A 120597-nucleotide genomic window follows, 5' to 3' on the forward strand; every position below is an offset into this window, starting at 1 on the left:
CACCCGCGGGGCCTCGCTACCGCCTCTCCTGGTCACGGCTTTGGTAAACCTCTGGTTTGGAGGTTTTGTGGGGATTTTGAAACTTTACGTAGGAAATAAGGAAGGAAAAACGGCCCTCTAGGAAAGATGGGGTGAATCTTCAGGGTTTTGGGCTTTTTTTCTGTGGTTTTCTCTCTTTTTTTCTTTTTAAAGGAAGGAAGAAGTGAGGACCGTAATAAAGGGATGAACAACAACATGGGAGCTATAGCAGAAGACTATGTAAATATCTTTAAAATGTATCCTTAGCTTTATCTTACAAATAGCTATGTATATATTTAAAGGTGTGTTCTTAAATGGATGTGGGATGAGCTAGAGTTTTTAGTATCTTAATGTAATGTGGTAGGTGCAACAGACACCTTAATCTTGTCCTCAGTAAGCGGGAAGAAATGATTGTAAGGGTTGCGGGGCGTGGTAAGAATTACAGACTGAGAAAACTAAAGGAGTTGCTTGTTTCCTTATTGAGCATCCTTTAAGATGACTCAGTTTCAAAGGTCCTGTCTCTTTTGGAGATTAAGACTGCTATTTCACCTTCAGATGCAACAGTGAAAGTAGAGAAACGAAGTAAAAACAAATAAACAAAAGGCTTACAACTTTTAAAATAGCATTACAAGTGTTTTCTTATAATTAGTGCTGCAACAATTCAAATGTCCTACTTAGTTGTTTGCTTCCCCTTGCTCCGCAGCTTGAATCACTTCTCACTGATGCTTTTAAGGGGAAGGGATTTCAGAAAATAAGCGAACTGCTTCAGGAGAGAGAAATAGAGCCTCCCCAGAAATACAGCGAATCTCTCTTCAATCAGCTAGACAGAGCACTGAGAAAGGCGAGTACCATAAGTAATCTTAACCATTTTAATGCCTGGCTCTATGCGTATCAGACTAATGAAGCACAGCGCTCTGTGTTTCTGTAGGAGCTGGACAAGAATGAGTTCCAGAATGTTTCGCTGCTGCTGAAATGTATTCAGCTCTACTTTAAAACTGATCTTCAAGAAGGGACGAGTTTGTTTATTGAGCAAGGACTGGTAGAAAAGATGAGTATAATATTGTATACAAGTAACTGATGTGATTTAAGGTGGCTTACATCAGGAAAAGGACTCCAAGGAAGGGAGAACTAGAGGATGGCTTGTTGACCATGCAGAAATGAAATATTTTTTTTGATATATTGCATGAACTGAGTGGAGGAAAAATGCTTACTTTCATTTCATTACTTTTAGTACAGTAGCTAACATTGTGGCTTCACTTATTACCTGACTTCATGGGTTTATGGCTTTTTTTTTCTTTTAAACTGACAACGGAAGGAGAGGATGAGTTTTGATGAGTCCCATTTCTGAAATGATACAGACTTTATAAATGCATTTTAGGGGATCCAGCAAAATACAGTTTTAGTGATAGAGTTGATGAGCAGTTTGTGCTTTTAAAATTTTAAAAGCTGACACGCTCTTTATTAAGAAACCAGATGCATTTAATCTGCAAATGCATTGTATCTTCTGGCACAATACTGATTTCAGCTTGTAATACTTGTAGTAGCAGAAATGTACTTGTGCCGAAGGTGAGCAATAGCTGGATCTAGCATACCTAGGAGGGAACAGTTAACACTTGCTCTCTGTTTAGCAGCGTTGTACTAAGGAGTCCTCAGTCCAAAATGTTGTAATCCTGCCTTGTGTTTATGCTTCTCAGGGATACAGTTGCTCAAAATTCACGTATGGAGAGCTTATTAATAAAGTTTTACCAATCTGAGCTCTGTATCTCTAGTGAAGCATAGATTTCTAGCTAGCCATAGGTGTGTGATGCTGTGCAATGTGTTTAATAACATAAGTATTAAAATAATGACTTTGAAAAAGCTTCATGAATTTTTAAAAAATTATTTCACTGTGAATTGATGTCCTCTAGAAATTTCCACAGGAGTTTGAACGCCACTAGCACTGTGCTTTGTGTCAAGGAGGTCCTGAGCACCAAGAGTGGGTGCCTTGAGATAAGAAAGACAGACAAAAGGAGGGAAGTGGGGGGGATAAGTCCTGCTGAGTGGGTGTGAGGGTGGGACCTTTCATGTCCTCCTGGCAAAATTCGAGCTCCTTAATGCTGTGTAGCTTTTGATGCAGTTACATGACTCTGAAGTTCAAGGACTAAAATAAAACCTGTCTATGTGTGTGAGGCTTCCTGCAGATATATCTAGTATAAGGATTATTAACCCTTCTTCCCGGGTTTTAACTGATTTTTTTTTTCTTTTAACTTTTACCTGGTATCTTGGTTTGAAAGAACAAGAGCATTTCTGATCCTCATCGACCCAGACGAGAATAAATTTCTGATGTTACTACTTGAAGACTTCTTTGACTCTGCATTGGTATGTATGTGCGTTAAGGGGGCAGGGGGGTTACCTTTCTTAGATAAAAAAGCCATCATTTGCAGACAGCTTTCTGTTAAAAAATGAACAGTCACACAGACCTTGTGCCCCAGGACTGAGCCTGGGACATGGCTCAGGTGGTGGTGGTGGCGGGCAGTGTCCAGGGGTGTGCTCTGGGCTGGTGTCAGGCTGAGGTTTGACACACCTGGGAGAAGCTGCTGCAGGGGGGCTGCCCAGAGCTGCAGCGGTTTCTCATTTTCTAATGTGAAGCCAAGTGCTTGTTTTTGCAGGAAAACGTGCAAGAAGTTCTGATGCATTCTGCAAATAAAAGCTTTTGTGCTGAAGCTGTCTTTTAAAAGCACAAGTTACCGACACTGAGCTGCACCTTACATGCAAACGTGTTTGCCAGGGTGGTCCTGGTGACTTGTTCCTATGGTATTTAAAACAGCTGACTTACTTGTAAAGAATAAGCTGAGCTGCTCCCAATTCTCATTTAGGTTTCTATTTTTAAATATTTGTAACTTTAAAGGTATCGGAGGCCTAGTGGTGTAAATTTTCAGTAGGAAGAATGCCTTTATCTTCCTTCCCCAAGCTGTTCCCCCAGTCTTGTCTGTAGCTTGCCAGAACTGTGTCACTTTGTGCGTCAGAATTTATTTGGATACTCATGACTCTTTTTTAGGAGACCTGATAAAAGATATTTGAGCAAAATCAAATTTTCTTCTTTCCCTACTAACCAGATTGAATTTATATGAAATACTCTATAAATTATTTATTTGTCAAAATATGATTTCTTTGTCTTCCATGTCCATTTTTTCCATATGTTTTCACTGTGGAGGATTAAGTGGTTTTTTTATTTGTGTTGTGGGTTTTTGTTCATTATTACTTTTAATTTTCCTCAGTGGACTTTAACGCTCTTCAGATATCATATGTTACGATATCTAGTACTGGAGTGTGTAAACATAAAGTGTATTTTTACATAGGCCCACATGTGCAATAAAAGTAATGCAGTGATGCCAAGATGTGGGTTTTCCAGGGAAGCTGAGAGCATTGCACTCTCAAGTGCTGCTGAAATCCCTGGGGGAAGTGGATGCTTCGTTCCCTTGACCCTCCCTGCATAATGCCAGCCTGTATGATCGGGGTGAGCATAAGTGACATCCCTGTATCAGGTGGCACTGTGCTTTTCCTGATGTGGGTACACTGATGTTTTATGTTATTTAGCCCCTGAAAGGTGTGACAGTGGGGACATAAACACCTCAGCACTTTGAGTATTGCTGTTCTTGGGTTGTCATGTGTTAATGAAGGCTTCCTTTACTTTTTCCATCAGGTGATTTGCAAGTGCAGTAATGAAGGTCAGTATTTTTTTTTCTTACCTCCATTCCTCGATATCCTGAGTCTCAGTCTCAGGAACACCTTTCTTTATTCTGCTTGAACTCTATCCCCTTTCTCTTCTCCCCTTCATTTCCTACCTCTTCCTCCTCTCCTCTCTGCAATGTTTTCTTTAAATTCTTCTGCTGATTTCTCTCCAGTTAATTTTCATTAACACATCAGAACACAAAGCCTTTTACTGTTTCTTTTTTGTTTGCGTGTTTTAAATATGCTGAAAAAAAAAAATCTAGCTTGGTGTAGTTGTAATCTAGTGGTATCTTGTTTGAATGGTCAGCATCAAATATTTCAATTGGTCAGAGTAAGTGGTGCTTCTGAAAGGAGTTCAGGCTAGGTGGTCTGCTCTTGCATGTCTGTTGCTAGTGGCTTCAGGTGTTACTCCATTGCTGAAGGCTACCACCTCTGCAGAATAACATGGTAACTCCTTCAGCCGTCCCAACCGGGCAAGGGGATGTCTGTCTGTCTCTTATTCATTGCAGTGGCAAGATTTTGTCTGTGGCTGCAAATGGCTTTCCAGTAGGGTGGGGGGGCAGGTGCTCTCAGAAAGAGCAAGTATCTGTGTGCCCAGACATCCAGGCTCACAAGTCATGTGAAAATGAAGTGTTACATTGTGGGCCAGGTAACTTGAGCTTGTTCATCCTTGTAGCTTATTCCAGTGGGAGCAGAATGAGCAAGAGTGTCTTGAGGTTAATACTCTAGTGGTTTGTTCTGTTGACTTTGACAAAGGCTGTATATTATGGATTTATCTCTTGTGGTTAGTAAGTAGCTTTTCCTTTCTGTACCTATTTAAATAGTTACCCGGGTCAGCAGTTAAAGTATCTGGAGCTTTTGTTACAGAGAAGTTATGAGTTCCCTTTTCTGTCTAGGATTAGATTGTTGGAAGCTTTGTTTTAAAATGCGTTCCGAGTTGGGATATTTTAACTCCTTCAGCACAACAAACTGTAGTTGCTTCACCTGTCTTTTATATGGAGACCAGCTCAGTGCTAGCTGTAACCTTTCAAACGATTTTTCTAGGGAAGAAAGAGTTGGTGAATTTATTTTTACCCGAACTAGGGCATCTAGTGACAGAAGAAAATATTTGCTGTGCTCTGCGTCAGGAGGTAAGACTCCTACTAGGAGAAGAAAATTACAGATACATGTGCACACAGGAGTGTGTAATCAGATACAAAATGCGAAAAATATGTTACTGAATTATTTCCCTTACTTTTCTGCCCCTTTTTCTGTGGGGGGGGAAAGGCTTTGAGGACCCTCAACTCTATACTCGATAGTGTCCCACGGGAAGAGAGAAAGAAATTCCCTCTGTCCGAGGAGATGTGCTCGCTCACGTAAGTGGCTTTCCCTCCAGATCCTATAGCTAAACACCGTCTTCCCTGCAACAACGTTTAAAGTTATTTCCACTTTAACTTGTTGCATTATGTTGTTCCAGGAAAGACCTTGCAAAAACTATACTGGAGGCTGGTGGTAAGAAGTGTTTAGTGGTTATTCGTATGAAAGTGGGGTTCTCTGGCTTTACTTCATCGGCTTCTTTATTGTAGATGGAATTATAATTTAAATTATTTCCTTATCAAGATTTTTGGGGAGGAAAATCAGGTGGTACTTTAAGAAAACATTAATCAAAAATTGTTAGGTGCAACAATGCATTAGTTCTTTCTGATTAGTATTAGTAATTTGTATTAACTAATAAGAAAAGCTAAACTGATGTATGTAGAAAGGCAATTAGACCAGGTTTATGTACGTGTTTACAAACCATGCTTCCTGTTAGTCTTTAAAAAAATAAATTTTAACTACTTCACCACAATGTGGACAAATTGCAGTTAATAAGGTTTATAGCCTCTTGAGTGAAATCTTTTTTGTTTTCTCCTAGCGATAACACTTTCTAGGTCATTACCGTGGTATGTCAAATGTAACTGAATCCTGTTGAGTTAGTGATGAGGCTTCACTCTCATCCCCTCCCTGATCCCCAAGAACATCACGCACTCGTGCGTGTCGTGGTTAGCGGTGCTCTGCATCTCGACCTTGCTGAGCCAGGGGGAGCTGAGGGTGCCTGGAGCTAACACTTGGCTCTTACCCTCAAGACACGCTGTCTTCCTAGGTGAAACTGAAGCTGGCTGGTGAATAGGACTGTGTAGTATACAAGTGCAAGAGTAGCAATGCTATAACCCTCTGTTATGCTGGGGGGTGATATTTATCCTGTGCTTATGTTTACCACATAGATTATGACCTTCAGGTTGCCCTTTCAGAAGCACTTTGTAGGTTAATGACAAAAAAATGGAGGGATGACCTTGTTCACCACTGGTTTGAAGATAACTATCTTGCTGAAGCTTTCAAAGAGATCAAGGATAGAGAATTTGAGACGGTGAGGGTCCTTATTTTGAAAACAACATACTTGACAAATCTGTATAGGGGCTAGTTTTGGTTGAGCTCAGTCAGGATGTCCTTGTAAGAAGTTCCTACAAAATCGATTTTATAAATACACAAAGTTATTTAGTTATTTGTGGATGGAGGTTCGTTTTTTAAATTTTTTAATCTGGCAAATATAAAATGGCATATTGTTAAAATAGCTCTTATTTCTAAGTTATTTTACTTCTAAACCATAAACAAGTTAATTTTTGTGGTTTATGTTTGGAGGCTTGCTGGTCATAAGTGGGGTCCAACCATTTGTAGCAACTTGAGTGTTTCTTCCCCAGTGGCCTTTGTCATGACACTGACTAGCCAAAAGTTTATAACCGCAGTAGAGGTTACACAGCCCAATAGAATAACTCTTTGCAAAGGAAATGTAGCCTGACTTTATTTAATAAGATGTCATTTATCTTGAAGGACTGCAGAAAATTTCTTAACCGGCTAAATGAAAGGCTTGGGGATGAAAGAAGGTAAGCTGTGAACCAACAGACTAAGCTGGTGCTGTCGTTACTGCGGGGGGGGGGAAAATGAGGATTGTAAACTGACCTCAGTTATATTCCAAAGAAAAGGATTTGCATCACATATATGAATAATTAAGTCCTTAAGAAAGTGATTTTATTCGTTTTATGGTGGTTCTTTTGAAAGTGAAATTAATGAAGGCAATGCATTACTAAAATACTATATTCTCTAAGCTTCTCCAAGCTTATTTTACTCTTAGGAATTTATTAAATATTTTTGACAATAAGATTAGTAACCAATCTTAATGATTTTGTCTTTCATAAAGTCGGACTCTGATGTTGAATGTGTCATGTGAAGTCTGCTTTTCTTCCAGAGTCTATTCATTTCCTTGCATATCTGCTTTTGCTGACATGAACGAGGTAAACAGTCCTTAACACTGTGACACCTTCCCTGCAGTGTTACTGCTGTTAAAATGTTACTTTCTGTCGCATATGGTTTTGTTTTTTTCTTCCCTGTTTTTCATAAGAGAGCCTAATTTTCTGGAGTGTAGAGCATAACCTTCTATTCTAGTTGTACAGCTTGCTTGTTTGTCACTTAGTTCCCAACTTACTGCTGCTGACTTTGCTTTTGTGTCAGCCAAATGATAGAGGCAGCGCTTCTCTTCATGGTGATGACAGACGAGAGATCTCTAAAGGGAAACAGGAGGACAGGACAACTCTGATTCCTCTGGCAGAGCTGCTCCCAGACTGCCAGAAAACAAGATTAGCCTGACACCTGTGTAGGAGAGGTCACAGTTATAGATCCTGCAGATTGCTTTACTAGCCTTTAAGTAAATGTATTTGTGGCACCGTTCCTGACATCAAATCAAAACCAAGTCGATGGAAGCCGTTTCCACTCATTCTGCTTATTTCAAGTGCTCAGAAACACAGAAAACTGTCAGAGATTCTTTCCTGCCACAAACATGTGGGCATTTGCGTGAAGTATTGCCTGTCCCTTGGCTGATGTAGAGCAACATCTGACTCTGCAGGTCCAGTTGGGTGAGCAGTAGGCTGGGAACTTACAGGTTGATCCCAACTCTAATTTCTGTAAGGTATGCGTATGTGTACACATGCACATAGGGCAACTTCTTCCCATTTTGTCGTCTTGAAGAAAACTGAGAATAAGACAGCAGTTGTGTGGTTTTCTGGGAATGGCAGCACTGCTGTTGTGCTTCTGCAGGTGAAGAAGCCATCAGACGAGAAGCTGGAGGAGTTCTGGATTGACTTCAATACTGGTACCCAGAGTGTGACTTTCTATGTGGACAGTAACGAGGTAATAGCAAAGCCCAAGTGGCCTTGGGCTAGCTACCAAATGCAGTGGGTCGCTCGCTTAGTCCTTCTGATGTGGTGGTTTTGGTTTTCGAAGGGTGCTCTTTGGGAGTCTGTGAGGCTGTCGAAAGAAGCAGTCAGCAGTTACAGCCTGAAGGGTAAGGTTTTCCAACCAGTGTTATTCTCTGTTTGGCTGTGGGCTCACAAGACAGAGGGAGCCAACCTAAAATCTCACCATCACTGAAGAGAGTTCCTGTATCTCGCCCTCTCCCTGTTGCGCGCTTCAGTGGTCACCTTGCACCAGCTCTGCGTGTTGGACTGTCTGTGGGTCCATAACCTACTTGCTTGAGTTGAGGGGTCAGTTTATAGATGTGTTAGGGAACAGCATAATCATCTAGAGCCGGTGAGAAAGAAATGAGTGAACAGAGTAACTGGAAATGTGTGGGCAAGATATAAAAGAAACTGTTTAAAAAAAAAAAACAAACAAAAAACAAACACCAACCCAACAACAAAACAAACGCCCCCCACTTTTTGGTTTTTGGGGTGATAGAATGAATGTCTTGCTCTAAAACGATTTAACTGCTTTTTTTTTTTTTTACACAGAGGAGGATGGGCAAAATATTGTTAAAATTTACATGAAGATTCCTGCTATTCTTAACAAAACAGAAGCAACAAAAATCAAAATATCTTTCAGTGCAAAGTTTGAAATCTTCAGTGTAGTTAGAAAAGTCCTGGGAGACGAAAAAGTGATGGTAAGCTCTTAGTATGAGTTCTTCTTTTCTAAACTATATTACTTGATATACATTGGGCAAAACCACTCAGGTTTGTTTTTTTTGTTTGGGTGGCTTTTTTTTTCATGTCTGTTTATCATATATCTGTCATCCCCTTGAGGATTTGTGACTCTCTATAGATGTTGTTAGTTTTGGCCTGGAAGAGAGATTAAAGGTGTTCAGGGGACTCAGACTTAGGGTTTAGAAGCTGGAAGGTTAAACTGGTTTGTTAATCAATTCAGTGTGATACGATTATTTTTGCTGCGTTTCTGAAGCAGGAAAATAAAGCCTATAGCATTTAATTTCATAACTTGAAGTGTATACATTCTCTTATATTAGCTCAAAGCGTTACATTGCACCGGATGAGCAAATTGTGACACAAGAACCTAGAGAAGAGAAACAGAATGCTGCAAGACACAAATCTTTGATTTTATATATGGTACTTCTAGATTAAAAGTAGAGTACTTTTAAAACCTCAAGTTTTTAATAAGCTAATGTAAAAACAAAAACCACGGGGGGTGATTTTTTTTTAAATGTTAATATGGCTAATTTTTTATACTTGCGATTCATCCACACAACGTGATTGGCATTTGCAGAAAATCTTCCATGACAGTAAATAGCCATAGTAGAGCGGCTGTCATTTATCCTTGCAGGAGCCGAGACATTTCCAAATGGTCAACTCCACTATCATCCAGTGATTTGACGATGAATTGTTGCTGGTGATAAACAACTGTTAGTTATGTTATTCAGTAGCTGACTTTGCTAGATAAAGATTTTACTGTTTTTAAGGTCACTTTCACATGAGATTAATTCACACCAACAGATAAATTTGACTGAAGAGGAGTCTGTCCATGCTGGGAAGCAAACCAGGCAGAATGAAGCAGGTGATTTTTTTAAATTATTATTTTATGAAGTTTAAATTGTTCAGTTTTGAAATGAGTATCTTCACTTGCAGTCCACAGCTTGCAGTTAACCACATAAAAAAAAAAAGGCGCAACCCCCAAGCTCAATCTTCTACTGTTCATATCTGCTGAGCTTGGTAACTGGTGTTTTTGGTGGACACTGGGTCTCTCTAGCTCAGGGAGTGAGGATGGGGCACCATGGCCATGTGCTGTGGGGCTTGCATAGGCAGAGGAATGGCTCGTGGAGGCCAGATCCGTGCACCAGCAGGTAGCCTGGCATGGCACATCTCAGCTGGTGGCAGACATCTGACATGCAAAGAGAGTGCAGTAGGGTTTCTCCACCTGCAGCTGCAGTGCAGTGGGATGCACATATCCATCCTCTCTTGCTTGCCCCATGCGTGGTTCCTGGTTTGGCTGTGCTGTGCGGGTGCCTGTGCGAGATTCCCCTCAGGAGGGGATCGTGGCGTCTGTGTGCCCGTGGGTGCACAGGTTCCCTGATGGACCAGTGCTTGCACTTTGGCACTTGATGTGTTCTCTGTGCAGCGGGTGTGTGTGGTGGGGCAGCCTGCAGGGCTTCCTGCAGGGAGGCCACTTCTGTTTCTTTCCAGCAACAAGACATGATAGAGAATGGTGCGCTCTGGTCCCATTAGCCCATGCAGAGCAGATGATGCCCTGGAGGTGCTGGGGGCTGTTGTGGAAGTGCAGCCAGGGGAGCAGAAACACTCACCTGCAATCCCTGTTTGTAGAGGGATGAGCAGTAGCTCAGGTCCTCTCTGCAGGAGGTGACCTGCTGCTGTATGCAGGGGCATTGTGAGTGCTGCTGTAAATACCCTGTGTTGCAGGGCTGTCTCTGTGTGCCCCAACTACAAATGTACATGTGTGCCTTACAGTAGGAAGGGCTCTTAGCTGGACCTGGAATAGCAGTTACTTCCTTCTCCTCACCAGCCCACAGCCAATGTTTTGTATTTCTTTGAGTTGGGAATGTTGAATTTTCTGTGATCCAATAGTGTCACTTTCCATGCTGCCAGTGAACATGTGCAGGATGTTTCCTCCCAGGAACACTGGTCTGAGTTTAATTTTGTTCCAAATACGATAGATGTTGAGGGAATGCAGAGCCTGAAGTAAAGGCATGATGCTTGGGTGCCTGCCCAAAAGGAAGGTCCAAGGCCAGCACTTGTCCAAGGGGAAGAGAAAGTAGCTCCTTCCTTTCCCTCTACCCTGCTCTGAAGTTCTTCTGCAAATCTCCACCAAGGCTGTGATCCATAGTTTGAGGAAAAAGCTGCTTTCAGCACAAAAGCAAGAGGCATGCATGATCAAAATTGGTATTAATCAGGAAATGTTTCTCAGCTCAATTTCAGTATCAATTTGGGAGATGGCTTTTTTCTGTATAGTTGTCTGAAGACTGGGATATGTCCTTGCTACCAAATTGGCTGTTCTTCAGTTTTTAAAGTGATTATTTTTTGTGTGGATTATTCCTTGGTGTAACTCACTTAATGGATCCTTCCAAGTCTTTTAAGACAATGAACTCACAGCTTGCTTTCTACTGCTACAACCCGTCATCTCAGAAAGTGAATCAGAAGCTTGAAGAGCTCTTAGGTTAGGTAGCGTTCTTTATGTGCTTATGTTAAAAGCAAATTTTTATTTTCCTCTTAGTTACTGTGCATTTCAGATTCCTCCAGGTGAATAGGCAAAAGAGATACTTGCAGCTCTAGATGTCTGAGACAGTAACTTCTTCGGTAGTCCTTCCTATTTTCCTTGGGTTACAACCCGAAATGAGCTAGAATGGAAATCCTCCAGATTCTGGAGGTGCAGGTGAGGGAGAAGCTCCTTCATCAGTGTCCACCATGAAGCACTCGGAGGTACAAGGTGGGCACTACTACTTGAAGCAATCAAGGAGTAGAAAGGGCAGAAGGTAGTTCACCTGTAGTGAAACAACTTTTGCAGTTGCCTGGTGGAGATTCAATGGAGGGAAACGGAGATGGTGGAAGATCCTGCTGGTCTGTTCCTTTAGCCAGACACAAAGGGTTGTTCTATGTCTTCAAGAGCTAAGAGTGAAGGTAGCAATAAGATGATAAACTTATTCATATAGTATGAGGGGCTTAAAAGGAGTAGACTCAAGATGATGTTTATTTAGTATTGCAATTCTGCACTAGGTAATTTGGAGATGTTTGATGTTTTTGTTCTATTAAACAAGATCTTGAGGTGTTTGTGCCTTATAAGTTGTATTGTTATGCTTTTATACACATGTGTAAGAATGGAAAGGAAATGCGTGTGTGTGTTCAGTAACTGCAACAAAGTTCTCGCCCTGTTGCTGTCCTGCAGTGGTACCCGAGTCCACTAATCCAGAGGGCAGGAAAGATCCTTCGAACTCTGAAAACATGGACTCTATATCAGACAGCTTAACCTCTCAGCAGAGCCAACAGTTAACAGGCACCGTACCAGTAAGTGTTTGGTGTATGGTGAAACAGTCCATGTGCCCCTTTTCCCCCTCCTCTAGTCTGCTTTTTTTTATTAGGTGTCGTTAAAACCTTCTTTCAAAGAAAACTAGTCTGTACCCAGGTATGGCAATGTTTTCAAACTCCATCCTTATATTGGTGAGAAGTCACACAAACACCTGCCTCCAGAGCTGCAATTTTGTCAAAACTGCTTTAAAAAGAAATAAATTTTGCTCCCTCTTATTAGGGGATGGTGAGATGCTCTTAGTGAGAAGCTCGTAGTATTGCTTTTATATGCAACCTAAAATGTTTTTTTATGTGTGGTTAATGATGAACCTGTCATCCAGCTGTTGCCACAGGCTAGCACTGAAAATCTCTGCTCTGCCCCCCCCCCCCCAAACCCCCGCTTCTTTATTGGTCTTATGCATGCTCTGTTCATGGTTTCATGTCTCCGAGCAGAAAATGGTTAATTCTGGTGTCGCCATGATTACAGTGAGCCAGCAGACTGATGTGGAAGATGCTAACCAAGGCTCAGGTCAGGCATGGCTCCCTTCAGTTCCTTAAGTCTGACCCAGTTGTGTGTCACCCAGGTGACATGGTGAAGGTTCTGCTTTTGTGGGCCTTACAGCAAAAGCAGATAAAGCATTTAATAGTAGCTCCAGAGAGTGAAGCTGTAGTTTCCTTGCCTCCTTCAGCAAAAAAGACCAAAACTCCGTCTCCAAGGATGAAAACTAAGCCTAGGTGAGTGTCTCACAGACAAAAAGTTGCAAGGTGTGTTTTTTCTGGTTTTGTTTTTTGTTTTCCCTCCCCTGGGTTTTAATGCATGTGATCTTGAGGTTTATTCCATCAATTATTAAATTGAAAACAAAGATCCTATTTTGCCACCGGCTGGTTGTCCAGAGTTAGAGCACTTTGGTGTTGCAGGATGGTGATGTTGGGTTACTGGCTTGGTGGCTACTTTGGTGTGACCTGTTAAACCAAATACAAGATGAGCATACAGCTGTATTGCGGAATTTAACTTCAGCTGTGTAACCGGAGCTCACCAGATATGTAGCTGTTCATAATGAGGATGATGACTTTTGTGAAAGATCATGTGAATTTGAGTTCACCTTGGCATTAGTAATAGCTTTTTTCAGAGCTTTGCAGGACCGCATTTCTTAGAGTTTACAAGCTGGCCGTCTGTAGAGCTACTGATTAGCTGTCTTCCCTATACACCTTTTAAATCACTGCTTTGATACTAATTGGTGCAAGTGTTTTTTCCTAGTGTTTTTTTCCTCTTAGTACTTCGCAAACTGTCTCTCTGGGCTTTAAATGAACAGCCCCTCAGCACTGCATTCCCCTCATGTGTCCTCTTGTCCCCAGTGAGAAGCCCCTGGAAGAAGAACCCATGGAGGAATTGACCTCCGTGACACCAAAGGTATGTTTGCCTTGGGGCCCACCTGAATGAAGAGACATAGGGCACGGAAGAGGTGCTCTGGTGGAGTTGCAGAAGAAAGCTGGGATGCGTTGACGCCCTCCTGCCCTTGAGTAGTGTCCTAAGCCCATGTAGTGTCATTTGTACCTGATGTAACACGCCATTCAGCACCAGGAGCAAGCTGCAGAGGGTAATGGCTGCTGGCCTCAGCCTAGTGTGGCCCAGCCATGTAATTCAAGCTCAGCTGAGTTCATTCAGTATATACCTCCTGGCGGTGGTGTGCTATGCTTGTGTCCAGGAACATATGTGGGCAACCAGCCTGGCCCTTTGTGGGACAAACTCGCATGTCACAGTCTTGGGCATGGTCTGCAAGGGCAAAGGTTTGTTTTCTGAAGGGAAGTGAGTCTTGGAAGTCTACAGACATATTTATGCAGTTTTGTATCTGAACTCTAATGATCCTCCCGCACTAGATTTGTCTCTGTACTCCTGGCATAGGAGCTTGCAACCTGGATAAATTAACAATGAGTAACTGAGAGCCACCTGCAGTTGTGTTTCTTCAGACAACTTGCGCACTTGGAAATTTCTTTTGATATGTCTAGGTATAAAAAAATAATCTGTGCTCTACATGAGAGAAACTAAATTTCCAAAGCAATAATTTTCATTTGGAGGAAGAAATCACATTTTAGACTTGTTCTTGGGTTTACACTTCCATGGACTATGTTTAGATTCAAAGCTTATGAACTCTTCCTTTCTGTATCCTCACCTTCCTAGTTTTTAGTTTCAGGACTCCAGTACTTTCTGGTAGGAAAAAACTGCAGGAAACTGAGATGGATGGCTGTTGCAATAGGGGTGAATGATGTTTCCTGGCACTCCTTATGTCTGCTTTTAGCAGGCTCTGGGATAAGAATATGACTTTGCATATTGTAGTTTTAGATCCTGCAACTCTCTTTCTTTTCAGAAGGATGTTACCTGGGAAAAGAGAAACAGAAAAACAAGTTTGGCGAAGCAGAGGACTGAAGGCAGGTATGACACACAAGCCCCGTATCTATGCAGGGTCTCATGTACCTGGTGATTTTAGAGCATTTCTAGCACTAATGGAGGGAAGGAGCGCCCACAGGCTGGATCATCTGAACAGAACAGACAGCAAAACAAGCAGGAGGCTATGAAGGGTCGTAATGTCTCAATAGGAATCTTTGGGTCCCCAAGACAATAAAGACTTCAGAAACTAATGCTAGGCTGCCAAAAAAATGCCCTCACCTCTGTGATACTTTGTCAGGTTGGCTTTTCCGTTTTTTCCTCACCCAACTGTAATCCTGCCTGTCCTCCAGTGAGTTGGGTTCTGAGTGGCAGCTTCTTTCACAAATACCTAAGCTTTTTCAGATATTGTCCCAGTTCTTTGGCATCGTGCGTCCTAGAGTTGCAGGACTGTCTCTTTCTCAGTTTGTCCCCTTCCCTCACACCCATACCTGAACGGTCTGCTCATGTTCAAAGCTAGTGGCACTGCCTGCAGAAGCACTCGAGTTTGAAGACCATATGCTGTCTGTGGCACTAGAAGTTTTGTCTTGTTGCACCCTCCTCCTGTGCTTTCTGCCAGCAAAGTGTTGTCCGGGAGTTAATGCCTGCTGCTGGGCAAGAGAGTAAATGAATTGTACGTGAGGACCCCTGCTGCCATTCTGGCTGCTCCAGGGCTTCCTTGGGTGTCCTGCTTAAGTCTACTGGCTCTTAGCTTAAAAAAAACAAGTGTTCAGAAGTTTTGGGGTTTTTTTTATCGCTTGGAGATAAGAATTGGAAAACGTGATGCAGGACTTCATCATTACTACGAGTTCTGTGTTTTAAGACCAAATAGCTTGATGCAGCAAATAACTGTAAACAGGACTGGCACTGTAGAAGTTCGAGATGGAGAAGGTTTTAGTTCAGTCGTTCTGCTCCCTCTAGTGTTTTACGTGAGAATGACCATGTCTTTCCTTCCGGAAGCTTTAACGAGAAGAGCTTAGTTCTTTACTCTTCTATCCTTTTGCTTATAAGAAGGGAAGGGTGTACTGTATGTGGAGAGCTAATTGTAGGATTTTTTTAAATAGCTGCGATTTGGAGAAAGAAATAAAAGTACACTTCATCTTAATTGTTGAAAGGCATGGAAAAAATCTACATGCATACAGAGAAGGGATTAGGGAACAAACATTAAGTACTAGAATTTTCAAAAGGGAATTAAATGGATTTTTTTCCCCCTTTTAAGTACTTCTGAAATTTTATCTTTAAATTCATTCATGACTTCTTCCTACCACATACTATTAGTGACATGTGGAAAAAAAAAATCCCTCCACTATATAAACATGGATAGGCTAACCTGTTTGTATCTTCTTCATATTTCTCTTAAAATTAAAAATCTGTAATTGAAAGAAATAAAGTGTGAGAATTAAATAAGACGATAATGGAGGCTAAGAAGGAAAGGAACAAGTATTTCTTAGAAGCTGAGTAAATTGCATTTTTAAGCATATAAAGTATTTGACTGTTTACTGTATAACAGACTTCATAAGAGAGTGGGGGAAAAAGTTATTCCCCCCATATTCTCAATGAAGTTCTATAGGGTAACTGTTCATGATAGTATGTCACTGCCATGTATACGTTGTCTTGCAGGAAGGACTTCTATGACTTTGAAAACTCAGATTCTGCAAGTCATGAAAAGGTAAAGTCACGGCAGAAGCTGTTAGGAGATACACTAAGGTCCCAGCTCAGCAGCTGACAGAGCGGTAACTTGAAGCGGGGGATATCTCAGGAGTGAGGATGGACATGCTGTTCTAGCAAAACAGGCAACTGGGAATCTGAGGTTCTCTTTTTCAGTATTGCGCTATGCATGGAAATATCTTTTTTTTTTTTTTGGGGGTGGGGTGGGGAGAATGCTCATCACTACTTGAATTTTGTGGTGAGTAATGTATGATAAAACCAACTGCAACAAATTTGAGCTGTTGGTTGAGTGAGGCCAAGGGATATCTTTGCAACTGAAGGCCAACCTCTGTTTGCATCTTACTGAATTTTGAAAGCAGATTGCTGAGCATCCTTTGCTTTGCGCTCCTAGGCTAAACCAGAAGAGACTGAAATCTGTGTTGAGCCACACTTTGCATGTTGGGAATCCCTGGTTAAAGCTAGTCCTCACAAAACTTACGTTGGAAATTCTGCTTGACTTATATTTGCAGACTGTTAGGAAAATTGAATAAAAATGAGTGGCTCTGCCTGCTTTGAAACTTTGACCAGTTTGGGTTTCCCCAGGAAGCTGAAAACTTGCTCCTGGTGGCTTCCATCAAGATGGCTTCACCGTACAAACACTGCCGCCTGTTAATTCAGAGGCGATAGGTGCTCAGTGGGACACCCCAAATTTCGGTTATAAACTGGACACCGACCAATCCTCGCTACTGCCACTGGGTGTCAGCATAAAACCCTGCTTCATGGTACCCTGCCCTATGTCCTAGCAGCCCTGTCCAAAGGTTGTCCAGGTACTGTATGCTGCTACTAGTGGTATTATTGCTTAAAATGACGCTTCTTATGACGTTATTGCTTAAAATGAGCGTTACTCATAAAGCAAGGAAAAGAGGAAGTAATTCTATTTAAGAAGACAGATGTTGGCCTGTTATAATTTATGGCACTTCCAATGAACAAATCCCACTCCATTAAAAAGTTGGATTTTCATGCTGGACTTGTAATCCATTCATCCTCTAGCCCTTCTGAGTTCTGATACATTTTAATTTTGTAGATTATTTCATGGGGTAATTGGACTTTAAGACAAATGCCTGCTTCTCTTTTAGGTTGCTGAAGCCAAAGGAAAGATTCTTGGCCAAAAAGTTTCTTCTCAAAATCGGAGGTACAGGATTATACACGTACCATTTATGAACCTTTTGTTCCATGATAGAAGAGTTCTTTGCTTTAGTTAGGCTGTTTTAAGTTGGGATCAAAAAGGTTGTGAGATGTTTCTAGTAAAATAGTTCCTTGCTTAGCTGCCACGGTATCTGTGTATGTTGTCGATACTAATATTTAAAATAGTACCTGAGAATATAAAAGTTACTGGAGAGAATAATAACTCCTGTCCACTTTGACAGTAATAAGACTTTAACTCTTAAACATCCTCCTCCCCTGATCATATGCCTAAATTACTGATTAAATTTTTGAAAAATGCTTAAACCCTCTGCCTTGCCTTGGCCACTTCCAGTTATAGCAAGCTCCCAGGGACTTGCCCCTCTAAGGATGTAGCCTGTTTTTTTTCTTTTAAAAGGAATCTTCTAGGTATCCCTGGATTGCTACTTTCAGAAACGAACCAAAGAAGAAAAACTTGGCTAAAGACTGTGCATTAACAGTTTGGTTCTCCTGCTGATCTCTGTAGGAACCCTCCTGCCATTGCTATTTGGCTGTGCTCCTTCTGCACTGCACTATCGCAGCGTCTGCTAGTCTAACTCGGGTCTTTGTGGGTTACTTGGCAGGAGTTATGAAACAGGAAACAAGAATGAGGAATCAAACACGCTCAAGAGAAGGCTGGTATGTTGTGGGTGGCTGCCTGTATCCGCCTGTACGAATTGGCTGAAGTTTAAGGCGTACCCAGCCCAGAGGTGGAGGAACGTGAGGCTGGTAGCCTCAAAACGGCCTGCTTGTTGCTGCTGAAAGCAGTGCTCAGGGTGCGCCAGGACTGACAGACCCATGAGTGAATGTCTGTGTTCATTGTTTTTTTTTTTTCCCCTCACTGTGCTGTTGGCTGCAGTTCAGGCATGCCAAGGCTTTCCTCCTTGTGAGAGCTCTCTTATCTCGATGCAGGAGGCAGGGGGAAGGTGAGGTTGGAGGATGCTGTAGACCCCATGTTGGCAAAGGGCAAGCATGTGTCTCTTGGTATTTTTATACTGCTGTTTTTGACAGATTTCACAGCTTAAAATATTTTAGGTCTTGCACTGTGGGGAGTAAGAAATGGAATAATTTGGGAGTAAATGAGGGGGAATGGCTGGGGGCCTTCTGGGTAGACAGAGGGAGCTGACTGCACAGGACTCACTCTTAATCGTGTCTTTAGTCCAGTTACAGGAAGCATCTTTTCTCTGAAAGCAACAATGAAAACACAAGTACTGGTCAGAGTGAAAAAAGCTGGATCCTTGACCCTCAGAAACGGTCATTGCCAAAATCTCTTGACTATACCCGAAAAAGACCCAGGGTGAGAAGTAAATTGAAAGGTGAGCTTGGCCCCCCGTTGAGCACGATGTACTGCACTGCAGATAAGGAAGTGGCTGATGATGATTTGAGAAGGAGGATTCAGCTGAGTCCTGATCCAAGTAGGAGAGAGCAGGCTTGAGGCTGGCAGTACGGGGTGCCCTGTGGAGGAGGTGCCTTGTGCACCCTTGTGCTCAAAGAACCGGGCTCCTGTCCCTTTCCCTTCAGTGAACGTACTGGAGTTCAAACATCTAGGTGGAAATTTGGCACCTAAATGTCTGTGTGGGTGCAGCCCTTTGTAATGGGGCTGAAGAGCTCGTGGGTGCTGACCTGATGGCTGCATTAGTGCTTTTGAATGCAAGGAGAGAAGGATCTCTCTGGAGCTGTCATACCTCCTCCCTACAACTTTCCACTCTTCATTTCACATGTCAGTTGTATTTCTGGTGAATAAAACTTGAGAAACCACACAGTTTGCAGACCATGGCACCCTGCTCCCCTGTTTATACATTGACAGGCCAATTGTCCTTGGAGTGATTTGCAAAATCAGATGTGATAATCTCTAATAATAGCATCCTCTGCTCAGGCTTGACCAACAGCAGACCTCCCCTGTGGCCATGCTCCATGGCTGTGTCAGCTTCTGGGATCTCCAAATTCAAACTAAATTGCCCAGAAAGAGCTGGAATCTCTCTGTCTCTCTCATGGAGGATGAGCCTTGCTCAGGTAGCTGGTGGCTTCTGTAGGGATGAAAAAGCAAAAGCAAGCTGAGGGAGAAATTATGCTTTGTACTGTGTTTCCGTGGAAGTTGTTGTTCTCACTGCAGTGCCAACCCGTGCACCCCAGCTGGGGTTTGGGGACCACTGGACAAACTGCTCAGCTTGCTTCCTTTTTTTGACAACTGCTCTGGATGTAGTGAGTCGTGTACATTTGCACCATCATTTAGAAGCTTTGTTAGAAAGGGGCTTTGAAGCTTAATGCAAGTGTTGTGAAGTTTTCCTCTTGTAAATGCTTAGAAAATCAAACTCGAAGCTGAGCTAGCTGCGATACAAACCTTATTACAAACCCTTATCTGGGTAAGCCACACAGTTATATTGTCAGTAACCAGGTAAACTTTTCTCCTTGCAGTGCTTCCAATGTCTTCCGCAAGTAGTGGCAGTGACTACGAGACAAAGAAGGTAAGGAGCTGTCAAGCTTAGGTGCCTCGGATTTAAAACACGACGTACGCAAAACATGTACAAATGAGTAGGAATTAAACAAACTGGTGTTATCTTTCTTATCAAATGTTCTGATGGACAAATTTGCCTAGTAAGTGTTGCTGAGACTGTGTTGGTGTACTAGAGGCTGGGGAAACAAGGAGGTCTTAGGAAAACACAGGAAACTTAACAGAAACAGCTGTGCGTGAGCCCTAAGCAAGTTGTTCTAAAACTATAATATTTACCTGTGATAGATGGAAAATTGGGCAGGAATTGGCATGCTTGGTGTGACATCTGCCTTGGATGACGTGGGTGTCACTCCAACAGGAATGAATTTGCCTCTAGGGCTATGCCGATAGCTACAGCTGCCTATCCAAATACCTGCAGAAATCCCAACTGAGTTGTACCAGACTGTGTCTCCCTATTCTATTCTGCCAGCCGGTGCCTTGGAAAAGTTCATTTTCTCCTCTGTGTTTTTCGGGCAATTTCCAGGGCTTTTATTCCAAGTCCTGTGCTCATGCTGAGTCCTGTTTCATGCACTGTCCTGCTCCACTTTCAACTACAGCTCTGGGAAAACTAACCATGGGTTATTCTAATAGGAGAATTGGTGGACAAGACATACATCAGGCAAAATAAAATACAGTTTAGCAATGCCAGACTTTTCCTATGCCCAGCTGTTAAGTGCTGTATATCAAATGTTTTGGAAAGGTCCCCACATAAATACAGAAAATTTAGGAAAAAAACTCTCCAGAACTGATAGTTGCATTGAAAGCTTTTATTTTCCCCCAAACCTTTTCTCTTATTTTTTTGACTAAAATGCTTTGATTCTGCTATGAGAACTTCATCCACTATGCAACTATAATGGCTAAAGGGAGAACTTCTGTGTGCATTGAACATCAGGGCACAGATCTCCCTCAGTGTTGGAGAGAGCTATCAGTATGTTATGCATATTTCAAGTGTATCTCTGCTCTTAGTGTGTTTAACCAACCAAACAAAGTGTCCCTCCCCAAAATCAACTCAACCCCCTACTTCTGTATTAATGTTTAAATAAATTACATGCTTAGACTTGATTTTGTTTTAGCAGGAAACATCAAGGCAAAGAGCTCAAAAGGAGATGCTTAGGAAAAAAAGTAAATCCAGCTCCAAGGGAGACAACTTACCTACAGTGGATCTTGCTGGTATTTCTTTTTTAATCTTCTTCAATGTATTAGAAAAGTTGTCTTGATATGTGTGCGGGTGTGTTTGCTGTTTTTAAAATTTTGCCTTTTTCCTTCACATTTTCTTCGTAAGCATTCTGCTTTGTGATATTTCTTGTAATGGCTATGACGGCTGGATATTGTTTGTAGATAGTCTCTTGAGCAGGGAGAACATTAGCTGGGGCTAATGAGAGGTGAAGAAATGAACTTAATTGACAGCCAGAAATAAAACAATCTTTGGACTGAGTTTGAGCCTCTGTCTGTTTCCTGTGTGAAGAGATAAAGGAGCAGGTGGTGGATTCTTCTGGTTTTTTTCTTATATATGTCATAAAATTGAGCTTTCTAGTCAATACAGGATTCAACCTCTGTTGCTTGTGTCATTTGGCTGATCTCTCATGCAGATGAAACGCTCTCAGAGGAGCTCAAAGGGGGACCGCTATCACTTGATGCATCTGCCAAGGGCTATTCTAGTGATGAGGAGAAGGCCACGCAGGTGCAGTACACGGCGCTTAAACTCCTTCTAATCTGCTGTTAGTCATCTAAAAACTGTCATCTAAAAACGGTGCATTGTGTTGCTTTGCTTCCTGTAACTAGGGAAACCCCTGACAGCTTGTCTGCAGTGCAGGGTGGTACCTTCTTACTGTGTTTTCTTTCTCTCCTTAGAAGTTTCTTGATGCATCTGGCAAATTGTCAGGAGAAGAAGAAAGTTTTAAGCGGAAGGACTCAGGTTTGTTAGTCTTGATAACATGGAAGAGCTGTTTGAAAAGTAGAAGGGGGTGTCGACAGAGTTCTAATTTTTCTTTCAAAGACAAGTAGGCACTGAGATTTTTGATATTTGAAGGATACTTTTTTTGCACAAGAAATATCTTCCATTCCTCTGTTTTGTATACCATGACAGGCTATGGCAAGATGCTTTTTGTATACGTTCCTGAGTTTATCACTAACTCTTAAATCCTATCCTTGGATCACAGGGGAACTACTAGGATAGCTATTAAGAGCTGGGGATTTACAAACCCAGTGACCCAAAATAAAATATATGAAATAAGTAAAACAAGAAGCTTGAAAACTAATTTTTAATGATGTGAAAGTGCAGTGCAACTTCTTTTTTAAAAAAATAAGCATCTCTGAAAGTTGTTGACTTTCTTTATACCTAAGAATATAGACGCTCAGACCATGATTATAAGCATTTGGTAAATGATGACTTGTATTACTGCTGCGGCTTTTTTAATGTAAGTGGTATTTTGGACCTTTCTTTAATGAAGCAGAACTTGCACAAGCTAACTCAAAGCTGTTGCATAGTCTCTTTGGTGATTGGAAACAGCTGAAATTCAAGAAAGTTGAGCAGCAATGGGCCTTCTTCATCCTACTATTCCCCACGCTGATGTAGTTAAGGCTGTCTTACAGGTATTGTGACTATGAACCAAGTCACTGAAGCTTTGGTCTTGGACAAAAACATCCCCTTTCTCATGAACTGACAGTTCTGTATTCCCAATATGTCTCTTATCTGTCCAGCGCTTGTAGGATAAGGTTTCACTGCACCAACACATCTGCTTAATTTTGGGGGAAGGTAAGTGCTGAGGACTTAATTTTCATCACTGTTTACTGTACAGTCTTACAGTTGGAGAGAAATTGATACCATGCAAAGGTGTAAGTAGGGTTATATTCAGAAATTTCAGATGTGGTCCATGACTGCATTTGAACTCTTGCTCTGTGAACTCTAAATCTACTTCAGTGTGCTCCTCATGGTCTGACTGTCCCCCTTGTCCTGGGCTCCACCACCTTCCTGCTTTCTGCCCTATGGAGACTCCAGAGAGGTGGTTGGTCAAACAAACACCTCACTGAGCTCAGGAATGTGGATAGTGAGACAAAGGGAGGATGCTTTTTTGCAAGTTTTCCTTAAAATACAGGCTGCAGCCTCCCTTACTAAGGGTTTTCTTGGGTTAAAAGCAATTGTATAGCAACTCTAGTGAAGCTGCAGAAAAGAAGGCTGTTATGGGTGTGAATAGTTTTTCTCCCTCTTCTGTTTTTATGTGTGTTTTCTTTTTTTTTTTTTTGAGGAGCAGCTGAAATTAACTTAGGAACAAATGGGCATAGATTGTGAGCTTGGGCTGGGAAAGAGAATGGGAAGCAGCTGGACAAGAGGGTGGTTTTTTTATGCTTAGAGAAGTGGGCCAAGAAAAGAAATTGTCTTTAAGATGGAGATACGGTAGCTTTCCAGTTATCTGCATAGCATTATGCAGTCTAGTTGTCGGCTTTTGTGAGTGAAGAGACTTGCTGGTGAAGTCTTATCCTGTTCTGTAAGTGTGATGTCAGACCCTAAAATGAAGTTGCTTGCTTTTCTGCAGTATTGGTAATCCCAGTGGTGGTTTCTGCTTGAGTAGTTGGTAGGTACTGCCATGTACCTCACGCAAAAGAACAGGTCTTTTCTGAAACATCATCTACTCTCTTTCTAGGTATATTAAGGGGCACTGACATTAAAAAGCCTAAATTTTCCAGTTGGGAAACAAGTCATTTGACATCTGACACTTTCTATGTATGAAAGAAACTTTTTGATTCAGTAGAGAATGAAGCAGATATCCAAACAGGTAAAGTCAGGCTAGCAATTAAGGTTAAGTGTTTAAATGCTTTCAGCTTTTCTTTTTTTGATGGTAGAAATCATAGTCACATGGAAGCTTGAAGAGAGGTATCTGTAGGGAGGATATCTTCTCCAAAAGTCAAAATGTAGCAGAGGGCATGTATTGCGACACTGCCATTGGATACTACGTATGTAGAGTAAGGAACTTTGGGTTCCCTAACCACAATCCACTTGGAAAGCTGCTCAATGATGTCTGCACTTTCTAGTCTTTCTGTATAGTGTTTTTCCAGAGCTATTAAAAAAAACCCACAAAACTGAAAAAACCAAACAAACTAACTGCAAAACACTGCTAATTCTGAACAGAAGAGAGGGTTAGGCTTTCCGTGCAATGAACAAGTAGAAGACAGTGAAACAGTGGCCTGACTTTTTTGGGGGGTTGTTGGTTTTGTGTTTGTTTTTTTTTTTTTTCCCCTCCCCTTATGCTGTGCTTTTGCCTCATTATCTGTAAATATGTTGCTCTTTGTGTTTGATTAGTATTGTGCCTCTTCTTCCATGCTGCTTTCTAACATGACTTTCTTGATGCATTTTGGGGCAGTTTCTGTCCTGGAAGAGCAAGACTCAAATTCCAGCTCTATAACAAATGTTGTTGTTCACATGAATGATGAACCCTTCAATAGCAGGAGGGTTTATATTCCAACAAGCCCTCCAGCATGGTACTAACTGGGCATACACTTTCTTCTAGGTCAGAAAATGGATGATAGTGTGACTGATGCGTTTTTTTCCAAGATGCTGCATGAAGACTTCAGTGATTCAGGGGTGATTACTGCATTTGAAAGCTTTATCAGCCAACTAAAGAAGTTGTTCTGGGTAATGCACACTCTCTTAATGTGTGTGCCATGTGTGGTGTTTTCTCATGAAAACACATGAAATTACCTTCTTATGACCAGGGGAACTGGTGTTAAATATCCCTTCAATATTTTGTGGCCCAGAGCAGGGTTTTGGCTGCAGTATCTGTTAGCCTGGAGCTCTTAGAAATATTCTGCAGTACCTGTATACTCTGAGAAGTGTTACAGGAAAGGTGGAAAGGAAATTTTCATTAGCTTTTTCCTTTTTTGTCTTATAGATATGCTGGAACATCAGATTTGGTTAGGCATTTCAAATACTTTCCTCAGAGGGAAGGGATCAAAGCTTTTTGAAAGGTAACCCTTTCAAAAGTGACAGTGTACCTACACTGGAGCTGTGGGTCATTGCCCTCATGGGCACATATCAAAAATGCAGAAACTCCCTTTTGGACCACAGAGCAGTTTCACTGCGATGTAAGACAATGCAACTTACGCGTAATGAAAATCAGAAAGCAATACAGGCTACAGCTATTGACTAGAACATGTGTAGATCCATAAGGACATGCTTGTATCTTTGAGATTAATGGTATGTGGAGGTGTTGGTTGCACAATTGGTGGTATATGAGCTGTGTATTCTTGGTTCACTCAACTATATAGACATACTTGAGATGCAGTGCAAAAAACCAACTGCTGCTGTTGATTTAGCTATAAAAAGGTGAGCATTAAACCAAGTTTAATATGAGAAGACAGTATCTGACCCATCACGAAATCCCATGTTTAAAAGCTCTGAACAAACGAGATGTGTCAGAGCCAACTTATACTGGATCAGCACTTTGTATCATGCAACCATGACCCTTTTTTCTTTGAGCTGGTGCTAGGTGCTCACACTAAACTTTTTGTCACTAAGTCCTTGAATCAAGGCTGGAGGTGGTTGCATTTGCAAATCAGTTATGATTAAAATGCACACAGTTTGCATTAAGGCTGATCTAAATTAGTGCTAACAAAGACCTGTTTTTGTGCAGTTGTTAAGTGTGTTGCAGTATGGATGATGCACACTTCTTTGCTAGCTGGATAATGTGACCCTGACCTGAAGTCGCATGGGTTACATAGAGGTTTGTTGGTGTAATTAGCGTGGGTGAACGAAGTCAGTTCATATTTGCAGTATCCTGCCTACATGTCATAGAATCATAGAATCATTTAGGTTGGAAAAGACCCTTGGGATCCTCGAGTCCAACCATCAACTCCACTCTACAAAGTTCTCCCCTACACCATATCCCTTAACACCACATCTAAATGACTCTTAAAGATATTCAGGGACGGTGACTCCACCACCTCCCTGTGCAGCCTATTCCAGTGTCTGACCACTCTTTCTGTGAAGAATTTTTTCCTAATGTCCAGTCTAAACCTACCCTGCTGCAGCTTCAACCCATTCCCTCTTGTTCTATCGCTAATTACCTGTGAGAAGAGACCAGCACCAACCTCTCTACAATGTCCTTTCAAGTAGTTGTAGAGAGTGATGAGGTCTCCCCTCAGCCTCCTCTTCCTCAAACTAAACAGTCCCAGCTCCTTCAATCGCTCCTCATAAGATTTATTCTCCAGGCACTTCACCAGCTTTGTTGCCCTCCTCTGCACTCGCTCCAGCACCTCGATATCTCTCTCAAATTGGGGTGCCCAGAACTGGACACAATACTCAAGGTGTGGCCTCACCAGTACTGAGTACAGGGGGACAATCAACTCCCTACTTCTACTGGTCATCTTGCTTCAGCTTAAATTTAGTTAAGATGGTTTCCACTAAGCTAAATGGCAGCCAGTGGAGGGATTTGTATTCCAGGGAAGGGTTTTGCAAACTAGAATTCTAGGTTTTGGCTTGGGCCATTGCTTATCCCTAATGGTGCATCCTGTGTCTAGTCTCGGTACAAAAGGATGGAGACCAGCGCACAGAACACCCTGAGGACTTCGGAGAAGAATGTGTCCACCTTGCTGAACCAGATACACGAGTGCAGGTAAGTTGTCTGCTGCTGGCTGAAAACAGCATCAGCTTTATGTAAATTTTGGTTGATATGAAAAAGAATGCCTCTTTGTAAGCAAACCTGACAGTAAGATACTGCGCTTACTATGGTTTGTAAGGCAAAATAGCGTGTGTCTCTCCTGCTTTTCTGTAAGAGTTTTAGAAGCATGGCTCCTGTGACTTATCCTGCTTTTCCTGTTAAGGAGAGAGGGGATGTATTAATTAATGCAAAACAAGCTTGAGTTAAGAGCAGTTGATGAAGCAATCCTCAGACTGTCTTCTGATTGCTATTGGTGTTCACAAATCTGTTTAAAAACCCTCTTATTACACTTAGGAACTTCTGTTTCTACATGTTTTAAGGAAGAAGCCAGACTCTGATTTACTTAATGAAGCGGGGGAGAAGAAAAGTAAGGGGTCTGTTATAGACACTTTTCTGTAGTTTGTTTTGATGTACACAAAATAAGTGCCAGTTAGTGGACTTTACAGCTACTCGCCAGATGGGGCTTTAAGAAGGTCCTTTTGCCTTACAAGTTGTCCAATTTCTCAGATAGGAGATAGATAAAAAAGTCAATTATAATAGTTATGGATTTGTTATAAGCGAAATACAAGCGCAGCCTACAGCCTAAGATATGAGTAAGTCTATCAGGCCTTTCTATCTACTACACTTTTAGTTTGCAGGATTTAGATCAAACATAGTATGAAATAATAGCCTTTAAAATGCAAAATACCTGGTATCGATAGGATATCTATGAGCAGAATTTGCTTGTCGTTAAGGTACATGCTGAAGTTTGTGTTCCAAAAACAAAAAAACAAAACCAGGGAATGTTTTGGGGTGGAAGATAAGAGTTTTGATGGTAGTGAGCTGCTGCTATGCTTTGATGTTATTAACTAAGTAACCCGGGGCCAACCAGAGCCGCAGGACAGCGGGGATAGAGCTGTGCCAAGTCTGTCCTACCCCAGAAGGATAGTTTCTAAAGTCACTATCAGATGATGGCTTGGCATCCCACTGCCAGGGGAAAGGTGGCAAACAAGCGAATAGAAATCACTGGCGTCCTGTGGCAATGCTGTATATGTATGTCAAACCTATGGTAGGAAAACCCAATCGGAGGTTATTTGTGCCAAGATGCTCTCTCAGCTTGGGAAATCTCTGCTGAAATCCCTGGAGGCTGGGCGAGTATGCAGGGCAAGTATTGCACTGGGAATCCCGTTTTATGCTCTGTCCTGGGCATCCGTTACTGGCTAGTTTTTAAGACAAGCTATCTAGTTAAACTCGTGCTCAGTTTGACCTGGTACAGCTAGTCACGTGCTCTGTAACATACCTGAGAACAAAACTGCCTCATGTAGTTCAGCAAGGACGTTTGCTTCTGCCTAAAGGCAGGTTTGGTGCTGAAGGGATTGTCATCTGCCTTGTGCTACTCCACATTAAACTGTCAAACTTGTTCCTGTTCTCCCCATCACTAGGCTGAGTAAGCTGGAGACCTTTCAGAAGATTGTTGTTGAAGAGCTTGCCAGCCTTGAGAAGGAAATTCAAATCTTAGCAAACATGGAGAAGGATGCAGTGGTATGTATGACTACTTCTGTGCCAGCCCATGAGGTACCCCTTCCCAAGTAATGGGGGTTTTCTTCGGGGCTCTTTTTAGGACTTCTGGAATGAGCAGTTACTCAAACTGAGTTCTTTCTGCAACCAGCAAAAGGAAAGGTATGTCTTTACCAGCTGTCCTGCATGCTCACAATTCCTCTGGTGGTCAGAGGGCACTAGTTAGGCTCGTGGTACCCTTGCTGGTATACAGGGAAGTATTCGGAAGTCAGCATGTTATCTCCACTTGGTATCCATTGATGGAGCCTTTGCAGCCATGTGAGGGTTTTGAATTGGGACTAGGGTGCAATGAAGGCCTCTCTGCATGGGAAGCTGTGTAAGACAGGCACATACCTCGAGAAACCTGTACCAGGATTTGGAACAAGAAGTACCCTCTGGTCATCTCTGTATCTACAGGTCAGAGGTGGTAGGAGGCGGCAATCATTTCCTATATAAAAAATACTGTTTGTACAAATGCTGGGCAAAAAGCTGCAAAAGGGGCAATCTTGATGTTCACTTTTATTGGTAAATGTCTGTTCAAGTTTCATCAGTAAGTACTAATATTTCACAGACAAACTAGCCAAGCTCACTTTCCTTCCAGAATTCAGTCTGTTGACTCAGCCCTGGGTGAAACAGCAAAGAGTTTTGCCACCACTATCCGGAACACAACGGTATGTGCAGTACATGAGCAGCTCTGCACGGGTGGTGGACTCTGGACTGTGGCCTGACTGATAAGTGGTGGAAGTGAAAAGATGAAACTGAGGTCCTGGGGAGGGGAAAGCTTTGGTTAGCTGATCTATGGGGCTGGTTCCTTACGGGACCCACAATCCTAATGCGTGAAAAGCATTGAGAAAGCAGTGTTTGCCCTGCTAGGGACTAGGGAAAGTGGTGAAGAAGCACTTGCCTAAGGGAGAAGTTAAGAACAAGGATTATCAGGTGGTGATGCATCTCCTGGGTTAATAGCTCAGGGATTCCTTCATCCAGAGGCTGGCTTCTGTGTTGCTAGTGATCTTTAATGCAGTTCTCTTCTGTCATTTTGTCCCGCTTGCCCTTCGAGTTGTGCATCCGTGACATCCTGTGGCTAGGATCTCTGCAGCCTAACAGCACCCTGTATGCTTTCTCTCATCTGCTTTTTGGGTCTGACATCTAGCCTTGATGCCTCCAAGTTTGCTTTCTAAATACCAAATGTATTCATTTGCCTTTGATCCCAGTTAAATATTCTGTTGAAGTTCTTAAACTCTTCAGAGTCTAATCACTAACTTATGCCCTTGTTTTAATTAGTAGGTTAAGCTGAATACTCTGTTAACTTTGATACAATGCTTAGTTTCCATCTTGTCCACCCCATCACATGGGCATGTATATTTGCTACTGCTGCTGTTCCAGCTTTTATGCTCAGACCCGAACGCTTTGGGGGCTTGGTATTCCTGTAACAAGACTGTGGGATTACTGTGATGTGTGCGATGCTCTGTGCCTGCACTGCACAGAGCTGAAGAAAGCTCCCTGTGTCGAAGCCGTGTCTGTGGTCACCACAGTAGACTGGGCCTGGGATTTTAGAAAAGACGCTGAAAACCGAGGGCTTGTTTCCCTTAGTTGTTAAATTTCATATTCTGAGCCTTTCCGGAGGGAAAAGTTTCCATGATGAGCACTGAGCTGCTCAGGGACACAGGCCTTTCACTTACCAGAGGTGCTCCTGGTGAAGGACGGACACCTTTAAAGAGGGACAGGGCTGAGGAAAGAGCAATTGTATCATGGGAGCTCCTCATCCTGCAGCGTCTAGTTCTAGGCTGGGTTCCAGGCTTGAGAATTAAAAGCTGAATCTAAATGTGCTTCTAGGATCTCTACAGTTTCTTTTCTTATGCAATATAAATGTTTTTATAAGCTTTTGAAATGTTATTCATTATCTTTTTTCTTTCCCTGCAGTATGAACAGTCAATGAAGAAGACAGTAGAGAACAACGTGTTCATTGTTCCTTCTGACTAGCAAACCCCTGAATTCATTACTGCTCTTAATATTTGAGCACCTTATACAGTGTAGAGAAGATGATCCTGTGAAGGATGTTAAGCTATTTTAAATGGGAAGAAAAAAAGGGAAGCAAAATAACATTGATTTTGAGGCTTTTTTTGCTTAGGAAAGAATATACACTGAGTAGTCCAGTTTTGACCCCTGTGTGTTGATAACATCAAGTTTTTCTGATGAAATAGAAAACGAACTAAATATGATTTAGCCACCAAACTGATGCATATACTGGCTTTCTTTTGAGTATTCTGCTAATACCTTTGTCAAATGTAAAAGCGTTTAATGACTGATTCTAAGTAAACTATTGTTTGCATAGGATAAAAGTCTCCTCATTTCTTTTGACTTGATGCACTGTGCATGCCTATGTTAAGGTACTCTAGAGTTCTGTGTACCCTGCATGGGGCATGTTAAGGGTAGCCTTTCTCGTGTGCATCCAGCACTGTGGGAACCTCTGGCTTGAAACCAGAGCCACTCAATACTGGGTATTGGCCGGATGCCTGATGGCATACTGGAGACTGTGGAGGGCATGAAACTTTGGAGCATTGCAGAGAAAATGGCAAGTGAAGCTGGAGAAATGATTTTTAAAACCAGTGACTACTGATTTCTGCGAGAGTTTAAAGTACAGTGAACAATGTTGAGATTAGGTAAACTAGCATCAAAGGTCTCTTGAAAGCAAGTAGCAGAATAAACCATGCTATTTAGTGCTGTCTTCTGCTTCGACAGAGTTCCCTAATCTCAGTTGCCCTTCACAAGCTGCCTTTAACGCTGTGGCAGACTTTGCATGTGCTAGTGCATCTTAATGAATTTGTGGGAACATGGCATGTTTCCAAGCTCTGTGTTTCTATCTACTTATCTCATAAAACCAACCTCAGACTGTTGCGTGCGTTGGAGTGGAGGGAATCATTCCCTGCACACAATGTACCTTCATGACAAAAACCCACTTCTGGCAGGGTTTGTTTCACCACTGAATGTCTTTCGGGGAGGGGGCTGAAACCATTCCTTCTCAAGAAGATCATGCAGGGTAGTGCCAGTGCAGACAACAGTGAGAAGCTGCTGTTGCCATCACTTCATCGTTGTCTGGAGATTATGCTTATTCCTTTAGTTTAAGTAGTCCTGACTGGAGTTGGCATGAGTCAGGGCTCCACCTTTATCCCTGTCAAGGGCAGTGGTTGAATCTTTCCTTCTGGGCTGGTTTAAAAGAAAAAAAATTCTCCATTTCTGCCCTTCCCGAAGCTCCAGATGCACAAGTCTGCTGTCTCCTATTCACAATGTGAAGGGCTAAAGCTGTGCTTTTGCATCCAGTATGTTGCACTTATTCCTTTGAGGGCTGGCCCTGGTGACCTGACTAAGGTGCCATCTTCCTGCTGCTCTTCAGTGTCTTCCCAGCTGCTGTTTGAACGCGTTCTCTCAAAGCACTCAGCCAAAGTGGCTGTGTCTTTTGGGAGATGAAGCTGTAACCCCTGTGAACAGCTCTGCTTGTGCCTGGTAAAGCTGTTTAGTTTTGCAGCCCGGTAACAGAGTTTTCAGCATGCTTTGTGTCCCGCTGGTATGCTGTGGTTGCACCAGCAGTGTCACTAACCAAAACAGGCTTTAAGATACCAGCCTTAAGGGATCTGAGCATCTCTTCCTATTGCCTGGCTGTAGCAGGTGCAAAACAGAAAACCATTTGGGGCTTTTACTACCTGAGTAGTAATGCAAGGTCCTGGGCCTAGGAGTGTGGTAAGGGCTTGAACTGCTCTGTTGCTTGTTATCGTAACCCAGAGTTCACGCTAGTGAATGTAAAGGGATGCTTTGTGCAGTGTTGTTCCCTGATCTAACTACCGAGGTTGAGCCTTCTAGTAGTTCCTGGGTAAATGCCTACATCCTACGGTTTTATTCCCCACAACCTGGCCAAATGTGATGGATGCAACCAGGCCTAACGTGGTGCTTGAGGTGAAGCAGACCTCAAGAAGAACTGAGTGGAGCTTTCCACACTGTGCCTGTTGTTCTATACTGAATTCTGTAAAGCCACAGAAACAGTGTTGATAACCTGCATCTTGGGTCATGTGTCATCTTCTTCGGGGTGGATGTTGCCTTGGCTGGTTTGGGCTTGCTCATCTGCATCTCCAAGGAGCTTACTGCCCAAAGGGAAGGTTTGAAATAGGAAGAGGGTGAGATGTGATGTCCCTCTATGGTTTAAGGATTTTTAAAAAATCTTTTTTTTTTTTGAAGTATGACAATAATGGTTGATCTTTCATTTCCAAGATATTGTTTGGCTTCATTGCTCTCTAAGTTAGAGCTGCTAAGCATTTAAACTTTGTCAGCACAGGGGAGTAGATGTGTAGCAAGTCTTGTTTTGCTACATTTCCCCACACTTGATGTGTGCTGACAGAATGCGCTCTTGATGTCTCCTGCGACTGTAAAAAAATTTTTCATCCAAGTATCTTTGCTAGATAACTTACAGAAACAAGACCGATGCTCACTATCTCTTGCTGTTGGTTCCCTGTGTAACCTGTCACTACAAAGCTTGGAAGGTGAGTGTTGAGCACTTCACAGGGCGTGGGTGAAGGAGAAATCAGGATCTCTTACTTACCAAAAGTTATCATAAAGTTGTATCCGCTTACACTTGCCTTTAACTGTTTTATTGGAAAAGTCTGAACCCTAAAAGGCTGCTTTTAGTGATAACTATGGGAGAGCAGAAAGGGATGCCATACAGCTTAGTTGTCTCTTACCCCTGCACTTCTTTTTCTACCCCTTCATATAAAATGCTTTACCTATTGAGAAGCTCAGTGAATTCTAGCTTGGTAACCTGTGAACTGCCCAAGCTGGGAGGACATGCTGGAAATTTTGGTCTTTCCTAATGATCTTACCATCCATAGTCAGCAGCAGTTGTGTTTGGAGACAGCATCTGGGGCAGGAATGGCTTTTTCTGATTTTTGGACAGCCCATCTCATACCACTTCCTACACTGTTGGGTCAATTCAGTGTGTTTGAGCTGAAACCTCCTGAGGGTCTTAAGTCCATTTGGCTTCTGCAGATGATATCTTTGCAACACAGACCTGTAACTGGGTTACCCTAATGTTTCCTTTTGGAAAGTAGGTAGCTGACCTGGCAGGTTTCCTTTGCCTGCTTGCTTACACTCTTTTAAGTGTTATTTATCCAGCTATTTCTTTTATATTTTATTCCTTTCAGTGTAAATAGATAAAGCTTAATTTTCAACCTGTTCTTCTGAACCAGAAAAACAAAGATGATGCAGGTGCTGAAATGCAAAAGCCATATATCAGTACCCAGAAAAAGAAATGGGAAATACAAAGTGCAGGTTAAGGACAACTGCTTTGTGCGTTTTAAGTTCTTAGCCAGCTTATTATTAAACCTCGTTATAACCTCTGCTGTCTTTATGGCATATCTCTTTCAGGGCACGATGCTGTGCCAAGTGCTTGTTTACCTGCACGTTTCTTATCAATGCAATGGTCCATCCAAGGTCTAGAGGGCTCCTGTTACCCAGTGGCGAGGCTGCATGAAGGCTATGCAATGCCAGCGAAGGGGGTGTCCTCTGTGGCTGGAAACAGGCAGAGTGACCAGAGGAACTGCCTGTTTGTGCTTGCCCTGGCCTGGGGTCGGCTTGCCCCGTTCTCAGTAAGGTGTGCTGATAGGGGCTGGCAGTGCCGCTGGGACAGGTCCCGCTTCTGCAAGTGGTAGGGCTGTGTCTAAAAGAACGGTGCATTGGAAAATACACAAATTTCCAGGAACAGCGGAGAGCTATTCTACATTGGAAACAAACACAGCAACAGAGCCTTTCCTGGTCATATATTACAGGGCGCGTTTTGTTTATCATGAGCAAGAGTTAAAAAAGCATTACTTATAGCCAAAACATGAAAGAAGCGCTGTAAAGCTGAGCCTTGTCACACATCAGCAGCCTGATTTCTCTTCTTTAGTCCTAGTGTTCCTGGAAGGGCCTTAGTAAAGCTCATTCCTTCCTCTCCATTCCTTGGGAGGCTGCTAACATCCAAAACCAGTGAATCAAACTGAATAGCTCTTTCTCTTCCTCTTTACTTCCCTGTACTCCCACATATACGCTCAGGGGAGACCCAAGCAGGGTCAAGTGTTTGCACATCTCCCACCGTGTTTGTATTTTCAATCTGCAAGAAATTATATTTTTGAGATTGATTTTTCTCTGTTCTCTCTCCTCTTGGTTTTCTATTATCAGGGCCCAGCTGAAAACAATCTAAGAATCAAAGGATGACTTTTGATGGGTAAGTACAAGCTTTGAACAAGCGAGTTATTGCAACCTTAGCTTTGTTCAAAAGACAAGTTTTTACAGGTAGTGGGGCTGCCTGTAGAGAGCTAGGAGTTCCCAGCTACAGTATTGTGCCATAGGAAAAAAGTTCTAATTGGGTTGGTAGTTCGGTCCAGTTTAAAATTAAGTCAGAAGAGACGTGATGTGTATGGCACTTCTATGGGCACCATATCTAAGTCTAGAAAATGTAAATTGGCCAGAGGTGGGAGTGTTAGTTAAATACCCAAACTCTCATATCTTGTTGGAGAACAGCCTTTGTTCTTAACAATCATGAATCCTTGTCGTGCTAACTAGCGTTAGGTGCGAGACTGCGGAGCTATCCTTCTTGTGCCTCAGCTTCTGATATTGCAGTCTTTACCAAGCCGCTAGATATCAGCGTGCCCCACCTGAAGGAGCAATTGTATGTTGGCAGAGAAGTGCTTCAGCCTTCCAACTGCAAGGGTAGGAAGTGCTGCCGGAGTTGTGTTTCATGCTGGATATTTGTGGGTGAAGGAAGCTTAAAGCTACAGTATCTGATCCTTTCATCAATCCATGATCTCTACTTGGCTGATGATGACACATAACGAAGGGACTCGTTTATCAGAGTCTTGAGGCTTGATGTGGGTATGAGCATCTAGGTGCAGACATTCCACAGGACAGAGGAGCTGCTGGCAGCTTAAAACTCTTGTTGCGTCAATTCAGAGTAAAGGCAATGCCCTGAAAACACACTAGAGCTTGGTAAAATGGGATGTTGGGTTTTTTTCCATACAACAAATTTTCCTTGGTGAACGCAGGCAGTCACGTGGTTGTGGTTTTACCTGTTGGGCTGGATGAGGTGCTTTCCCCTCTCCCGTTCCTTTGGAGTGCTCCAAGCATGCTACCGAGTGAAAACATGCCCGACAAACTTCATTTTTGGATGATAGGATGTGGAAATTGCTTCTAAACATAGCACAAGGAGGGATTGTATATGGGAGGAGAAAAAAGGAACTATTTAAGGACTGTCAGTCCTTGCAAAGAAATGAAATACAGAGACTGCTGCTTTCCATGAATGTGGCTTGAAGTGTCCCATGAACACACAGTTGCCAGAATTCCTACTCAGCCTGTATGTTGGTAGGAGCAGCTTTCAGACTGGATCCTCTTTGCCACTATCAGCTGTTACAGCTCTTACCTCTTTTCATGAATAACACCAACTTTTCCCATCCATGGTGCTAGACCTCACGTCCGCATGTTAATGTCTAGTATGGGGCTTTACAGCAGCGCTCAGAATTGTTCTAGTTATGTTTTGAGATTGTTTTTATGATCATAGAATTGCCTAGGTTGGAAGGGACTTTTCAGGTCATCTAGTCCAACCATCACCCTAACTCTGACAAAAAACATTGCTAAACCATATCTCTAAGCACTATGTCTACCCATCTTTTAAATGCCTCCAGGGATGGTGACTCAACTGCTTCCCCCGGGCAGACTGTTCCCATGCTTGATAACCCTTTCAGTGTAAAAGTTTTTTCTGAATATTCAGTCTCAACGGCCTTGAATTTAAAGTCACCATTCAGTCTAAACTCACCATGAGTGAGCATGGTAACTGTGGAGCATCTCTGCCTTAGCGTTTTCCATTTCTAGGTTACCCTTCATGGCTGGAGCTGGAGGTCAAGGATTCCTTTCCACGTGGTTTCTGCAAACTAATGACAAGTTGAGGTTGAACAGCTCAATCCAGCAAGACTTTTTCAGTGGGATTCTCTTCATGAAGGAGAAAGATGCTGTACTGATGCTTTTATTTTTCTTGCAGTACAAGTGATTAGATCACTCATGGGGAGAAACCTGATTTCCATTCTCTTCTCTGGTAAAACAAACTAAACCAAATATCTTCCATCTTTGGGGAGATGTGTGTCAATTAAAAGCCTCTCATAGCTGCCAAGTCTGCCCAGGAATTGATGTAAGTTCGCATACTTCTTTCTAGGTGTTGACTGCTGATTTATTTTTGTCAGATAGAACTCCCAAATGAGGTGTTTTCAAACCTTTATATGGCAGGAACAACAGGCACAAGAAGCTGTGTTGCTGGTGAGGAAGTCTGGACTGACTGACAGGATTCTACATCTTGGCAAATAACAGGTAAGCCAGGCTCTTTCTCCCCGGGTATGTATGTTTGGGTGGAGAGCTGATGTTCTGTAAATTGTATCTCCACCACGTCTCAACTATGATGCTCCAGTTGTGCTTTGCTAATGCCCTCACGCTATCCTACGCAGCAAAATCTAGATATTTTTTTTCTTTTGGTGTTGTGTGGCACATGAGAGTGCATTAAACTAAAGGTGAATAAAAGTAACTGGGAGTCAAACTCACTTGTCCTAATGAACGGGATGCATGCATTTTTCTCTCATGTGGTACTTGGAAATTTTCTTCTGTGAAAGTCAAGGCTGCTCTTTTGACCCATTTACAATTGATGAATCAAAAGGAACTCACCTGCCGAAGTGCGCAAGGCAGGAGAGCCTGGGAACAGGGAGGCAGCAGGGCCAGGATAACTTTAACAAGTCTGTCTGGATTGAAGTTTGGGCTGAAGGTGCATTTTCTCTCCAATGGAAAATGCAAACTCAGTATGAGGTATTCACGCCATCTACTTTGGGTATCTGAACTAAATCCCAGAGGAGGAGAGCTGGGAGCCTGTGTTGCGTCCAGAGCCACTGTTAAGCAGCAGGACTGTCCGGGAGGGACAGGGATGTTCAGTCTACCAAAAAAAAGCCATCTCAAGTAGGAAGTGTAAATAAACATCTTGTGTCTGCATAGTGTAGAAAACCGTTTCCTATCAACATAATTAGTATGTGTGTGAGCATGATGTGCAGAAATGCCACCTGCCCAGTCAATGAGGAGAGCAGAGCACAGCCAGCCGTTGCACAAAAGCACGGGGGAGCTTTACATTGGTGTGTGTGGAGGTGGCGTGTGACGTCATGGAGGTTGTTCCTCAGTCTAAACGTCTGAAGAGCTTTCTGAAAAAGTTTCGTAACAAAAGTAGTCTCAAATAACTAGTTCCCAGCAGTTTGATGCCTTAAATAAAGGGGAGCGTAGACACCCTGATAGTAAAATGTCTTTATTTACAGTGTTATGTATTACAGGAAAATCAGTTTAAAAAGTCAACACTTCTTTTTCTTCAAAGTTGCAGCATTTTGAAGATGTTAAGACAGATCTGAAGAATTGAAAACATACCTGATTCCAGCCTTCCTGGCCGGCCTGGATCTGCAAGGTGAGACCATCTTGGGTTTTTTTTTTTTCCTTCCCTGCCCCACTCCCCCCCCCCCCAAGCCCTTTGAGTTTCAAGTAAGGCATTTATTTATTTCTATTTCTTTTGAATGCAGTTTCAACACAACAAAAGACAGTATCTGTGGGTTTGGTTGTGGTAGTAAACTTTAGCAGTTATCATGCTGACGTTGTCCACCTTGATGGTCAAATGCATGCTTTGCTGTCAAAAAGTTAGGGACTCCACACAGACTAAAATCCACGCTGGGATACATAACCATGTTTTTGCCTGCCTTAGATGAATGGATCAAATGGATCAAATGGATCAGCTGTTGCCTTGTGTGCCATCTTGACAGTTCTTCCAATTCCCTCTGCCTTTACCTGGTTTCCAGCGTCAAGCTGACATCAGCAGAGCTCTGAAGCTCTCCCTTTACTTATGGTCACGTACGTCACCTTCAGTCAAACCCACTAATTTCTTATAACTTCGGAGTTTTACAGTATCAACCAGAAAGATCTGCAAAGCAAAGTTTCTGGAAGGACCAATGAGAACTAGTATGCACTTTGAGTCCAGGCTTTGTGACTGTGGGGTTTGGGATTTTTTTTTTGGGGGGGGGGGGGGGGAGGGGCGGATCTCCTTGCTTCCCCTGCAGAGGATTGTGCCCCAGTCCCATCTGTTTCTCCAGTCAGAGACCAGTCTGAATAAGGCCCACCTAGCACAGAAATTCCTATTATAATGTGCTTTGCTTATTGCTGAATTCACTTTTAAGATTTTCTATGTCTTCCAATCTATTAATATGTGGGATGTCAGTTTGCTTCAGATTAGCAGTGCTTGGATAGGATTAACTTTGTGCACGTTTGCACTGAAAGGATTTAACTTTATTAAGTTGCTGGGCTCCTGTTTCTTTCAAAATCCATTTAGTCAGAACTCCTGTTAATTTATCACATCCAAAGTGACTTGTTTTGCTCTGGCTAGAGCTCAAAACCCCTTATCGTCGGGCAATGTCGTATATTCTAAATATCATATGGAGCAGCCCCACGTGCTACTAGTCCAGGCTGCTGCCAGCCTTTGTGGTGTTTGAGTCAGGTTTGAGTCTGTCTGCCAACTCTGGGATGGTGCATGTGGGCTCTGCTCTCTGGTATATCCTTTCCCAGGGCTCCCATGGGACCAAAGGGATGGCTGTACCTCGCTGGTGTCCACAGAAGGGAACGTGCTTTGGGGAACGGCTGGGAAGCAGCAGAGAGGGTTATGGTGATAGAAACAGTAAGATTATCTTATCTTCCCCCCCTCCCCATCTTTTTTTCTGACCTTGACCACAGTTTAGCTGAATGCGTCGGGTGCGAAGCCTTGCCTGGAGACCTCTCACGGGTACAGAAAGCGCTCAGGGTGTTAGTCTGAACAGAGTCCTAACATTTTGAAGGCATTGATGGATTTCTCCATCAAGTGTTTTATAAGGCGTTTTTGTGTCAGCATTAGAGATGAGGAAAGAGTTTCTTTTTTCATGTGAGAAAGATCTTGGCCTTCTCGTTCTGATGGTGATTTTTGACAGGACAAGTACTTCTACTTGTTTTGTTAAAACCTAAATAGCCGTACATTAATAAGCGTCTGATACAAAGAACCGATAAACGTATTCAAATAGGTTTTAAGCTAAAGCTTGTAATTCAGTCTTTTTCTTTTTTTTTTTTTTTTTTAGAAAAAAAAATCATAGGAAATGCTATACTTATTGTGCTTTCTTATCGTTCAGGAATCCATTGGCAGCAGCGAAGTAGTCCTTATGGAAACCGTTCTTGATTTCTGTTGTGACAGGGGTTTCCTTTGTAGCTGTTCTCGAAGGTGCTTTCCGGTATGTCTATAAAAGCAAAATCGAAAGTAAATGCTTGGATTTATTTAGTGCCCTCCAAACACTAATGGTTAACTGTAAAATGCAGCTGCCTGGTGTTTGTTGATGCAGATGTATAGATTTGCTTCAGACTGCGTTAAGGGAACTCTATTATTTTCACTGCTGTGCGTGATATTACCTTACTAGTATTACTGTAACACTTCTTGATGTCAAAAAAGATTTTAAGCCCTTTTCGCTAGAAGCTCTATGTATGCAGGCAGGCTGGAGCAGTCCCTGCTAAAAAGACAGGGCTGCTTGCTTGTTTTTTTCCAAGGAGGGAGGAAGGCTCGAAAAGTTGCCCAACAGAGCAAATTCAGACCTCCTAAATCCTGAATGCAGTGGTTGCTATGCGAGTACGGGATTGAGCCCTGGCACAAGACTGCACCTCATTGCAGTATGGAAGAGCTGAGCTGCAACGGGGAGGTCATCGTTACTAAGCGTCTGTTTCTTGCAGAGGTTGCTGCATCTCTCATTCTTAACCGACGTACGTATAATACAAACATATTTTAGGTACTGATGTTAATTCTACATGTGAGTTCATCAAGACTGCTGGGCAGAAAGTTCTTTCTTTTCCCCACCCCTGTCAGAAAGCTCTTGGAAGGCTGATTACCTTAATGTAGAAGTTTATGAAGAGAATGACCAGTGTGGCCATATAGGAGGACTGGAACATGAGGCAGCCAAACGGGAATCCACATGGCTTCACAGCTGCGCTGAGCGTGTGCACAATAGTGAGCACAAACTGGAGCTGTGGAGGAAAGATCGTGCACGAGTATTTGCTGAGAAAGGGTTGGTGCTAGCTAAATCAAATATCACAAAGTCACCTAGTCCTGCTCTTTTGAAAGTTCGAGTACTCCTGAAAACTATCCCTTTCTGAACCTGTGACTGTACTGCGAGGGTGAAAATGGCACTCCTATGAAATTGAAAAAACCCTAAGGGGTCAGATTTCTAAAAATACGAGTTTATGGGCCTAGTTGGCAAAATGAAAACCCTTTTTATTGTTATAAATCCTTTTATTTATTATTACATAGGGATTTTTCTGTCTTTCGGACCACGTCAAGGCAGGTACAGAGTTGTCTCTGTTACTGGGCAGAAATTCGAGAAAACTCTTTAGACTCCAGGCAATTGCTTTAGCAGTCTGAACTGAAACTGGAAATCCCAAGGTCGGAGGAGAAGTTTAGGTAGGCTGGTGTTGGCGTTATGGAGTTAAGATGGGGATAAATGAAGCAAAAATGAGCTGGGGAAGGAATTGCTGAACTGAACGGAAATCCCAGGTCTGAGGAGAAGTTCAGGTAGGCTGGTTGGTTGTGTTAATGGAGTTAGGATGGGGACAAGTGAAGCAAAAATGAGCTGGGGAAGGAATTGTGGAAGGCTGTTGGTGTTTAGGACTGTGAACCACAGCCCACGCCGGTGCATCAGTTTCTCCCCAGCCAGCCGAGCGTGCCCTCGGTCCTGCCTGCTGGGGTGCACTTCAAACAGGGCAGCGTGTTTCAACTGCAGGGATGGTCTCAGCTCAGAGGAGCAGCATTTGCTAAACGCATTTCTACACAGGCATTTTTAAGCTCACTGCAGACGTCTGAACTCCCAAAATGATATCAACAGGCCCTGAGATTAAAAAAAGTGAAAGGAACTTTATTTCACATCAGGCCTTCTTGATGGGATATGCCTTCTTGATGTTCCCTTGATAGAAGACAACTTCTGCCTTCAGGGCTGCTTCTCTCGTGTTTTCTCACTTCTCTCTCTCAACTGCTGTGCAGCATTTTTTACATTTTATTAAATATGATATTACAGAGGTGCCCCCAGCTTTGCTGACGGGCTCAGCTTTGGCCAGTGGTGGGTCTGTCTTGGAGCCAGCTGGAGCTGTCTCTGTCAGGTGGTTTTTCTAACTTCTTAATCTGTCTATTTGCCATGATTAAGCAATGCCCATTTTCTACGCAAGAGTGAAAAAGTAATGGAATTTTATGGACTGTAGAGTTTCTACTGTATTGTAGAAAATATTTCTGAGTGTCATCTCCTTTATTAAGTTATGCAGTCTGTACTAGTGACTTAACTCTGCATGATGGGGTGGAGCATCTCTCCTACGAAGAGAGGCTGAGAGAGCTGGGGTTGTTCAGCCTGGAGAAGAGAAGGCTCTGGAGAAAATTTATAGCAGCCTTCCAGTACTTAAAGGGGGCCTACAGAAAAGCTGGGGAGGGACTCTTTATCAGGGACTGTAGTGATAGGATGAGGGGTAACAGTTTTAAACTGAAGGAAGTTAGATTTAGATTAGATATTAGGAAGAAATTCTTTCCTGTGAGGGTGGTGAGGCACTGGAACAGGTTGCCCAGGGAAGCTGTGGCTGCCCCATCCCTGGAGGTGTTCAAGGCCAGGCTGGATGGGGCTTTGAGCAGCCTGGTCTAGTGGGAGGTGTCCCTGCCCATGGCAGGGGGGTTGGAACTAGGTGATCTCTAAGGTCCCTTCCAACCCAAACCATTCTATGATAGCATTTTGATTTGAATTCTGTCTTAATTCTGCAATTGACAATATTTATCATTCAACTCTGGAATTTCGAAGGACTTCTAGCCATTAAAAAAGAGATTAAAATAGTTACATACCAATTGTGCCTGAGTGAGGTATTTCTTCCACCACAGATACTTGCGCATAGAAGGGATGACTGACAGTCCATAATAAGAATACATGAGTACGTGGATAAAGCTATTCAGAGTGGGTCCAAAGAAACCTATAAAAATCCAACAAGGGAAACATCTAATATATCAACTGCTAAAAGTGAGAGAAGATATTGTTAGCAATGCCTCCTGCATACAGCAAGTCTTCTTTCTGCGCTTGTCCTTTGCTAAATAAATTCCTGATGTGGAGAGATGCTGTCCTGGGGACAACTGACAAACTGAATGATACTTCCTACAGGCTTTTTCTCATGATGAATATTGTATTTTCATCCCATATCTTTCATTTTCTCCACTTTCCTTTTCTATTCTGTAGTTTACAGGTTGTTGCTGCTGTTCCCCTCCCAAAGCGGAGGGGGGAATGAGTCTCTCCGCTATCCCCGTAAGCTTTAGACGCCGCTGTGGGTGAGCGCTGCTGGTACTGCAGCTTAGTGCCCTGGGAGGCACCCGCTCCCCTGCTCCCTGATGCAGCAGCGAGGGCTTTACTCTGAATTAAACTCGCCTCGCCTGGCTGTGTTTGAGCACCCCTCTGATTTTCTTCAGTGGCTCTTCTGCTAGATGCAGATTGCCAGAATTTTACCCCAGATAATACCTTGCCACTCTAATCAGCTGTAGTTAGTAACTACTAATTCTACAGCAAGTTAATTACCCTCTGTACCTTACAGACTATTGGCAAGCAGCAGCACTACTGCATCTGCTGTATGTTCATGTGTTTGATGGCAGTGCTTGACAACTACAAGACGATTTCACCAATTGTTTTGATTTTTTTTCCACTGATTAATTACTTAATAATTACTAATTAATTACTTAGCTACTGAATTTTCCACTCTTAATTAAAATAGTGCAAAGTTAGTGCCACGTGTGTGAAATACGTTCAGACACAACAGAAAGCACAAACCTCTGCTAAGTTGTTTAAGCCTCTGTAGGAAAAAAGCAAACCCCTTGATCTCCGCTTCTAACTATAAGAGTGGTTTGCTTTGATTTTTGTGCTGTTCAAAATAAGTACCAACAAATGGGAATTCTGCTTTTTGTTCTGAAAAACACCTGCAACAAGTTGCTTTACAAAGCATTGCAGTGGACTGGGGTGACTCCCTTGAATAGCTCAGAGTGAGAAAACTGATTTTCTTCTCAGGCGTGGTAGTGCCACGCAGAACCTCTGGCTCTATGAAGCCCTGGCAAAGCGTGCATGTTGTGAGACACCTGAAGTAGTTCTCTCCTGTTTGGACTTAGTCTACAAATACCAAGTGAAGCAGCTTGTGGAACATCTTCCCCACCTTAACAGGGGAGATAACAACAACTGCAACATCTTCTTAAGATCCAAGTCATTTAGAAGTTACTGTTGTGAAATATATTGGACCCGAGGTATAATGAGCCAAACGCTGCTGCTATATCAATATGAAATGTAAGACCTTATCAATTACTTCTGGCAGTTCTTTTCACCGTTCAAGTAGTAGTTTTGGGTTTTGCTACATGCTTGCTTGGAGGCAATGCTGACTTAGTTTGGCCTGCTGCCACAAAATTCCCTGAAAGTTTTATAAATTAACGTTTGAAAAGTCTCTACTGCATAATGATATGAACTGGTAGCTGCTAAAACAATCCCTGATGGTAGAGAAAACTGTATTTTTTTGGGCTTTTTTTTTTTTTTTGCTATTCTACTAGACAGATGTTGTATTTTCGTTTTAAAAAACCAACAAACCCGAGCTGGTATTTTAATTAGTGATTATTTAAGTGAAGTATCTTGCTATAGCAGAATGTCAGATTGATGCATCCAGGAGTCAAATTTGTAAAAGTACTATCGATTCATTTGTCGTGATTGATGCTGAGTCATGATTTCACCCTGCATCTGCTTTTGGAGCGCAGGTCCTGTACATGATCACTCTTGTGTACTACTCATAAGTATTACCCTGTCTAAAAGTAGTTTGAAGAGAAGTAAATAATGAGAAGTTGTGGCAGCTAAGTGAAAAATCTAGGGCCTAACACTCAGATATTTTTTTTTTTTTCCCCCCCCCCTGAACTTTTAACTGTGCTTCTAATTTTACTGTGATCTGCAGGTGTTTGGCAGTTCTGAAAGACGGGCTATGAACCTTTAAAGGTGCTGCCACATGGCACAGTGATACCCTTGCTTTGCCTGGCGGTGCGGTTCCCCTCCTGCAACAGGTGACTTGTACCCCAGGTGATGAAGCCAGCAGAGACTTACTTTGCCCACAAGGTATCCAGTTCAGGACACACCACCAAATGTTAAACATAGTGGCGTGGTGATACACGTGAAGGAAGGTGATCTGGCTGCTTTTCTTTCTCAGTACAAAGAAGATGGTGTCCATGAATTCAATTACTTTGGAAAAATAATACCACCACAGCACCTTGGCTACCTGTATGAGCAAGAACAAAGGAGCAGGAGATCACTATCTGTCAATAAAAGGGCTTAAATATTGCTGTACTTCCTCAGTCCCTAGGCATGCAACTTCCAAAAAGGCATTGATATCCTATTGAAGGAGGAGCACAAGCTCTTGCTTCGATTTTATTTCCCTTTTCAATGAGGCATTTTAGAAAAAAAATACATCTTTTCTTATGTGACTGTATAAATATGTAATTATTTAAATATAATTTAAGAAATATAGGCTTTGAGGAAGGATTTTCTAATTGTTCTATTTTTTTTTATTGAAGATACAGTTGTGGGTGGGTTTTTGTGTGTGGTTTTTTTTTTTGAAGGTTGTTACCATTTATACTTTCTTGGCACTGAAAAGATTTTGCTGGCAGTTTCTTCATTTTAAATAATGCATCTCTGACACTCAGTACAATGGAATATACCCTCCTCTAGAGTTGAGATACTTTATCAGAGCTCAGGGTATGACCCAGGTCAGTTAAAGGCAGTTAGTTAAAACAGAAAGGGGGAAAACACCTTGTTGATGGGAAAAGGTATTTAACTGACCTTTTTCTTGACATAGCACACATAAATTCAAAGGTTAGGGAAAATTTTATATAGGTTAACTAATCTTTCTGCCCTTGAGCTCTAATGTTGTCTGGAAAGTGAGCCTGATGTGGGGAATGACAGAGGGTTAATACATGGAATTGCTGGGATGCAGAAATAAGGGTTGAAACTAGAGATGAGTCAGGCCAGCAAAACATCTCTGCAGTTTCCCAGAGTTTAGAGCTGGGCTTAAATCCATTTCCAGCTACAGCCCAACAAGTGTTACATTTTAGATGGCTGATTTTTGTTCCAAGTTTTAAAATATCCATATTCTCTATTTTAATAGTCAGGCAACGGTGTTTTGATCACAGATCTTGATATACGGCTTTTCAAAAGACTCCCTGTCATGCTTTCCACAGCGTTCAATGCAGATGCATCTGTATTGAATCAGAAAGATAACACTTCTTGTTTGCTGCCAGCTGTTAGGCAACTTGATTAAAACCCTCATGTTGAAGATGTCACTGATAATGTCGTTATTGCTGTGAAGGCAGCTATAAGGATGCGTAGGGAAGGGCTGCCGTGGATGCTGGGGGCTGAGCTGCTGCTGTCTCTCACCCGGATATCGGCCTCCCCGGCGCTGTGGAGGTTCTGGCACTGCAAGTTGTACCCTCCTTCCCACGTGGCAAGGATGAGCTGGAACAGAAAACACAGCAACAATGTTCGTGAAGAGACGTAGCCATTCGCTTTTACCCCCCTGCGGCTGTTCTGTGTTTATTGAAAAAAATCAGTGCGGAAGTACAGTAGGTTCCCACTCCTTCTGTGAGCTGATGCTCTTAAACCCAGACCACTCGCTAGTATCTTCTGCTTTGAAATGGGAAAGGCATCAGGTTGTGTTGGAGTCATAAAGTGAAATGGTACACCTCTTGCATTTCTCTGGCTTTAGAGCCTTCAAGGCATCCATTAAACTCTCTCATTACTTAGCGCAGTGATCCTCGCTCCAAAGCTTGTGCTTGAATGTTGTGTCTCTGTCCTGACGCACTATGAACAGAGCTTAACACAGCTCCTTGTGCAAAACCGTCCCTGAGAAAAATCCCCCATGCCAAGCAAGCAAACAAAAGGCCAGTCCGAAGCAGTGCAATGGGAGAAATATTTCCTTATGCCCTACATCCCTTTATTCTGCACTGCTAAATGCAGGAGGAAGTAGAGGAGAGCGGGCATAGTGCTGAATGGAGACGTGAATAGACACACGAGCAATTTTTTAGATTCAGCACATGTCATGCTGGGAAGCAGACAGAGCAATGAAATGTCGGGCTACCACACTCTGATGGAGCAGAAGGTTTCTAGAAAGCCATAGGGTGGCTTTTGATAGGGAATATTTTTACAGTAATGACCACCTAAAGCATTCAGCAGCTGTTTTGGAATAGGGAGCATAATTTATTGCCCATAAATGCTCTGTAGAGCCCTTTGATGATTTTTTTTTTTTTTTTTTTTAAAAAAAAAAAGGTCTTGCTTATTCTTGAATGTGTGAAAAGCGGGTTTTGAGGCCAAACTGAGCAAATCATATTCTGGGGTCTGTCTTCCTCTCTACGGAGAATGCAGTGAGCGATGGTGGGAGAAGTACATCAAATTGTTAAGCTGTAAGTGGAACTGCAAGATGGTGTGAGAAGTGAGTTGCTTTCAACTCTAGCACTGCATTCATGGGGAAGGTGTGTATCAGCGTCTGTACGGACTTTTCCCTCCACTTCAGACTGAAAATTAGTCTCCTGTGTTGAACGTGTGACAGTCTATACAAAAGCAAAGCAGAGAGATTCTTAGTAATCAAAGTGAACTAATTCCCAAAGTAAATACATTTAAAAATTATTATTGGTAATATTATCTGGAGAATTAGCAAATAGCCCAGAATGCTGCTTATAAATTCACGTTAAAAAGCAATAAAATCTGGAGAGACAACGTCTCCTATTATTTTTCCTCTAAATTGCAATTCAGTGATTATTTCTCTAATTCTAATATAGTTCGTGTATGTGGCTAAAATAACGCATAGATATTGCAGAGAGAGATGAAAAGACAATTATGGAGTGTTTTGCAGATAACTGCTACGTAACAGCTGAAACAAGCCCACTCCGTTTTGGAACAGCCTGTGTTTCGGTGGATTTGCCTACAGCATGTGCGGGTCACCAAACCGAACAGGATGGGACTGGAGTCTGAAAACAGGGGCAGCGGCAAAAAGCCAGCTAGAGGTCCTCATGCAAGTGCTCTGCGCAGCTGAGATCACAGCTTGTCCTGCCAAGCTGGCCTCTGCTTGGGTGCTGTGCCTGCAGGCCTGGGATGTCTGGGCTCCTCTCCTTCCCCCCCCCCCCCCCCACTGCCATGGCAGGAGGGTGGGAAGGGGAGGCACGGGTCACACCTGCCCAGCTCTCATAACCTGCAGAGGTGCTGGAAGAGAAGGGAGTTAAAACTCCTTGAGGGGAAAAGCAAATTATGCCACTTCGTTTCCCCGTTTTCCGTATTATCTTCCAAATAGCAGTGGAAAAGGGGTTATTTCTGTTCTCTGAGTAGGAGGCAGAGGGCTTGCAGCTCACCAGCTGTCCCCTCCTGTGGCATGTCCTTGGTCCCCAGCTCTGTGCCTACACTGTAGCTGGCAATAGGTAGCAGCTTCGTGAGGGATGGGGAGATGTTACTGCATGGTGGCTTTTCTGGGTAGCTCCTCTCAGTGCCGCCTTTGTGCACTCTCTTGCCTTGGATTTTCTCTGCAAATAAGAGGTGACTGAGTGATCCCCAAACTGAGATTTTTTTTTTTTTTTTAGAAAAAGCAAGTATAGCATTATTGACAGGCTGTTGTTGAAGGTTTGCTCTCAACTCTGTCTTGTTACTTGACAAATACTGAAGAAAATGGAATTGTCATCTTCTTGGCTGGGAGCAGTATGGTCAAACAGTGTCAGCAGCTCAGCTGGAGGCAGCATCCTGGATCCTAGCCTGGATATGATGTGCCTATAAAGTTTTTTAATCTAAAGCTCTTAAACAATTTTACCTTACGAAAGGTATGCAATTCTTAACATTTTCTTTCAAGATCAGTTAAAGCAATTTAACTTAGTTGATTCTGTTGCATTCTATATCTGCAAATTCATACTTTTCCTCTGCTTAAATTCTTCAAATTTGTTCATTCCTCTCTTAATGTATCTTTGGGAATCTGCTTTTTTCAGGTTCCAATTGCACAAACACTTTACTCTTTCAACCTCTTTTTCTCTTCCTTTAACAACTAACACATTTTTTTTTGCTTTGCTGAAGATACCTAACCTCATAAAATCTTCTGTTACATTTCTGTGAAATGTTGGTTCACAGAAATCTGGTAGAAAAATTTACTATTTTAAAACATGCTGATCAAAAGATTTGCAAATGTTCAGATTTGTATATGATTACAATAGGCTGATTTTCAAAAATCTATTTTTGTGTGTTGTTTTCTTGTGTGTCAAAGGAGGAAACTTTCCTGCTGGTGCTGAATTGGCCTGCTTAGTTGTATCTCAAGTTTGTTTTGTTTTGTTTTTTCCCCTCAAGTATTCCATTCATAGCGCTCATGTTGGAAAATGAGATGAAAACCCCCTTAAATTAGGCTCAGAAATAAAATAAATAAATAGCGTTTGAGAAATCTGCAGCTCGTCACAATTGGTCAGCATGCAAATGGAGAGCAAGCTTTGGGGTAAGAATACCACTCTGACTGCAGGGTTTTCTTTAATTTCTTTTGTTTGCTCTTCCATGATTCTGTGTAATGCCAAATTTTGCCGGTCACACTGTGTGCCTATTCCCCAGCCATTTCACTTGGCAGAAGAGTTCCCTCTGATTTGCCTCTGTGTTTGAAGAGCCAGCAGCTTAGAGCGAAGATCTGTTTTGGCTATCTTAACCTTACTCTTTCATGTCAGCTTTTCTGGAGCTCAACATTTCTGTTCTCTGTTGTAGGTGCCTTACCTACTGCTGGGTCTCCTTTAGGGAAAAGTGGAGAATCCACTTTGAGTTTTGACTGATCTTCTTTGCAAGTTAATTTTCAAGATTTCTATCTAACTTCCTAATAAAAAAAGTAAAAAAAAAAAAAAGTGGGGAAACTTGGAAGGAAGAGAGTAATTTTTTGCAATTCCCGTGATTCTCAGCCATGACTTTCACGTTGGCTATCAATGATGTGAAAGGTAAGCAGCTTAACCGGTGGTACCAAACGAGTCAGATGACTATCTGGAACAGAAGCTGGTACCCTGACACAAGATACTCAGTTATTAGGTCTCTTTTTCTCCGATACCAAACTCATACATTACTTGCTACTGTTTCAGTTATGTTCCCTTTCACATGCTGAGCACTTTAGGACTGTGGAGATGGTGGTACTGTTAATCATGCAGAGATGGTGCAAGTACAGGATGTATTAAAGAGACGAGATATCCCCTCTGTCTTTCAAAATACAAATTCTCTCTCTCTAGAAAACAGTTCTTTGAATGCTTTGCGTTCTTGGCAACCTATCCTGAAAATAATATTAACACACGCATTGTTTGAAGCTATTTAGAAACACAGATCACGTAAAGAGGAAAATGCTGCCTTGTGAAAAACTTATACTAAGTAGCAACATCCTGTTATTACTCAAGTTTTCATATTTTGCTGTTGCTCTAATGTTCTTAACAGATTCCAGTTGTTACACCAACAAATGACCTTTACTCATCTGCTCAAGTACAAACAGCACAAGGATTCACACCACTTGCTTTGCTGCAGCCATCTAACTCTTGCCTTTTTTTTTTTTTTTTTTTTTTTTAAATGGGGAATCACGTTCTTCAGGAGTGAGAGCTGGTTCTTCTGTAAGAAATCTCAGCAGAAGGGGGCCAGAAAATGGTGAGCAGCAAACTAAGCACAAAGAGCCCTGACCTAGGGGCCTGAGCCCTGCTCCTTTCAAGGTTTCAGCCTTGAAAATCTCACAGCTGTAGCTTGGTTCTGCATCTGTCCTCTATAGGTAAACTAGAAAGGAAAACAATGATATTTTCTGAATGGATATTCCTGTTTCTACTGACTGCGGTTTCTGTGCTCTTGAAGTTGTAGAAAAAGCTCTGTGCACATTGGGCTTTCTCGGAGAGAAAATGTCTGGAAGCAGCAAGGTATTCTGCCTTGTCCCAGGGCAGGAGAAAGACAGAGGATGAGGCACCAGCACCTGGAAGATGAGCAAGCCTTGTAAGGCATTTGGAATATTTTCAGTTTGCCCGGAGAGAGGGTTGCTGTTTGCAGCCTCAGGGAAATGCACAGATCTTTCCCACCACACCCACCCTTCTAATTTTTCAGTTCATTTATTTGTACTAATGTGTATACATCCGTTCACTATTTATTTTCACCAAGTTTTTACCTCCTAGTTACAATTCCAAAATCAAGACTACAGCAAAGCTTTTCATATATCGCTTTACCATCCGAACGGATCCCCTTTGATTTCTGGTTCATGACTGTAATCTCCAGCTTGATCTGCCTTGATTTTTTTCCCTAAACAGGCTTCTGCAACAACTTGGTACCTGTGAAATAGTTCAGAAGAGGAAGCCAAAACCAAATATTGGAATCAGCATTCAAATAATTGGAATTCCTCTCAACAGTTCAGAACAGGAGTGTGAACACTAGTGTCCTTGTGAGGAAAAAAAGGAACAAGAAGCCTCTTGTCATTATTATGTATATGTTGTTTTACTGGGTTTTCTGTGGGACTCCAGCCCTCAGGCCAATTAAAACATCTTGATCTGACCCCTGTCCTCAAGAAATGGAGGCCTTGCTAAACTAAGGAGACTGATCTATGGTAGTGGATCAAAGGGTCGAAATTGCAGTGCTGTGAAATCACCTATTTCCTTGGCTGTAGGAGGAGGTTTTTTTGTTGGTCCTTGTGAACAGCAGCTCCTCACTAGGTCTCTGGACTTCGACAAAATATTCCTAAAGCAGTTATGTGCAGGTCAGATCCCAAAGAAACGGAGTGTAAGCAAAGGCTCAGGTCAGTGACTCGGGAAGGAGAGAGAAGTTACTTTGTTTCCTTTGCGTTCTTTGTTTTAAGTGAATTTTGGAATGAAACACCTCATAAGATTATCAATGTCTAAAAACGGAGGCCAGATATTCATCATCTCACCTAACTTTCCTTTTTCAGTTCTCAAAGGGAGAAATCAGCTCCTTGACTGTAACACGGCTCAGTTCCAAATGCGTGCAACATCCGAATTATCTTCCCATCCCCAAGAGGCTGGGGTGAAGGCATGCTCTGCTTTTATGTGGTGAGTAGATGAATAGGGGAAGGTACCATTAATCATCCTTGACTTCTTAAATCATTCTTAAACAATACCTAAAAAGCTTTCAGATGGGTTTTTTGGCGAGGACGTTCAATAGTAAAATAATCTGTGAATGGTATTTGTTGAATATCTTTCTATATATAGGCTGCCAGCTTTTAGACGAGTCCCCAAGAATTGTGGTATAATCCCAATTTCAGATGAATAGCTGAGATGCAGAACAGCCTGTGTTTCCAAATTGCTGCTCCTGTATCCTGAAGATCTGCAATAAACTGTAGTTTAAGGCAAGATCATAAGGCCCACAGGGAAGCAGCGTGGGTGAGATTGTTCAGCCTAGGACTGGAGGATTCCAGGAGCCTAATCCCAACCCTGCTGCTTGGCCAGTGCCTCAGTTTCCCCAAACGTAGCGTTACTTAGTAATGGTGTTGTGCCAAACAAGAAACAGGTGCTGAATGGGAAATATTTTGTTATCCGTCTCTATGATGCAGCAGAAAGATTTTTATTTTTTTTTCATGGGGACGGAAATGTAAAGATCATGCTTTGGGCTACTCCTTAGTAAGGCTCTCCATCTCTCCATGGGGTCTAGTTAGAGGTCCAGTAATTACATGCGTGGTGGCCCAAAAAATGATTGACTAATTTCATAATACGCCAACTGGGGTTTGCTATTCTGACCTGCAACATACACAGCTGGGCTCCATCCTGCCCAGGTATCCGAAATAGAAGGATGCTGGTTATTCCAGAACAGAGGAAGTAAATGGTCCCATGCTTTCTTCTTATTTTGAGGTCAGAAAGCTTATAGTTTTGATAAGGATCTGAATTTTTTTTCTGTCAACAAAAACTCTTTCAAATGTAAAGCCCTGTTGTTGAGAAACTCCTAGCTGGTTCTATTTAATACCTCTTAAGTAAATAGGAGGCTGCTAGAAGGATTAGCAAACTAATGACTTCAAAATTACTTGAACTTATGAACGCAGATTCTTTTGTGTATTGCTGTTGTCTGGGATAGTGAAATAGGCTAAACCAAATCCCTTCCAGGCTTATTTTCCATGAATCTTTGATTACATGTCCCATTCTGAATAGCTTCTGTATATTGCTTTATATAGTACCAGTGGTTGTATCGGAAGATTTGCACATGTGAAAAAACCAAACCTCCTTGTATAAAATTTTACTCTTGATTTCCAATAAAGTTCTGCTGAAATCTATTTGTGTGGGGCAGGTGAGATCCAGAGCACTGCCTCTTTCATGAGCAGGCTAAATGTTTTACCTAAATGCAGAGCTCAGAAAGGTCAGTAGAAAAGACACGGAGAACTCAGAGGATGAAAACTGAGAAGTGAGGACAATGTGTCCCGTTACAATAACTGCAGGTGAGAACAGCGAAGTCAGCTCCTCAGTTCTCCAAACAAATTATCTGATTAAGATCAAAGAACATCTAGGAATTTAACTCTATCCAGACAAAGTTCTTACTCACTCAAAAAATCTGTTTGCTTTGGTCCTTACGTTTCACCGCGTTACGCTGCACTCTCAGCAACCTTTTTGCTGTCCAGTTTGTCTTTCTCACTTCTCCCCTCTAAATGATAGAAAAGCACACCTGATTTATTCTGGTTTCTCACTTTGTTCTTTTCCTCTTGCTCCCCTAAGGTTAAGACAGACTTTCTGTCCCAATTAAAGAATTAGTTCAAAAGAAACCTTCACCTCAAGCACCAATTCTAGAATCTAGCACCATACATCTAGAATCATTCCTTTCTCCTCTGCTAGATTTACGTTCGTTAACACTTAGACAATTAATGAAGGACTAAATAATTTATTACAATCTTAAAAAAAATTTAAAATATTATATTGAAGTTGTATTTCTATAATAAAACTCCAGGATAGTCAAATCAACTAGGATCTATGTTCTTTTTTAACCTTTCTTCATCACCTGCACTATTTAAATTAAACTTAGACCTTCTGTACTCAACCTCTATCTTTTTAACATTTGCAAAGTTAGGAAGCAAATTTTTCTCGCGTCAGCCACTAGGATGATGGAATAAAGCAGAGCTGAAGTGCTCCTCTTATTTCTGGTTTGTACCTTTCATTTTGCCCACAGTTATCCCAAATCCAGGCACTCTACTGGGATTTCTGGCAATTTTGTAAGATGTTATCCCAGTTGCAATGTGTAGGGCTAAAAACGGTGGCTAGTGGCCCTGATCGTGCCAGCATTGTGCTTGTGACCTTTCCCTGCTGTCAGAGGATACAGATAAGGCAATTCTGATACTGTTGGGAATCCTCATTTTTTCTTGGTGCTTATGGTTCTGCATGTCATTACTGTAATTCAGAAATTTGACTTACTGTGGGGTGAATTTTCAGCTCCTAGAAACAGGAAACTCCTAGAAAGCTCCTAGAAACTCCTTTTTTTTAATCCTGTAAGGTAAAAAACTTTTCTTCTGGCTTCACTAAAAAGGTTAATGCACTGGGCTTGCAGTACTTGTGCAGTTCCGCTCTCTCCCCTTTGCTCTGAATTGAGGGCTCCTTACATGGAAGTCCTGCTTCCCCACATGGATGTGGTTGCTTGCTTACAAATCCTATGGATTTGTAAGAAGTCTGTGAAGCTACCTGGGGATACAGGCAGTTTGAGACATCACGCTACCCCTATGCTAATGACACATATCTCTAGATCTTCTTTTTAATCTGCCCAGATGGTGCCAGTGTCCTGGTTTTCTCAGTGCCTGATCAACCAAAGGACTTGGATGAGAGCTGGATGACTAGCTGAGATTTAATTTAAATAAGGCAGAGGTGATACTTACTGCTGGGGAAAGCTGCTGTTGAATCGGTAGACTTGATCTGAGTCTGTGAACACTTAATGGTACAGAAGAATATCCATCTAATAGCAAACCTATGATGCAGCTTTCCCTTGAAGAGGCAGGGGTGGAGGGATTTGTCTTCTGACCCCTTTGGCAGTGCTCCTGCAGTCTGCCTTTAAGTACAGGACTTGCGTCTAAGTTTCAGGTACTTGAAAAAGTCATGCTCCAAACCCAAGTACACCACTTCTCCATTGCATTCAGTGGGGAGAGGTAAGTGCCTTTGACAACTTCAAGAAAATATCTTTGCCTAACTCAGATGTCCAAATTAAGGTCTAATAAACTGCTCTTCTGGGAAGCCTTCAAAGGCACGTAACTCTTTCATGACACAAAAGTTTTGAGACATCTCAGTAGGATAAGGGTGGCTGGGCAGAGCTGGGTTTGTTTTTTGGGTCCTTCAGGTACAGTAAGGATACCTGACCTGATGCTGATGGCACATCTTGGAGGAACAGCTCCAGGACAACTCTAAGTACTTTACGGATTGGTTGACCTCTAAGCTCATGGAGCTAAATTTGGCTCCGAGATGCTTCATGCCCACGATGCAGCGCATGGAGCTCTGGCTGAAAAGAGGAATCTGCCTTTGGAAATTTAAAAACAGCCCTTTTATTATGACTCCTTGCTATATTCTTTGTCTTCTTGCCTTCAGGTTGTACAAATGAACTGTAGTCAAGGGGCAGCTAAACTAGGTCAGGAGATGAAGACTGCAATACGGGTACCCCCCTCAGCTGGTTTATTGTGTATCTCATTAAAGCCGTCATGTGGGGCAGTCTGCATTTGGAGATAGACCCTTTCTTTTGAATGAGATACTTTTTCTTTTGCATGTCTAAGAAGCACCCACTCTATTCTGGAGCTATCACGAGAAAACGTGTGTGGCACCTTATAAACAAAATCAAGAAGAGATAAGAACAATGCCAATAACTGGTTTGCTTTTCCTTTTTTTTTTTTTTTTTTTTCTTGGCTGATTTATTTCTACTATAGAGCTTATTATTTTGTGATTTACCTCTGCTAGAGAGACCAGAGGGGTTTGGGTGCAGTGGGAGGATGGAGTAATATGATAACTGTTATAGATGTCTCTAGGAATTAATCCTGAATCATACTTTCTGGAGGGATCAGCTCTGTTTACATAAGAAACCACTGCGCAGAATGCTTTAAATATAGGTAGATCTTGCCTTAAAGAGCTTACTGTCCATAAAGGACTGAGAGAATAAGCGCCGGAAAGAAGCTTTGGAAATGTGACATTTTGAAATGTTGAGTCACCATAACTTTATTGAGTACTGAAGATGATTTCTGCTCTCCCATTTGCCTGTTTTCCTTCAGCAGGGATGTGCAAGCTACCTCAGGCAGGTCTGCAAGTCTTGACTGCTGTTCTGTTCCTCCACAGGAGAAGAGAAGCTGTGATAGGAACCAGGCAAGTGGACCACGAAAAATTACAGAAGAGTGTTTTGTACAGTGTAAAACCAGCCTGGCTAACAGTCTAGAGCTGAGAGTGAAATGTGCCGTAAACCAGCTGGCAGTGCAGATCAATCGTGATGTCCCCCCGGGTTCCCAAAAAATGTGGACTGTGAAGCTACGAGCCACTGCCAGCTGTGCCCAGCTGCAGCCTGGGGGAGGCATAAACCAGCAGCTTCCAGCTACGGAATCAAGGTCTAAAGGGACTGATCCAAGGACTCACACAACTCAGCCATCATCTGCAGCACAGTTAGCCTCAGGAAGGACTGGGCAGCGAGGTGGCTGAATGGGAGCTGGCTCAACAAAGTTCCTACAAAGGTGTAAAGGTGCCAAAACCCAAGTTTGCTTCACGTAAGTGAGACCTGCTAAAATTCTCTTTGTTCGTTTATTTACTTGTAGCAGGCCAAATCAGCCTGCAAGGGGAAGGGAGCAGTGCTTTTGTATTCAGTTAATCCTTTTTGCTGAGTCCTGCTACTGAGGACAGATAACTCTATACCTTCAAGCAAAATGGGGATTTAAACATCAAAGTGCTAATTTAGATTCTGGAGGACAATCAGTATGGTGTCGTCAAAACTTCCAGCACTTGTGCTGGTTTCTCCTTTGCTCTGGGCCTGATCCTGCACTCTCGGCAACTCACCCACAGCAACCGCAGAAGCCAGCAGGAGCTTTGGCCGGGAGGAAGCTCTGTAGCTCCGTGTAGCACAACGGGTCCTTTGCACAAAGGCGCAAACCGAAACTGCTGCTCAGCCTTTTGACCAGGGCAGTCACCCGGTGTTTAGCTCAAATTAATTTAAAACTTGAAATCTTGGGGGTCTTGTTTGGCTTCTGCAAAGTCTCTTCTCCAGCTTGGCAGAACAGTGGCTCCTTGTTTTTCTCGTGGAAACTGCTGTTGTGGCCGGGAGCCCAGGGGCCAAGAAGTGCTGTGAGGCTGCGCAGGCGAGGCGGCAATGTCAGCTCACGCCTCCGCAGGTCACACCATGAAATGAAGCACCTCCTTCAGCCAGGGCTTCACATGCCCGGGGTCACTCTTTAAACCAAGTCAGAAAACGTTTTGTTGTTTTTGTCTTTTAGTGTTTGTTTTTTAGGGCCGCAAGTGATGGATGTTAACGCTTTAATATTAAAAGTACCTCGCTTATCACAAGGCTGAGAATGAGGAGCTCCCAAATAATATCAAAATAGCGACTTTTGGCTTTTGCTCCCCACTGGGAAGGTGAAAACACATGTGTGTCTGCTGAGGAGCACTGTTCAAGTCTTCTGCTGTTGCAAAATCATCAGACGCATTCAAACCTCTCTTTTGGTTCTGAACGGATTCCAGTTTCTGTGAGCATGTTCCCCTCTGATAAGTAATTGGGAAATAATCTGTGTGACCATATTCAGCCTCCAAGTCCCACAGCACTTGCTTTTGGCTGAAGTAGCAGGTTTTTAACATGCGTCTCTTACCGTCTGACTATATGACGAAGGCTTCTTAGTCAGGAGAGCAGAAAAATAACACTGAATTGCCAATACCATAAAAAAATCAGTACTTACTCTCATTTAGAAATCTGTTCACATTTCAGCATGGGCATTTGTACATAGGAAAATCATTCCATAGACAGTCATATGAATAAAACCCAATCCATGGGCATATTCATGGGTGCTGAAAAACGAGGTGTCACCACATTTGAGCTGAGCGACTGCTGCAGGTTCAAATTCGTGCTTGTAGGCACTGTCCTGGTAGCAGCCAGCAGTGCCCAGGTGTGGACTGTAGCACAGGGGGGACAGTTAAAACACGCCGAGATCTAAGCTGAAAAGCTACTGTACAACTCACTGTCCAATTGCGAAGGGACTGTTCTTGATCTTACATTTACTTTGCTGTTGATGTTAAATTTTCTAGCAAAATTGTCCGTTGCTAAGATATTTCTGCTAAAAACTGTATATCGCTCACCTTTCTCAGCCGTGCTGCATGGAAGAACACTTACCTCTATGAGCATGTACAAGGAGAGCAGTGTAATCCCAAGGTTATATACAATGAGGTGAGCCCTGAGAGAGAAGGGAGGCCTGTCCTTCATGAACTTCTTGCCCAGCCATATGCAGAGTAGGTATGCTCCAGTAAGGAAAAACGTGGGAAGGTAAGAGTCCAAAAGGAACCATCCTCTAACCCTGGTATCTGGAAAGAAACACATGCAGCAGGCAATTAAGGCGGCTATGGTAAAGTATTGCTAAAATAAGGCAGATCGCATTGTGAAAAAAGTTTGCTAAAAGCATGAGAGAGAATCTGCCAGGCTTTGTTTGTAAGAGCTACCCATTGCTTTTACCCTCCCCAAAACTGCGTACTTATTCCGGGAATGTGTGCTGGAAACTGCATGACATTCCCTAATAATTTCAGGTGACTTAAATCTCCTCATTTTAACAGAAAAGAGAAAATTAGAAGAAGAAAATATTCCTATATGCTTTTAAAAACGTAATTTAATGTTTTAACTTAATATTTAATTAAATCGTATCTCAATCTGCTCCATGGGCAGTTTGCAGATAGTATTAAATACACGGTATGCATGTAAAGTTGCCAGTTCATATATTATTTCAATTCTGCCTTTGTCATACAAGTATGAAGGTATATAACGTTTGCTAGAAAGCATTTATACAAGGGGAGGATTTTTCAAAACACCACTAAATATGGAAAACAAATGGCAAATGTTTGATGGTTATCAAAGCTATTTGGCAAGGCAAGGGCTTGCTTTTTCACAGTTTCTGCCCCATTTGCCTAGCCCTGAAATGAAATATTAAGGTCAAATCCTGCTTGCCTTATTCACACGAGTAATCCCATTGGCAGTAATCAGATAGTTCAGTGTATGTGAGCAAAGCCTAATCCTGTATGCCAATCTGGAGGCACCGCTTCGTTGTCTTGTGAGCAACTGGATGTCATGAGCGAAAGGAGTGTTTTCTTTTTTCTTTTTTTTTTTTTTTTTTTTGTTAAGATGGAGCAAAATTTAGAGTTAATTTTCCACAGCAACGATCTTCAGATATTTATCTATGAAAAGAATGAGGGACGTCATGGCTAGTTTTTCAAAAAAGTTACTCTAAATCTGTTATGATTTATGGAGTAAGTGAAGAAATAAGTCAGTGAGAAGCTATTGTGCAGGTCACGGTACTTCTTTCAGCTCTTAGAAACGGTTTTAAATTACTTATTTTTTACAAAGACCAAGATTATGTTAAAAATTGTAAAAGAAGAAAAGGCATTCAGAGTGCATGAAAAAACATTTTACTATTTTTCCACCTGTGTTGAATTTGGGGAAGGACTGGGCAATGGATGATGCACAAACCAAATGTGCCCAAGCATTTAACAAACTGTTGCCAATTGCAATTTTGCTGTACTGTATTCTGACTATTCTTTCCTCGGAAACATATGCATACAGGTATACACAGTGAGATTTGTGAGTTCATCTGCTTACAAACAGGGCTATGAACATCAGCTTTCTTTCTCATTACAGTCTCCCTCCACTTGCCACCTTGCTTCCATCCCAGTGGCTGTAACTCTCATCTGTTGGATTTGGGCTCCGCGTAGGATGTTAGCACTTTTGCAGGAAAGACTTTCAACCAGGCCTAAGTTACTGTGGCAGTCCAGTGCACTCCTCGTTTTGACTCTCCCTTCTGGATTCCCAAAAGTCTCTAGGAGAGGAGAGGTGCAGGATGAAAGTGGTCACGACAGCACAACCATCTTTGACAAAGCACCATCCTTCCTTTAGGATGGCCTTGCTTTGTTGTGCATTACCAAGCTAAAACACCTGTTTTCTGTCTTCAGATCTCAATGTCTGTTTAATATTACCTCAGTGTGAGAGTAAAACACTCCCAACAGTCATCTTAAAGTTCATGAGCCACTTGTGAATCTCTGGAATGGATGTTTTTGAGGAGCTTCTACTCCCATGTGGGCTCCAAACAGGTTTTCCTCACATATGGGCTCTAAACAGGATGCAGGAGTCATAGGACAGGTGAAGGTTATGCATGTGTTGATCTAGTGTATGTTTTTGGAGCATAAGGATTTAATTGATTTAACTGATATCCTAAATGAAGATGTAGAAAGCAGTCATGTCAGCAAGGCTGCTATCTGGAGAGGGTCTCCCCATCCAAGGATTGCAACACTGGGTGTATAAAGATTACTTGCACAAAAGCCAACTGGCATCGGTACATAATGAGCCAGCATGTTTGCTCAAAGAGGAAAAGTAATTGGAAGAGATAAGAATACAAATTAAACTAAACAGCATTAAATGCTGCCCTAATGTGCCCTCAGAAAGTATTCACTCTGCTGTGAGTGGCCACGAGCATATGGGCTGATCCACACAAAAGCAGAACTCGTGTGCTTGTTCAGGTCAGCATGTCGAGTATTTTTAAGAACTATACTATTTCCATTTCAAGAGAAATTATTAACATGTGTACCCTCACTGATTATTTTCCACCCCGACCTTGGTACCTTGAAGGGTAAGACAGAAAGTGGTTTATTGGCAGAAAGTGGTTTATAAACAGCAGCCAGGGAACATGACTATTCTGCTTCCACTTACGCTTATCCCTGAATGACAAGAAGAGGGAGGTTTTTATGTGGCAGGAAGGGAACGGAAAGGAAGTGTATTTCAGAAGAAGGAGAGATCAAAAGTATCTCTGTTGACTGATGGTTCGCTCTCCATGTTCAAGTACTGTAAAGATACGCTGTCAACAGGAGAAAGAATTACTTTTACAATGTTGAACCCACACAGAATCTGAATTTGAGACCAAGGCAGTGAATAAAGCCACAGTGTGAAAGCGCTGGACTACGGCAGGGAAAGGAGCAGGCGCCCACAAGCTCTGGTCACTCCATGAATAAGCTCATTGACGGTCACCGGCCACAATATGCCAGATCCTTGGGGCGAAATCTTGGCTCCTGTGAAATGAGTGGCAGGCCTCCCAGGCTCTTTAAAGGTATCATGCTTTTATCAGTGAGGTTTAGAACCGTTTTAGTTCAGGTTTCTGTATAGCTTTGGCCAGTTGGTATCTGAGTAGACTGAGACCTTTACAGGTGCAGAGAGTAGACGGTTTTGCACCAACACCTTGCTACTGTTCATGCTCAGTTGAAGAGAGGAGGAGTGCTTATTACTTTTTCATAACTTTATTAAAATACATTTATTCTTGACCACCTCTTGTTTCTTTCACAGATGAAACAAGCAACCAATTAACTAGATTTGGCTCCTGCAATTCAATATTCCTTAATTTTGCATAACAGCAAACAATACTCTGCAGATGAATGTGACCCTGGAAAAATGCTCTCTTAACAAACAATATAGCTATTTCACTGTTTCTCATTCTGCCTTGAGCCTAGATAATCTCCTATGCAGAATAATATGGACCAACACCAAATTGTAAGACCACTTCTTATTAAGAGATGCAACTGATGGGCATGTATGTGCCCTCTATTCCCTGATCGAAAAGGACTTGGTCTGCTAGTTCAAAAGCAAACATTGAGATAAATTTGTGTACGAAGTCCAGCTGACACCAGTGAACAAAGGCACAAAATATGCCTATAGATAAATCAAATTTAGATCTTTGACGGTACGCCCCTTATCCTAGTAGTGCAGTACTGCAGCTTGTGTTAACCTGGTGCTACCAATGTGAGCAGAGATCGCCTCCAGGAACTAGCGTGTGGCTTTCTGTCTCTTCTCATGCCCTCAGCTGCATCTGGTAATGACGACTAAAACCAGTATAGTGATACCAGTATTTCAGGAGTTACTACCTAAAATATAAATCTTAAATATGGGATTGATTTTTTAAAAGAATAGAGCATTGTTATAGTTCCTTTTAAGCCATCTTGCTGCTGAATGAAGTGTGCGCTGTAGATGACAATTGGTGGAGAGAAAGAAGGGGAATGGTTTGTTGACTTTAGACATTTGGGGAAGCTCTTAAGAATTCATTGGATTTTCATTTGTGGCGTCATTCTATCCAATTGAAAACTGTTTGCAGTTTATTGTGAATTATTTACATGTATAAACACATTGGAGGGAGCTATGTTATTCACGAAATGGCTGATACCGTGTCATTATACCACCAGTTAAATTAAAGATCACAGTGAAGAGGCACAGACAAACAAATGCTATCTTCAGCATTGATGTCTGGAGAGGGATTGCGATGTACTTGGCAAGTAATACAAATAATACTTGTCTAACTGAAGTGCTTTCTAAAAGCCCAAAGGCATCTGTGTGGTATTCTGCATTGGATTAACTACAGTTCATTCCTTCAAACAATTTGTTCTGGACCAATGAGGAAAGAGACAGGAAGGAGAACATCATGTCCATTTGGAAAAAAAAAAAAAAAAGTACTACTTTTATGCTTGTGATCGCATTTCTTTGTTAATATTAAAATGCACTATTGTAGAAGCCATAATAAAACTTATTCTGTTTTAATCACTTCTGATGCAGTTCCCAAGCTGTTCAGTGTTTCTTCACCAGAAATCTTTCTTTCAAGCTTCACATCTACTCTACTGCAGAGATGAGGGAAAAGGTTTTGTAGCCGGCCAGCCAGCTAAGAAAAAAAACAATTTTCTTGGTTTTAAGAATGCTATAATTTTCTTTCCCTTGTCCTCCTAATTAAGCAAGAACAGTTTCTGGGACCTGGAGGACGTTATTGCAACAAAGTGATAGTACATAAGCATTTGTCCATCCACACAAGCAACTGTTCTGTATTCAACCATGGGGAAAAGTTTGCAAGGCTGTTCCCGAAGTTGAATGTTTAAGTCCAGCCCTACCAGCGGCAAGGTGGCCTTACAGGGACCTTCTCTGAAGACTGTCTGCTCTCTAAACTCCTGTCATACCTCTTTCCTCTAGTTGCTTGGCTCTCTTAACCGTGCTCCATCCTCACCTTCTCATAGCCGTTCTCTTTCTTTCTGCACTCCTACTTCAGGTTGGGTTGGGATTTTTTTGACCGTTACTTGTTTCAGCCGTAACAAAGCATGAGGCACCTCCCAGCCACAGTTATTCAAGTTATTCTTGTCCAAACTGTTTTAGAAATCAAGAATGGGAAGTAGAAAGGCACATCTGTTCTCCTGCTCCGTCTATTGGTGATCCCGCAGGCTGCTAAAAGCCCTTTCTTGATTTTGCTCCAATCATCCTTCTGAATTAGACTATTTGATAGGTAGCTGGACCAAAAAATAACTGGATTATGAATAAGAATCAGTCCCCAAACAGATCTTCCACTTTTAGAAAAATTCAGGCTTTCAATTTTTTTAATCTACATTAGCATTTAAAACTGAAATCCTTTGATATTCTCAGAAACAAAGGACTCTCAACTCTATTGATTGTTTTTTTAAGTTTCAAAAAAAAATTCAGTTGCATTTCTTCTTTCACCTTCAGTATAATATGTGATTAGTTTTAATTTGTATTACAGATAATATTATGTCAGACAGTCAAAACAAAAATCCGTTGGCTTTCTACAAATGCAGTGCATTGATAGATTTCCTACAATAATGGTGTGTTCCTGTAAATACTGTGATTCTGCCTCGTCTACATTTTTCAATGAGAAATTATTCATATAGAAGATTTTGACTGCTTCTATTTATTAGAATATTTTTGAGTAGTATTCTGGGTAGGTAATATTTCCTAAAAGGGCTATAGGTGGAGAACCTTACCTCGAGGTCCGAACATGTAGTCCACAAATGCATTTACTTCCTGGTCAAAAGCTTTCAGGTGCTCCTAAAAAATACAAAAAGGATGTGTGACAAAGACATCTCATGGCTCACATAGACAATACAATTAAAAAAACCCTAACAAACCGGCAAAGAGCATGTCATGCTCAAGTATTTCCAAAGTACGCAACAGCATATCTACTGAAAAAAACCAAACCTCTTTAAAAATTGATTTAGGGCAGATTGCGGTTCAGATAACAATAGAGGCCTTGTTACTGGAAACTGGCCAAACCAGAAGTCTTTAGGAATGGAAATTAACGTTCTACACATTAAAAAGAACAAGTATCACAGCAAACCTGTCTGCGATGGATGTCATTTTCACTCTACTAAAGATGTTTTTTGTTTGTTTTTGTTATGTTTCCTCCAATTTATTTTATTTTATTTTTATTTTTTTTGTAGAGAGGAGCTGGTGATTCCTTTGGTAAGCTTCACAAAGATGAGTATCTCGATGCTTTACTCTTAAAGAAGGAAGGCTTTGGGGTAAACCACCTGAGATTTCTCTAAATCAGGCCCTGGATTCTTACAAAAAGTCCACAGGAGAACCCAGACCTCCAGTAATGAAGTTCAGGCCATGTAGGGAGGGAGGAAGAGGAGGCAGGAAGAGGAGGGCTACATTACAGAGACATTGTTTTTTGAGGTCTAAATCAATAAAGCTGCTAATCTGGCAAGCTTGTGTCTGTCTGTGACTGAGTTGGGAGCTAAGCCATGATCAACACAGTCCTTCCCTCAGTCGGATGCGGTGGCCTCTCCAAAATACTTCTTCCCAGACGCCAGCTCTGGGCAGTGGCTTCCTGCATGCCCGTGCCTGAATAACTCTTTGCCACAAGCCTGAGGTCAGCCAGGTTCTTCCTCTGTTCCTTCCAACAATACCCTGCTCAATGAATTAATTTTAACACTGAGCTAACGCAGACAAGCTGAGGGGAAAGACGCAGAGTGATGCTGAGCATCTCCACAGGGCAAGAGCTGCCGAGGGCTGTGTGCGCCTTTGAATGCCGGATATCTCCATGCCAGCCTGGGCTGCAGTCACCATTAGCAGATCTGAGTTGTGAAGAACCACATTTGCACCACGGCAGATGCAGAGCCGTGGCTTCTGCATTCCCCTGCTGGGGCTGGGTTGTGGTCTGGGCAGGGAGAAGCTCCAAGCCCCTTGTGTTTCTTCTGCTCTTATGTTTTGGTCCTCAGGATGCTCAAAGTGGGCAGATTTTGTGTGAATACGTGGCAGCAAGAGGTTTTGCAGCACCCCAGACTGTAAAGGTCTGTCTCTGCAAGATGCTGTCGTGGTAGCCACGTGGCAGTGGCTACCTGTCGTGGCAGGATTTCAGACAGATTTGTGGAAGATCTATTTACCTACACCTACAAAAAAGACATTAGGTTATCTGAGGAAATCAAATCACCCAAATGGAAAGATCAGGAGGGAGTGTAAAGCCAATGATGATAAAGCAACATAGAGATCTCTAATGAGTTTTGATATTTTTGCAACAGAAATGGAAATAAGTGAATAAGTAGCGTGGTGCGCATGTGTGAATTACTGTTTTCATGCTGATTGCACTTAAAACACTATTTCAAAGTCAGCAGGTATGGAAAAAAAAATCACTTCTCATTCTGTGCTTATATATCTTTGTTAGGGTTGGTCTTCACTGAGAGACCAATGTCTACTTGTTTCCCGATAGTTTAGTAAAAGTAGTATAAGCTATGCAAAAAATTAAGTACTTGCTATCTAAATAGTGCAGGTATCAAAATACCTTTGATTTGTCAAAATACCAGTGATCTTTAGGCATTATCTACCACCCACTGAAAACACTGCCTCAAGTGATTTAAGTTTCTCTCTACACAGCTATAAAAAAAAGGCTACCGGGATCCAATAGAAGCATGAAAAACCTCCTTTCTTTTACAGAAGCAAGTGGATGGACGTGTCTCTGTCAGCTATTGCTCCCAGTGACAATCTTCAAAAATCTCCCAACCTTAGCAAACTAATACCACAGTCTAGAAGCAAGGAGCTTATGGCCAAAGTAACTTGTTTGATCCTTTGGGAACAGGAATGACCACCAACGGGCTAAAGAGCCCACTGAAAGTCCTAGGTCTTAGCGGCTGCAGTCACAAACCCTTCAGAATGAGAATTTGTCCACACGCATGGGGTCTCCATAACCCATTAGTCTGAGGATGGATATTCTAAAATTAAAGGCTCCTTGAAGTTCAGAGTTGGCAATACCAGGCTTTTCTGAGCTAGGGTGGGAATTCATATTCAAAGTGTTCTTCATGTGCATAAGATACTGTTACAGACAATAACTGTGATTAAAAGACAATTATTAAATATAGGCATACATGATGAGGTATGTTTGTGAGCCTTTTTATTTGAATATGTGGATTTTAAATGGCTTTCTGAAATAAACTTCCTACAGAGGAATAAACTGCATTCAATCTCACTTATGCTCCCTAGTAACCTCTGGTATTATCTTCTATGATTTGTGTTTTATATCTATAGGGGAAATATATGTATAACAATCCCTAAAGAAAGCGGCAGAGAAAGATGAAGCTGAAGGCAGAAAGGTGAGCCAGAGGTTGCTATGTATTGTGTCATTAGGACAAGGGGGATATTCAATCAAACTGGGAGACAGGACATCCAGAAGTTGAAAATAAACCGTTGCTTGAGGGAATTTATAATTAATATATGGAACTCACTGCTAGATAATCTCACTGAGAGTAGGAACAAGCTGGAGTGAGCTCACGAGAGAAACAGACCAACTAGCTGGGGGATGAGATTGCTCCAAAGCCCCACAGATGCACAGGGAGGGAGCAAGGGAAGGAGAAAGATTAGCTAGAAGGGACATGATCTCAGATCTTTTCTAGCATTTCAGATTAATTGTTTCAAGAAACAGAAACTGGATGCCTTATTTGACACGGTAATTTCTGTGTCCCGTGGTCTGGGACATTCTTTCAACTCTGATGGCTGACCAAGATTAGGAACTAGCTATGTTACAAAGCCTTAATCAGCACAGCTATATTGCCAGAGCTCCCAGTAAAAACACAGCCCTCTGACTGTGGTAAACTGGGCTGGCTAAAGGGCTCTTTTGCCAACGTCAGATGCATCCACTTGGGATGTTTCTGCTAGCGTAGCAATCTCATGGCATCAGTCCTTCCTAACAAGCGGCACTGTAGAGCTGCCAGACTTTTGTAACTGGATCTGTGCTCAGAAGGCATGTAATTTGGCGTGACAGAAGTGATGGACACTAAGCAAGGGAAGTTCTGCTGATGGTTCGGGTCCAGTGAGGTGCCCATATAATCTGTGAGCAATGTTTGTTAATGCTCCTGTTTTGCAGAAGATAACCAAGAATAGCTAACAGAAAGAACACTGATGACTCCATCTAAAGATATAGTTATTATGAGTTCCAAGAGAAGAGAGATCTATATCTTTGGTTTGGAAATGCAAGTTGTGTAATACATTTTAATTTAATGCAAAAATCTCTGTTTGAAAAATACAGTATGGGTGGAGAAGAAGCAAAAGGCGCCTGTTCCAGCTTTACCACAGAAAATAAAAAATTGAACGGTCTTTCTATATTTCTCTTCCTTTTTCCTTTCTTCTAAAAGCTTTCACAATAAACTGTAAGCACTTCAGGAGAGAAAGATGCTGTTATTCTGGTCAGTAAATTATTTAAAATACTTCAAGAACAGCTTTGAAGGTAATGAAGAACAGCACTGCTTATACTTGAGAAACACATAGTATTTCTAAAAGATTCCAGTTAAACCCATGTCCGCTCTGAAAACAATTTATTTGATCGTCAGCATTTTTCAAACAGATTATATTTTATTCCTATTATTTTCTCATCTTATGCAATATATGCTCCATTCCACTGCTAAAGCTTGCATGCATAGTTGGTAATACCTGGACATTTTCCCGTTGATATTACCAAATTAAGCACTTTCTGTGACAAAAACGGCAGCATCATTGCAGCTGAGGGTTATTTTTGCATGTATTTGGAAATTACCGACTGCAGGTTGGCAGCCTGGTAGCTCACAGGCCTGCCTGTTATCTGACAGAGTAAGCCAGTGGGGAAGCTGACTCATCAAATAGGCCAGTTTTCTCTAGAGGGGATTGAGAACAGCTGCTTGACCGGTGATTACAGCCAAAAGTGCTGAACACCTTCTCCTGTGCTGATTTTGTCACTGCAGAGAAAGCTGAGATGATGATGACATTGTTCCTGAGGGTGAAAAGAGAAGGGGGAGGCAGCTGCAGGGGAAAGGAAGGTGCACAAGTTTTGCCTCAGTAGCTGCTCGGGTTTCCACTGCCTGCAAGAAAATGCTGTGGTTTTGGTGGCTTCCTCAATAAGAAGACCAGACAGCAATTTCTGGTATGAAAAATGAATGGAAGGATGTAAAGTTTGGTAAGCGTGCAAAGACATAGCTAAATGTAGCCAGAGGTTTTATTCTCAACAGTTACTGAAATTGGGCTGTCTAGGTGCCTACAGTTTGAACAGTAGATATTTTTTTCTGAAGTACTAGGTTCTTCTGTGTTCTTGTAATTCTGAAGCGAGGGCACTTGTGTCTAAAGGTTCTTTTATCTTATTACTATTTGGAGACATTCACCACTTGGTTTAGCAATGCCTGCAGGAAAGGGGTAGGCTGCCAGAAGAACCTGCACCAAGCCTGAAGCAGAACGTCTGGCTGGCCTAAATTACCAGGAGCGTGCTAAAAGAAGCTACATTCATAGGCAAACTGAATTTTTTTCAATGTCATCTTGATTTTTAGTTCTGCGTTCTCTCTGCTTGAGCATATCTTGCAAGGAAGAGTTAAATCTTCGAAGGACTCTGGGGTGTAGTGTTGTGGTGCGTGATGCGGAGGTGTCCCAATGAGCTCTGTGGTCCCGGGTGAGATGTCCAAGCTCCCCATGCAAGGCACAAGACCTGGGTACCTGTCTCCCTGTGCTGTGCAGACACAAGGAGAGGGTCCAGGAGCTCCCTTTCTGGAGGGTGATACCTAAGCCTTTTACTTGCAACTTACAGCCAGCGACTGTTTCTGGAGCTGGGCACCTACACAAGTCTTTCCCCTTGTGAACGCCGCCAAGATGAGAAAGTGGTACCTGTGTCCAAGCAGCAGGCAGCGTGCCAGGTGCTCCTGTGAGACAGGTGTTTGTGCCCGCCCTCTGCTAATCTGTCAGTGAGCTTTCAGCTTGTGTCCTCCCTCTGCTCTGAGCCTTAGACTAGCAGTTAACTCTGGAATTTATTTTTCTTCATTTCTTCTACTGCAGCTCTTGTGTCCATAAGAAACGCTTCATAGAATCATGGGATTGCCTAGGTTGGAAGTGACCTTTCAGATCATCTAGTCCAACCATCAACCTAACTCTGACCAAAAACATCCCTAAAACATCTCTCTAAGCACTATGTCTACCCGTCTTTTAAATACCTCCAGGGGTGGTGCCTCAATCACTTCCCTGGGCAGTCTGTTCCAATGCTTAATAACCCTTTCAGTGTAACATTTTTTCCTATTATCCAGTCTAAACCTCCCCTGGTGCAACTTGAGGCCATTTCTTCTTGTCCCATGGCCTGTTACTTGGGAGAAGAGACTGACCCCCACCTCTCTACAACCCCCTTTCAGGTAGCTGTAGAGAGTGTTAAGATCACCCCTCAGCCTCCTTTTCTCCAGGTTAAACAACCTTAGCTGCCTCATCTGCTCCTCATAAGACTTGTTCTCCAGATTCTTGCCCTTCTCTGGACCTGCTCCAGCACCAAAATGTCTCAGTATATGTCTGAGCAGGGACTAAAATCCAGAACTTGAGGTAAATATCTTAAATTCTGAATCTTCCCCTTTCTTTGGTGCTAGCGGTGGCTGACTATGCTCAGAGATCTAGGGGGACATGCCAGACCAAATGTTTAGGGAAGTCACAAAAAGATGTGAGATATGAGTCAAACTGGGCAGAAGAGCAATTTGAAGTGTGGTCTCCAATGCAACAGATGAGGGCTGTACAAATGGAATTCATCGGAATAAGGTAGTGGGTTTGGCAGCATCACAAATACTTAGTTTTAGGGCTGCATGTGGCAATCTGAAATCCAAGCTCAGGAGACTACATCCCCCGGGGGAGGGATGGCAAGGAAGGCATGGCTCAAGGATGATCCCCAGGGTTTAGGCGCTCAGACTGATATAGTTATAGTCAGAAATACAGCTGCTGTTACTGCTGGAAACAGGAATGCCTCCAGAGAATTTAGGAGCCTCCAACATTGTGTGGCAGCTGGGTTCTGAATTTTGGGCATAGGTACCCTAAAAAGGGAGTTCAATGATTGAAGGAATAAAGACACCAAATAGCCCGGTGCAGCATCTAGTTCTTCCTTCACATCCACCCCTGCTTTGCCGGCATTTTTGAAGGGCTCTGTAGTTTCCCAGCATACGTGCTTCAACCAAGCAAAAAATCTAGTGTCATGGTGCTGAGATGTGTCAGATTTAAACTGCAGTTTTGAAAAGGAATCCAGAAAAATGGCACTCAAAGCATAAAGGCTAGCCTGTTTTGTTGGGTTTTTTTCTTCTTAGTTTGCTTCAACTTAATGTTAGCCATTTGCTGTATTTTTATTTTCAAAGCCATTCTGCTTTACCTCTAGAAAACAAAAGCACCACTTAAACTGCTGCTATTATCCTGCAGTTGCAGTCTGTTTAAAAAAAAAAAAAAAAGGAAAAAATCTAACTGGTTAGTATTTTGTTCCTTAATTACCCTTACTACAAGCTGTCTTCAGTAGGTCTGGGCTTGTGGAAAAATCTTAAAATGAACAGGAATCATCCTGTAAGACCCATGAAGAGAATTCAGAAAAAACAATTCCTCACTGCAGTCTGGATTGAGGACCACAGCATTTGTGCCTGTTAGTGTTTGACAATAAGGACAATCGTATGTCATCCCGTATTGTAAAATCACATCCTCAGCATCCCCGCGCTCCGTAGCAGATTGCAAGGACTGGTGTTAGGGATCTGCCGTACAGGGAACCCCTCCTACACCCTGTTTTCTCCCATTAGTGTTTTTTGGGGTATTGCTGGGTTCCAAAGGCACCCTGTATAGTGCCTTCAGTGACACTATGTAGAGTAGACTAACGAGTCTCAGGTTAATTTTTTAGGGAAAGGCAATTCTGTGCCAGATCTCTTCTTAGCCTTATGCTGCCTCATAGCAGGGGGAGTGGAGTTGTGTGTGCTGCCTCCCATAGCTTGTCCATGAGTCCCAGTGTGCTGAGGTCTGTGGGAAGCGGGTACACATCTCTCTGAGGGGAAAGGGTTTCTTTGGGGCCTGAAAGTTTAGAGGTGTGGCCATACATTAAGTAGTGGCAGTCTTGAAATATTCTACTTTTTCCTTGGAGTGCAGGCAGGCAGGAGGTCCTCAACATGCTCTGCCATAAGGAAGCGTGAGGCTCTTCAGTTAGTTTCTCCCATCAGCTGCTCCCTGAATGGTCAGGAATAGTACTTCAGAATGCCTCTTTATCCTGTATCAGTTTTCTTCGTTATTTCACATAATCTCAAGATCATACTCAATATTAAAATAGTCTCTGCCTGCCAGAGTTGATTGCCACCATTCAGCAGAAATCTCTCCTCTTGATAACATCTCCCTGTTCTTTAGGGTGTTAGAAACTGGTCTTTTGGCTAATGTGCACCTAAAGCAAGTTTTCCTGGGGTCTCCATGTGTCTCTGGGGAATGATGCCACCTTTACGCAGTTCCACTTGTGCTGATGGTACTTTTTGTGGGTGTCTTTCCCCCCAAACCAGACTGGAATATTAAAGTAATAGGAACCGTGGGCCCAGAAAACAGCCCTTCTCGTTGCCTAGGGTGGAGAAACAGCAGAGAGTCTCAAACCAACAGCTTCCATAGGCAGATCTAGAGGCTTCCACAGAAAAGAGTAAGGTCAGAAGGGATTTACCACAGACCTGCCCTGAGTTAATTGCCATTTCTGCTAAAGCAGCTAGTATCAGAAAACCAACCCCATCCTTTGGTATCTGTTCCTGTGCTATCTTTATTATTATTCTCAGTGTTTTAAATAAAAAGTGCTTTCCTTCAGGTAAGCCTTTATACTGCTGAGACATCAAAGGGAAGCAGATGACTTTGTGGGTTGAAGGTTGAGAAACTTCCCCGTCCTCCTCTCTGGAGTGTGAGTTTGGGTGGCCTACATAAGATTCAGAGGACACAGCTCTCTCAACAACCCCCTGCTTAGGCATCTTATGGCTCTCAGGGTATTATTCACAGAGAGCATTAAGAGAAACGGTGGCCTATTAAAGGCAGAGTCTTTGCCGTGCTGCCCACGTGGCACTCATAGCCCCTCAAACAGAGGAAGCAGAGCCCCTTGAGCTTGCTCGTTGCCCCCCAAAACAGCATGCACTGTGCCACGGTCTCCCTTTCTCTGGGTGGACTGCAATGGGTTCCTGATGCAGTTTGCTGTTGGTAGCAAGGCAGCTTCATCCACTGAGTGTAATACAAAGGGCACCGTCTGTCAGGAGTGGACGAAGGTGCTAGGAGTAGAAGAGGGCTTGGTGATGGGAGAAGCAGCGTGTTTCCCCATCTCCCTTCTGCATCTCAGCCCAGTTTCCAGCCACGTTTAAGTCAGTCATAGTGTAAAAATACACAGGCAGAGCTGTGCAGCTCCAGTGTTCCCTCTGACGGGGGAGTTTCAAATCCAGCAACAACCACAAACTCCAGGTTAACGTGCTGAATGCTGAAAGCTAGCAGGACACATCAAAAACAAGTTAAGCTCCAGTATCTCTCATGGGTTCAACACCTTTCATTTTTGCACTAAGACCTGTTGTTAGTGGTGGTTCCTGGTGAACCTGCCCTTTCTGGGAATTGCCTCTGATGAAGCAGGAAGGAAAACACCTCTTGGGCTCGGCTTCCCATCCTGGGGCGGAACAGGGCACACACCTGCTTCAGGTTTCTGAGCTCCGAGCAAGGCTTCAGCTGGTCACCTCAGCATGGGAGACTGATGCCAGGAAACCAACTGTGCTTGGTCTTTCACACAACACACCTGCACTCCATCATCAGTTCTAACCACAGTGCAGATGCACACCCCATGTCAGCTGTAATCCATCTCATCCTTATCTATGCCTCCTGTGGCATAGATTTTTTTTTTTCTTGTTTTTAACAGGTGTGAATCTAGAGGCAACCCTTGCTGCTGCTGCAATGCTTCTCTAAAATGAAAGCTTATGGAATTATAGTTTTTTTGCACGTAAAGTGCTTTTGGGAAATGCAATAGATGATAACTCAATGCAATGAAAGAAAAAAGATTAAGTTTACTTTTGGGCTTTCCTAACATTCACCATTCTTTAAGAACCGTCATATAAAATGAAGATCAAACTATAACAGCTTTGTGTGTGTGTTTTCATTCTGCCTTCCTAACTAACAAAAAATACCCTGCTTTTTTTTTCTTTCCCCTACAAAAGACTGTGTTTTAACTCTTGATTCTATAGGGCACCACGAACTATCCCAGTTATTATGTCTCTCCGAAAATGCTAGGTTCTAGCTGTAGTGAAGTAGGCTAGCAAGTTCTGTCTTGTACTGCTAAATTTATGATAATATATGAAGAACCCCCCCAAACCCAGCATGTATTGCTCTAGTGCGGTTATATTTGCAGAGTGAGTTGTGCAGCATTTTACTTGGTGTGAAACTCCTGAAACCGGATTGCCTGGCTTTGGGAGTCGCCGTCAGAAGCGGGCACTTTGTGAGCACCTCAGTTCTGTATGACAGGCCTTTAGAGCCAGGATATTCTGGAGAAACGCTCGTCTCTTAAGCTTTATCAGTTGGTGGTTGGTGTGCTCCTGTAGGAAATGGGAATTTGAGCTGTTTTCAGCGGAGGAGCCAACATACTCCAGGCTTTTCACTTCTGGAGTTATGGCACTAATAGTTAGGCTGTTTCTGCTCTGGGATATTTAGTTTTGTTTAACAAGAAGTCTCTTTTCATTTGGTTTTGTAGTTCTGCTCAGTGCTACACATGCTCATCCCACACATGGGAATAAGGACCTAGGCGAAGGAATGTCTGCTTTATGGCTTCTGTCAGGACTTAAATCAAGTTGAAGCACCATGAACCCCAAAGATGAGTAAGTCCTAAGAGGCGGAAAAATTTTCATGGAAACACTGTAACTACGTGAGCTATTTCAGACATCAGTCTCTGTTTCTGGACTATGCAACCTGCTAGGAGTCATAGAAAATATTAATTTCTCACATAAAATAAAGTAAGTCTTATTTTACCAGCCACTCCACTGTGAGATCCTATATCATTTTGAGATAAATTACTTCTGCAAAATTAATCAGCTGTTTTGGTTTGGGTTTTTTTTTTTTTTTAATATGAGGAAAAGGAATTTGGAAGGTTTCTGCGCTACAGTGGCATGAGTTAGAATGAAAGTGATTTAAGAATCCATTAATATTTACTTGGTTTCCCAAAATCTATTCATAATTTAAGTACTTGAAAACATTCAGCCTATTACACATTTTTCGTTGGTTAATCTTGTAAAAGGCTGAGTCTCCAGGACGAAAAATTCCCTTTCTGGAATCACTGCTTGCAGGATTTCCTTTCTACAGTTTCCAAACTTTTTTTTGGTCTGTTCTTTACAACCATGTCGAGTAATCGCTAAAATAATACATGGCAACTGCTGCGTTCCAAATAGAACTCATCTGGTCTTAAAAGAAGAGTGGAAAGGAAGGGTGGCTGTTGTGGCCCAATTTGCAATATGTGTCAGTTGTGTACCCTCCTGAAAACAGTATCTTTATAATCCATCCTCTTGCTTGTTACCAGAATTTCAAAATGAAACTGTCACCAAAGCAGATCGGTGCAATCCTTTTAAAAGTAATCCTGCTCAATTCTACCTACTACACTAGGGAACATCAGCTTAACTTGTAATTAAAGAAGATTTCTCTAGGGAGACCTTAGATGCAGCCTGCCAGTTCCCAAAAAAATGGTAGCAATTATTGACCTCGTTTTTCCTTTGCACTAACAATCAGATTTAAAATGACAGTATGACCTGAGATGGAGCATAATTCCTGTCGGTGACGATGTGACAAGACCGTATGACTGGGAGGGAATAAACAAAAAGGAAATGAGTCAAAAATGAAGGGGTAGATAAAAATTCTGCCTCCTCCTATTAGCCTGAGTGAATAAATCACTTCCTCGGGCAAAGCAAAGGTCCTTGGGTCGTGGCTTGAGCAGGAAGGTTCTTAAGTTGCAAGCAAAGAAAGAACGCCAATGATTTTTTTAAGAGAGGTTAATTCTGTTACAGTTGCTTCCTTAATGGTCTGTTCAGCTCCTGTTGACTTTACAAAGGGTTGGGAAGACAGATCAGTATCAGAATTGATTTTACATCAGCAATACGAAAGCCTGCACAGCTTAACGTACCTGCTTCCAAACAAGTAGACTTGGTAAAGGATGCCTAACCAAACTATGTAATGAAGCATCAGAGTATCGCTCTTCGTTATATAAAGGCAAGACATCCAGCTGCACTCCGAGAAGCATGGGAAAAGAGTTGTACCAGAGTCAGGGAGGGTAACTACTGTTTTAAGGCTTTGGATTTACCAGATGATTTGGTTTTGGAACAGAATATTCCCCAAAGATGTGTCTGTGTATACAGTGTCTGCCTGACATATGCCATGTATGCAACTAGACAGATTTTGCAGCAAAAAGCTTGTATCCTAAATTTAGACCCGTGACATGAATAAAAAAAGATGGGGACAGGGAGTAAATAAAATGGAAGGGACGAATTACAGCAACAAGTTTACAAGGCCGCTCAGTTTTCTCAGCGCGCCGTATCATGATAATTTTGTTTTCCCCGCTATTTGCAGACAGATTTTGTTGCTGCTGAAAAGCCGATTTGATAAGTTAGTACAATGCACGTAGGGCTTTATTTTGTACTTGGCGTACACATTTCTCCTTTTTTTTTTTTTTTTTTTGGAGAAAGCAATAGAGACAAACAGGCAACATAACCTTTCTAGCACTGTGAAAAATCTCTTAATTTTCTACTGTAACAAACTTCAAGGTCTATGATGAATAGAAGGTCCTAAGCCTCTGCACAGGATCTCATGGCTTGTTGGACAATGAACCTTAAACCAAAACAAAACAACAAAAAAAGCAACCCCAAAAGCAAGAGCTCTGTTTTTCCCACAGTCCTGGCAACGCAGCGAGACAAAGGGCACTCTATGCCCAAGAAGTAGGTTTCTTGGTTGCCGTCCCAGATGTCTGCAGTGTAACGCTCTGTCCCCACACCAGGGATTAATGTGCAAGGGACTGCTTGCCCCTCCTGTTACAGGCAAGGGGGATCAAAAAGGATTTTCCAAAATGTGTTGCCTGACCGGGGCTCCCCTGGACTGAACGGTTTTGCCCGAGTTTCTTAAAAAGCTGGTACTGGTGCTGCGGGGCACTCGCCTGCCGGGAGAGGGACAGGACAGGAGTTTTTGAAAACCCGCGTGGGCAGCATTTCTAGTTCCTCTAGGCAGGCATAAAAGTAGGGCTGTGGGGTTCTTGCTTTACACTACAACAAATTAAAATAAAATATAAAAATACAGACATAGAAAATAAAGCCTTAGGGGTTTTTCTTTATATCTTTTGCTCTTTGGCAGCCAATAGTCAGCAGCCCTTCAGAAAACTGTAAGTCTGAAACTCAACTTGTAAAATATTAACTGATGAATTGCTTAATTAAGACGTTTTTCCTGAAATGCTGATGCCCTTTATAGGCACGCTTCTGCTACGGACAACAGTGGTAAAAGTTTGAATACAGCCTGTGAAGCATGTAACGAAAGACTCTGAGAGCTGTTGGAAAAAAACCTGACAGCTATATACATATGTGTAATTAATACCTGTTTCAAAACAGTAACAAATTCACCTAGTGAGGATGTATGAAGTAAAATGGGCTTCTAATATATATATTTCTAAAGGTACTGTGCATATGAAAATGAATGAAACGCAGCACGTTTTGTTTGCATCACTTAACCGTGTACTGTATTTGTAGTCAATGTATTATGAATTTCTGAAGTTTGCTACTATTAACTCCATGCTCCTAAAGTATTTTGAAATGGCCATAGCTGCTGCATGTGTACAGAAGAATGTTTTAAGTATAAAAATGTCTAGGAGCAAATAGACAATTACAACATAGGATACCTTAGCTTTTCAGAAAAAAAAAAATAATGTTCCTGAAAGTACTTGCATCCTCATGAGCAAAACCAGCTCCACTTGACGCAGTTATTAAACTGCACTGAACTCCTTATTAATCATAAATAAAACCCAAATCAGAGCTAGACAGCTGTTGTGTTTTAGGCACCGTGAGAGTCGCTGTGCTGGCTGGAGAGTTGGGTCCCCGCGCCCCAGCTGCTCCGCTGTGCTTCCTTTGGGCAGGGGACACCCCCACAGACCTCCCGGCAGCGCTGGTTGTACGACTGCGACATATTTCTGTTAACGTGACCCTGGTTAATTGAAACTACCCAAATAGGAGCTCTGAAAATAACTTATGCAAAGCTCACGTGAGGAGCCGTGCAGGACAGGGACCTGCGGCAAAGGGATGGTGCTGTGTGTCCGGCAGCGGTAATCTCCCCTGCTGGCACAGCTGGCACAGGAGCAGGCAGATGCTCACATCCTTGGCTGGCTTTTGTAGTAACTTCTTTAGTATAGACCCCCCAGACCAAAGTCCCTCCGTCCTGCATTTTCACTGACCTAAAGCACCAAGTTATTGTTTTCATAAATTTACGTGCTTTAGACGTTAAAGTCACACTTTTGCTGCCATAGTAAATCTAGAAGTATTTTTAAAAAGAATACCTGTGAGTTAAGATTATTACTGACTCTGTAAAGTCAGAAAACCCAGAAAGGAACAAAATGGGATTATAACCCGCAAAAACGTATCTATAATAATGCCTATGTGTTTGCTTTGTTTCCCAGACCCCCTGCTGAATGTTTTCTTTAATCCTCATGTAAAGCTACTGAGATGAATTCTGCCTGGCTCTGTTTCCTCTGTGGAAAATTGTACCTATAAACCTATAGTCGAACTGGGCTAGCTACCTTCCCAAAGGCACCGTGCATCCAAATCTACCCAGATATATACCCTGTGTAATCTTCTCAAGTTATTGAATTATAGGAGGTATAAACCAGGACGTATTCTCATTCCTGTGCCACGTGGGAAGGGACCTGGAAGAAGCAGGAGATTTACGAGGGGGCGTGTTCATTGCATAATTATAACCCAAGACGTAGAGGTAAATGCTGTGGTGGCTGCTGAAGAGACCAGCAGAGCCCCACAAGGGAGCTGCGGTCCACTTGGCCAGACTCACGAGACCCGCTGCCAGGAGTGGAGCCTTTGTATTTTAATTTCTCTTCAAAACTTGGAACAAAGGAATCTGGCGGAGCAGCTTAGCGCTGCAGGTTAACGTCTGTGCGTGTTTTCTTTCTGTTGCTTTCCCTTCAGAGGCTGGTAAGATAGGTCACGTTGTGGCCTGCTTTAGCCACATCCTCAAGAGTTACAACACTCAGTTTACAGATTTTTTTACTTGTTCTTATAGTCTGGGTGAAGGAAGTAGGCTTGTGTTTATTTGCCTGTTAGAGAATTGTGTTGTTCTTGTTTTGTGGTCATTTGCTACACCATTTCTTGCCTAGCTGCTGCCCAAATGCATAGACCCTTTCCTGAACTATTTATAGGGCTGTAAGTGGAAAAAGAGGAAGGAAGGGAATGGAAGAGGAGGAGGTGTTTGTAGCACGCTGCTGTGGATTAGAGAGTCCAGATCCCAGCTTCTAAGGTTTCAGCCTTAATCTTCCAACACATGCAAAGCCTTTCAATTTCACTTTGAGGTCATTAGTCACGCACAAACACAGTCTAACCGCTGTGTGAGGGATGCAGGTACAGAACTCGGTACAGGGAGCTTTTCAATTAGGTAGTTACAATTCACTGTAAGAACCAACCTAGGTTTTAGGTCAAAATATCTGCTTATAAAATCTAAAATCTGAACATTTAACTTAAAATCAAACAGATTTCAAGCTTATGAGTTTTAATAGACATTTATCTTCTAATTTATGGTTTGATGGTACGTATCGTTCACAAGTAACTGCTCATTAAAAGAAGAAAAATAAAACCAGAAAAAAATCTAAAGGATAAGCATGTCACAGTATCTAATGTTATGGAAAGAAAACAGGACTGGTGGCTATTCAGTGCTTCAGTGGGTATGGTATGCTGGTCTTGCAACACGTTTTGTACCTTCATGATTACGTCCAGTATTAGAAGATCGGCTTTCTCGGTAGAGGCTTTTCACACAGCTTTCTTCATCATTCGGGGAGATCATCTGACAGGATCAGCCTAAGCTGACCTGTGAAGTCAAGTGTCATCGAAGTTGGGAATTTCCATGTGACACAACATCTACACGAGAAGGCTGCACTGCAGTGACTGCCACACCCTTCTGGACTGATTAAAATATGAATGAATTAATTAACTCTTAGAGCTTAGAGCAAACCACCGCTATAAAGATAGGGGTCATGTGGAAAAATACTGGTTCCCTTGATGGATAACTATCGATGAGGTTCAGCGCTGCCCTGTAGTGGACAGACAGTGGGCAGGGGGAAAACAGAGTTGCTGTTGAGGTCAGCTTGAAGTGCCTGAGACCTGATACACATCACAGGCACCGATCGGGTACCTCTTTCCGGAAAATGAATATCCTCATGAGCTCAAGTTTCCAACAAGCGCAGCAGATGTTCCAAGTCTCTTCCATTTTACTACTGTTTCAAAGAAGGAGAAGCTTCGCTTCTCCCTTTGCACTAAATGTCTGTTGTTGGGAATCACTATTTGAAGAGATGACAACTTCTTACAAGTAAATGTAATAAATTAATTACAAGACAAGTTAGAAGTAGGATTGATGGCACTTGCAGTTGATATCACTACAGATATCCTTGAAGACAGATAAAATGGGAAGATTTATCCTCAAAAAAACCCCCAACAACAGGGCAGAGGGGAAGAAAAACTAACAGCAGACACAGAAGAAATATTTGCCAGCAAAATGTGTTGTCTGACAGAAGTGGCAAAGGTAATGATGGTAAATCTAGTTAGTAAATATCGTCGAGAATTAAGGCATTACAGGAAAAAAAGCAGCAATGAGAGTCTTTCCCCTGGAAAACAGACTATAGCAAGAATTATACTTCTCTGTTTAAATCTGCGCGACCTGTAAATGTGGTGAGGGAGCAAACGCGCGATAGCTGTGAGAGATAAGGAAGCAAGTAAAATAAAATAATTGCATGTATTACTGGTTTCAAAGAAAATCCATCTATTTGAAATGATTTATTTTAGGAAGACGCTAGAAAGAAACCAGGAGGTGATGTCTGAAGATGTCTTTGGTACTTTTCCCAGCCAGGTATAAGCACAGTGTTATTTGAGGGCTCTAATGGAATTGAACGCTTCCTTCATTCTGATTATGGACATTTCTCCTTTGTAATTTAGATTCAGTTACCTGCAGTATTAACCTGAAGACCTGATCAACTGAATGTTGATCAAAATATATCCCAAACTGGCGTATTGCGTCAAGTGCAAGATCATTTCAGGTAACAAATTCTCAAACCTCTTCTAATTCTGGATCGATGAACAAAGCACCATAGGTGTTTAATGATCGCACTTCACTTTCCACAACACAGATGCCCATGTTGCAGCGAGTACTTTGTTATTTAGCTCAGTATTGTTAATTTACGTGACATCCCTATTTCAACAATATTGTAGACCCTTCACTTAAATAACCAGCTTATTGCATCCAAAGAGAGCTGCTGAGAACCACATTTGCATCAGTGTCTAATCAATGCCGTACGTATCTGGAGGAGGAGCACTAAGGGGTGTGGGGGGGGACGTCTTTGTTAAAGACAAGAGCACATGAACCCCCAAATTTGCTGAAGGCTGGGGAACTGGTGTGTGTTTCTTGTTTTCAGCTGATCAGGATGTTCCTTATCCTACTGAGTGCTCAGGCATTGATGCGTATTTTCGAGTGCTTGCAGCACGCGTGCCGAGTTTCAGCAAGACCTAAGGTTTAATGAGCCAGAATTCTGAAATATACTTACACTCCTTTAAACTCATGAAAACACACCTGGAGGAAAAACGAGACAGCGCTGTGTTGTTTCTCCCTTCTACACCCGTCTTCCTGAGGTTGTTCTCTGGCTTGGCTTTCAACTTTGCACCTTTTCATCAAAACACTTTCTGATCTGAATTCTGCCATCTCCCAAAGGGGTCTGGCAAACAGAAGGAAATGACTTCCTGCCTGAGGAAAATAAATTATTCTGTGAAAAAAACCTGTATGAAATATAGTCCTGAGGGAATATTTCAGTGATACCTGATTTGAAATGACATTATGCTGGTAATTTAGTAAATGTAAAAGGGGAAAGAAGCGGTGCTTTTCCCTCTAGGGTAGGCTATGTGGGATATTTTTGAGTTTTTCTTTTAGTTATTGTAAGCAAAATAACTCATCTAGTCTTTTATCTTTCAAGTGGGTTTTTTTTGCAGACACTATTAAAATGCAGGCTTACGAAGTCTCCAGCAGGAAGGAAGAAATAACTGCATTAAAACCAAAAGGTTCTCGATATCGCGTTTCACTGAAATGGAGAGCTACTGGTATTTTGGGGAGGAATAAAGCTAAATGTTACCTTTTCTATTTCCTTGCACAAATTGCCCATTTTTGAGCCAAGTTTCAAATGTGTTTCAGCACCAAGAAATCACAAGCTGTATCTCAGCTTTCAAAGGGGAGCATGAACATCCTGTGATGCTTTTGACACACATGAGAACAAAAATTTAAAAGAATAAAATCTTAAGAGAGGATACGTAACCAACCTTCTGCCACAAGAGAGAGCTCTGGAAAATTAAGAGAATGCCATAAAACTAGAGACGTGTTATAGTTTGACTTGCCTGGTTTTGGGGACGGATTGATTCAGTGCTATCTTATCGTGGCTCTTAATCATCAAGCTTCCAGATAAAGCCAGTAGCTTCAGTATTTGAAGAGGCAAAATTTCCAAGGGTGCATCTGAGGTTGGATCCAGAGTCTTCTAATACCTTTTTCAATAGAAAGACCTGATTTTTGGGAGGAGATTTAGATTTCTTAAGTAACTCCTGTAAAATAAGGTGTCTACTATCTGGAGAGTGATGAGAGTGATGATAACTGCTGAAATCGAAGCCACCCGCATACTGGCAGGTGGGAAGCCATCCCTTGTTTCCGCTTTAAGCACCGGTAGAAGGTGGGAAGAAGAAAGGAACCTATAAGCACTTTGCAAATCTGAACTGTTTTTTGCTATGCTCGTTTTCTGATGTCTGATTTTTCTTTTTCCTCCATAAACTTGAAAAGATGAAGTTTTTGTCTGGCTTCGTGCATAGCTTTCTGTCGGTGTTAAAAGATACATCTCAGAGAGAAGCCTAGTCAAAGTAAAAAGGTACTCCTAGGTAAGAAGGGCTGATTTTAAGCCATGGTTCAGTCTCTGGTGTAACAGCAAAGTAACACTGAAATGCTGCTCTAGGAAGACGCATAATCCTAACAGCCGAGAGGAAAGATTCAGCTGCTCCTAGAAGCATCGCATGGGATGTCTTTCATACTAGAAAAGCTCCTGAATTTGGAGAGGAGGAGAATTTTGAGGAGCCGGTCAGCAGTGCAAATTGATTAAACTACTTAGTCCACAAAGGGATTTGAATAATAGATTGACAAGCATGTAAATATGAAAACAGACTTCATGGGTTTCTCCCCTGGAATTGTACGGACTCTTGACAAACACTGAAAAAATTGAACTGTGTACACAGTAAATCACTGTTCTGCCACAAATACCAACTTCTAGCAGATGCAGAACTCGCACCACCTCACACTTGATCTTTTAAACTGCAATAGAAGTAACTTGGCTGGCTGCAGCCAGCAATCGGAGAGAAAGTGAGTATGGATGGCATTATTTAGGGGACACCTTACCGAAAGATGTGCCAATTCCCTGACATGGAAATCACCCTCGACAACTTTGCCAACCGTTCATTCCCTGCCAGCTTAGAGGCACTTTTCTTTTTGGAACAGTTTTATCTGTGCTTACAGCAAAATGCAAGAAACAAAGTGGTTTTTTACTTCAAGCTGGCTGTGAAAATGAATGTGTAATATAGGGAAGTGAAGAAACAGAATCTGATGTGTGTTTTCCAAAGTATCACTTGAGAACACAAAACAACATTTGAAGAGGAAAATATCTTCTAGTTCTGTTAATGGGTCCTTAATTTTTTTTTTTTTCTTCCATTTGTCCTGTAAATCCTTGAGGGCAAAAACCTGGATTTCAAATGCTAATTCATGTTTTGGACACTAAAGCAGACTGGGTGAGGAGAGGAAAGGAAATGACAGTTGGTTTTCGAGTTTAATAGGGAAAACAAAGAGAGCAGGGAAGTTGTCTTACATTTCCTCCTCCAAAACAGTTCTAAATTTACCTCCTTGAAAACCTTAAATCAGGCTAATGAACTCCAAGGACACCTCTTCTTAAAAGTGTATGGAACCCCAATAACAGAGCACAGTCTGCTGGCATGGGATAAGAGGGTGCACAAACTAATTAGCTCCCGTCCTCCATTAATACCCACAGTAGGTATCCTAGAGTTTAATCCACACATAACTGGAATTTGAAAGCCCAAAACTTTTAAACCCATTATGCTATGGAAACACCCAGACTGACGCTTCTCACAAAACAAAACAAAAATGCTAATGACTGCATGGTAAGACCCTCATGACACAAAATGTCTGTAAACTGCATCGGTTATTGTCACATGGGGGAAATAAAAGCAAGCGTAGACTTTTCTTCATGTGTGTAAGTTTCACCCCCCATTAGGTTGCTGTACCACGTTGTCTTTGCTATCGCAAAGTGGTGTGAATGGTAACTACTGACTAGAATACTTCATTCAGGGAGCCCTTAAAAACTGGGAAAAGAATGGTTTTGTTGCTCTTTCTCATGCTTGGTTTTAGGATGTTTATTTAAAACTTGGCGACCCTACTTCCAACTTGCATTTCTCGCTGCGTTTGGCTTTCAAATAAAGACACAGAATATGAGGTACTTCTTGTTTCATTTCCACATCTGTCCTTAGGGGAAGGAAAGCAAAATGTCTCTCTCCAGTGATGAAAACAATATTTTTTTTTTTTTTATTCTCTAATTACACATCTTCATATAGTAATTTCTGCCACATGGGTCTTGATTTCCTTCGGTTTGGGACATCTGACCCGTAATATTTTATCATGGTCAGTTTTGACTGAGGAAGAGCAAATGCAATGCATTTTAAAGTCATTAGCTGGAAGAATTTAACATATTAAAAAATAACTCAGTTGTTTGGCATTGGCATCTAATCAGAGTACTTTCAGCATTAATGCCGATATAAAATTGATTATCATATTCTCAAAGATGTAGGATGTAAAGTGTTCCCTCTTCCCCTCCTAGATCTAGGATAACTAGATAGCATAACTAGCCCTCAAAAACTAAAGCGTGTTTTGCTGTTCCTTGGGCAGATAAGAAGCCCCACAGAAGATGTAAGTATTCGCTTTATTTCATCTTGAACTCAACTTGTCAGCCGTGCATCAGTCCTGTGGGTAAGATGCTGTCACTCAGATATCGTGGCCCATGTGTTTAGCATATGATAAGGCGAACTGTGGGGGGGGGTGTATGCAGATAATGGCTTTATAAGCTCAGGTGTTGCCAGGCGCTTACAAATTGGCTGATAAATTTGATATGTTAGAAGTCGGAAGCATGGCATTTATAATGTGGCAGAGCTGCAGGCCCCAGTCTCACAAGGTGTTTCTTCTCTGTTGCAGCTGGGCCGTCCTTCTCCTGCCCTTCCGCCATTGCCTCACATGGCAGACTCGCCCAAGAAGGTTTCTGACTCTGAATGGCCAGTGGCACGCTTGGTTTCATCCTCCTAATGGCCCTCCCTTCTCCTTTGTCTTTTTTAATTATAAGTCAGGCTGCACCTGTGGGATACTACTTTACCAGTGAATATGAACTTCACTCAATAAACCAGCCCTTTATATCGACATTAATCTGGAGTTTACTAATACCTAAAGAAAATACTACTGCAGTTTTTTTCCCCAACTTTTGAATCAGAAGTTCCATTTTAAAATGTTTGCATCTGATTAACTCTTTTCTTTAATAAAATCGAGGGATGCTATTAAACGAAATGATTGTAAAATCGAGTGCCTGATGAACAACGGGAGTCTGTTTCTTTTCACAGGTCAGAGTGCTTGTCGTGAAGATACAATGGTCAGTCTTGAAGAATCAGAGGATCTTTCTAGAGATGAAAGGAGTCAACACCAAGGCCAGCATGCCAGTTTTTTTATAAGCAGGTAACTATGCAAATGAGACACTGGACTCTTACTTCAGGTCCTGGAGAATTTTTCTAACAAATCCCTTGTCACTGCATCATGTGCAAATAGCTTCAGCACATCTTCTTGAGTTTCTGTGCAAGTATTTATGTCCCTTTTTCTGTTCTACGTGCAGTTTCTGAGCATGTTTTCTCATAGCTTACTAATTCTGCGTCAGCCCCTGCTTGCTGCCGTGGTTCCAGGTGGCAGGGCTGCCGAAGTCTGCTACCTTTTCACTCCGATGGAGCTGGAGAGATCTTGTTGACAGTGGGTGCTGTAGCATTGGCTCCTGTGCCAGGCATGGATTTGTGCTGGATTGATCTCTGTCTACAGAAAACCTCTTACAGTTTGTATGTCAATATTCAGGGGCTGGAACATTAGCTTTGCAATGCTCTTTTTCAGGAGGTGCAATTAACAAGTACTAACGGACAATGAGGCAAGGGGTTTTTTTTTTCGGTTACCACCAACAAAGGAGAGAGATTTGTTGCTGTCTAGGGCCCTTTTTGTATGTTCTGCGATCAACGTATGCCCACATCAAGCATCATACCCTGGTACGGTGGCCATGATGCTTACGGATGCTTAGAAGACTTTGGTGTCTGCCTTCGTTGATTTCAGATTACACTGGTTCTCTTAGGGAATTTGAAAAATATTCTAGCTCCTGTCTATATAACCCCTCTGCAACTGAATTATCATAGAAGTTCAGATACTTGAACCTATTAAATACAGCTTCGCACCATCCTCATGTTTATGCTTACCTTAGTGTTACCTAGCCTCTTTGTAAGCATTAGTTGCCGCGCACTGTGCAAGGTTATACGTTCTCTTACTCCATAAAAGTGGGATTTGACCCCATGGAAAATACACTGACAAATCAAAATTTATAATCGGTTTAAAGTTCAAGGGTGCAGCCAAATCCTGAGCCAGTGTAATTTGACCTAGATTCACTGAAGTAAGTAGAGCTGCAATGAACTACATAAACTGAAGAATTGTCCCACTGTGATTGCCCTCATACAGTGAGGATGACAAGGAAATGTTTGAAGCCTAATGAAGGCCATGGTTTGCTGCTTCAGGAAAATGAAGTTTCAAAAAGTTTGTTTCCTTATGCTACGTTCTACAAATAATAGTAGCTTAACAGCCAGGATGCTGAGAAAACTCTCTCAGTTGAGTTGAAGGGACACTAGCAACATACTCCTGCTTATTTCTATGCCACTAGAGAAGGGAGCGCTAAAATACTATTCCCACTAATTGGCCCAAAAATCTATGTTTGTCATTCATTTGCTCCTGAGACCTTTGGTAGTATTGTGCCATGTCCATGTGTGTGTCTCCAACCTCCAGGTCCACTTAGACATTGACGCACTGTAACTTTTGACCCTGCATTACTGTCCTTGCAGCAGTTTTCATCAAAAGTTCAATTTTACTTTCAGTAGCTAATGCTCCAAGGACTTTCTTTAAAACTTTTAGAGCCAAAGCAAACCTCAGCCTTATACCACTGTAAGGATTTTCCAAAATTGTCCATTCTCCCCCCAGAATATTTATGTGAGTAACAAGGCTTGTGAAATCTCAGCAACTTTTCAACACTAAGGTTATTGGAGGGGCAGAAGGGCAAAACTTGTTAACAGAAACCCATGGGTAGCTCTGAATGGTGATTTCTGGATATTGCTGCCAGCTATTTCAAGAATAGTTTCAGGTTAATTAAACAGCTCTAAGAACCAGAAATAATAGGTTAGCGATAGGTCTCAGCTATCATTTACATTAGTACAAATACAGAGTTGCCAATGCCTGTGTTACCAATTATTTTTTTCTTGATTTTCACTAGTATAACTGGCTTAATCTCAGTCCTGGAAGGAGTCAAAATGAAATATTTTAATTGGTTCAGGCAATTTTAACTTTCATTCCAGTTGACTCTGCACAGTGGATGTTAGCTGTACCAGTTACTGATAAATAATGCACATTACCTTCTGCAACAGCAGGTGTCTTGGTAACTGCTTTCGTTATATCATAAGGAATACATTATCAATGGCTGGTATTAACTTAGGTTTTGTGTAGTTATGGGAATTTGATCATATATTTTGTATTTATGCCCCACTCTATATGATAAGAAATAGGAATTCAACAACAGAGTGGAAAGTCATTCTGGGGGTCCCAGACAGCATAAAGTACTGCACCATTTCTGGTCTGTTTTGATAGGGTCTTTTCCTATTTATCATCCCAAGTCTGAGTTGATTGCAAACACATTAAATAGGAGAAAGAGATTCAAACTGATGGCAGATGGATACATGACTGAACTGGGCGGGTGAAGGAGGGAATTCAAATTGATTTTTATGCGAGGAAGGCAGAATTTACTATACAGGATGTAAAGACATTTGGAAAAAAAAAATGTTCTTAAATCATATGAAGGAAAAACTAGGTTCTATTGTTAATCAGGTCACAAGCTTTCAGCCCCACTGTACCTCAGACTTTAAGGCTGCAAAATACCTGTATAATACTGTCCCACTTTGTAAGGTCAGCGTTACACTTAATGCACTACTGTCTATAAACAGGATGAGCTCCTTTGGGGAAGTTACTATGACTGCAAAGCCACAGTGCGCTATGGGGCAATGGTCCTACTCCCTAAATAGGTGACTTAATTGTTCCACTTCAACTCTCTTAAAAGCTAAACTGGAATCTAAAACTGTATTGTTCATTCATTACATGGAAAAAAAAAAAAAAAGAAGAAAGTGTTCCACTACAGATTGCATGATTAACACAAGAGCTTCTATTAGCATGCCGCTGGGAATAATCTGTTTATGTAACACGCTCAAGCACACCTCGAAATAGAGGAGAAGGCACCTGCTTCTCTGTAAGAACACGGAAGGGCCCGGGGGCCGTGGGCGGCCCGCAGGCTCCGCAAGCCGCCTGGGGACCTGCACCCACGGGGGGGGAACACATCGCTGGCTCCCTCCCACCACCCCGCTCCTCCATCTGCCCCTCCCCGCACGCCTCCCGGCTCCCTCCCGTCCCTTCGTCGTGGGGCGGGGGGCAGCTGAAGGCGTGTCGTGTCCCGTCGTCGTCCTCCACCCCCACCCCCCAAAAAAAATAATAAATCACGCCCCAAATCTGACCCGTGGGAGCGGGTGCCTGAGAAAGAGGAGGAGGGAGGGCAGCGGGGCCCGGGAGGATCCGGGGGCACGGAGGCGAGAAGAGCAGCGGCGGCTCGTTTCCTCCCGGCGGAGGGGGGGATGCGGGGCTGCCATCACCCCGCGGGGAAAGGAGGGCAGGGTCCCCGGTGGCGGCCCGGCGGGGGGACACTCACCATGGCGGCGGCGGCGGCGGCGGCGAGGCGCTGTCCAGGGTATCGTCCGACCCGGCTCGGCTCGGCTCTGCCGGCGCTGCCGCCGCGCCCGCGCTATAAGGCGCCGCCTCCGCCCCGGCCCCGCCGCGCCCGCCCCCCGCGGCGGCCGCGGGGCAGGGGGGGGCCGCGGCTGCTCGCTGCCGGCGGCATCGGCATGTCGCGATGGGGTTCTCCGGGTCCCCGCCGAGCAGCAGGAGGACAAAGGGGATCGGGGGATGGTGGCGAGCAACGGCTCACGGTCATGGAATGGCTTGGGTGGAAAGGAACCTTAAAGATCATCTAGTTCCAACCCCCCTGCCATGGGCAGGGACACCTCCCACTAGACCAGGCTGCTCAAAGCCCCATCCAGCCTGGCCTTGAACACTTCCAGGGATGGGGCATCCACAGCTTCCCTGGGCAACCTGTTCCAGTGCCCCACCACCCTCACAGTGAACAATTTCTTCCTAATACCCAATCTAAATCTACCCTCTTTCTGTTTAAAACCATTACCACTTGTCCTATCACTAACTCCCTGATAAAGAGCTCTTCCATCTTTCCTGTAGGCCCCCTTTAGGTGTTTGAAGGCTGCTACAAGGTCTCCTTGGAGCCTTCTCTTCTCCAGGCTGAACAACCCCAACTCTCTCAGCCTCTCTTCGTAGGAGAGCTGTTCCAGCCCTCTGATCATCTTTGTGGCCCTCCTCTGGACTCACTCCAACAGGTCCATGTCTTTCCTGTGCTGGGGACTTCAAAGCTGGATGCAGTACTCCAGGTGGGGTCTCACGAGAGTGGTGCAGAGGGGCACTCGACCTGCTGGCCATGCTTCTTTTGATGCAGCCCAGGATGCAGTTGGCTTTCTGGGCTGTGAGCTCACATTGTCAGCTCATGTTGAGCTTCTCATCAACCAACACCCGCAAGTCCTCCTCAGGGCTGCAGTAGCTGAGCAGGGGAAGAGGTTAAAGATGCTGCCCTGCATCGCCCTGAGTGTCATTGTGGGTAGTGACAAAACCGTTGGCAAGATTCATTTCAGAGGGGTGTCTATTGATGGGCCAGTTTGGGAGCGGACAGGAGCACTGGCTGGCTACTGTGATCTTGACATGTCCCTGTTGCTTTTAACAGAGGGTTCAGTCAATAGCCCAGCACTCATGTTTGCAGTTGAAGTTCTCTGACCTGACGCCTTGAGTCTTTCACACACTGTCACAAAGTGAGATCGATGATGCCCTACCTACCTAATTGTGGCATGTGCCTGGAGAGCTGTCTATTAGGGATGAATTGATAAACAAAAGGTTATTTAGATTGGGTAGGGAAGAGGCAAAAATCACACAGAGCAGGAGCTACTGACCCCGTCAGAACTCTGCTACTGATATAAAACTGAAAAAGGTCAGGGAAGAGGAGAGGCTTCATGCTTGGTGGAACAAACACAAAATTTCATGCCTTCAAAACTGATTTTTGTTCTAAATGCTAACAAAGCCTCATATCTCCTATAAAACATTTATTTTAACTATCATAACTTACTGAAAATGTTGTCCTTCTTTTCCCTTGTTTTTAACATAGCAGTCTTTGGCATGTGAAATCAAAACAATCTTTCTTAAAATATTAAAATCCTTCATTTTTCTTTTATTTGCTAAATGAAAACTTGTCAAAAATGTCATGTTCATACATGCGCTCCCATTGCTGCCCTCTCAGTTCTGGATCTTCAGAGTTTTGTTCCCCAGAGCTCAGACAACAGTCTTTCCTGGTTTCAGTGGCACGAGCAGGGGAAATAAGCTAAGGGGACCATGTGTGCTGCAGGACAGGTAACATCTTCACAAACTAAAGTGTACTTGATGTATAGATAGGCTATATTTGTCCAAAATGTAGCGCTGATGTTCCACACCTCAAGTCTTCCTTCCTGGTAGGCTCTTTGTCCATGTGCTACTTCACCCCTTGCTTTCTCTTGGACCTAGACGCAGAGATACTCCAAAGGCTGTGAGAATGGCTGTTGTGCCAGGGCTGTCTGCCTGCCCAGAAATGATACTGCCAGAAGCTTCACGTGAAAGCGTGTCCTCATGTAACTTCTAGCCCACTTTTATAGATGCAGACTTGTTTGCTTGAGCTTCCAAATTCTGGCACGTTAGTCTACACTGAACTGCTGTAATTCCTGAGGTTGACCTGCCAGCCTTTCCTCTAATTCATCTTTTTGATAGGTTATTCACTTAATTATTTCTGTGTTGCTACAGACTATCTTGAAATATTGAAGAGAAATACTTTTTGATATGCATTCTGTCCCCAGAGAAGTTGTTCTCTAAGCAGAAAATTGTCCTCTTTGTCCAAGAGATTACTCTTTAGGTGCTGTAGAGCAAGGAGCAGTCTGGAAGCCGACTGACAGAGAAACTTGGTAGTAACTCGGAATGCTTCAGCCTCACAATTTTTATTCCAATTTCTTTTCAGTCCAAACAGGCTGGAGTTAGTGTGTCAAGCCAAATCCAGACCTAAGAACGTGGTAATGCAAAACATTTTTTTCTTTGTTGCTTTTCTTTGTCTGAAACAAAAGAAACATATGCTCAAGTTTGGTCAAGATGTAATATTTCTAATTTCTTGAGTTTTTTGTAATCGATACATGATATTAATACTAATTAATTTATTTTCTTTCTATAGTAGCAATTTTATTTTTTATCAAAACAGTAATGTCTCCAATGAAGACACACATAGGAAGCAAATAGGATTCTGGTGGCATCTAAAAGAAGCTGTAATAGTATTACGGATATTTTTAACACCTCTCTAATGACCTGAATTTGGAGATTTAAGGGCTGTGACAAGATTTGGATTCATCTGTTTTGTATGGAGGGCGATGCTAAGTATTTAGTTGGATCCCAGGCAGATGTCTGCCATGCACTTTAGCTTTGAATGGTTGCTGAACAGCACGCTCTGCTGAGGGGAAAGGCAGAAAAATAAGTCAACGTGTGGAAAAATGGAATCACTTAGTTCCAGATAAAATTCCCTGGAAACAAGGAGAGTACGTGGAGGCAATTAAGACAGGATTTCATTCTGGAGCGGTGCTGTTACACAACAACTACTCTTCATGGTGAAATACCACAGGGAGATAGCTTGAGTCCTGCTGGTGTAGCGGTTGTAGGCTGGACCTCATCACAAGTTACCAAGCTTACAGAACCACAGACTGGTTGAGGTTGGAAAGGACCTGTGGAGATCATCTGGTCCAACCTACCTGCTCAAGCAGGGCCACCTGCAGCTGGTTGCCCATGGCTGTGTCCAGCCAGATTTTGAATATCTCTCCATCTTAGGAGAAGCACCTTTGAGTTGCAATGACTTCACAGGGGCCGAGTCCCACTGGGTTTGCAGCTCAGCAGGAAACAGGCTGGACCAGGTACCACTGATCCAATTATCAGTAACCCTCAACTCCTGATAAGTTTCAACCAGGATAAAGCTTTAGTTTGGGAAAGAAAAGTGAAATCAGCCATGCATCCCATCACTAATCACTGCTCTTGATCACAATCTTGTCCAAAATTTGGAATTTAAACTCAGGAATAATAAACCCAGGATGTGCCTGTTTCACTAAACTGTCCTGTCAGTGCTATCTGTCCAGCTCACTGACAAAATGTCTCTTCTTTCCCTGAGCAGGTAGTTCAGATGAAAGAGGTTATCTTTCTTCTGTCATCCATTCATTTTCTAATTTTATTGGCACAGAACAATGGTTATGTACCTGAAGTGTTACCTGAATTTTTGTTAACTCTCAGTGAGTGCTTAAGAACTGTCAGTAATAAAACTGCGTGCAATCAAATCTGAGTAATCAGGCTAAAGTGAAAAGACTTCGTAATTTATCAAAACAGATTTGAAAGTTTGTCCTCTTGTTTTTCTCTGATATGGTTAGTTCTTTCTATAATGTCATTTTTCCTATGTTTTTCATTTTTGAAACTATAGCTGGTGTAATATGTCTGTACAGCTAAAGCTAAAACTTGTATTAAATTGCCAGCTGTGAAGCTGTGAGGGCATAAAATAAAAAACTAAGCCACAATAAAGTTATGCTGCAGGAAGCATTGAGTCGAACAATTGCGCAGCTTTCAGTTTTTGTAATAAATATTATGTTTTAGCACCCTCTTTTGGAACAAAGTAATACTGCCAGTATTTACTCTTAAAGCCTTTGCTAAAGCTGGAAAGCAATTGCAACGTGTCCAGGAAAAGTCCTTGGCTGCAGTCACAGACACAGTTTAGTTGTGTAGTTTGGTATTTTCTAAATTGACATAAATAGAATTTTCCCGTCCCTCCTATACTTATCATCTTTATATAAATAGTCCATATTGTTCATTTAAGTCAGCCAAGATTTGGGAGAAAATGATGGCTCCGAACCAAAAGCTGAAGCTGAGTTGTTACAAAAGACCATATTTAGATGCGCTGTTCCACATTGTCTGCTCATCTCCTCTGAGGAGCCTGCTGGCGTCAACTTGCTGGGAATTGTGGATGGACCTGAATGGCGTCTCTCACACGCGCCAGTATTAGTGCTCAGGTAGCATACGGAGGTGCCAGTCTGAGTTCATAGTCTTGATGTGCTGAGACCTACATCAGAATCCTCCTTATAGAGCTCACAGTGTGATGCATAAAGGTGTAATGCAGAGGGAAAGGGGTGGAAGGAAGCTGTTCTCTGTACTTCTGCCCTGGGAAATAGTAACGTATTAATGCCAAAAGGCAGGTAGTGGGAGGGAGGTCACCAAGTGTATTCTGAATAGAAGAAAGGGCTACACTTTGCACCTTTCACATGAACTATCACTACCTGGCTAGCTTCTGGGGTACAACTGATAGGCACTCAGGCTCCTATATGTTGTTTTGGCTAAAGTAGTTGGTATGGTTGCCATTTACACTCAAAGATAACGTATGTGCCAAGAGAAGGATTAAAAAAAATTAAGACACCATAGAACAAAATCTGCCTGGATTCCTTTAACTTGCTCTTCTTGTGTGTATTCACTTTAATGAGCATTATTTACAATAAAAGCCTTTGGCAAGACTCCTGCTTCATCAACGTATGGTGCGGATGATAATAAACAAACAGGAGGCCATGAATGATGCAAGGGTCTGGAAAAGGAGGAAAGATAATCTTGTTGAAGTGGCTGAAATTCATTTTCAGGACTAGAATACACTCCTTAGATAACATAATTTCCATGTCATTATAGGAGATCATTTAGATACCTTTTTTTCTACAATTAGTCAATGATTTTATTCTTTCTGCTGTCCGCCTCAAGGTAACTGAGTGTAGGTTTGTCAAAGTGCTGAGCACTTACAGCTTCACCCGACAACAGTGAAAGCTGTGCTGCAAATAAATTAAATGCAAGGGAAACACGAGGTTTTCCCCATATACCAGCTGAAAAGGAGGCCAAAAGGGGCACATCCAAAATCAGTTGATACTTCAACTGTATATTTCAACCTCAGTCCTCTCCCTGGTGAAGGAGGAATAATAACATCCCTCACCTTGTCTTGCTGTGCAAACACAAACACTAGTTAACTGACTGCTGTGAAACAACTGGTGAGTCTAGATTCATCGTCTCTCACACCCTGAAAATAAGGCTCGTGCCCTCAGCATCTGCATCTCTCTTCTTGTCACCAGTCTTTAGCTCTCCGATTTGCGGCATTTTGCGGCCTTGCTGCTCTGTGGAAGCAGGTCAAACGGTCTGGGGCACTGGTTGGCAGAGGCCCACTAAACGCCGGCTCACCAGCCTCGTGCTGCAGTCCCTTTGTTGCTTGATGACCTGCCCAGCCTCTTTCCTCCACCCACAAAACATATCTCCGTGCATATCTGGTCATACACACCAAGAGAGACAATGTGAAAAGTACGATCGGTGTTGAGCATCATAGGAAAAAGTATTAAATGTAGAATATTGATGGTATGCGGTGAGCAAGTGTTGCAAGATAATGGATAAAAGACCATAATGACATTATCGGTGAGTTTTTCCACCCTCTTCAGGGAACAGATGACGTATATTAAATTCTGTAACTCCATATTGCACACATACACATAAGGAAATGGGTAGAACAAGCTTAGATTTGCATGAACAGCTTTAATTCTGAACTTCAGTGATGAGAAAACCTAATCTGTCCAACACTAATCTTTTTATATTTTCTCTTTTGTGTGATTTCACAGGCTTTTGAAAAATAACAGTAACTCATGTTGTGTCTCACTTATCCCAAATGCATCATCAACAGCATTGGTATTGGCACAGGTTTCTGGCACATTAGTACATGAAATGATATGTAGCAGGACTGATGTGTACGTGTTCATATAATTTAACTTTGGTCTGAAGAATTCTTAGATAAAATACATAGAATATCATGTTCAGGGTTTTTTATTCAGATGGAAATCTGTATTTATGTTTAATTTGACACAACGGATTCCAAGTGTTCCAAATAAAAGGCTTTATTTCATGTTTTAGGAAAAATGACAAACAAAGACTATTCACCAAATCACTGGAGGCGGAAGTGTTTCTCCTTTTGTGTCATGGCTTGGTTAGTGTGTAACACCCGCAGTTACCCCTTGCCTATGCCTGTGGGGTTTGAACTTTTACCTCCTATTTAAGTGCTTCAGCCATTGTGCTAGAAAGTCTTTTCTACTTGCTTGTTGTCTGTCCTGAGGACAATTTCAGTAGTTCATCCATACTGGCCTTAAGCAGTCTGGGTCACCAAGACCAGAGGGAAAGTCTGGAGCATGGAAGATTTACCCCTGGTGGAAGAGGACCAGGTTAGGGAGCACCTAAACAAACTGGCAATCTGTAAGTCCATGGGGTCTGAGAGGTTGCGTCCACGGATGCTGAGGGAGCTGGCTGATGTCACCACGAGGCCACTCTCAATTATCTTTGAAACACAGTAGTGACTGGGAGAGGTTCCCGAAGACTGGAAGAGAGCAAGCATCACTCCTATCTTTAAGAAGGGCAAGAAGGAAAATATGGAGAACTACAGGCCAGTCGGCCTCACCTCAATCCTGGTGATGGAGAAAATCTTCCTGGAAATCATATCCGAACAGATGAAGGACAAGAAGGTGATTGCGAGTAGTCAACATAGATTTATGAATGGGAAGTCATGCCTTATCAACCTGATGGTCTTCTACAATAAGGTGATTAACTTGGTGGATGAGCTAGAGAAAGGGAGACTTTCTTTACGGTCTAGAGAAAGGAATGTTTAAATAAATAAAATTAAGGTTTTCCAAGCTGAACATATGTCAATTTAAAGGCTGTCCACCTGCCCATTTTAATATGAGAAATCTAATTGCTACCTGTTTCATCTTTATTTCCTAGTATGTTGCCTTGGATGCTATCAGGTATATTTGATCATGTATATATAATCCATGTATATGGGCCACGTATATTTATCACTCCAAAATGACTTCATTCCAAAATATTTTTTTCTTCAGTTATGGATGCTGGGTGGCTCTGCCACGCTTGGGGATGTGATGTGAATTAACTGCTATTAGTAAAACAGTTTGGAACTGTAGGGTGATGTATATGAAATATTTTAATAGCCCTAAAATGTGGCAGCTACTTTACAGCAAAGAGAAAGTGGTGGTCCCATATCCAGAGAACTTACTCTAACTGTAGATGATACACAAAAAATCAGAGAAGCAGAACAGTGTGGCTAGGAGGGAACTTAAATATTTCTCAAAAGTTAATATGGTACTAACTGTTACTGGTTTGCTGTTTGCTTGCAATACAGAAGAAACTTGGCTTAAGTGTGTGCAGCAACTGCTTAGGCTAGAATTAGAGTGATATTTAAATATCAGGAGACGTGTCAAAGTATAAAGTTATTGAGAAATAACCGAAAATATGTTTCAGGTGAAATTATACTTGAAAATTACATTCTAAATAGGTTAGGCAGGGTATTAAACAGGGCTGGGAATGCTGGGAGAGAAGGCTAGGAATGTAAAGAGAGAATTTGATTTGGTGAAGTGATAGCAACCTTAAGAATGGGAATTGGGAATTGTGTGTGCGGGTAATTTGGGTTTACGGGTATCTTGAAAGGAGGCGGCATGTGGCATGCTCAATGAGCAGGAAAAACAGTAAGAATTTTTAAAATCTCCTCTTTTAAGTAAAGCTAAATAATCTGTGAAAGAAACACAAAGGAGAATGGGATTAGCTTTCTCTGACATCTCACTGCAATGGTGACATCTTCATGGGAAATCAGGCTTCTGTAGTAGTGGACTTAAACACACGGATTTTCACTAGTTTTAGAAACATTAACCAGTATTTCTTACACTAGAAAGGATCCTGTGCTAAAGGCAAAGTCCATATCAGGCTCAAGATTATCTCATGCTTATCTCACAATTCCTGGAAGATATTATTTCCTCAGATTTCTCTTAAGGGGAAAAGACCAGCTTTGATGTATTGCTGCAATGTCAACAGAGGGCAAGAGCCAAGGTCATGTGGAATTTGAACCACGCTGGGCTGGCACGGAGGTAAAAAGGCTGCCTTGGCTAAGGCCCGGTAGAGCCCTGCTGTCCCCTTATCGACCAAACAGGGGGGAGCACGGGCAGCAATGACAAGAGGGACAAAGAGGAACCGGAGACCAGGTTGCCCCATCCTTACGAGTGACCTAAAGCACTGCAGAGGAAGCAACCTGTCCTACACAGCTTCTCTTCTGCTCAGCGCTTCAGCCACCGCCGCACCCGTTTTACCACACCGGCTGCACCCCTCTGCCTCACGCAGCCATGACAGGCCGCGGCCCCCCGCCCAGCCAAGCCAAGCCTGCCTTCACTCAGCGCCGCCTCATCCAGCTGCGGTTCATCCCTTCCCCAGGCGGCCGGGCCCGCTGGGGAGGAGCCGCTGCCGACCTACCCTCGGCCTCCCCCGCGCCCGGCCGCCGGCGGCCGTTTGGCGCCGCGCGGGGGCTGCGGCGCGCGGGGCACGCCGGGAGTTGTTGTCCGCCGTCCCGGGGGTGCCCGCTCGCTCCGGCGGGAAGCGAACTACAACTCCCAGCATGCACAGCGCTCCGCCACGCGTCACCGCGGCGCGCCTGAGGGCCCGCCCCCCGCCGCCGCTCTTCACGCCGGGAGGAGGAGACGAGGCTGGGGCTGCTGCCGCTGGCTCAGCCTGGGTCTTCCCGGCTACTCTCGCCCTCCCGGCTGGGCCGCGGAGCTGCCCGCTCCCTTCCCCGGAGGTCAGCGGGCAGCGATGCGAGGCGCGGCCTCCTCCTCCCCATAGCCGCCGGCGGGCCTTTGCCCTCGCCTCAGCCCCGGCGGCGCCTGAGGGGGCCCCGCCGCGGGCTGACCCGCCGAGGGGCCGGGCGGGCCCCCCGACGGCCCCTGGCGCCCCTCCCGCAGGGCTGAGCGGGCCCTGACGGTCGCTAGTGGGCCTGGGCCCAGCCCGGCCGAGCGGCGGGGAGGCGTCTTCGAGGAGAGCCCCCCCCGCCTCGCCGCTGCCGCCGCCGGCGGCGGGGGGGCGAGCGGCCGGCGCCATGTGGCAGAGCATCGGGCTGACCTTGCTGGTGATCGTGGCCACTCTGGCCTGCGTGCTGCTCTTCATGCTGTGCGGTGAGTCCCGCCCGCTCCCCTCGGCTGGGGAAGACGGGGGTGGGGGGTGCGCGGAGGAGCGGAAGGGCCGGGCCGGGCCGCCTTGGGTGTGCAGTGCCCCTGTCTTCCGCGCTTCACCCCCGCACCCGCTCTCTCAGTCTCTGGTGGTTCCTCTTTGCTCAGATTGACTGAAGGAAATGAAAGGGCGCCGTGCCCCGCGGTGTGGGGGAGCGTGTGCGGTTCGCAGCGCCCCCTTTTCTTTGTTTCCAAATAATTTTGAGCCTTGAAATGCTTCCTAGAGCTCAATTCCGTGACTAATCTGTAGCTGACAGCCTTTTTGGTGAACAGACTACTGAGCACTCGCTTCCTGCAGCTCTGCCTAGGTCTGAAATGCCAGTGCATGGAAGTGGTACCCAACAGCTTTTGACATAGCTTTGCTGGACTAGATTGAGAGCAGCTCTTGGGAGGTTTTTTTTTTTTTTTTCTTATGGGGATCTAAGACTTGGACTTACTTTAATGAAGAGGCAAGGGTTATTTCAATAGGAGGCACGACTTGCTGGTCTGTTAGTGTTCTTGGAAGGAATCAGCAGTGTAGTGTGTGTGGGTGTTGTGATCAATATACTGAATTTAGAGCTCTAAAAAAAAACCCAAAACCCGCACCCCAAAAACGCCATCACCAAACTCCCACTATGCCATAGCCTGTGCTGAAAGGCCTGCAAGATAGAAAGCAAATGCCTGGTGGATTTATAAGTGATTTTTGAAAACTAAGGGAATAAAGTGAAGACTCAGCTGACATTTAATACTTAAAAATACCCTGTTAATGGTGGTCAGAACAGCTGAGCATTGTGAAAAGATTTTGCAATATCAAGGAACTGGACAGTAGAATGGGAGGTGAAATCCAGTATTAACATATATGGAGTAATGCCCATAAGAAGTGTGAAATATATGCATGTATAATTTATGTGGAGAAATATAATGGCTTCAAACTGAGCTCCTACTGTTCCAAAGAAAAGACTGGCTGCAGTAGTTGCAAGCATTTCTCCAAAATATCTGCTTAATGCTTTGTAGCAAACAAATAGACAAATAAAACATTAGAAGTTTAAAATAAAATAGAAAATGACATTATATTGCTACAGGAATCTACCATGTGCCTGTGTCTCAAACCATGTATTTTCTTATTAAAGTGTTATTTAAAAAAAATAATAATCCCAATTTCTTTTTAGAAAGGTAGGATGGTGAGAGCTATGTAAAGATTTCTGCGTGAAGAATCTCTAAAGAGATTAGATCTGTCCAGCCTGGAAAGCAGATGATGAGAGGAATAGTGATGGTTATTGTGTAGAATGAATTGTGGTTATTGTGTAGAATTCTACACAATTATAATTATGTAGAATGAAAAAGGTGAACTGAGCACGGTTGTGAAATTTCATCATTGTAGAGGAATTGGAGTACATAAAGTTAAATGATCAGGCTTAAACCAAAAGGTTTTCTTTTACACGGTGGGGAAATAAACTACAAGTTCATTAACATTAACAAAGAATATTTTGGATGCTGGAACTTTTATCGTTTAAAGTTCACAGAAGAAAGGAAAACGTCTTTAAGCCATAGTACTAATTAGTAAAGCAATTTCTGAGATACAGACAACTGGGACTGCAAGGGTATATGAGGGTGCACCTTGTGTACATTGCCTGGTCTTGTGCTCTTTTCCTAGGTGCCCTGTACTGTCTGTTACCTATTTAATGGTGACCTTAGTGGATATTTATTCTGAGTGGGTTTTTATTCAAGTTTCTGTGTGCTCATGAGGTTGTGTCTGTCCACTTTTCATCTTTTAGAAGATGAAACATGGTACTTGCTAGGCTTTTTTATGTTTTTAGAGTATGTGTATGAAATATTTGCTTACTCTCTTGCTGAAAGATTAAAACGATTTTGCAACATGCTGTTCAAAATGAGAAAAAAGGACCACTTTCTCCAGGCAGGCCTTTCTGCTTTTGTCTGTATGTGACAAATGGAATTGAGATGCTAGGAATCTCTTTAACTTTGCCTGCTAACTTAAAGATCTCTCTAGTACTTTCTTGCTTAAAGAGAGCAAAAGTAATTAATAAATTTTATTTTTAGGTGGCTTATAAATACTTAGCACCTTGGAATTCTGTATTATACATTCAGCTTGGATTCAGTGAATACTTTGCTTTGAATCATTTGTTGTATTTTACTTTGAACAGTATCAGAGCTTACAATGATTGCTAAAAGTCACCTGGATTTCAAAAGTACTGAACACAGGAAGCTGACATGTTCATTTTTTTTGGGGGGGGAATTGAACTGTTACCCTGTTAGAAGTGACTCAGTAGGATTTGATAATGATTTGCAGTATTCGCAATTATTTTTTCCCATCATACAGCATTTAATAATTAATATTGGTACACTCCTAGTTCTTTTGCCGTGATTATTAATAGAAAATATTAAAGGAAAACAGTGTCAAAAACACTACTAGAAAAAAAACTGTGTACAAGCAACTTCCAATTTAACTATCTGTGCCAGTGATAGGCAGTTTCTTACTCGCCTTCTTACCTAGAGGTCTCCAGTCTTTACAGGCTGTTAGACTCCCAGGGAGACTGAGTGCTATGTATGAAAGGATATGAGTAAATGCTGGCCAGTAAGACATACAAATTAATGGACAAACCTGACACAAGAATGGCTGGATATAATCTTGAGTAAGGTTAATCCGATAAGAATATTTTACAACCATCTGATAAGAGATATTGAAACAACCTTATGAAGAGGATTTACAGGGTCAAGAGCCTAAAGAGCTGTAACTTGGATTTTGAGTGGCTTGTAAAAGGACTCACGGTGTGACTGATTGCAAAGTACAGTAGACTTAATTATCCAGGAGACACCCTAGGATCACGTGGATTTCTGCTGCTTATCGCAAACATAGAATCGCCTCGGTTGGAAGGGACTTTTCAGCTCATCTCTTCCAAACATCAACCTAACTCTGACAAAAAACGTCACTAAACCATATCTCTAAGCACTATGTCTGCCCATCTTTTAAATACCTCCAGGGATGGTGACTCAACCAATTCCCTGTCATAAGTGCTATCAGAACTTAAATAATGGGGAGAAAATGTCACTTCAGAATAAATGATAAAAGTAATAGACAAAATTCAGGGCATGAACTATAAGAAGTTATTTGGACCAGTTCTTCAGCCATGTGAAAAGCAAATGTTTATACCTGAACTAGGCATTTATGTCTATGAAAGTACTTTGAATAAATGACCTGATTTCATTTTCTTTTAAACATTTCTGGATGCTTGCAACTGCTACTTTCAATGTTAATCTGAATTTGTTAGGAAGCACACAAGGCTTGCAGCTAGCAACGTCTCTATTTGTAACCTGGTCACATCTGACATAGAAACCGTTGAGGGACTGTAAATAGCAATTTTTCAGTTGCTCTTTTAAAAGTGGGACTGAAGTAAGTTGCTTCCACTTCCCCCCCCCTACACCTTTTCTGATACATTTTTTCCCCGCCCTCTGGTTTCTCTCTGGTGGTCTCATTGCTGCTTTTCTGTATTACATGTTCCTCTGCAGATGGGAGGAATTCATGCATATAGGATAAGATAAAATACCAGCCAAAGTCAAAGTACTGCTTATCGCTGTGTATTTGTTTTAGTTTCCCAATGTAGTAACTCATGGAGCCATGTGAAACTGCGGAAGTGCCTTCACTGGAACAGATGGAAGCATTCAGCTCATTTGGCGAGTGAGGTTAATAAGATGTGGCTTGAGAGATGTGACCTTAAAACAAAAATCATGGAACTCAAAGTGCTTAAAGCGTGTGGTTTGCTTCACAAGTTGGAATTCAGTGGCAGATAAGAAAACACTCGAGCCCTAAATTCTACCTGAGTAACTTCTCTTTAATGCTTCATTTGAATAGTTTTGTAATTATCTTAAATGAGTGGATCTTGTAAAATACTTCAAAAGATGAGGGAAGTCACGCTTGCTTAGACCAGCAATAAAGAGAAGATACCCTTTAATTTGAAGTTGAGTTTTGAAACTGTTATAAATGGGAGATCGGAAGAGAGTGAGTTTCCTTGTGATCTGTCAGCAAGCAGCAAACGTGTTGCAGTAAATGGGACCACGTTTAAGGAGCTGTGCAGAACCAAGCACTGTATCACCTGATGTCTTCTCTTATTCCAGTATCAGAGTAGTGTATGCTTCCTTCAGTCTGATCTTCTCCATAGCAAAGCTGTCCACTAAGGCGGTATATTATCTAAGTCTTAAAAACAGCACAGCATTAAAATGACTTGTCCGTGGTCACAGAAGAAATCTTACACAGAGCTCTGTAGAACCCTGTTCTCGCAAATCTCAGGTTAACATTTAGAGCCCCATGCTCTTCCCGCCCCGAGCTATAGCTGCTTAGTATTTTCTGTGGTGGACACTTCAGCATTTGAATACAGGCAACATTTACCTTGGTAATAACCCAGTTCTAAATTGGTCTTCATGTGCTGGAGTAGTAGCATCCTATTTTCAAATCAGTAGGGACGCAGAGGTAAAATGATCTTGCAAGACTGCACCAGGAAGTCCATAGTAGCGTCAGAAATAGAAGCCAGATTTTCAGACTGTCTTGCACCGTTACTGTATCGCCTTCCTTCCTTTCTTTGTTTCATTTGTATTTCACATAAGAAAAATCAGGTTGCTTTACCCCAGCACATCATGTTAGCCCTGTTTTTTTTGTTGTTGTTTTGTTTGCTCCTCCTCCTCATTTAAATAGAAGAGGAGAATGTGTTCCAGTATAGAAATCTCCCTCTTCTCAACTTTTGCATACAAGCCAGTATAAGGTGAAGGAAATGGACAGACCTGAGACTTGTACACCTCACCTTTTGAAGGGGAGTGATGTTGTAGTCAGATTGCTTTGTTTCTTTCCCCTTTACAAAGAACTAAGCACAGGTGTGGGAAGTAACAGAAAATGTAGCTTTTGATGAAACGTAGTCAAATCATAAAATCTGTTTAACATCCTGGTATTACATAGGTGTTACATACATCTGTGTATGAGTCAGTAAAAGAGGCTTTGACTCATGGTGCCACCTTCACAAACACATTGCCTCATGATTTATGAGGGGTTGACATACTGATGTCTCAATACCAAATGTGGCTTAAATGTCTTCGGATGGCACCTGGCTGTGGCGTTTTAAGTGAGACAGTGATTCCCAGCTTCTAGTGAATACTAAACTCTGCAAGGCTGGGAGCTGCTATTTTACCTAAATGCAAAATACTCTCTGTATTCTGCAACTTCTTTCATCAATTAATGTAGAAATGTTATATGTATTATAGTCTGCATATCGTCACTGCTTGTTTGCTGAAGATTTATTATGGGTATGGTGTTTGACTTCCCCAGGTTCAGTTGAGCTAAGAATGATTCGAAAAGGTAAATCAAATGGCTAAAGAAAATAAAGTAAGCACTGGAAGACTGATTTAAATCAAATATTTTGTGTGTGGTGAAGTTAAGCCAGTAGGACTTCTTTGAGAGTGGCTTGCCTGAACAAACTGGAAGCATTTAAGGTGCAAACTGGTGGTATCAGTTACCTGTTCAGAAAGAGCTCTGCAGCAAAATCATTGCAAAGCTAAACTGAGCTGCATAAAGACAAGACTGCACAGAAATGCCCACTTTCCTCTATTGTGTATTTTAAATTACTTCACAATTACTTTATTTGTAAAAATATGTTATTATTTAGTGTATTTTAGCATACAGTTCTTCAGTATGGCATGATGTCGGGTGTTACCATTTTGCAATGTTCTTGAGAGGCTGTGAAATTAATAGAAAATGCATTGTCGTCTGGTTCAGAAGTAACTCAGTACTGTGAATCTGCCTCCAGGCTTTGTCTGTGTGTGTGGTTTTATTGAATGGTGTATTTAGTTGATATTGTTGTTGGAGAGAGTTTCTCTTAAGCAGAATAATTTGTTCTTTAGTAGTCTGGTTATTTCCAAGGAAATTCTAAATTCTTACTTAAGTGTTTAGTAGCAGTGAAGCGACAGGGAGTCTCAGCTGAAGAGGCAGTCTTAACTTGATTCAGACAAGTGTGTTTATTTTGGGAATTATTTTTATTTTTTAACTTTTCATCCAAGCTGGCTCTGTAACTAGAGCAAGTGAAAGAAAGAAATCGTTCTACTTTGATTGTCTTGTACCTAAATGTCTCTGGTACAGGCTGGGAGACCTTATGAGGTTTTGAAACTCTAGTTTTCAAGCCTGGTTATCTGCCCACTATTATTGTTGGCTAAGCCTGTTGTAATTTTCTTTTCAGTGCATTGTGTTGTGGTTTGTTTCACCTGTCTGTTATCATTGGTCTGGTTGTTTGTTGACTATAACCAGTCCTCTTGGCTGATTATTCACACTGTCTTGTTTGTCTTTTAGGCTAGAGAGCTCTAAAGTCTGTTTATGGCACTCAGTATTTTGGATACTCAGATCATTGTGCTCTAACTCAAACCAAACGTAGAAAAAAAATTAATGCTGCTTTTCATGAAGTGTCTGCAAATGAACTGTGAATGTTCTTTAGTATTATAATTCTGTGTTAAGTGATAGATTCTGTTTGCAGTGATAGAGGAAGCATATGGTTGGCTTTATGTAGCCTAAGTTAAAATAACTTGACTTAATGGAGTATTTATTTGTGCTAAATATATTCAAGTTATGGTTCTGTAAAGTGCCCTATAATTCTTTTTTTTGGGGTGGCCATGAATATTTTTTTGTTCCTTCCCCACCCCACCCCCCCACCCCCCCGCTGTTGTCTGGAAGAAATGTCTGTGTCACAGTAATTCACTTTGTGGGTGTTTTAGGTAAGATTTAAAAAAACAACAACAACCAACCAAAAACCCCCAAAACAAAATCCCAACCAAACAAGCTGAGAGTTCTTCCCCACACACATAATGCTTCAGTGGACTTAGCAAATGTTTACCGCATGCTTTTCATGCACTTCTAAGTCTGGTGTCCTAAACTTTGTCACCAAATTGGGGAGCAGAAGACATTTTTAAATAGCTTGTAATATTCTGTGTAGGTCTCATTTCTTGCAAGGTTCTTATATTCATTTGCAGTATTTCATGCCTTTTGTTGCCCATGTGGACTAGAAATGAGTGTGTGTTTTAGAAATTTGATTACTCTTTAATGAGGTTTAGATCTGTGAGAGAAATGGATTGATGTACAATCTTCAGAATGGATTGATTTATGATCTTCAGAATTCACAAAGCATTGTTGGTCCCAGAGACCTGAAATACCCCTCAATGGACAAAATTTTCAAAAAGCAGCTACTTCAATTTTTCACCTGTAGATATGAAAGAGAGAGAGACAGCAAAACCAGGCATCTGCCACTGAGGTTTTTTTCTAGGTGCAGGGGGATTTAATGCATTTGTGGGACGTCAGATTCAATTTAATTACAAATCATTTAAAGGTTTATGTATTAATGGAAAAGGACATGCTTGGTGTGGACTTCAGGAATTGATTTAGATCATAAAAGGCTGTCATATAAAAGCTTTCCTCCAAATCTCCTCAGCAGCAGAGAAGTTAACGGCAATTAAAACTCTGCAGGATGTGAAAAGTATTCCAGGAGGGAAGGGAAGGGTGGGATCTTGTTTCGTCCTAAGCAATGGCCTACTCCTATTAGCATGATTCTGATGGCAGAAGAAGAAAAATAGCGGTGCTGTGGTTACACAATTGCTACTTGTTAGTATTTCTTCCTCTTCCCTGATATGCCCCTGTTGTCCATGCTCAGAAGTCTGTTTGCTGGCAGCTGTGTAATTGGAAGGATGGGTTTCCCTAGGTCTGTGAAACACTGCTCTTAGTATTTGTGTAGGTCAGCAGTATGGGCTTGGATAGCAAGACCTTCTGAACAGAGAATGGGAGTATTAATTTTTAGCTTTATGCAAGACAGATGGTTTTTGGTGTTGCAAATGATCCTTATATAGCATATGTTTTCAAATAGCTGTTTTACATTTTGTACTGCTTAACTGTGTATTTCACAGAGATGTTGCACTCTTGTTCTACATATGGTGAAACTTGACTGGTTGGTTAGAGGGAAAGGGATATCACTAGTTCTCAGCTGGGTAAAACTCGATCTGCCTTGACCTAAATGCTTAGGTAAGGGAGACCTTTTAAAAGGAATATTCTGATTTAGGTTTAGATATACTTATATCTGCTTTTTAAAATTCCTTGGCTACCTTATACAAGAGAGAGGAGGAGGTGGATCATAAATATTTTTCAAGAGAGATTCTAGAAATGTGACTGTCTCAGCTCTCTGCTTGCATAGTTTTGGGAGCAGAACACAAATTTACCAGAGAATGTTAGTTTTGCTTTAATGCGGTGAGGGAACACTTTGAATTTTGGGGATGTGGTCTTTTAGTGAACATGATAAGAAAGACCTTGTGCATTTCAGTATAGGATTTATTCTAAATATGGTATTCATTTCAAGATCTCCACAAGTGTGTTATAGCAATTATGTAGTGCAGCTTTTAAAATGTGGTTTTCAGAATGATGTGCTCACTGAATGAGGGTAGAAATCCTATTGCTGCCTCTTTACACTGCCTGTGTAATGAATCCTGAGCCCTTTTTTATGTATAACCACAGAAGTTCCTTTTCTCCTGACAGGTATGACCTTTGTCTGTTTAATGGTGATCATCCACCTACTGCTTGCTGTGGCAGTACAATTTGGAGTGTGTAGGTCCTTGCCTGCAGCTTAAATGTTTGCTTCCAGATGAGGACAAACTTTATCAAGTTGAATTGGTATTTATAGGACTGTTGAAAGGAGTGGATGTGTTGTGGAGGGGTGTTGGGGTTGAGAGTTGGCAATTAGAGTATGGGAGCTGATCACTCTTTCCACACACACCCCCCACTTCACTGGTATGCTTTACCCAAGAGCTGACTAGCAATTTGTATGAAGAAACTAAGCAGTGCTTTCTTTCTTTCTCCTGCAGGCTGGTACGTGGTCTGGCAATTGTTTTTGTCTAAATTCAAATTCCTGAGAGAATTGATAGGTGATACGGGGTCCCAACAGGGAGACAACGAACCTTCAGAGGCTGAAGCTGAACAGGAGACTCCACCCTCGCCTCAGAGAGGTAGACAGAAATCTGCTCGGCAGCGAAGGGCACCTACAGAAGACACAACTTAAAGTACTCCATTGAACTTCTTACTAATTATGAATGGTTAAGCACCTCTGCACTGTGTCGTTCAGTGGTTTGATCTTATTGGAAAACTGACTTAAGAGGTAATACTAATACCTGTGGACCTTGACTTCTGAACTACCAATGTATGCTACTTCAGTAGAGGTTCAGGGAGGGCTTTAGCACCAAGTCATAGAATGCTGGAAGAAAGGAGGGGTGGAGAGAAATCTCCATGAGAAAAACGCTGAGCTGCTGTAGCTCCTATCTCCACACACAGATTTAAAACAGGTCCTGGACCATAGGCTTAGCCTTTGCATTAGTCTGAACATAGTAAACATTTCAGACTTGAAATGGTTTCTAAATTATTTTTTCTTTACAGCACTGTAACTGCATATAGTGAAATTGAGTTTTATTTCCTTAGCTATACATGAATATATATTTTTTTTTTCAACCTTGAGAATGCATGTGAACTTGGAAAACGGTCGAAAGAATATCCTGCATTAGAAAGTATTCTAAAGTGAGATTTTTAGTTATGTTCTTAGAGATATAAAAAGTATAAATGAAATATGAAAAATCACTATTAGATGCACATGATTTGGAGGTTTTTATTATCTCCTTTTTAAAAAATGAAAAAGGCAAAAAAAGGAACCAGGTGGTAAGGCCTGTTTTCTTGCTTTTGGCGTAAGAAAGGTTACAGGTTAAACAGTCCTGCTAGGTTCTGTATGTTTTTCCTGAACCTTTTACTCTAAGTCCAACTTATGTTGGAGAGGGGGGGGTGCCTAGGTTATGTGCTCGCTGTTTAGTATTCTGAAGTGTCATCTTTGGTTTTTGGATACTAAGCACTTCTCTAGTTCACTTTGTATACCTTTACATCAGGTATATGTTACCTGACATAACTTCTTTCCTGGACCCAGTTAAGGCATTCTGACCAATTTGGTAGACGTCACTGTAACACTTTGATAGTGTTATGGCAATGAATTTGGTACCTCATGTTTGCTGGAGGACTTACTGATTTTTACCAGTAATAAGCAGTTGCTCCTGTTTTCTTTGAGAGTGAGTTACGCAGCTATTTTGACACTTCACTACAGAATGAAGAGCTACACTTCTCTTTATCCATCAACTCTGAAGATTGATGCATGAGATCTTTGGAAAGAGGAGGAACATGCATGTACCACCTCTGATGCGTGTGTGAGAGAGCGCTACTGACATGTCTTGCCATGAACAGTTTCAGTTTTCTCTCAAAGCTTGGTTATGTGGTGGTGTTTGGATCATTGTTCCCTGTATAAAAACTTTGAAACAGGACTACAAAATTGGTCTTCTACTTTCAGCTGTTAAGAAATTTAAACCTATGACTCCCAGACTGGTGGTTTGGTTCATTTATATGGCTAAAAGCAGCAAAATGCAGCTTTTTTCATCAAGTTGGCCTACATCTGGGAAAAGAGCACTCTTTTAGTGCCTTTATGTTTTAATTTGTCATCTGTGAATACTGTTCAAAAGCTAATGAGAGCATTCATTTCATAAAATGATTTGGATGTTTCAGTATTAAAATATATAAGATCAGCCCTGACCTTTCTTTGGAGTCTAAAAGTCTTTGTTTCGTTTACTAGCATGTATGTATAAGCAATCTTTGTATTACAGGGTGGCAATTTCAAGAAGGATTAGGCAGTGCTGTGCACATATCCTCTAAACACATGTAGAAATATTGATAGTCTCTTTCCTCTATCCTGTCTGCTTTCAAGGGAATGCCTAATGATGTTTTTTTTTAATTAGTAAAATTCACATTTATTCAAACTGAGCAAAAGCAATCAGATTCTATTCCCTGCTGCTTTCAGTTGTTTGCCTTGCACAACTTACACAGACACAAGGATATTGTGACATTGTTTTTTCACATGATGAGACTTTCACTTTATCAGGGCTAAGCAAGTACTGGGACATTTTTCTTAAGAAACATCTTTAGCATCTTTGTCTCGAGCTTTGCTAATATAGGCTTACAAATAAAGATTTTTTTTTTTTTTTTTTGTACTGACATAGGATGTTGACACTCCACTGCACTTAAATTTAACCTAGACTTTACTGCACAGGAGATGGCAAAAGGCTGGTGTCTGTAGTCTCCCTGGCTGAGATAAGTAATAGTTAGCTCAGTCTCTGCTTCTAGTAGCTGTGAAGAAATGTGAAGTTTCAGCAATATACATAGCTAGTCAGGGTAGCTCTAAAGGTGTAAGAATCAAGACTCTGGAGCAAGTTAATGAAGGAAAAATCCATGTGGATTTGAATGCTGACACTGATCAAATATGCAATAAGATGGATGTGGAACCTCTGGGTAGCTCATCTGCTCTGGCCAAACAACTTCCTTCTCCCTTCCTTGCTGTACGTAGGTGTACATTTCACTCCCCAAAGTTATTTTCAGTCTTTTTTTTTTTTAAACAGCTGATGCTATTTTTTTTTTAATGTCGCTGTGATATAGCTGCCAATAATGCTGTCTGCCTAGTGCATAACTTTAATGATCTTATTAGTAGCAGGCCAAAGGTTTATATTATGTGGTTTGGAAGAATTTTGGAATGCTGATGTCTTCTGTCAATGCATAATTTTTCCTGAAGGAGTCTGTAGTAAAAATCTTTGTACAGGGCACTTCATGCAAACCTGTAAATGCAAAGCTATACGTGTGAAAGCGTACTTGTGATAAGACCTGGGTTGTGATTGCTGGCAGTCCGATATACTCATGTCTTTGAATATTTTTACCAATGTACTTAAACGTTACTGGTGGGTAAGCGCTTAACTCTGAATTGTCCCATTCAAGTCTGAAACCTTATGAAGGCAACAAGTTACACAGTTGGTCTTGTTTTGTTTAGTAGGATCTATTTTTAAAACTGTTTATTGCCTTATTGTTGCAACTATTCTCTTGAATGTATTTTGGGTTCTTATTTTAAATATAGTCATATCACCTTTGTTGCAGGGGCTGTGTAACTTTGAATAAGCAGTAATTACCTATGTTGTATGTGACAGCTAATTGAAAACAGTTACTGCAATGAAGGCTGGAACAAACAGTGTAGACTGGTGGAAGAAATACAAGAGCTGTTGCTAAAAGTTGAGTGGTGTAAACAACTCTGTTCATGCTGAATTGTATAATTCAGACCTGTTAGGGAGCCACTGAAGTTATTATTGTGGTGATTTAATGTTTGCCCGTGAGGCTAATTCTATGCAGTTCATCCACTAAGCACTGCTGCTGTAGCTATTTGCAGTAAATGCCATATACTGTGCCGCAATGTGTGAGCAACTTGCTGCTTAATATCAGGTTTTACACTGAACTAGACCTCTGTGTGTACTTCTATTTTGTTTGGAAATGACCAGCATAAAGAATGTGTTCAGTGTGGTCATTTGCTTCTTCAGTGTTACAATACTGTACCTAAAGCTTCTGTGGTTGTCTGTTTTCATCGTTAACTGTTCTTTTAACTGACTGCACAGATGAAAAATAAAGTAACCAGACTTGATAGGAATATTTGACCTGAGTGGATTTCTGACTTTTTTTTTTTTAAATGGGATTTTGCCTGTAGAATAAGACTTCTTGTTTGAGTGTGCAACACTGCAAAAGAAGACTTGTCAAAAGTCACATTCTACCTGGTGTAATACCTACAGATTACTTCATTTTAAAGGGCAGGTTGGGGTATATCTTGTAGAGCAGTCATTTTCAAAGGTGTTTTGTCTGCCTTGTCCTTGAAAGTTGTCATTTCATTTTAGCAGTTAAAAAACCCAAACAAACACCAAACCCAACAAAAATGAAACCACCTCTTCCCTCCTTCGTTCTTGATACTTTTAAGATTGGTTGTAGACTTCTTAGTTTTTCTAAAAGTAAGTATGTTGGTAAAGTAGGAAGTTCTTTTGGAAATGAAGATGTACGGGAGAAGGAAATGAGAACATATTTCATCCCTATTTGCTTCTGTTAAGTAAAATGCGTACAAAGTGTTATCTCTGAAAGCTGGATAGAATGAGGCTTTCTCACACCGCTTCTAGGCTGCCCGTGAGAAGGGTTTGCATCTGGTCCAGTGCTTATGTTGACATGTAGTGATGTTGGACCCTGCTTTGAGCAAAGGGAATGGCAAGATGGACCTGTGGCTGGGCGGAGGAGCACCATGGAATGAACAGGACTAACCAGCACTAATTTCTGAGAGCTTTTGGGGTGTAGTCACCTTTGGAGGAGGTACTGCTATGGAAATATGGGGGAGAAGTCTCTTAAAGGCAGGAGACCTCTTTCATCAGTAGAATTCAAACCAAGACTTAACACCCTGGGTTTTACAAATGGGGACACTGAGGTGAAATACTGCATCTTGGGCTTTATTTTCCTGCATTTCTATTCCCAGGGCTTTTCAGCTTCCACAAGGGGAAATGGATAATACAAATATTCCTTTAGCTCTGGTAGCAAAGAGGCCCTAGTAGCTACAGGAGGATGGAATGGGGCCATAATGCAGTCACTTTGGAGTCATTGTCAAAGTATTGCACATACCCTTTGTGGTGTTTCTGCCTCTGTGAGCCTGCTGTGTGTGTACTGCCACAGGGGCTTGTCCTGAATGCTGACACTGTACTTGAACTCGGAAGGGTGAGAAGATGTGTACCCTCTATCAGGGAGCTGTGGCGTGAGTGGTGCTTGTCTCCGAATCCCTCCTGGCTGGGTCTGTGCACTGTGCAATTCATGCTGCTGACTTCCACCCCCATCCCATTAAAACTTCCAGCCTTCTATGCAGCTGACTGCAGAGTTTTGAAATGAGAAGGTGTGTGCGCCCTGCGTCCTCCTCAGAACCGCTGCAGAGGAGGTAGCTTGCTATAAGTCGTATCAATTTCTTCTCCTCTGCGCTGGAGTATTTTAGCATCTTGTGTGGGGAGTTGAAAGCTTCCTACCAGCAAATGCGTTTTTTCACAAATAACACTAGCTCTGACTCGAAACAAGTTTTTCTGCTACGGAGTGCTAGGTTGAACCACGGGGGCTACATTAACACTAAATTTTTATTACAGTCGGTCTTGAACTTCCTAGCACAGTGCCTAGCTCCTTATTTAAGGATCTAATCAGGAGACTTCTGTCTTTCTGAGAATTTTTTGCTTGTTTTGAGTTAATTGCAGTTCCTGTGTCTCAAATCAGCCCTTCAATGCCAGCTGAACAGCTGTTAGCCTTTTCCGTGTCTAAAAATGTCAGGCAACACCCTTGCTGTGATAAGATGCATCAAAATAGGTCTCTTGAGTTCCAGTTGTTTCCAAAATGAGTGGTTTTGGCTTTCGTAAAGAGTTGGCTGCCCTCAAGTTCTGTAAGACCTGGCTTTGAGAATGTCCTAGAAGACACAGGAGATGCTGCCTGGGGCTCTGAGGAGTTGTGAGAGGGCTGAGCTTGCTGCCGGGCGCTGATGTCTCTAAGAGACGACATGGTCAGTTCCGGCATGCCAGATCTGCAGCATCGATTGCGTTCTCCAGGGCTGATAACCCCCTAATGCCCTCTTGGTTTTGTGGCTGGATGGCACCGCGTCTCCTGCGACTTCTGATCCTGGCACAACTTTGACCTTTGTCTCTCCAGGAACAGAACTGGTCTGAATTGGCTTCTGGTGCCGGTGGGGTGGGGGCACGTTTGCAAACAACCGGCAGACGTATTTCCACATTCGAAAATGCTCATCCTTCCTCCAGAGCAGTGGAGGCGGGGAGGGGGACAGGCCAAGGCAGAAGGCAAGGAGCTGGGAGTTTCACTTTGTGGCTCTGATTTGCAGGTCTTTTACTGACTTCCTGTGTTAGCCTCTTTATTTTCCAAAATCACAAGGTTTATTTAGCAATTGTGACATTTAAGTACTAGCAATGGCACTTATTGTAGCCTTAGTTTTTACGCTTTCCAAAGGCTTCAGATACTGAGGGCAGGCTTGATTTTGCTTTTCCTTGTCCTGATTTCCAGGATGTCCTTGTGTTTCACCTGAATCCTGGAGTGACGGCATGGATAGGGGAAAGTGCTTATCCCTGGGCTGGCTGCTTAAACAGGTGAATTGCTCTCAGTGCAGATCCAGTCTGAAATCCTGGAGGATTTCAGTATCCAAGATAGGTAGAAAAGGAGCTTTGAGGCTGGCTTTTCACCACTAGATGGCATGGGCCTTCAAGCTTTGCGGGTAGAGGTCCACCTCGCAGGAGAAACGTTGAGCATCTGTCAGGGCCAACACCATTGAGCTCCTTCATGTTTGCTGTCGCTGTTTTTAGTAATTCTGTTGGGGTTTAGCGGGGCTGGGAGCTACAAGGGCAGCTCCTTGCACGGGCTGAGCCTGCTTCTTGTTTGGCCGAGTGCTTCATGCCAAAAAAGCTGTGGGACACGTGGAGTCCCACATCTAGGGGGCTTGTATGTTGCTCTGCGGCACAGGAGGAACTTTGGATTTTGCTTTCTAAAGGAAAGTGACCTCGTAACCAATCCCCCCCAAGATGGGGAGGTCTCAAAGTGCCAAGAGAGAGATCTGACTTGCTTACCTCTCACCTTATTTAAGAAAAATATCCAAAATCCAAAACACACCACAGCAGCATTTCTTCTTGTCTCAGGGTTACAAACATACTCTAATGTTGTAAAGAGCCGTTTAAAGAAATGGTTTGGGTTTGTGGTGTTTTTTTTTTCCCCCCGCAGTCTAATTGCAAAGGCATGTTGCCCACCATCCAGATCTCTTCAAAACCAATTCCCAACTGCGCGTCCTCACGCCTCTCATGGCTGCGCTGCAGAGATGTGAGGTGAAACGCCACCCCACCAGAGCTGGTCTGAATCCTGCTGGTTTACTGAGCAGGTAAAACAAAGCCTCATGATCAGTTTACTTTAATATGTTCCCCCCATTATTAATATTAGACTTGGGGACAGAGATCCTATGTCACTTTTTCTTTGCAGCAAGGACAGAAATCCTCGAGAAGAGCAATGAGAGAACGACAGAGCGGGAGCCTCGTTGAATTACCCTGCTGATGAATCGCTGTATTCAGGCTAAGGGAGGTGGAGGGAGCACTTTGTCGCACAAGGCTTTGGAGAAAGCTGCTTTCCCTTTATTGAGCCTCTCGTTTACTGCCTCCGAGTAGCAGCGAGTCCCCATTCGCAGATCTAACATTTACACATAGAAAGCAGCTGGCATTTAAAAACAATAATTCTTTTTTGTGTGGCTCGCCAGGAAAACAAGGCTTATCCCAGCTGTGCAGGTGTGCGTCTTCGTCTGCTGTTTGGGTTTGGAAGGCTCCTGCTCTTGTGTAATGATCCCTAGCGCTTGGCGAGACCGTCTAACTCAAAACTGAGAGTAAACGCATTAGGATTAAAAATCGGGCTGTCTGTAATCGCCTGGCAGGGCTGGGGCTGACACTGGCTGTTCCACTGCAGCTCTGCCTGCCGGCAGGCAGCTCTGCAGGGAGCAGGAGTGCTCCTGGGGGCACGGGACCACCGCTGGAAAGGACTTGCTTGCCCATGCCCTGGACCACTGCAGCTGTGGCCGCCTGCCTGCCCTGTGGGGGCTTGGGCAGGGGGAAGAAGCCTCAGCCCTATGGTCAGCAGGAAGAACGGCTGAAGGTCATTTAGGTCCTAAACCAGACAGTGCTTCTGTTTTTTTTTTCTTGTGCGTATTTCACCCTGAGGTTGACTAGCCAGGATCCATCCATCACATCAGGGAACACAACAGTCACGCCGGATTTTTTCCCCTCTCCACTACCCTTCCTGCCAGTTTACGTTAGGTGAGATGTGCTCATCATCCACGCTTTAACCGGGGCTGGAGGGCGCTTTGAAAGTAACTGTGAGGGACAGCGGGGTGAGCCTGTCCTAGGGAAAGGAAGAAAGTGTGTTGAGAGGAGGAGAGTGTGGGGCTGGTGGGGTTTGGTGTGCACTTCCTGCTCTGGGAAGGGACACAGGAGACCGAGGACACTGTTTCAAGATGCAGGTATTGTGACAGAAGCTGTGATTTTTCTAGGAACAGCAAGTACTTTAGTGGTAGCTGCAGCAACACTAAAGCAGCAACATTCTTGAGATGTCCCACGTGTAGATAAAAGAATCCACTTCATACGGTAGGTAATGAAAGCCTGCAACCTGCTGCCACAGGACGCCGTGAGGATAGGTTTGTGAACCTGCAGACACAGGCTAACAGAGACTTCCATGGGCAAATCCCAAGTTCGCAGGGTAACGAGAGGTATAGGCAGGGCTGTATTTCCTACCATCCCTGGTCCAACGAGTGCAAGCACTAGGGAGAGTCAGGTTTGTGAGTTTACCCTGAACATACCCATCCACCCCTGAAAGCAGAACGTGGGGCTATGTGCACCACAGCCTGACCCAACAGGGCACTTCTTACCTTCTTAAACATTGTCCGACAGCTAGAGATGCTTGGAGAACAAAACCAATGGAATATTGCGCACACGCATCCCTTCAACTGAAGAAGTCTCTGAAGTCTTGAGAATGAAAAAAAAAATAAAAATCCTTTGTTTTACAAATAGCTGTCATGTTTACTGCTTCGAATGACCAGCATTCGGTGCAGCACAAGGGAGGAGATCCCAGCCCTTCCTGCCCACCTGTGCCCCACGGCTGGAGATGCCCTGCCTGCTGACCAGGGCCAGCAGAACTCGGAGCTGGGCTCTGCTTTTGGGCTTTGTGCTGCGGTCAGCGGGTGTGAGACCGTCCCACCCTCCAGGTAGTTTCCACCTACGTAACAAAGCTGTGAAAAGCTAGTTAGTTCCTACTTACGCAAAAGGTAGGGTTTAAAAACTCTTTTTTCTTTTAATTTTTATTCTTTACCTAAAGTGCAAGGGCTAGAGGCAAATCAGGACTGGAGGACTTGCTCCTGCGTGCGTGGAATGAGCTTCAAAAATAGATGCGTCTCAGCTGGTGATGGGGCCACAGCTGTGGCTCTTCATTGCATAAGGCTTGTGCCTTTGTCTTTGTGGCTGTGGAAAAGCAACATTGCTGAGGAATGGAAAGGGAAGCTTGCTGAAGTGCTTTCCTGGCTGCTTGTCATATAACTTTCTCCTGGGAAGCCACGGATGTATTCAGGTAGAAAACACTGTATTTCTCTTTTCTACTTGACTGCTTTTCTTAAAGGAGGGGAAGCTGAGCAATATTCACAGGGCACGGAGGTTTTATTCTCTGTTGCCTTGCCTGGAAGCAGAGGTTGGCATTTTCTGCTGAAGTTATTCCTTGTGAAGTGGGTTGGATGGGTTGCGCCGAAGGTTTTGGTTTGCTGTGGAAGAGGTGCCACAGGCTCCTGTGCTGCTCCCCCATTGTGGGACTTTGAGCAGAAGTTGTCTTCTCTAGCAGAGCCCGTCTGATAATTAGCTGATGAGGTGTAATGGCTCCGTATGAAATACGTTGAGTTGTGGGACTTCCACCCACCCCACGTTGCTAGCACAGCCTGAGGCAGGGCCATCTGCTGGAAAACTCGTCAATTGCCGGAGTCTGGATGGCATGGTGATGGTCTGGTATCTCATGCTGGCCTCCGAGTGGGGGCTTTTGTTTCCTCCAGTAGTAGTGTCGTGGTTTGTGGTACAGGAGCAGCTTGTGAGTGTCTTGGAGCTTCGCTATCTGGTGAACTGCTAATGAGCACAGTGCCCAAATGCCTGCCTGTTTATTCCCGTGTGGCCAGCTGCCCCTGCGGTTCACTGCCCGGGCAGTTCCTTGCTTGATACAAGGCTTGGCTTCGTGCCATCAGGTAAAGCATTGCAAATTAGCTCTTGGAGGGTTTGTTCCTAAATATTGTGAAGAGAAAAACAAAAATGTGGAAACTCGTTCAGCTGGATGTACGTGTTCGCTGTGTAAGGTACGTGTTTGTAGTTGTGTCTTCCTCATCCCCATATGAGGGAAAAAAAATCAAACGTGGGGTGAGGCATACATGCTGGTGGCAGAGAGTCAGTCAGGGTAAATGAAAAAGAACTTTCATGAAAAGCTTCTAACTAGTAAAAGAAAGCAAACTCTGTCAGAAAATAATTTTGAAAATTAAATGCTGCTCAATTGCATGAAGCTCCTTTAGGCTTCCTTGGCGATTCAGCCCTTCCTGTGCCAAAGGACACTCACTCCAGATGTGTGGCTACTTAACTCTGCATCTGGCACATGCTCTCCCTGGAAATCGGGGTCTGAAACATGATATTACATTTTTCCAGCAAGGCAGGGATGTGTGCAGGGTTGCTTATTGAAGGGGAGCTAAGCGTCACCTAAACACCGTCTCTGTGACCCTTAAGAACATCTGCCCAATTTTCCTGTCCAGACCCCCATATTCCTCTTCTCCACCCTGGTATAAGAAAGAGCAACCCAACCCAGGAACGCCTTCAGGCCAGCTTCTCTGAGCTCCTAAGCAAGCTCTCTGTAGCTCCCTGGACTCCGCGCTGCTACGAGCCCCAAGCTGCCAAGAAAACTGGTGGGAGGGTGGAGGCACAGAGTTGTGAGCTACCCGTGTGTCTGGCTTTTCCCCCATCTGGCACAGTGCATGTTTTGGTTGATGGGACTTTAGAGTCAGGTCTGATCCCAAAGCCTGGAGGCTGCCCGAGCGCAGGGGGAGGTGGCAGGACTGGGGGGATTCAGCTCAGACGCGGGTTGTGAGGCTCAGGCTCCGGGACTGCTCTGACTTGCTGAACCCTTGGGACCAACGCTTTGATGGTACCAATACCAGCTTTGGGCTTGATGGGCCAGGGGGAGTCCACGAGTTTCTAAGGTATTTTAGCGTTCAGGTTGAACTGCATACGTGGCCACACCAAGTTTCAGGTGGCAGGTGTAGAGTCTGTGGGGTAGAATTCATCATCCTCAAAACGTAGGAGCCTTTGATATGGTCATTTGCAGCTGAGCTACTTATCTCAGCTGCCCTTGAAGACCTAAGGAGACCTAATCATTGGAGCCTGGAGAGGGTTTATCTCATCCTGAAGTAGATTTAATCACATGGCTTGGTGTCTATTCAGTTTAAAGGGGACCCTGATAATCTCTCGCATGCAAATGTTTTCAGGTAAGCGAGATGAAGTGCATCTGGGGTGTCTCACACTGGGAGCAGAGATGGGCTAATCCAAATTGGGGCACTTCTGAGCATCACCATCCCCATGGAGAAGAAAGGAGGGAGCGAGAAAGAGGCTTCCTCATTTGTGCATCTCGGTGCCTTTAGCAGCTTTATCCTCTGATGAAGTTGGTGGTTCTGTGTGCTGCTGCGTTCACGGGACGTGTGGATTTCCACCTGAACTTCTCCATGTGCAGAGGCAGCTCTGCCTCCTGCTGCTGCAGGATGGAAATGGTGGATCCTGCATCCACCTCCAGTGTATGTATGCAGGAGAACTTGGCGTGACGTGCAGGGCAGCCCCGCTCGAGGAACGTCCTTTTGGTTGTCGTAGCAGTTCCTGTGGAAGTGATATGAGTTGCCAGTGTGGTGAATAGACAATTGAGAGCCGTGTCTTGAGCGGTGAGGCCTGAAAATAACTGCAGGTCAAGCACGGCAGAATGCACGTGCTCATTCTCATTTGTCAAAAATTAATTTCCCTTTGAAATGCAGCATGAAGAAAAGCCAAGTAAGTTAACTTCTCCTTCTGGAATGCAAGTTAATTACAGGTACCTCTTTCCAGCTCAAATCAGCTCCTGAGATAAAAGGCTTTTGGGTGGGTTGCTGCTACCATCCTTCATAAAAACAAAGCGCAGGGTGAAAAAAAAAAAAAACCCAACAGTAAAAGTCCATTTTTTTTTTTTTTTTCCTTTTCATGTTCATGGCCACTCACCCCTGTGGCTTGTTCTCTTTGAGCTTAACTGGGAATAAAGGCAGGCTTGAATCGCTGTGTGGGGAAATACCCTGGAGCCTTCTACCTGCACCAGAAGTTTTAAGATATACTTTGATTCCTTTCTGTAAGACAATCTAAAGCCAGAGCAGGCTTGCTCTCTTTTTTTTTTTTTTTTTTAAATTCCTTTTTTCCCCCTTCCTCTCTGCGCTCCTCTTTCAGATTTTTTTCTGCTTGTCCTTCCCAGTAACCTTCATCTAACCACGCTTAAGTCTGCCTTCATGCAAGTAGCAGATGCTCCCGGGAAGGTTGTTACTGCGCCTCCCTGGTTGGCAGTGGTTTGGGTGGCCCTGGCTGCGGCATTGAGCAAGATAAAGCCGAGTCGGAAGCTACGAAGGGCCCCTTGGATTTGGTTTCCTGCAGCTTTGCATCAAGGGAAGAGCTCCGATCATTTTTTCCCGTAACGAAGGGAAATTACGGGGGAAAGAGAAAAATCTCAGGGGACAGGCCCCCGCGCCCTCCCCTCCACACGCATACACCCCCAGCAGCAAGATTTTTACATCCCTCCCTTGGCTGGCAGAAGCTGATACCCCGTGGGCGCGAGCGTGTGTGGGACCAGGGAATCATGATTTTTATTTTTTTTTGTTGTTTGGGCTGGTGGTACACGTAGCCTTCTGTGAGCCCGCCGCGTGTGGGGGCAGCTGCCGCGGGCGCCGCAGGGCTGAGGCAGCGCGTCGCGGATGAGATGAGCTTTACAGATCTGCCCTAGACCCCATGCTTTGTGCTCCCCGTTCCATTTTTTGCTGTAGTCAGCCCGATGCGTCGAGTTGCTGCTTGTACAGTGGGGAAAAAAAAAAAGATAGCGGGTCTCTTGGCTTTCGGCAGAGAAAAAGAAACCCCTGCCAGGCCAGGCAGATGGTACGCACGCTGAGCCCGGTGCGGCCGCAGCAGTGACCCTGGGGCACAGGTTTCCTGCGTGCTGGGCTTCCCCCTCGGCACGGACTCGGTGGACTCATGGAGATGGAGAGGTCAATAGCAACGAGGCGGACTCCTATGAGGAACGTTGACTTGATGGACTTTGCCTGTGGGGCTGCAGGGCCAGAAGTTAAACCCAGAGAGATGCAGAAAGAAGAAAGCAAACTTCAGATCCGTTCTGGGTTGCGCCTAGCTGAAAAGACACCCTTGAAGCACAAACTCCTGTGAGGAGGCTTCTATTGCAAATGAAACCCCAGGAGAGGTGGGCAAGTCACGTTCTGCTCGGCATTGCGTCTCCCTTGGAGCATTTCAGCTTCTCCTGCTCAGAAATCCACAGCAACCACGAGCCAAGATCACCTTGCTGAAGAGACGTGGCCTTATCAGGAGGCACAAGGAGCTTTTGTCTCCTTGCTTCTTGCCATGGAACTCCCAACTCCTGATTTTCTGCCGCCCTACAAAGCTGAAGAGAAGAAAAGGGCTCCTCAACACCCAGCAGCGCGCATTGCCCAGCCATGCCCTGACAAGGTCCCTTCCAACCCGAACCGTTCTATGATTTTGACCTGAAACTTTGGCACCCCTTCACTTTGGGAGGCCGTCCCTCAGTGGCCCTAGCCACTGATCCTGGAAGGTGGTGGGATGAAGAGCGCCCTGCTCTGAACCCAGCAGCTCCCCAGAGGCACGAAGCCCGGGGAAGCCATCTGCTCTGACATTTGGCTGCTCACCAACTGTGTAATTCCCTGTCTAACTCGGGAGCACCAAAGTCTAAATATTTGTTTTTTGAATGGAGGACGATGTGATTCCAATGGCTGTCAGCAGGTCCAGCATGATCACATCAAGATGCGAGCCGCACTCATAATTTAGCTCTAATTTAATCAAATTGCCTTTGGGCAGTTCATTGGAGGTGGTACGAATTTCTGAGTCTGTGCTAGCCCCCACGCTAGCTCCCTGGAGGCTGAGCTTCCCGTCACTCCTGCTCCCTCTGAAGCCAGTGGGTTTACGCTAAGGCTGGATTAGATGTTTCTCCTGCTGCCATCCGCTTTATCCAGGTACTGTCAAGCTTGGATTCAACATCCTCTTTGAGTCGGAAGAACTTCTGGGAGGACTCTGCAGAGCTAGATATAACTGTAGATTAACTCTGAGGTTGAAAAGCCGTGCAGCTATATCCAGGGCTCCTCCAACAGAGAAAGCAGCTGTCTTAGGTGGATTTTGGGTGCAAATAGCAAAAAAAAAATAATAATAAATTATTAAAAGAAATAAAAAATCAAGGTTATCTGGACAGTCGATCTTTGAGATGGGAAAATCTTCTGGCAGAAAAAGGGCTCCCTTGATTTAAGAGCGTTGTGCATGTGTTGCTTTTGAAACTGCCAGCGTAACAGGTTAAGATGAAAGGAGTGGGCACATTTCAGAGCTGGGAGGAATGCTTTGTGGTGTCCGTCCTCTGTTGCCCTGGAAATGTTCCTGTCTAAATACGGACTAATGCTGTGAACATTGTGAGAGGAGAAAGGGGCAAGGGAGAGTTAAGAATGACCTTTGGAGTAAAGCCTACGAGTTTCTAAAGCCTTTTG

At 42.8% G+C, this 120597-nt stretch overlaps 3 protein-coding genes across 4 annotated transcripts; 2 read left to right on the plus strand and 1 right to left on the minus strand.

Annotated features, from left to right (window-relative positions):
• The first annotated feature begins 2277 nt into the window (after positions 1 to 2277).
• Positions 2278 to 29988, plus strand: SYCP2L (synaptonemal complex protein 2 like). Its single transcript, XM_054193027.1, is given in 33 exon segments — positions 2278 to 2376; positions 3701 to 3725; positions 4774 to 4859; positions 4996 to 5084; positions 5186 to 5220; positions 5973 to 6115; positions 6577 to 6629; positions 6992 to 7037; positions 7837 to 7929; positions 8023 to 8083; positions 8529 to 8677; positions 9519 to 9579; positions 11920 to 12032; positions 12492 to 12561; positions 12728 to 12773; positions 13395 to 13449; positions 14380 to 14394; positions 14396 to 14469; positions 16081 to 16129; positions 17244 to 17299; positions 17913 to 17967; positions 18488 to 18644; positions 19744 to 19793; positions 20893 to 20989; positions 21409 to 21500; positions 21671 to 21734; positions 23461 to 23592; positions 24325 to 24449; positions 26333 to 26427; positions 27894 to 27993; positions 28073 to 28131; positions 28610 to 28679; positions 29929 to 29988. Coding segments are annotated over 33 exon segments (2511 nt in total). The 5' UTR covers positions 2278 to 2340.
• A 9230-nt stretch (positions 29989 to 39218) lies between these two features.
• Positions 39219 to 87819, minus strand: ELOVL2 (ELOVL fatty acid elongase 2). Its single transcript, XM_054191825.1, has 8 exons — positions 87742 to 87819; positions 63116 to 63176; positions 57453 to 57640; positions 45561 to 45638; positions 44235 to 44406; positions 41969 to 42093; positions 39988 to 40122; positions 39219 to 39347 (listed from the first exon to the last, which is right to left on the minus strand). The coding sequence occupies exons 1-8, from the start codon at positions 87742 to 87744 to the stop codon at positions 39219 to 39221; spliced, it is 891 nt and encodes a 296-aa protein (XP_054047800.1). The 5' UTR covers positions 87745 to 87819.
• Positions 87820 to 96756: 8937 nt separating this feature from the next.
• On the plus strand, positions 96757 to 110051 carry SMIM13 (small integral membrane protein 13). Of its 2 annotated transcripts, XR_008464714.1 has the most exons (3): positions 96757 to 97258; positions 106181 to 106470; positions 107455 to 110051. XR_008464714.1 is itself a non-coding variant. In XM_054190171.1 (2 exons), the coding sequence occupies exons 1-2, from the start codon at positions 97183 to 97185 to the stop codon at positions 106372 to 106374; spliced, it is 270 nt and encodes an 89-aa protein (XP_054046146.1). In that variant the 5' UTR covers positions 96757 to 97182; the 3' UTR covers positions 106375 to 110050. The 2 variants fall into 2 exon arrangements, 1 of the variants encoding a protein (XP_054046146.1); XM_054190171.1 differs by having other exon boundaries at positions 106181 to 110050.
• The last annotated feature ends 10546 nt before the right edge of the window (positions 110052 to 120597 follow it).

This window comes from Rissa tridactyla, chromosome 2, assembly GCF_028500815.1.
Source record: "Rissa tridactyla isolate bRisTri1 chromosome 2, bRisTri1.patW.cur.20221130, whole genome shotgun sequence".
Lineage (NCBI taxonomy): Eukaryota > Metazoa > Chordata > Aves > Charadriiformes > Laridae > Rissa > Rissa tridactyla.

Bases quoted from the DNA above. Each gene is read 5' to 3' on its own strand.
- ELOVL2 (XM_054191825.1), bottom strand. The intron at 57,641-63,115 runs GTAAGGTTCTCC...GTTTCTTTCCAG, and splicing joins CTACATGTTCGGACCTCGAG to ATACCAGGGTTAGAGGATGG. The intron at 45,639-57,452 runs GTAAGTGTTCTT...TTTCTGTTCCAG, and splicing joins CCTTGTACATGCTCATAGAG to CTCATCCTTGCCACGTGGGA.
- SMIM13 (XM_054190171.1), top strand. From the start codon at position 97,183: ATGTGGCAGAGCATCGGGCTGACCTTGCTGGTGATCGTGGCCACTCTG. The intron at 97,259-106,180 runs GTGAGTCCCGCC...TTTCTCCTGCAG, and splicing joins GCTGCTCTTCATGCTGTGCG to GCTGGTACGTGGTCTGGCAA.